At 40.4% G+C, this 144,179-nt stretch overlaps 5 protein-coding genes and 1 pseudogene across 8 annotated transcripts; 4 read left to right on the top strand and 2 right to left on the bottom strand.

The window, feature by feature from the left end:
- Nucleotides 1–32,758: 32,758 nt before the first annotated feature.
- Nucleotides 32,759–92,695, top strand: LOC146619078 (roundabout homolog 2). Its single transcript, XM_085370191.1, has 26 exons — nt 32,759–32,911; nt 33,188–33,545; nt 55,084–55,241; nt 57,263–57,383; nt 57,463–57,601; nt 60,810–60,937; nt 64,378–64,502; nt 66,569–66,740; nt 67,196–67,401; nt 72,117–72,198; nt 72,435–72,600; nt 77,346–77,512; nt 77,858–77,979; nt 78,191–78,407; nt 79,790–79,908; nt 80,800–80,977; nt 82,222–82,440; nt 83,388–83,430; nt 83,525–83,661; nt 83,744–84,031; nt 86,657–86,795; nt 88,611–88,933; nt 89,134–89,250; nt 90,657–90,827; nt 91,146–91,267; nt 92,684–92,695. The coding sequence occupies exons 1-26, from the start codon at nt 32,759–32,761 to the stop codon at nt 92,693–92,695; spliced, it is 4,182 nt and encodes a 1,393-aa protein (XP_085226317.1).
- Nucleotides 92,696–100,726: 8,031 nt separating this feature from the next.
- Nucleotides 100,727–102,674, top strand: lim2.3 (lens intrinsic membrane protein 2.3). The gene is made up of 4 exons (XM_085370805.1): nt 100,727–100,901; nt 102,165–102,314; nt 102,403–102,537; nt 102,613–102,674. The coding sequence occupies exons 1-4, from the start codon at nt 100,727–100,729 to the stop codon at nt 102,672–102,674; spliced, it is 522 nt and encodes a 173-aa protein (XP_085226931.1).
- A 488-nt stretch (nt 102,675–103,162) lies between these two features.
- Nucleotides 103,163–107,701, bottom strand: hspa8b (heat shock protein family A (Hsp70) member 8b). Of its 2 annotated transcripts, none has more exons than XM_085370040.1 (9): nt 107,528–107,701; nt 105,934–106,143; nt 105,645–105,850; nt 105,298–105,450; nt 104,627–105,182; nt 104,309–104,511; nt 104,019–104,217; nt 103,706–103,938; nt 103,163–103,613 (listed from the first exon to the last, which is right to left on the bottom strand). In XM_085370040.1, exons 2-9 carry the CDS (start codon nt 106,136–106,138, stop codon nt 103,428–103,430), a joined length of 1,941 nt encoding a protein of 646 aa, XP_085226166.1. In that variant the 5' UTR covers nt 106,139–106,143; nt 107,528–107,701; the 3' UTR covers nt 103,163–103,427. The 2 variants fall into 2 exon arrangements, with proteins under 2 accessions (XP_085226166.1, XP_085226165.1); XM_085370039.1 differs by having other exon boundaries at nt 107,615–107,701.
- A 7,261-nt stretch (nt 107,702–114,962) lies between these two features.
- Nucleotides 114,963–118,081, top strand: LOC146619075 (zona pellucida-like domain-containing protein 1). Of its 2 annotated transcripts, none has more exons than XM_085371233.1 (10): nt 114,963–114,976; nt 115,482–115,597; nt 115,695–115,921; nt 116,020–116,204; nt 116,332–116,404; nt 116,484–116,581; nt 116,660–116,740; nt 116,852–117,023; nt 117,132–117,234; nt 118,002–118,081. In XM_085371233.1, exons 1-10 carry the CDS (start codon nt 114,963–114,965, stop codon nt 118,079–118,081), a joined length of 1,149 nt encoding a protein of 382 aa, XP_085227359.1. The 2 variants fall into 2 exon arrangements, with proteins under 2 accessions (XP_085227359.1, XP_085227358.1); XM_085371232.1 differs by having other exon boundaries at nt 117,951–118,081.
- A 155-nt stretch (nt 118,082–118,236) lies between these two features.
- LOC146619074 (zona pellucida-like domain-containing protein 1) lies at nt 118,237–121,339 on the top strand (annotated as a pseudogene).
- A 4,324-nt stretch (nt 121,340–125,663) lies between these two features.
- Nucleotides 125,664–142,270, bottom strand: sytl2b (synaptotagmin-like 2b). 2 transcript variants are annotated; one of them, XM_085370770.1, is made up of 20 exons: nt 142,224–142,270; nt 140,793–140,945; nt 139,178–139,341; nt 138,760–138,871; nt 137,718–137,766; nt 137,521–137,623; nt 137,029–137,434; nt 136,742–136,947; nt 132,843–135,332; nt 131,475–131,588; nt 131,343–131,393; nt 130,954–131,048; nt 130,746–130,862; nt 129,605–129,774; nt 129,058–129,160; nt 128,796–128,957; nt 128,519–128,603; nt 126,711–126,813; nt 126,415–126,620; nt 125,664–125,812 (listed from the first exon to the last, which is right to left on the bottom strand). In XM_085370770.1, the coding sequence occupies exons 1-20, from the start codon at nt 142,268–142,270 to the stop codon at nt 125,664–125,666; spliced, it is 5,085 nt and encodes a 1,694-aa protein (XP_085226896.1). The 2 variants fall into 2 exon arrangements, with proteins under 2 accessions (XP_085226896.1, XP_085226897.1); XM_085370771.1 differs by lacking the exon at nt 142,224–142,270 and having other exon boundaries at nt 132,843–135,326; nt 136,742–136,893; nt 140,793–140,893.
- Nucleotides 142,271–144,179: the final 1,909 nt, after the last annotated feature.

The raw sequence follows: 144,179 nt of genomic DNA, 5'->3' as shown, positions 1-144,179 counted from the left end.
AATTTTATTTGAAAATGAATAAATAAAGATAATGATAATAGCTTTTTGAGGGATGTGATATTTCGAAGAATGGCATTAAATCCACCTACACTAGATCTTTGTATACACAGACAATGGTTACTTCAATGACCTTTTCAACAGCCAGGCCTTCATAAAATGAAAGCAACACTTTAATTTGTGCTGCATAGGTAACTTTTAACATCTCCCCACACTAAAAGCAGAGACATTTAAGAAACATTACTTTATACTGTGCCTCCAATCAGCCTAATTGTTATGCTCGTCAGCAATAGTCCACACTTTCTTTAGCTAGCAGCTGCTTTTTCATCCTCTTTCTGTCCTGACCATGTATGTACCTGCCTTTTTCTGTTTGTTGAGCCACTTAAGATTGACCTATGATTCATTCAAGAAAAAAAAGGTCCTAACTCGAGGGATAAACGGGTATTGTGGTAAACATAACAGGCATCTTAGCACAAAACCAATATATCTTTAGGCAGGTTGTTACCAGCAGCCTGTGGCAAAAACTACATCATTTGTTCTCTGATTCCCAAAAAGCTATTATCTGAAAACCTGCTATATTTTTAGACAACAGGACAAGTGGAGGACAAACGAATAAGTGTCCATAGTAAATGAACAGCATCTGAAAACTATTTTAATTCAGGAACAGGAAAATAACACCTGACACAGGACCTGAGAGATGCATCTGACCTTATCAGATACATTGTCAGTGGAAGGCTGGCTGTCAAGAAGCCACTTATAAAGAAGGAAAACAGGACGAAAACACTGATGTATGCCAAATATTTCATGGATCAGTCATGGATTGACCTCCCTAGAAATTACAAGAAAGCTTGCCTGAGAGTGTTCAGGTTGTGCTGAAGAATAAAGGTGGTCATACCAAATATTTCAAGCTTGTTAGGATTGTAAAAGCTCAGTTTTTTCCTTAAATACTGTATTTCTGTGCTTTTTTACACATTTTTAAAAAATAAACTGCTCCACTTATTTCCCATTTTCCAAGCAAATATTAAAAAAAACAAAGAGTGGCACAGCTCTGTACATTTGCATACAAAGACTAACTCCTCCTTTGTTCCCGATAACATGCTGGAAACATCAGAGTGTAGAGATGACAGGAGTTTGAGGAATTCTCACTGTTAGAGCTATTAGTTTACTGTGGACATCGACTGCTTCCCTCCTACATTTCCATTAAAAATGTATGAGTCACAGTGACAAGCTCATATTGTGCAGCCTGGACACAGCACTCTAACAGAAGCTGTGTGTGTGTTTTTGTGTGTGTGAAGCTGGATGTCTGCCACAGGTTTTCTGATATGAACCCTGAGTATAATAGGCCCTCTATCATTTATCACTCTTTACCGTCACTACAGAGAAGATTAGATTTTGACGAGCATACAGAATATACAAAATGACCTTGTTTGAGCCGGAGACATGCATCTAAGTTTTGTTTTTGTGTTTTTTTTCCCTCCAAAGGGAGATAATACAGTTCTACTTGTGCAGCACAGTGTCTCACATTCCCAACCCTTCTCTGTAAGTTTGAATGTGCAATTTACATTAATTGTAGTCAGAAGTAAGTCTACTGTAATGTGAGTCAGGAAAGTCATGCTGTGAAAGTGCACCATCCTTGTTCAGTTTCTCTCCAAAGGCTGAAAACATTCTGATTTAATCTTAATAGGCAATTTGCTTCATGCTAGCAGTGCATCTGTTTGAGCTCTCCCTGTGATGCCGCACGTGTCAGAGAGCCTGAAATAAAACAAATGCTCCTATCTGAGACTCGCCTTCCTAACACTGAACCCAAATCTGTTCCTTCAAAGTATTTCCTTCAGACTAGATTAAACTCCAGGGGTAACAAAAACAGCACATAAAGACATTCCTAATATGAGAACTGCCCTCTGAGCTTTGTCAATTGTACTCTGAGTCAATTAAAATGTCTGTCCTTTACAGCAGCCCCTTCTTAATAACTTCTATCTGAAAGTTGCTGGCAGTGAGCTGAGATAGATAGAAAAAAGTGCACTCGCTGTACATGTCGATACAATACTGGGCAAAATGACACATTTCAGTACAGATGCTGCTTGTGCAATGGGAGGAGAAGTCTCTGAAAGAGCCCAATTTTCTGTTTTTTCTTTTGTGAAAAAATAAAAGAGTGATTGTTTGAGGAAAGAAGGAGACACGCTGTCACAGTATCAAAAACCTGGGCTTATTATGTGTCATTATTTTCTCAATTAGACTATTACATACCTAATCATTTGGTCTATAACATTGTGTCATAAAATGGTTAAAGGAATCTGTGCAGCTTCTGAGTATCATGAGATAAAAAACTACATGTTTAAATGTTTTGTTTTGTTTGACCAAAACCCAAATAACTACACTGTAAAAAAATTGTAATATAAAAGTGTTTTTACTGTGTATTTTACAGTTTTATATTGTTTTTTTAAGAATATCATTAAATTTACATAAATAGACAGTGATTTTACATTTCAAGTGTAAATTAACGTAAAATCACTGTAAATGTAATAAAACATAATTTTCTTGTTTTTTAAATGTATTTGTCTGTACATATGCATATTTAGATTGTCAAAATACATTCACAAATGTATCATAATTTCACAAATATTTGTCTGTTATTTGAAAGATTGAACTGTTAAATTCAAATGTAATGCTATGGAAAAATATATAAATATATATAGTTGGCAGTTCGCCTTGTAATCAGAAGGTTGCCGGTTCGAGCCCCGGCTTGGACAGTCTGGGTCGTTGTGTCCTTGGGCAAGACACTTCACCTACCACCTACTGGTGATGGCCAGAGGGGCCGATGGTGCGATATGGCAGCCTTGCCTCTGTCAGTCTGCCCCAGGGCAGCTGTGGCTACAACTGTAGCTTGCCTCCACCAGTGTGTGAATGTGAGAGTGAATGAATAGTGGCATTGTAAAGCGCTTTGAGGGTCTCAAAAAGCACTATATAAATGCAATCCATTATTATTTAAACCAACTGTATATTTCTGTACATTTAAGTATTATTATTCATATTGCTGCATTCATTGACCTTGTTTATAGGTAATTTCATTGTTTGATCACATTAAAATGTTCCTACTTTAATATTTAAAAGCACTTGAAAAAGGCAAAATCCCATGTACAATTAGGGCAACAAACTGTATTGTCATTACTGAAAATAACCGTATTTTTATGAGAAAGTTATTTTCTGTTATTTTCTGGTATTAAAATAACACCCAGCTGCTGGAATATTACTGTTTTTTTAGGATTTTTTTTTTTACAGTGTACAGTTTACTGTTGCACAAATGAAGAACAGCTATAGATGCTCTGGAAGCCGTTTTGTTTCCTGTATTTACAACTAAAAATTGCCTTTGTTAGCACTTTGTTTGCTGCACATTCATGATCTCTCCTGTGGACCTTATCCTAAAGGTGCTCTATTAGATTGAAGCCTGGTGACTGTGTAGGTCATTTGAGTACACTGAACTCACTGTCATGTTCAAGAAATCAGTCTGAGATTATCTGACCTTTGTGACTTAGTGTGTTATCCTGCTGGAAGCAGCCATCAGAAGATGGCGACAGCAGCAATACTCAGGTAGGTTGTAGATACTTAGTTAGTACTAAGAAGCCAGAAAACATCCCTTACACCAATACTTCTATAACATTATTCAGCCAGAGAACAGCTCCTCATGGGTATTTTCTCCTTTTGAGAGTAATGTCTGTAATCCTTAGAGATGATTGGGTGGGAAGATTCCAATATCTCTCAATCCAGCCTATTAAATCCCATTTCCTCCCAATTCTGATTCTCAGTTTGAGCTTCAAAATGTTGTTGTCTAAATGCTCTGACATGCTGCCGTGTGATTGGCTGATTTTATATTAGTTAACAAACAGATGAATAGGTGTAACTAATGAAGTGGCTAGTAGATGTAAGACCAACTAAATTTCAGTGCATTATTTGTTTCCAGTATGCTGCAATGCATGTTTGATTCTTTATACTAGGAACTGCTGAGCAGAACCTTCGTTGGCCTATAATGAAATAAATCAAAATTCAATATGTCAACACTTTGCTTTCCCCCCAGTTTTTCAAGCGATTTTTGCACATCTATCCACTCGGATGTTACGTTGCGCATGTGCTGTTGTAAAAAAAGTTTCTGTTTGGTGGTTCTTCCTTGTAGGTGATGTTTGTGTATCATAACCGTACAGCAGAAAAGTGCCCCACAGTGTATTACCTAAGCCATCCTGCAGTTCCTTTATAGATGTTTTCATGATCTTGCAGATTTTGGCATCCACAGCTCACATTGTTTTTGCTTTCTCTGTGACATTTCAAACATTGGAAATTTCATGTTGAAAGCACTGCGGTGACTTTTAATATCCTCTCCCTGAATTATAGGGATCGGTTTTTCAGATCCTTGGTCAGTTAGCACATGGTTATCGACTGTTACCACAAGCTTTGAAAAATCTGCTCCTTCTTAATGATAATTCATGACCTGCTTTACTACCTGCTTTTAATTGCTAATGAATTAAATTAAAATTTGTTTTTTAATGTATGCTTGCTGCAGGGTTTCTATGTAGTTCTTTTTCACTCATCAAAAGTAAATTGATCTGATGGCCAAGCTTCTGTGATTATTGAACTGTAAGAAATATTCTGATATAAATCATGCAAATTAATGTGATACAAAAATGCCAAATGCAATGCAAGCTTAAAGCAATAAAAGTAACAAACCCCCCCAATAATGATAAAATGTACATAACTCTCAAAAACCAAAGAAAACTAACTGTTAAAATTACATCTTCAAATTTTTATAACATTTTTATGGCTTCACATTCACATTACTGTTACATTACTAAAACATGGATATATTTAAGATCCATTGTTCATAATTTTGTTCCCAAAATGATAGAATTGTAAGTAATTCTATCAGTTTACTTTGAATAAGTCAGTTTCTCCATTTTCTAATTAAGTGATAATGAAAATCTGTTGGTAGCATCTCTGCTGTTGTTTCCTGCATGCACGCATGCTGATATTTATTGATGCCTCTGGGTTTTGTGAGCAGATTATTAATTTCCCAATAATGAGATATTCTTAGAAGGGACATTTGACAACTAGTGCAAGCATGGAAACCAATCAGAGCTGTAGCAGTGCTGGTACCTCGGTGAGATTATGCAGCCTCCGTGTCAAAGAAAACAGGTGCACTTATGAATTGAGGCCAGCAGAGGACTCCCCTGAGCCTCTGCTGGAATCAGCTGCTGCTTAGTGTGCACTCTGAAAAGACCCTTTCCTCCCTTTTGTTGTTTATTCTTTCACTCCTTCGTGAGCCTTGTTGCACAAGGTCATTGTTGGCTTCACACAACTGCTGCAGAAAACACACAAAAAAGAAAAACAGAGAAAAACATGTCCACGCACAGCACATGGTGTGTGTTTTATATCTGGCAAATGTATTACATATTACATATGTGATACACTGACAGTATTATCACTGTGAAACATGGTGGAGAAGCAAGACTTGAGGCCCGTGATGCAATCTGGCAGATGAGATAAATGGGCTCTCAAATATAAGTGGCAATTACATGAGAGTTCTATTTGTACCAAGCAATCAGTGGCTGAAGATCTGGAAACTGAGAACACTTTTTTCCCTTCATTTCTGCAAATATCAGATTCAGTAGATACTGTTAAGTGGAGCTCATCGAATCTAGTCTGCGTTTCACAATCCCGTAAAACAAGTTACATTTTAATTGCTTTTCCATAAAACATGATTTCCCCTAAAACAACAGGAAAAAACTTACACTGCAAACTGCTGTCTGAGCCCCTGAATATGTATATAACAAAAAGCTCAGAACCACGTATGTTATCGTATGTTATGGCGGGACGTTTGTGACAGAAATGAGGCGCTGATGATGTGAATTTTAAGCTGTAAATATGCATGCATGGATGTATGGATTACAGCTTGTGTAGCAACAGAGATAAGACAAGGAGATGGAGCCAATTTTCTGCCTGGAAAAGAAAGATATAAATGCAGACATTTTTATTTTTACTTGACAAAAATAGACCAATTTTTGACTACTACTTACATTATTTTGGTCTGTATACATTCAGTTTATTTGCCTATATATTCCAACTACTATAGCTTCTCTCCCAGCGTCCCTTTGCTCTGTAAGCAGATCCAATCAATGAATTGAAACATGCCAAAAACAAACCTTTTTCTCCAGCAAGTTTCTGCTGTTAATCAACCTGCTGACCTGTAATCTTCTGACTTGGAGACATCCCAAGGTTGGTTTTTCGTGTTACTTATTTAAAAAAAATAACTTCAACACATCATAATTTGTGTTTAAGAGATACTTCTGGAGTGATAAACACGAACTGTTCTCACCTTTACCTTGAAACGATCAACCGAATGAATAAACTACTGAGAATTCACTTGACTCATTCTGGTAAAAGACGCAGATTTACTCCCCACCGTATATTCTTGGGTAAAGGTTAAATTTAAAGGTTGAATTTTTTTTTGTAGTTAGAAGAAAACATTCACAATGAAAGCAAGTTTGTTTTCGGTACATCTTTGTTGCATCTTTGCATAATAATAAACACAGTACTAACCACGATGAAAGTTAATTTGATTGAGCCCCCTGTAAAAACTGAGAGATGGATGTGCTTAGAGTGATTCAAAGCTCCAAGAGGAGCAGCTACAAGTTCTTCCTGATGTATATTTACAGCCTTTAATCAATGTGATGTTATGCAGTCATATACAAAAGAAGCTTTCACAGGACTCGACGCGGTTCTTAGAAAAGTTTCTCTCTGATTCAGTTGCTTGTAGAACCACGTTTAGCACCAATAATCTGAAGTAATTGTGTTCTGTGTGATTTCATCAGTCTCTCACATCGTTGCAGAGGAATTTTCGCCCACTCTTCTTTATAAAGTTGCTTCAGTTCATTGAAGATTGTTGGTATTCGTTTATGCACAGCTCTCGCACGACAACATTTCAATCAGGCTCAGGTCTTTGATCATGGGTCATTGCAGGAACGTGATTTTCATCCATTCTGTTGTAGATTTACTGCCCGTGCATGTGATCGTTGTTGCTGTTGGACAGGCTCACATTTGACTCTTGAGGAGCTCATGGTTGACTCAGTGACTGCGAGGTGCCCAGATCCTGTGTCTGCAAAACAAACCCTCCAAAGGACCTTGTTCCAGACGTCTTGTGGTTTGTTCAGTGACTTTGCAAATCTAATCTAACGGTTTCTCCTGCCAACCCATGTGAACAAGTCATACTTCCGCAGTCTTTTTCTTTTCGTGCTGTTGTTTTAAGATTTATCTCTTGGGATTTCTGCAGTTTGTCTGAGCGTCACATGGGTGAATTTTCTGGGACATCCACTCTTGGAAAAGTAGCATTCACTTACACCTGAATGCTAGAGATCAGCAAACTCCCAAAACCTCTGCGTTTATACAGGTGCTCACACTTCAAGTCAAGTGATTAGCTGGCAGATTTTGGCTGCCTCTGACACTCTTAATTCCTATGGAAGCAGTAGATCTGCACTTAGCTTTTTCCCCACAGAGTCCTGGGAAAGCCTTCTTTTTTAAACAGGACTGTGGTTGTTAAATCCGCCCCATCACGTGACACAAGCTGTGTTGAAATCAATTTTCGTAAGTTCAAACAACTAACAAAATTCAGTAAATAGATGAATCAAATAATCCGATAAATCAAATAAACCGGAAATTAAATACGACTGAGGCTTGAGCAAACAAACCATCTTAATGAAGCTGAAAGAACCAACAAAACTACACTGTCAGTGCTTCGTTTAATTAAGCCAGAAGAATGGCACAACATCAAATTTTCACGCAGCTTTTATGCTCATGTTTTTTATGTTTAGCTGATAAGTTGCATCTTTTAGTAAAACTAACGTCCAACAGATTCTAATGTGGATCCCCAGTAAATCAAAATTATGAGCTGGTAACCGAATCTCCTCCTAATATGAAAGTCATTAAAGGAGCAGTAATGAATTAATAAGTAAGACTTATGAGCTGGTAATTCGACTTTATTTGTTTTCATAAAGACTAACTTTTAATCTATTTAGGCATTATAAGAGTTCTGATGGAGAAGATGTGACTACTGGGAAAGACAATTATTTAAAGTGAAGGCAGCACACTGCAAATTATTGATCTCTGCAGTGCCTGTCTGTCATTCTGTCTGAAGTGCATGAATGATGGCTTGGGATTAAAAATACATGTTAAATGAGCAGATAGAAGCTGTAACATTCATCACACAGTGCACTGTACTGTAAGCAGCCGCATGCAGGCTCCTTTTATATAAGCTTATCAGATGCAGCAGGAGCCAGGGCTCCTCCAGGGCTCTTCCAGCCACGTGCTCAGTTCAAACCACTCTAAAACAATATAATGTGACAGCACCATTTAAGAGCGTGACAAAGGGGGAGCCACGTTGCCATGTATTGCTCCCTCTGCTGGTCAGGGTCGCAGCAGATTTAAGAAGACAAAAAAAAGCTCTTGAGTCAAATGTTGGTGCAGTAGTAGCTGCTTACCTTTGCACTCTGGTGCATTGAATGTAAATGACTTTCTGCTGTTGGCCCCGTGCTGCTGTGACACTCAGCCTATAAATAAACTCTACAGTCCCCCCGGCTATTTTCTCACACACACATACAGCACACACACATACACACACCGGGGAAACAAAACCCCTGCTCCTGTGACTAATGAAATCTGCTGACAAGATATCTTAGCAGGTCAGCAGCTAGAGGACCCTCGATCATGTAAAAAGAGATAAGAGGAGCTTAATTAGTGGCAGCGAATGGGATCCAAACATCCTGAGAGGGATGTCAGCTTTTATCAGCAAGATTCGAGATTTTTCTTTTTTTTTTTGGTAAGTGCTGTGGCTGCTGCGAAAGTGAAACAGTATGGAGTTTGTCATAATGAGATGGAGCCAGACGGTGATCAGAGCCACATAAGGTCAGAGCCGGGGGGGTGGTGAGAGGCCGACAGCTGAATCTCACATTCTTCACCGCAGTCAGACAGACTGCCACATCCCACCATCTGTACCTCCCTGTTCTGTCAGCACACACATATACACACATATACTCACACATATACACACACACCTACAGCAAAAGGGAAAAAAAGACCAAGTGTCACCTTAAATCCTGCTTAATCCTAAAAGGGGAAAAAAGATACTGAGTAGAAAGAAAAGAAAAGACCCCCTTGTTGAGTGTTACAAGGATTAACACGCACATATATACACACACAATCTTGGGAAATCTATCTATCTATCTATCTATTAGGGGTGCAACGATACTCGTATCGATATTGAACCGTTCGATACAGTGCTTTCAGTTCGGTACGCATATGTATCGAACAATACAACATTTTTAATTTATTTCATCAACTTTCCTTCTGACGATGCTGTCTGTGTTGAGAGCTCAGTGGATCTCCGTTCGACTACTCTGCCTAGGCTGCACTGTCGAGCGCAGATCCACTGAGCACAGCGCAAGCTAGCAAGACAGAAGCTAAGCTCATTGCAACATGGCAAATTGAACCTCCCCCACCCTCATTCAGATCTGGCCTTTGGAACTATTTTGGTCTTCATGTGAAGTATGACCCTTACGGAGCCCCGCAGGGGACATAGGAGAAAAAGAAAATTAAGACGGACTTTTGCGAGATCTCGCAAAACTAACTCGGGATCTTGCAAAAGTTTTGCGAGATCTCGCAAAACAAACTCGGGATCTCGCAAAAGTTGAATTCCAACAATGGCGGCAGCTACTTAGTTGTAATATTACTCTTTCTGGGTCACAAAATACACTTTTAAGATATTTTGAGGCATGAATGTAGTTGTGTAAACGTCAGATATCTGCTCGGTTTACAAGACATCACATATTTGCAAAAGTGCTCCGACGTTTTCGGAGATCTGACACCCGCCATCTTGAAGCTAACGGGAGGTTGAGACCTACTACAGCCGGGAGGAACACCGCTCTCCCGGCACATCGTGCCTTGACCTCCCGGTTGGCCTCCGAAGAATGCGAGATCCCGAGTTTGTTTTGCGAGATCTCGCAAAAGTCCGTCTTAATTTTTTTCTTAATTTTTTTTTCTCCCATGTCCCTTGCGGGGCTCCATAGACCCTGAAGGTAAGCGCGTCATGGACAAAAGTAAAACAGTATGTTGGATGTGCCACGCAATGCTCAATTTGTGGGAACTAGTGCGTTAGCGCAGTTAGCTTGTTAACGTGTTGACGCCGTCCAGCCCCATGCACGGGGCGATCCGCGGTAGCTCGTTAACTGAGATTTGCCGTGTTGTGGCATTAACGTCATTTCAGATTAACGCTGACAGAACTAGTGGGAACAAAATTAATATGACTGCACATTTACGCCGACATCATCTTAGTGCAAAGACAAGTGGAAGCAGACAAAAACAACAAGCACGCATGCTACAAACTTTACCCGAGTCGTTTAGACAGCCGTTAGCACATGATTCTCCTTATGGGGACATGATATGTTTAATATGCTGCTGAGAATATAGCCCAGAAGAAGAGTATAGTATAGCTTTTATTTTGGAAAGAGCCATTTCTCTGTAATAAACTCTCTTTTCCAAAGATGAGGGATTTCTCGATCAGATAGATTTATTATTTTATCCCTTTGTTGTTTCAGCAACATTAAATTTAAAAACTGTACTTTTGAGTTAAAATATATATTTATAATTTTAATAAATGACAAATTAAAAAAGCATGAACATTTTTTGTATCGAAAAAATATCGAACCTTGACACCAAAGTATCGAACCGAACCGTGAATTTTGTGTATCGTTGCACCCCTACTATCTATCTATCTATCTATCTATCTATCTATCTATCTGTCTGTCTGTCTGTCTGTCTAACTGTATATGAGTGTGTTAGAACAACAAGTTCTTCAAAACTTAAGCTAATAAAATAATCTTACATTAATCTTACATTAACTTTGACTTTAAAAACTCATAATTAACACCTGGCACCATTGTAAAAGTTCCCATCAAGTTCTCCCCATACTTTTTGAGTTTTTGACGCTGTCTGCGTGACTCCTTTTTTGTTTTACAGTTTTTCTCGATTGGTTTGGCTCATTTCTTGAAACCGAGATGACATTCTCAAAATAACATGGACAAATCTCCAAACCACCTTGCAATTGTTCACAACAGAATGTCATTTCTCATTGGTTTTATCAAATTGCAAATGCTTTAGTTCATGTCTCAAGTGACTCTGTGCTTCTTTTCAAATGATTATGTACAAGTAGCTACAGTTAGCACAATGAGCCCACATTTAGCACATTTTCCAAATAAATAGATCTTGGTGATCTAAACTGATTAGTTGATTTTTCAGTGAAATGGTCACTCACTCCAAAACATATCAGCATGGTTTCAGTGTATAAGTCATCATATGCACAATTGTCTGTTCAACTGTCAAAATTAGTCAGAGATATAATACCATGAAAGTATGTCTTGGAACATTTGATAAAGTTACGACAGTACTTGACAATCAATCAGGTGAAAGTAGAACTAACGAAGGAGCAGTTTCCCACATCTCAGATGACCATGAAACAGATTTACGGGGTACCATTTGAGAGAAACTGACGGAGTGAAAGGGCTGCGGTACCAGTATGTGCATGTAAGTCAACTACTGGTTGTCTATCATTGTAACACTATTACAGTAAGACATGGTTACCACTGTTTTTTTGTTTTGCGTTATCCTTTTTACCTTCAGAATCCAGCTTTGTGTGACTAGAGCATTTTGCCTAGAAATTGTCTTCAGTTGTCCACTCCCTGTTTTTACAGTACTTTAGATCCTCCCTGCAGTATCTGTCTCTACTTGACTGATTAGATTTATTTCTATTCTATTGTAGAGAATAATGGCATTAGAAGGCAACGAAACCCCTCACATCCTAGTGTTCGTTGATGAAGCTGGCTTCAACCTGGCCAAAGGTCGAAGGCGTGGCCGTAACATCATTGGCCACCGAGCCACTGTGGATGTCCCAGGCCAGCGAGGAGCAAATATAACAATGTGTGCCGCCATATCAGAAAGAGGTGTGGCCACACACATTCCCAGTTTAGGGCCCTACAATACGCAAAAGCTCCTCAATTTTTTGGACCACCTTTATACTGATCTGATCCCAGAAAATGAGAGGTGAAGAAGGACCTCAGCTACCACATTATGTCTGTCACGGCTGCCGAGGCGAGCCGTGTGGAGTTGGAAGAAGGACCCAAGATGCAGGCAGTGGATGAGATACCGGTGGTTTTATTTACAGAGGTGTAGTGGCAAACAAACAGTGGGGCATAACAAATAACTAAAGACACCTAAACTGGGAGAACTAAAAATAACAGACCTGGGAGCATATGATAACGGGATGAGAAGCAGAGAGACGCAGACGACGAACAGGACACCGTGGAATACAGGGTAACAGACTGACAGGGCGTTACACAGACGAACCGGCAACAGGCAGGAGAACACACAGGGCTTAAATACACACACCAGTAATCAGGGGATGAGAGACAGGAGGGCAAGATAAGATAAGATAGAACTTTATTAATCCCTCGGGTGGGTTCCTCTGGGAAATTCGATTTCCAAAAAAGCACAGCACCGACAGAAGTTACAGAGTTATACACACACACATATATATAAATACAGAGACAATATAAATAAAATATACGAAGGGGATAAATAGAATAAATAGGAATAAAAATAAAAATACAAGTGAATTGCACATTTCAAGTATTGAGTCTATTGCACCGTTGACTATTTACAAAAGTATTGCACAAAAGGTATTGTACAGTGAGGTGCAGAGGCACTACAGCTTAGTTGTTCCCTCCTTTGTCCTCCTGTTTCCCCTCCCTCTCCCCACCAGAGAGGAGTTAAACAGTCTGATGGCGTGTGGGACAAAGGAGTTTTTAAGTCTGTTAGTTCTTGTCTTTGGGAGAAGCAACCTGTCACTGAACAGACTCTTCTGATTGTTTATGGCCGTGTGCAGAGGATGCCCAGCATTGTCCATAATGTCCATCAGTTTCTTTAATGTCCTTTTCTCTGCCACTGTCACCAGAGTGTCCAGCTTCATGCCGACCACAGAGCTAGCCCTCCTGATCAGTTTCTCCAGCCTGGATGAGTCCTTCTTTGCTGTGCTGCTCCCCCAGCACACCACAGCATAGAAAAGTACTCCAGCAACCACCGACTGGTAAAACATCCTCAGGAGCTTCCTGCAGATGTTAAAAGACCTCAGCCTCCTGAGGAAGTACAGTCGGCTTTGGGCTTTTTTATACAGGTGCTCTGTGTTGCATGACCAGTCCAGTTTATTGTCCACCCACAGCCCGAGGTACTTGTACTTGTTGACCACCTCCACCTCCTCCCCCTCTATCTGAACCGGCAGTGGACCTGCTCTAGACCTCCCGAAGTCCAACACAGCTGGGAGGAATCTGAGCTGACGGGACAGGGGAAACGTAAACTGAGCACACTCACATATGACACAGACCTTCACAATAAAACAGGAAACTCAGACACATGGAACCAGACAAGACATTGAACTAAACAGACAGATTCACAAACAGATGGGGTGACACCATAGACAGACAGATACAGACGCGGACTCAGAGGCAGACTGAATATAACACATAGAACTTAAACAATCATCATCAAGAAAATGATAACGAACTAAAAGCGCTGGGTCACCGACCCAGGACCATGACAGTGTCATTGTGTGGGATAATGTGAACTTCCACCACGACCCACGCATCAGAACCTGGTTCACCACCCATCCCCGGATGCTGATGGAGTTTCTTCCACCTTACTCTCCTTTCCTAAATCCAATTGAGGGTTTTTTTTTTCAGCTTGGAGGTGGAGGGTGTATGAGCATCAGGCTCAAGACCAGAGGGCCCTGCTGCATGCAATGGATGCTGCATGTGAGGACATCACAGGGGATCAATGTAGGGGATGGTTGAGACCTTCACGCCGTTTCTTCCCTCGCTGCATCGCAAGGGAAAATATCCGTTATGATATGGATGAGAATTTATGGCCTGACAGTGAGCAGCGCGTCGATGGCCAGGGGGATGAGGATGGTGGCCAGGAAGGAGAGGGTGACAATGGCGACCACTGAAAATATTACTGTACTATAGTTCTGAAACCTTATTTACAGTATGGTAGGCTAGAGTTCTTTTTGTTTTTTTTTGTTTTTTGTTTGTGTTTATAACTGTTCACATTTACAGAATCCTGTATATGTTTTCTTTTCACAGTATGTTCTCTAATGTTAACATTTCTTTGTACGGATAAGTATGTTTACAGTTTCCTTGAGTATGAGTGGTTTACTGGAGGCTGATTTTACTGTAACATCTTTTAGTTTTATTCATAGTGGTATTCTGTTGCTAGACCTGTGCCTCAGTGACAGAACGTCTAAGCATTTTTGACTTGCAGTGCTTAAACAATGCCAAAGGTATAATGCATTTTGGGGGCATTGAGAAGGATATTTAGTTTTGACACATGGATAAACTCTTTTGGGAGAGGTGTGAGCTTTTGCAGGGGATCCATGGAGTTGTGCTAAACCATCCAGGTTATTTTGACAAAAGCACTAAATGAATGCACATGTGCCAAGGCAATTGAGAAGGATCTGTGCTATTTTGACTGTACTGACCTTTTATATGGGAAAGGAATCTGCTTTTGAAGCATGGACGAAGAGTTTGGGGAAGGATATTTGATTTTGCTAGTGAGCTATACTGTTGGGCAGAACTGTAAGACTGTTTGGCCAAATGACCTTATGGTTTTGAGATTGTCATCTCGGTTTCAAGAAATGACCCAAACCAATCGAGAAAAACTGTAATATCAGTGGTCACACATAATTCATTCAAATTTTCTTTTTCACATTTTCCCCAAAATTTTGTTGTAATTACAACACATTCAAACAGAAACCCGGCCAGTGTCGAACCTTATTGTTGAATGAGCTCCACGACCTTCTGAACACAATAGGTGCAACACTCTCTCCCACAGCATCTGCTCCTTTAATTAAAATGTTTCAAAGCTGAGCTGATCAGCAGGCATGTACAAATAACTACAGCCTTGGCTGAATGTCTAATGACTATCACTGATTATTCACTAATGCGCTGAAAAACAAACTGATTCATAAGAACTCCGATTTAATGAAAGATGCACAAACAAGTAAAACAGGGGAGTTTCGGAAGTACTCCTGTATTATCTTTGCATGTTCACAAAGGAGAAAGGAAAACATCAAAGACACAACTCTAACTACATCTAAGCAGAATGTTGTTAATCGGGTCAGCATTATTTACTGATGACTTCTCTGAGGTTTTCCACGGAAAATAAGATCTTTATTTCCACCTGATACCTCCAGGACTCTGGCCACTCTCTTGTTGAGATGCCTCTGTGTTATACCTACTTCGCCATTGTGGCCCTTAATAAGGTCCACACTTCCACAGAAGCAGAGATCGAATCTATTGTGGGGCCCCTCTTTGTCTCCTGCCATGCAACAGACATCTGGACCCCCTCTTCTGTTGCACAATTTCCAGTCCTATTGAAAGGGACAAAGGAAAGCAGGCATCAAGCATCCAAAAGTCACTCTCAATCATGCTGGACTTTCACAACCTGACATGAGCACAATGAGGTGGAGGGAGATGAAGCAACAGCACCGAGGAATGGGTCTGGGCCCCGCCCCAAGGGAGCTGTTTGTGTCCAGAGCTCCCTGAGAGAAAGACCCCGGCCAAACTCTAGAGGCTACAGCAGGGCCAGATTGTGGAAGAGTGGGTGTGAAACAGCAGCTGCTGAACAAATCTCGACATGAGGGAGTGGATGACAAACAGCAAGACTGAGATGATGTGAAGTGGAGAGGACGCAGGACATGTTAGCACACACGGTTGACGCTCTCTGTCATCATTATCAGCCTCAGCAGCAGCGACAGTGATGATGAAAGTGAGAGAGTGATTATGGCTGTGCTGAGGTGTTGGAGTGATTACGGATAAACAATGGCAGTTGTCGCGAATTCAGATTGTTACTTCTATGTCGGAAGCACCTCTCATTAGGGGCTTTATAGCAAAAGGGGAAAATGCACAAGCAAGCATGAGGAACAAGTTTCATCTTTGTGAGCCTCCAGAAACTGAGACTCATGTATGTGAAGTGTCAAGAAAAAGGAACTAATAAAGTGAATACAACAACTAGTGGCTAAAAATGACTCAAATATCAATTTAATAGGTGATAATAGAAATGAAAAAACTCAATTTAAGTTTTAATCATTAAAAACTTTACCTCACTGACACTGTTTTGGTGTCACTTTAAAGGAAAACAGAGCCTTTTACTTGAATAAATTTAGCTTTTATTGAGGTTGAGGAAACTTAAAATAGCATTGTGCAGAGCATGGAGTCACAAATCAGTGTTCCTGAGCAAGACTCTGAATCCCAAAATGCTTTTATGTCCATGTCTGCCCAGACTCTTATAACATCTGTAGTGATGACTGATAAATAATTAAGTTAATGTTAGGCGGCATGGTGCAGTGGTGTGGTTAGAGCACGGTCTGGGCTTGAATCCACCTGGTGCTGAGCCTCTTCTGTGTGGATTTTTCATGTTCTGCCGGTACCTTGTTCTCCCACGCTTCCTCCCACAGTCCAAAAATATCCATGTTAGGTTACAGGCTGATTCTAAATCGTCTGTAGGTGTAAATGGTTGTCTGTCTCTCTGTGTTTGCCCTGTAATAGACTACCATCTGGTCCAGGTTGTATCCCTGGATGGAAGTTGATGGAAAACAAAAGTGCCAAAATTAGAAACATCCTGAATCAGATTTATGAAAAACTATTCTACTGTATTTAGGGCTATTGTCCTAAAAGCTCCCTGAAAAGCCTTAAGTTGATTCAACACACTGAAGTACACAGAGTACTAATGGAAGCTAGAAAGAGAGATCATATTTCTCTCTTATTATTGTCTCGTCATTGGCTCCCAGTTAAGCCCAGATTTAACTTGAAAATCCTTTTCCCCGCATACAAAATCTTAGATGATCAGACAGTATCATATCTTAAAGACCTCAGAGTATCATATGGTCCCAACAGAGCGCTTCCTTCTCAGAGAGCAGGCTTCTTGCGGTTCCTAGTTTCTAAAAGTAGAACAAACTACCAGGCTCCTCTCTCCAGCTCCCAGTTTGGGTTCAGGAGACAGACACCCTGTCTACTACTAAAATGATGTCTGGATGGCCGGATCAGGTGGCCATGAAACATCCCTTGGTTATTCTGCTGTAGTCTCTGCTTCTGCTGAGGACCCATGACGCTCTGAGTATTTTCCTCCACTTTCCTCTTATTATTTTCACAACTTCATGTCAGTAACTGCTGTAGTCTGTCCTTTTTCTATTTATCATCTCTCTGTCATCAGCGAAATCTTTTCTCTTAATCTCAGACTGCTCCTGCACCCACTGTACCGTTTGGGCTTGATTTTCTTGGAGATTTCTTCCTGTGAAAAAGGACTTCTTCCTTCCCACTGTCCTCAAGTGCTAGCTCAGTAGAGATGGTCTGATTGGCGGTGTTTCTTCTGTAACATTGGTCTATATATGTCTTTATCTTTCAATATAAAGTGCTGCTCGATGACTGTGGCTGTGAACTAAAACTAAATAAATAAAACTGAATTTAACTTGTCCTGCTGTTACCAAGTTACCGCACGGATTAAATGACCAGAAAAGCGTCAACACTTCAGCACTTTATCCTGGGATGTTGATCTAAAAATGTCTGTAGTTTTTCATAGATTATTGAGCTGCAGCCAAAATTAATTTTTATTACTAAAGGAACTTTTGACCTGAATCACCAAAATTAAAGGAAGTTATATCTTCCAGGTCCAAGTATTTGTTTGTTACAAATTTGAGGACATTTTTATTCAGGCGTTAAAGAGATGGATGGACTCACAAGTCAAAAATGCAATGCAGTTCTGGCCAAGCTATGCTGATGCCAAGGCATTAAAAATCCCCATATTTGCCATGTAACTTATTCTACTGAGAGTTTAGATCTTGGAATCTGAACATTAAGTCTAGGATTTACCCTCTAACCCACTCGTTCTGGTTCTCAACCTTTTTGTGTGACCCTGAAATTGTAATGCTGCCCTACATTACAACCCAAGAGCATTTCTATTGGCTTACATTAATATTAGACATAAAACCACCTTTAAGATCTTCACATTATTAGCCATAATTAGTTTTCAGTATTTTTGTCATTAGCCAATATAGACATTAAAAGCACACCCTTTACCTGAAACACAAGTATCATTTCTAATAAAAGTGACTTCCACACTGACGCTTATACTACCACAGTTCATAATAAGACCAGCAGCTGTGCCCCTTCTGCAAGTTTTATTTCACGCTCCCGTCCTGTGAGTACACTTTGAGAGCGCAGATGTCGTGTCTGTCTCTTTAAAACACAGACTCCTGGAGGTTGGCGAGGATTGTTGCGGATCTGGGAGTGCGCAGCTCGGCTCGGCATGTTCAGCGCTTCATATTCGCTCAAACTGACGCTGCAACCCGCAAGTGCCCGACTCTGAGCAGAGGAAGAGGAGAGGAATTGTTTTATTTATGACCGGGCTAAATATAGTTAAGCCCCCCCACCCCCTCTTTTTTATTTTATTTTTTTTGTTTTTTTTGTTTTGTTTTCGGCAGCAGCAGAGGGAGCATCTTAGGAAGAAGTCGCTGTGCGTGTGAGCGACCATGCGGACACTAAGAAGTGATGCTGCTGAGTTTTGTTATTAGGTTTCTCCTCCCGGGCGGTGCTGATGCTGATGCTGATCCTGCTGCTGTCATGGGTTCCTGGGAGTGACATCAAAGTTTTTTTTCGGGCTGATCTCAAACGTTTGAATATTCCAGCTGAGACTTCGTTTTCAAAGCCATCAGCTCGGCCAGTTTTCTTTAGTAAAATCCGTTTTTTCTTTTCTTTTCTTTTCTTTTCTTTTCTTTTTTCCATGACTGGAGTTTTGGTTTAACTGATCATTTTGACGCTGAGTCCCTCAAGAGAGCTGCAGACTCCGGCGGATTTGGCACCGGGAGAGTGAGGAGATGAACGTTGCCAATTTACTACTAGTGACTGTCTCCTTCGTCAGCGTTTCTTCAGGTAAAACGATGTTAATTCTACAAAAGTCTCGTATAACTGGCTCTTTCTCACACGCACACGTGCACGCGCACTAACAGCTCATATGGCGTGACTGCCTCCTAGTTGTGCTTGGCTTTTCTTATCGTGTTTTCTGTCCCTCCAGATGGGTGTAGATGTTGTGTTTAGCTTCATTTCAAACACCCCTACAGCTGTGGGAACTGAACACATCCTCCCCAACAACAGATGGATTTTAAACTGGAAATGTCACATGTGCATTCATTTTTATTTCATTATTTTAATACCACCGATGAATGCCAGCAAGACTCTCATGTTCTCAGTGTCCCCTTGGTCCCTGAAGTGGCCACACAGCGAAACCATTAGACCACAGCAGAGGTCAAAAGAAGCTCCACTCAAGCAAAAGCGAAACCATTAAACTCTCACTTTTAATCCAGCTGTGAGCGCAGAAATTGTGAGGGGTAGTGCAATAGGCTGACAAGCCACCACCCTCCAGGCGTGCTTATAGAGGCGCACACACATTACCAAAGATGCTTTTAAAAGATCATTTTTGATTACCTTTGACAAAAGGATTATATTTTAATCGTTGCTCTAGTAACAGCTTAAATTTCCAAGCCTTAATCCAAAGCATAAATAAAAGCAGGGCTCAGAAAAAAAAAACAATTCATGAGAGTGCAGATGTTTTGTTTTGTTTTTTCATTCTCAATGGGGCTAAAAAAATTTAATGTTAAGGAAATTAAATTTCGACTCAGTGGACATGAAAGGAAATAAATCTCTCTTGATTAAATGATGTATTTACATTTTAGACCAAAGCCTCATTAATACTGGATTTGCACAGCCAGTGGAAACACTGATATTTTAGAGTTCAAAGAAAGATTAAAAAAAAATACACAGACAGTTCTGGAATTATTTAAACTAGACCTCCAAAGGGATCCAGTGGTGCTGCTGTAGAACTTTTTGTTGTATAGTTTACTTGGATGGCTTCACTGACAGTTTGTGACACTGATGTTATTCAGGATTATATTAGATTTAATAACTGGACTCAAAGATGGTTAATCCTGAAAACAGTCCTCAGAAAACTTTTAGAGTTAATGATGGAAACATTTAAAACCCTTGTGTACAGTTGCAACAATGTCTACACATATCCCCAAAATTACGTGCAGAGAAAATGCTTCACAGGAAACTTTTTGTTGCTTTTTTGACAAAAATGATTATTAAGCCTTTAAAGTAACACATTCAGTTTGGTTTACAACATCTGTTTGAATCATTATGACGTCACAGGCCTAGAGACTGGTTGGCAACCTCCAGTTACAAAGAAGAAGAAGAAAAAATACGTGTTCTTATTTAGTGATTGGTTGCTGAAGGTTACTGACTGTAGCAAAAGGGCGTGCTGCATCAAAATCCTCCAAACAATTGCTTTGGTTACTAGCAAACTGCCACATTCATTAGTTAGCATGGAAGAAGCTAACTTATTTGCAAAGACTTGCTTTGAAGGCAAATGTTTTCCGTCTCTTGGTTGGTGACTGTTTGCAAACAAGTCGTCATCTTCCCTGCAAGCACAAAATTCCTCTTTGCAACCAATTTCACCTCGCCATTTATAGCAACCACTCACCTGTCTATACATTTTTAACTAATCACCTGTTGTTTTGTTTAGTTCTGACCAACTCTGGGGGGTAAAGGATTTGTCTTCTGCTGCTAAACTGTGCTTGCACGCTTGTTTATGCTGGCAAGTTATAGCACCCAGGGGTTTTACTCGCATTGCTGGTAAATGTTAAAGTTTTGGGCCATAAAACCAAGCGCAGCTCTATTTTACAATGTCTTCAGTCATAAACAAAAAAAATTGCTTCAAACCCTGAGCTCTTTAACCCCAGTAACTTTGCTTGCAACCCACATTGCTTCATTATTGTAAACTGGAACCACCTCTGAACATTAAAGGTACTTCTCAACACCCACACCATCTGCCCACATCTATTGATCTGGAGTGGGTATTTCCTCTTGTCCCGCCTCTACGATACAGCGTGTTCCCATATGTATTTTCATAAAAGCATTCGTGAAAAGGATTCGAACAGGCTTCATGACTCCTGCTTGAACCGCGCTCAGACAAAAACACCACCGGTACACACAGCCTAGCAGTTTTTCACAAAGCCTCCGTGTGATTGCGAACAACAATGGCCTGCCTCACAATGTGCATGTAATTCAGCCCAGCAGCTCGCCTCTCACGCAGACATGCAAACCGAACCTCAATTAATAGACTTCAATACGTCTCATTGAAATTTCTGTTATCTCGAGCTGTATTCAGACTCAGCTGTTGTGGTGCTTGCTGCAGAACTAATCGATGCTAAACAATCCTTAGCTGGTGATTTGTGTCCGCTCCGATCCCTGCGGTCATTACTTAGCGACAAATGTGGCTCAGGGCTGACTAAAGCTTCCTATAGTACTTCTTGATAAAAAGAACACAGATGATGAAACCACTGCAGAGGGGAGGTAGTCGTCTAATGTGCCACAGCCTCGAGTCATGTTGCCGGATGCTGATGATGTCCCACTTCTGGTACAGTGGCTGATGACATCATTTAGAGTTTAGATGATGGAAGAGGAGGACGGTTGCTAAACAAAGGCTTCAGTTCTCAGTCTGATGCCAGAAGAAAATCAAACCCGACTCATCGGCTTTGAAATGTAGTCTGCTGTGACATGTTATCACCCTCCCGCAGAGATTACTTGGCAATGTCACAAGAACTCCTTGAATGTTTTGGCCCTTTTAAGTATGTAAATGAATTGAAATGAGAAAAAAAAGAAAAGAAAAAGACATGAGTGAATTTCAGCAGACAGCCACGAGCCCCAACTACAAGCTGCCAGCCTTCTGCTGCTGTCTCACTTTAACTTTCGTGTAAAGTTCGCCTCTGAGCTTTCTGCAGGTTGTGTTTCTGTTTTTGTTTTTCCCACCAGATATAAAGCTGTGAGCTGAGACAGGTCCAGGTGTTTTCGTGTGTGTGTGTTTAACTCCGAGCCTGGGTGTTGATAAAAGGCTCTGAGATATGAAGCAAAACAGGACGTCCCCTCGGTGTCTCTGTTGTTTTCACACATTAGCATGACTGCAGTACACTTCTGCCCCTGGGGAGGATGCGGGGTTAATATTTGTAAATACTAATTAATGAAAGCAGCCCCCAGCCTTATGAAACACCACAGCTAGGAGCCAAGAAACGCCAGATATAGCCCGAATAACCAGCTTGTAAAATGCAATCGTGATCTCCCTCTCAGCTCCTACCCGGCTTACTTTGCGTGTTAGATGAGGCAGAGATGTAGGAGACGCCTTGAGCAAACATGTGGGCGTGTGTCAGAGAGAGAGAATTAGGACCAATGCAATAACTTGTCTATCAGATCTGCCTGTGGCATTAATGAGCTTTCATTAAACTGTGGTTGCACGCTTTCTCTGGATTTCTTTCTCGGTTTTTTGTTTTTTCCTTTTCTTTGTGTATAAAAAGCATCAGTTGCAGTTATTACAATTATTCCATCTAATCATCATGGATGATTCATCACGGATCATCAGTTCATAACGAGTTAAATCTGTATCAGCTCTAAATCTGCTTAGATTTTTTTTAATACCACTGAAAAGAAAACAAAAAATCCTGCATGAATTTATGTTGTGTGTTGCAGATACTGGACATGATAACACTCACAAACCACTTTTTTAGGTACGCCTGTTTAACTGCTCAGTAATATAAATATCCAATCAGCCAATCACATGGCAGAAACTGTGCATTTAGGCACAGCTTAAGATGTCCTGCAGTATAGTTCTGTTTATATGGCATCAAGTAACAACAACAGTCACCTCAAGGCACTTTATATTGTAAGGTAAAGAGAAAATCCCAACTATCAAATGATCAGAATGGGGAAGAAATGTGATTTAAGTGACTTTGAAGGTGGCATGTTTCTAGGTGCCAGACATGCTGGCCTGAGTATTTCAGAAACAACCGTCTCGAGGGTTTACAGAGGATGGTCAGAAAAAGAGAAAATATCCAGCGAGCGGCAGTTCTCTGGGTGAAAATGCCTTATTGATGTTAGAGGTCAGAAGCGAATGGCCAGACTGCTTTGAGCTGCTGGGAAGACAACAGCAAGTCAAATAACCACTCGTTACAACCAAGGCAGACGAGGAGCGTCTCTGAACGCACAACATGACAACCCTTGAAGCATGTGGGCTATATTGCTAACCCCAAGAACTTCCAACAGCTCAAGTAAAACCAGGTTACTTGAATGTATGGTGCTATTGTGGTTATTGCTAAAATTAGCCTGTTTTATCATATTTACTTAAGGTAGAACTTAATTAATATTCTGAGAAATGACACTTTGACACCCCGAAGGGTTCAGGTTTCAGGTCAGTGCGTACATGTGTCGTAAATGTTTCGCAGCTGCACTGGGCTGTCTTTTTCAGGAAAACAAAGCTTTAAGCTCCACTGTCAGCAGTGTTACTTTGTAATACGTCAGTAATGGCATTACATTTCTGTTTAATGCACTAATGTCAGGCAACACTGCTCCTAAATTAAGTAATTACAGTTACTCCATCCATTTTTTTGCCTGGTTACCAGAAAAGCAGTTTCAGCAGAGATGCTCAGACCCCCGCACCAGAGGGACATAATCTCTCCAGCATGATAAAAACCTAATGTGCCTTTATGTGTACACACACATGCACATAACCTTTAATTTTCTGTGCATAGGTACAAACATTACAAACTGTACTCTGACTTTTTCCACATATACAAGTTGTTTTTATAGGCCAGAAGCCTGGGGTGGGGGAAGTCATAAGGTCAACAAAAGTCCAGTCTGCAATGTCTCAAGATTTTCTCCATCACTAAAGAAAATCTTCTCATCCAAGCAATAACACGACGCACAGTGAGATAAATGTGCGCACCTCTGACATTGCGAGACAAAATCTTTGTTGCCGTCATCCGCAAGCAAACACAGAGAACTTCATCTTACGGAGCTTTTTCAAAAGCTGCTGTTCATGTGTGGGCAAAAAAGCCAGGCTGTAATCCACCATCCACTTCTGCAAAAACTGCATCAAAGCTTCCCAAACACCAAGCTACTGACAGAAAACCCCCGATGCAAAGTGATGCTCCACATTTGAGCGTGCCAGTGCCATAACCCGAAGCTTGGTTTTTGAAAGGGTAACAAAAGCTACGATGAACCGGCTTACAGCACCACACCTGGTTTAACATGAGTGGTGGTGGTTTGTGGGCTTGTTTTTGCTGACTTTGCTGTTGGTTTGTGGTGACTTTAAAGAAGGATCAATTTTGAATGGATTTATGCTGATCCGTGGCCATATATAACATCAAAGTGTCTGAGACTTCCGTGGCAGTGCAAGATAATGTCACAAGTAGTGAAACAAATTACTCTCTACAGGCAGTAAATAACTTTTATGCAAAACCGCAATGTTCTTTTTTTTTTTTTTTTAAAAATAACAAAACTGAGACTGAATATTGGACCCTAAGTGTAAATAGGCACACTTTTCAATATTTTTAAGAGCTGATTATAAATAAATGACCATAAGGATACTGATACGGCCGATATTTATTGAAGCGTTTCATTTAAGAGCGAAAATATCTTTTTTCATGTTGAAGTGTAAACATGTATCAGATGGAATTTACTGCATTTCTCTCTGTAAAGCACCTCTTGCTCTGATACATTTGTGTGTTTACCGGTTAGCCTTGAGAGTATTACAGAGTGTGATAACCTTGCAGGGGGGCGGCACACTCTCGTTTAAATAAAGCTCCCGTCATATTGGACGTCAGCTCAAGGTTGACTGCCATTCACGCTTATGGCTCAACTTACCTCCGCATTGCCCTTCATGCTTGCAGAAGTTAACATGTTTAAAAGCTTCTCATTGATTCGTCCGCTCTGACGCCGCAGCGCAGCGATGAAACGCGTTTAGTGGCTACAGGGGGCCTAACAAGGTTTTGTTTTCTGCTTTAACTTACAATTGAGGGTTGCTGGATCAACATGCACGTTAAATTGGATATTTCACCAGTGTGGAGCTGATATCTGCCGGTGTCCTGTTGATTTTAGCTGTACTTTCTGCTGAGAGCTTTAACCCTCGGTTCTTTAAAATAGCTGCTCTCATAAATGGGAGTCTGTGCACTAAATGCTGCAACAGACTCATGTCAAAGCTTTGCATTTTCTGTGCTTATTTTAAAAGTCTGCCATACAGCGTGCTTAGCCAGTGCACTTTCTAACTTGTTCATCTCTTGTAAATTAAGTCATTTCACACCAGGATGCGCCAAATTAAAAATTTTCACACAAATCAAGTCACACTCTAAATTCCCCTATGCACTCGGAGATCTCCGAGGACCTGCTGGCTCCAATGTGCCGTGTTTATGATCCGACTAAAAACATACCTTCTCTGAGGTCCCCATTATCAGCGGTGACATTTATTTTTCCACGACACAAACAGGTTGACAGAGTTTCTTTTTTTTGCCGAAAGGTGCTTTCAACCGCCGCACCGCAATCTTCTTGTCACGAGGCAAACGTTGCTGTGAAAGTATTGTTTCTCACAAAGAAAATGTGCTGCTGTCATGCTCATAGCGGCGTAGACTTTTCACTGATTGCACACTTGTCGCGGGAGCAGGTTGCTGCTTGTCACTTTGGCCATCTGAAGCTGTTTTGCTGTTATTTTTCTGCTTTGACGAGACTATTTTGTCTGTAACACATCAGCATGGTGCCACGCTGATTCTGTTATCTGTAGTAAGTGCCCGTTGACTCTTATTAATAATACCAAAGCTGGCTTTGGTTGGAAAACGTTGCCTCTAATGCACTTTAAGACACAGCTGGGCTGAGTTTCCCAAAATGAAAGCACTGAATTTGATTTCAGGATTTTGAAAAGTATCCTATTCAAATATGAGAAAACGAAGACAAAGATTTGTCACAGTGACATTTGGCTATTCAAATCAACTGAATGGGGCGAGGGCACAGTGAGTACAAGGACAGCTCAACATTGCAGAATAGAGAGCTTTAACTACGGTATTATACACTCACAATAAAGGGATTAAAATGACCCCTGTTAACAGTTGATAGCATTATTAATGGCAGACGGATGGCTTTATGCAGTAGGCGAAATGATGAGGTAATCGCTGAGATTAGCTGGTATTACTGTAAATATACATAATGTCATTTGTCTGTATTAATCTGACTTCTTATCTGTTCTTCTTGGAGACATAATTGTAGATATTCACAGAAATAAACGGCTCCAAGAGTTTTTGTTATTAGCAAAGCTTTATTTAGTTTAGATAATATTAGATGAGACTTCATCACCCTGAAGGAGCTTTGTCTTGAACACAAAATTAGAAATACATAGGGCACTCATTCAACATCAAAATGTCCTCTGCAAGAGAGGTCCCGTGTGCATCTGTTCCCATGCCACGATCCATCAAAATGACAAATATTATACACATAAGCGTGTCCCACAGAGGAAAAAACGTGTTCCACTCAAACTGCATTAAAGAAAGCATTAAAGCTGCACCGATATATTATTGATGTGAAGAGTGGATGTGCAAAAGGGTCACTCTTAGTGAGAAACCCACTGAGAATCACCAGCCAACAGCACACTTCCTCTCAACATGTTCAGCTCATTGTTTAGCTCTCCTGTCCACAGTGTTGTACAGTTCATATCAGCCAACAGTTTTTACCAAAAATGCTCTTTTTCATAAACCTGCCAAGTACCGTACTGAGTGATTGATGCTGCTAGCAACTAGCTGCAGAACAAAACGGGGCATCTTGTAGCTGATGAGCCAGTGCGCGATTTCACTCCAGAGGTGGTGAACAAAAACGGAGCATAAAGGATGTTTTGACTTGTGTCTGTCAAGTGAGCTTTGTTCTATAACTTCAGGATTTATTAAGAGTTACTTGTCACATGTTAAAGTTGCATATACCAACATTAGATGTCATTTTCCTTGCTCTCTCTAATTTTCCAATACAGTTTGAGTTTGCTTTGAAAGTGCACAGAGTTCATCCGTCCATGTTTGATTAAATTGAAGGTCTGTCTTTTATTAAAGATTTGCCTTCAACAATAATTGAACAGTAAACAGTAGAATTTAATAGTTCGTGTTAGCAGAGACGGGTCTTCCAGCGGAATCTGCATGAATATTGAAGATACTTATATTGTCTAGACGGAGGAATAATCACACGTGGGGCATCGGCTTTTCACCGGAACAACACTTAGTTTTTATTATTGAACTCTCGCGTGCACTCTGCAGCATAACAGGAAGCATCCTTTCAAAATAAAATCACAACAGATGACAACGAGGGCATACCTATTAACTAGCTCAACAGTTCGTTTCACTAAATTTGTGGATGATGAGCTTGATGACTCAGTTGCAGCACACATGAGGTTGTCAAGTCTTTAAAAAAAAGTCATGCTGATGTCCTAATGATGTCATGGCGAAGTCATGGAGACATTGAATATGAAAGAAACCAGGCTTCCAGGAAACACAAACAAGAGGCTATACTATGATTTGTGGCCATATATATATATATATATATATATATATATATATATATATATATATATATATATATATATATATATATATATATATATATATATATATATATATATATATATATATATATATATATATATATATATATATATATATATATATATATATATATATATATATATATATATATATATATATATATATATATATATATATATATATATATATATATATATATATATATATATATATATACCAGGCGGAAACACCAAGCAGCTGGATAGCGTAGTGGTTAGACTACACGCCTTTGGAACAGAGGATCGCAAATTCGATTCCTGCCTGGGGCGTCTGTATCCAGTAAGGGTCCTAAGGCTAGACCCCCTATGCTAAGCAAGCCTACCGCAGACATGAGCGAGACAGATAAATATGAAGGCATGCCGGCTCGGACGTCGCCCGGATCAACAAGGTCCGCGTCAGGTGTTGAGGAACCAGGGCACCCTGACGAAAAGTGGGCTACTGGAACAAGAAGGCATCGGTGGGCAAGAGACGAAAACAGGGCGTTGTTGGAATGCTACTATGCAAGTAACCCCGGCGGAAGGGGCTACATGAATAGGATGAGGGACCTATGGATTCTTCGATACCCAACATCCACAATGACGGCGAAACAACTAGTAGCTCAGTGTTCCAACATTCGAAAGAAGGGACTGCTCTCACAGCTAGAGATTGACGAGGTACAACACAAATGCTACGGCAAGGAGGAGTCAGGACGCCAGGTCAGGGGGGAGATATCATCACCCCCACCAGAGATTGGGTACATAGCCCCAAGTGCGATAGGAGAAGGATCGTTGAGTGCGAGAGGAACTGACCTGAAAAATAGGATCATGGCCAAGCTTGAAACCTGGATCCCGCGTAGCCGGTTACCAAGATTACGTGAAGTTCCCTCAGAAGGTCTGCTAGATGATGTTAATGCAGCACTACGGACAATACCTACAACCACGATTACCGACACTAACAAGCTGATCTACAATACGGCAACAGTGATCAGTGAGATGCTTGGCTACAAGTTGAACAGCGACAAGGGGCAGTACCCTCCATGGAGAAGGAGGCTAGAGGGCAAGATCAAAGTAGCACGGAGGGAGGTTAGCCAACTAACGGAGTTGCAGAAAGGTGCGACAAATAAGGTGCCTAAGAAATACAGCAAGCTGTCCATACCTGAGGCCTTGGAAACTGCCAAGCAAAGACTCACAGCCTTGGCCAGCCGCTTGAGGAGGTACACCAGAGAGATAGAAGGCAGGAGAATAAACCAGCTGTTCTCCACAGAACCAGCAAAGGTGTACTCTCAGTGGCAAGGGAACAATAAGAGAACAGCACCACCAAGGCTGGAGACGGAGCAATACTGGAAGAGCATATGGGAGAAGGATGCAACCCATAACGGCAATGCTCAGTGGCTAGAGGATCTGAGGGCTGACCACAGCGACCTCCCTGAACAGGGTCCAGTAACCATCACAGTGGCAGATATCCAAGAAAGGGTCTCCAGTATGAAGAGTTGGACAGCACCAGGGCCCGACATGGTTCACGCCTACTGGCTGAAGAAGCTGACTGCACTCCACGAGCGTCTGGCAGCACAAATGAACCAGCTGCTAGTTAACGAGAGACACCCGGAATGGCTAACTGAAGGCCGGACGGTCCTGATCCCCAAGGACCCCAAGAAGGGACCGGTCCCCTCCGACCAATAACCTGCCTCAGTACTACATGGAAGCTCCTGTCAGGCATCATATCGGCTAAGATGAACAGGCACATGGGTCAATACATGAGCGGGACACAGAAAGGAATTGGCAAGAATACCAGAGGCGTAAAACACCAGCTACTGGTAGACAGAACAATCAGCCGAGACTGCAAGACCAGACTGACCAACCTGTGCACTGCCTGGATTGATTACAAGAAGGCCTATGACTCAATGCCCCACAGCTGGATACTGGAATGCCTAGAATTGTACAAGATCAATGGGACCCTAAGAGCCTTCATCAGGAACTCAATGGGGATGTGGCGTACAACACTAGAGGCCAACTCCAAGCCCATAGCACAAGTCACCATCAAGTGCGGGATCTACCAAGGAGATGCTCTGTCCCCACTGCTGTTCTGCATAGGCCTGAACCCCCTCAGTGAGATCATTAACAAGACTGGCTACGGATACCGACTACAGAACGGAGCAGTTGTCAGCCACCTCCTGTACATGGATGACATCAAGCTGTATGCCAAGAGTGAACGAGACATCGATTCACTGATCCACACTACCAGGCTATACAGCAATGACATTGGAATGTCGTTCGGACTGGAGAAGTGTAGTCGGATGGTAACAAAGAGAGGGAAGGTAGTCAGAACTGAGGGGATTGAACTACCAGAAGGCAACATTGCAGACATAGAGGACAGTTACAAGTACTTGGGGATCCCACAGGCGAATGGGAACCATGAAGAGGCTGCTAGAAAAGCTGCAACCACCAAGTACCTGCAGAGGGTCAGGCAAGTCCTGAGGAGTCAGCTGAATGGTAAGAACAAGATCCGGGCCATCAACACGTACGCCCTGCCCGTGATCAGGTACCCTGCTGGGGTAATAGGCTGGCCAAAGGAGGAGATAGAAGCCACTGACATAAAGACAAGAAAGCTCCTTACCATGCATGGAGGGTTTCACCCCAAATCCAGCACCCTGAGGCTGTACGCTAAGCGGAAGGAAGGGGGCCGGGGACTGGTGAGTGTCAGCACCACAGTCCAGGATGAGACAACGAACATCCAAGAATACATTAGGAAGATGGCCCCAACTGACCGAGTGCTCAGTGAATACCTCAGGCAGCAGAAACCCAAGAAAGAGGAGGGAGACGAGGAACCATCATGGAAGGACAGGCCCCTGCACGGTATGTACCACCGGCAGATAGAGGAGGTGGCTGATATCCAGAAATCCTACCAGTGGCTGGACAAAGCTGGACTGAAAGACAGCACAGAGGCACTAATCATGGCAGCACAAGAACAAGCTCTGAGCACAAGATCCATAGAGGCTGGGGTCTATCACACCAGGCAAGACCCCAGGTGCAGGCTGTGTAAAGATGCCCCAGAGACAATCCAGCACATAACAGCAGGGTGCAAGATGCTAGCAGGCAAGGCATACATGGAACGCCATAACCAAGTGGCCGGCATAGTGTACAGGAACATCTGTGCCGAGTATAACCTGGAAGTCCCGAGGTCAAAATGGGAGATGCCCCCAAGGGTGGTGGAGAATGACCGAGCTAAGATCCTGTGGGACTTCCAGATACAGACGGACAAAATGGTGATGGCTAACCAACCGGACATAGTGGTGGTAGACAAACAGAAGAAGATAGCCGTAGTGATCGATGTAGCGGTTCCGAATGACAGCAATATCAGGAAGAAGGAACACGAGAAGCTGGAGAAATACCAAGGGCTCAGAGAAGAGCTCGAGAGGATGTGGAGGGTGAAGGTAACGGTGGTCCCCGTGGTAATCGGAGCACTAGGTGCGGTGACTCCCAAGCTAGGCGAGTGGCTCCAGCAGATCCCAGGAACAACATCGGAGATCTCTGTCCAGAAGAGCGCAGTCCTGGGAACAGCTAAGATACTGCGCAGGACCCTCAAGCTCCCAGGCCTCTGGTAGAGGACCCGAGCTTGAAGGATAAACCGCCCGCAGGGGCGTGCTGGGTGTTTTTATATATATATATATATATATATATATATATATATATATATATATCCTTTGAAATGGCTCTTAATCTAATCAGAATCCATTGTTTCCATAATGATGGAAATCTGGCCGGTCGTTTCAGTCGCACGTACACTCTACCAGCTTGACTTGGAGAGATGCTGTGCTCTATGGGCCCAAAATTACGGAAGCGTGAGGAACACGGAGGAAGCTTGGAATTTATTTTTTGATATATGCACCACTGAGCAACTCGTGTTCAAATAACTGAGGCACCATCTTGTCATCAATGCAACATGCACCTGAACCCGTGGATGTGGAAAGGTGGAATCTATTCAAATATGCTTGCACTACGCGGTGCCGGTTTAAGGGTTTTGTTTTGCTTTTTTTTTTTTTTTTAAACAAGAGTTACTCATTAAAAGTGCCTCAGCAGTAGAGCTTGGCCTTTTACTGCTTTGACCTTTACTTTATGATTTATATTTCCACCTCAGTTGAAATGCAGCACTGAGCTCCTGGGACCTCTTTTAAGAAGTCTGGTCTCTCTCAAGTACATGTATACATAGTGCTTTTTAAAAATAAAATAAAATGCAGTTATCACTCAAGAGGAAGTGAGCACAGAGTGATGTAACTGTATTACATGATCTGGGATTAGAAATCCTTTATGTGCTTGCAAACAAGGTTCAACACCAGGACATCACTGGGCTGCAGATCCTCCCTTTATCAAATATTGTTCCAATGTCTCAGTTTCAATATAATATATATTATCCTGTGTATAATATAACAATATAATATATGTAAACAAAGTGTGTTTTCGCATCAGTACTCAGTAAAGGTGCCATATCTTATTTTAATGGCTCTGCTAGCATTCATCCACATCCGCATTAGTGTTTTGAGCTGTCCTGGTTTGTGACCCTGGCGCTGCGAGTGCTCGGATCGCGCTTTAGATGTTTACTTCAGGTTTGTGCCATAGCAGCGACTTCAGCCCATGAAAAAAACACAACAACCATAAATCTGCTTATAGCTAAAAGTGAGGATTTATCCTGAAGCCTCCTGATTTAAGTGTAATGTAGCAGCAGCATGTGTGTCATTAGGTTAGGTCCTGTCTGTTCCTCTCCAATGATAATGTAGGATTTCCATGCAGTCTAGATTATGTGCTAAGAATAATGCCTCAGAAAGAGCAGCACAATAATCAGTGGCACAGTGACCATTTCATTTTCTCTCTTTCTTTCTGCCTTTTTTTGTGGTTGGGGGAACTTGAGCGGCAGACCATCTGCTCCTCAGAACCGAACTAAAAGCGGCAGTCTTTTGAATTATTCATTTTTTAAAACGAAGCACATTGTTAGAGACATTTGGTCGTGGTCTAAAAGCTTACCTTGGGTCCTGAAGAAGTGTGACTTTCTCTCACAACCGAGCGAAGATAGTAATGGATCCCCCAGAGAGAAGGGGATATGGGAGTTATCTAAGTATGTCAGTCTGCGTAGCTTCTTCCTTTAACTTTAGTCTTTTTCCTTCAAATGCAAAGACCTTATCTTATACTCAACGTTCAGCCAGCTATCATCTCTACCACTATCCTGCCTGACACAGAGATTGGCTATTACCATATCATATGGCTGATTGAATCCTCTGTGCTGCCGGTGGCTTTGCTGGTGGCTTTCTCTGCAGCGTATGTACACTGTGTCCTGCTGTTTAGAGAATATAGAAAGAGCAGATAGATGTCAAATTGATTTATTTATCTGAAACGCACAGGTTGTTGTTGTTGTGGGAAAATGTAGCATCTTACTTTGAACTTCAAACAGAGATTACTGATGATTTTCCCCTTCACCACACAAATTTATCAAGCATCTCCGAAAGAAGCTTTTTCTCTCCTTTCAAAAAGGTTTTGCTTTTGTCTGTCCTCTCACAAAGAAACTGTTTCCATGAATGACAGCAGGTCATCCCGATAGATAACATCTCACCTTCATCTCGGCTTCACAGGGTCTCGGCCGCGTTTTGAAGACAGCCCGCCGCGGATTGCGGAGGACCCCTCGGATTTGATTGTCTCCAAGGGGGAGCCTGCCACCCTCAACTGCAAGGCAGAGGGCCGCCCCATCCCCAGCATTGAATGGTACAAAGATGGTGAACGTGTGGAGACAGACAAAGATGACCCGCGTTCTCACCGCATGCTCCTGCCCAGCGGCTCCCTTTTCTTCTTGCGCATCGTGCACGGCCGACGGAGCAAACCAGACGAGGGCGTTTACACCTGTGTGGCCCGCAACTACCTGGGAGAGGCCATTAGTCGCAACGCTTCACTGGAAGTTGCCGGTAAGGCCTTGTGTTATTGATCATCGTGCTAACAGTGTTTGTGGTTCCTTTTGCATTATATCTTGATATGTATGTTATGTGTACACAGATGCCTCACAGTTGTGTCTCAGATCTTTTTGCAGCTGCCTGCCAACTTTGTGGAGGTTCACTGGAGAAGTGGTGCTTAAAAATAATGACATGAAATACACAGACAGTAGGAAGCGACTTCTAAAAATATTGAGGTGTAGCTAAAATCAGTGATAAGTAATGGCCTGTGGATTCGTCCTTATTTTTTGGCTACTTTGGCAACAGTGATGCAATTTGTCTTGAAGTCTGTGTGTGTTAGTTGTTTAATAGCACTTTTAGAAGAGGCAGGCATGCAATCATTTTGTGCCACATTAGGCAGCTTAGCTACTATCCATAAATATTAAGATATAACAATACACAACACATGAAAATAATTTCAGTTTTTGGAAGTGAAACTGTGGTATATAATGTAATGGGTGCAGCTGAGTGTGGATGCTGACCATAGTTAGTGGAGTTTGTGACATTTCATCTTTAATCAAACATCTGGATTTATTGAATGATGGATCTGTGGCTCCATTCTGCACTATTGTGTCGACCAAAATCTCCACAGATGCAAAACTGTTTATTACACATTTGCTAAAAAGAAGGCAAACTCAGTCACCCATTGCGGCTGATGAAGCTTCAGTCCCCCAACTCCGTACTCATCTGCAGAACAACACCCATCTTTGACAGCTCGTTCTTTGGCTGCAGCTTGCACTGTTTCTGCATAACTGCATAAAATGTGTTTTATTAGTGCTGTTATCAGTGAAAAATGTGCCTTCAAAAAATATTAGCAAATGTTATATTTGATAGTAGCAGTAGTACGGTTTTTCTTTATTGTATTTTTCATTTCATGATGTGTAAAATGTTTTCTGCCTGGGCTGCGGGCAGGTAAATTCATCTTTACGAAGCCACGCTGTTGTGATGTGAATTTCAGCATTGTCCTTAAAAGTTTTTGAAAAGATTTCCCTGGAAAAGACGTTGTCTTGATGAGTGCATCTGTTGTTCTAAAAGCTGTATCATTCCATCGCAAATCAGCAAATTTTTAGAATTTTCTCCAAGTTGCGCAAAAAATTCTATTCTCCAAAGATTAAACATTTATAATAAGCACTGTGAATTTCCAGCTCCACACCTCAAACACTCTTTAAGACATATTCTTTTGAAAAATGCTCAGTTGACCCACACCACAAGGCAAACATCTAAACATTTATAAGAGCCTGCACATTTCTGCAACAAATCTTTGGACACCTGAAGCCAAGATAAACTTGTACCTGAATGATGGGAAGAGAAAAGCATGAAGGAGGCAAACGGCTCATTATGCGAAGCATATCGCATCATCTGTCAAACATGATGGGGGAGACGTGACTGCACGGGTATGTATGGCTCCCAGTGGAACCGAGTCACCGGTGTTTATGGATGCTGTGACTGCTGATAGAAGCAGCAGGATGAATTCTGTAGTGTACAGGGATATACTCTCTGCTCAGATTCAGCCAAATGACCTTCATCCGAGATTAAGAACAACTATTATATTTTACATTTTTTTGAGTTTCTTCAGTTACTTTTGAGTCTCTGAAAAACAAAAGATTTTTTTTTAATCACTTGAATCAAAGTTGAAAGTTTGCGCTTCAATCAGATCTTGATTGCTTAATTTAGAACAGTGTAGTTGTGTACGGAGGCCAACATTACAAAAAAGTGCAATTATCTGCTCACTTACGGAGATGAATGTAACTGTTCAGGAGATGCATGGTTGTATGTTTGCCATGCTTCTTATACTCTGACACTATTGTGTCTACAGATCACTGTGAATGAGACTTTTGTCTGAGAGCCGAAGCGCCCAGAACCATCAAGGAGGTCATCACGTTTCTCACTCCTTTTTTTTGTGAGACCTCACCATTTAGAGGAATTAATCCAAAAAAAAAAAAAAAAAAAAATTACAATACGTATGATTATGTGTACAAACATTATAATTGTATGTGATAGAATTAGAGAAATTGGTACGTACTAAAGTCAGTCTCCTAATAAAGCATTTCTGGGTTGATAAATACTATTATAAAGGGTGTTTGTAGCTGATTTCAGCCTGGCATGGTTCCTGTAACGTGGCTTTGAATTGTGCTTCTGTTGGTTTTCAAAGTGCAAGGTCCCCGCAGCTTCTCAAACAATTGTGACTGAAATTAGCAGCACTGATTGGCCATTTTGGTAATTGCAAGCAAGCATACACCCAGCATGACCCATGGAGCCAAATTTTAGGAAATAATGCCAGGCTGACATAAATTATGCTTTGATAAAATAAGATCATTATGTTGCTATAGTTCAAGTCTACAAACTACTTAAGGAAAACCTGAGCCAAAAAAATAAAAAAAATGTAGATAATCATTATTTGCTAATTACTCTCCCTGTGATTTTCTGTCTTAATGGATTTAACATTTAGTGAAGGAAATGCCAGAAAATTCCCCATTACAATTTCCTAAATCTAAGTTCACGTCTTCAAATGTCATTTCGTCAAACTCCTCATATTTGAGCAATCGGAAGTGGTGAAATATGAGGATTTTTACAGCCGATACAGAAGATAAGGCATTACTCATCTTTTCTGTTGGGGCTGCACTGATAAATGTTTATGTCGGCTGTACTGGACTTCTCTGTGGCAGTTAGATTGCCATCTCCTCACCTCAGAGTCAGTGTGTACAAACAAGATCAGGAGAGTATGCCTTTAAAGCTTTGTTATTTATTAGCTTGCTGCTGAGCAGTACAGAGTGTGAGCTTCCTCATCTGTTGGTGGAAGTGCACTGAAGTAGAAAAAAAGACTCCCTCATGGAGCCGTGTCTGTTATTTTTTCTCCCCCGTCAAGGACACGTGCCATTGTCTTCCCCCTCTCCTCGTTGCGCCGGCGTGGCTCGGCCCTGGGCTGAACTGCGGCTCTCTTTGGCACGAGAAAATGGATTAGTCAGTGGGTTGATTAGGGGAAGGAGCCTAACAGATTAGCAAGGTTGAATTGTCCTCGTTAAAAAACACAAAACAGCAATTTGAGCAAGGCCTTATCTGCCTCCATACTGAGGCTTCTTTTCCAGCAGTGTGTGTGTGTGAGCGCTCACGGCTGGCTGACCTCATCTGTGGCTTGGGTCCAAAAATAGGGACAGCCTCCGCAGATATCCTGCATATTGACAACCATAAGTGTCTGCAAGTAATGCAGATATCCAAGCTGGGAGGAGATATAAGGCTGTCATATTGCCTCTTTTGAGTTGCTGATAATAAATGTAGCTTTGTGTGCTGCTGATTACAGTGCAGTCATACTGGTGAAGGGATGATTCACCTGCAGGCACCGAGTGACTAACAGTATTAATAAGTGCCTGTTTTGCTCTAATCTCAGTGCCTGCAGCCTACCAGGGCATATGCTAGGACAGCATGATGGTGGTCTTGGATTCCCCCTCCCGTCTGTGTGAGGTTGTGCTGACTGTGGGGTAAATAGTGACCCAATTAGCACTGGCATCGGGGGCGGGGGGAGTCTGCAGTGTTAATTAGAGGCCAGTTTTAAGCTGGTGGCCTTGCAGAAATGTGTGTCGGTTGTGGCTCGGTGGCAGGAGTCTGAGAGACAACAGGTGGGAGGAGGAAGAGCTTAAACCTCCCACTGAGCAGAAATGAATACGGATGCATCTGTGTGAATGCTGCAGCTCAGAACAGGGAGCAGGAGTGCTGACACTAACCTGGTTTTCACCACATTAATTACTCATTTATTGCCGGTGAATGATGCATAATGCATTTGGCTGCATGACTAAGACTTTTATCTGTAGTGCACTAGCCACATGCCGTACTTTTGCTTGAACTACTTGGGCAAATTGTTCTTATTCCTCTGAACTGCAGGGTGTCATGGATAACTGTAGGGCTCGAAGACTTGTAGAAGCCCACGTGAATCATATTTGGAAACATTTTTGGAACGTAAGCCACATTTTTTCAGAGCACCACTGCTACAAATTAAATTCTAGCTGATCACAGAAAACTAAATTAGAGATGCTTAACATTGTGCCCATTGTTTCATCTTTCTGTTCATTCACACTGATACATTTAAATTCTTTCACAGAAGTATTTGTTTGCTGACACTGGGGTGAAGCACATTTCCATTTTATTATTTTTCCACATTTTTTCCGCTGTGGTTGGTTTCATTCATGCAATGCTTCTTCCCAGGGGAAACCATGGATGTGTTAAGAGAGCTGACTATGGGCGCGACCCAGTGGCAGGGTACATATCACATGGGCTAAAAAGCCCTTAGGAACAGAATTGCTGGTTCAGGGCCTAGCGGCTTCTAACTGCATGTCATTTCACTGCTCTCTTGTCTGTCAGTCTCTGCTGTGCACGGTCAAATAAAGACTAAAGGCTGCCAAAAACATGTAAAATAATAAAAAAGACAGCTAATAATTTGCTGTCACTCACCAATTTGCATTTTATGTGGGCGACATTTCTTTCCAGAGTGTCACAAATTGAATAACTGAATTTAATTATTTCTTAGCATAACGCTCTTTAGATAGTTTAGTTTGAAGGTTGGTTTGAAATGGTTCAGGGACTGATATTTTGCCCATCTGTTCTGCAGTCAAATTAGGGAAGACTGTGGTTGGAGCCTGTGGTTGTGGCCAATGAACTTGTGATATTGTTACTTTTAAAATGATGGCTTTGAAGTTTGGGACCAGGTGTGCAATTACATGGAGTCAGGTGCTGTCTTCAGAACAACTTTGTGATCAAGTCAGTGTGCCATCAATTTGCAAAATGAATGGGTTAAAGTTGGCATGAACTGTGAAAATCCAATGAAAATTGCAAATCCGTTGTTGTCTACATGCACAGAAATAGACCCTGTGCACGAAAAAATGCTAACTTCCCGTTTTAAGACTGGATGTAGGGTTGTACATTTCCGGTAGCTTTATTTTGCGGTCAATCACTACTGCGAAGATGGACTCCAAAATCATGTCCAAAACACGAAAACTGAAAGATCGCGTTAAGGTACGAAGAGCAGAGGTGGGAACACTCACCACTGCTGTGTCATAAAAAAAATCAAATGATCAATTTTGACGATTGAAGCGTGTACATCGATTGGTTGTTTACATCTGTTGCACACTTGGATTAAAATGAATTGAAATCAGTGTGGCTTTGTGAGTTCGCCTTTACTGCATCTGCAATTATATACATGGACATAGCACAACGTTACACACTTTTGCAGTCTCACACAACTCTTATAGGCGCACTGCCTTATGGGTAGTCTTTAAACTCAAATCACTAGTGATGGCCCGCTTGAAGCTGACGCTCCGGAGCGTGTGTCGAAAAAAACAACACACTGGTTCAGAAGCACTGTGTCGAGGCTTGCTTCGTTTGGCAAAAGTCACGTGACCAGTGACGTCCGAAGCTTCATTACGCACGTAACTGCTTCGGTACCTGATTCAAACAGATATAAGGAAGTGAATCATCCACGGGATTCGTGGAGTGTGTTGATGGTGACAGATAGCGACGAGGTGATCATTCCACTGACAGATATGGAGCCAGCGAGGAAGAGAGGACGTTCTGGCGTGTGGGAATATTTTGAGTTGATTTTGCTCAATTCATTTTATCTGCCGAAGTGAAAAACTTGAAATGTCCAAAATCATGTTTTCATAATGTAAATATCATTACAGCATATGACTTTAGGAACACTTCCATGTGAATTAAAGCTAATGAAGACTACAAAAATGTATTTGACACTATACGTACATGACATTGCTACACAGTTTAGAAAATCATTTTGTTTATTGTTTTTAGGTGATAGTCTGCAGGACCCAGGAATACCTGCATATCTACCAACTTGCAGTGTAGTTCCTGCACTCCACAGCCTCTTCTGTTCCATGCAAGTGGATTTTCTCCAGGGCAGGAGAAACTATTTCTAAGAAAAGAAACAGACTCAGCCAGCGCACAGTAACACTAATCCTCTTGTTAACTGTAAATAACAAAAGGGCTACCTTACATTGATCATGTTTTTACTTTGCAAGTTCTTGATTAGGGATGGGTTTTGATTATCGCTTTTCTGATTACAATCCATGCTAAATTGAATAAAGTGATATTGATTCATTAAAATCCCGTGTCGATTTGTAAATTAACGTTATTATGCCTGAAACGCCAGCATCTCAGGTTAAACCTCACAACATGTCGTCAAACACCATGCAGCTAAAACAGTAACTGGGAGCAGGTTTACGGATTCTGCATACAAACGTGAACACAGAGCGCGGACCCGACGCGTCAGAGTCAGATTTTGATGTGTCGGCGGGTCCGCGCTGTGTTTGCCTCTTCTTTTTTTTTTCCCGCTGGCTTCTGCAGCTGCAGGTTTCATAACTCTCTGTTTACATCTCTAATTAAGTCTCACGTGTCAGCTTTCTTTTAATAGATACGAAATTATGGATATATACTGTTAAATGATCAGACTTGTAATATTTCTGACTGAGGCAAAACTTTCCAGATTCCAATCAAATTGAATCGGATCCTGTATCGAATCAAAATGATTCTACAAATCAGTGACGATGCAGCCGTACTCAGCTTCCTAAGCATTTTCCCTTTCCAGTTCACAATCAATCCCACCCCTAGGTCAAAAATATGTATAGGACAATTGGCCTCATCTAATATTTTGTATGAACCTGTCAAGCTGTCCAGTGATTAAACGACAAGTAGATGGAGGCAGGACTTCACAGCAGGGGCATACTCCATAATGTGCTGTGCATTATCATATGTATATTATATATATTGCTCACTTATTGTATTTACCAACATCAAGGAGTTATGAGCAAAGAAAGGCCACCATAGTGCATGTTTAAATAGGGAAAGTTTATTGATCAAAATGTATTACGCAAATACGCATTACATTTTTTTCAGCCCCCCAATCGAGAAAACAAAACCAATTACATGTTCAAAGCAACGGAACGGTGGCCCAATATCAGAGAGAACTCCACTCTTGAGTGAGCAGTGATAATTGAGCAGTCCGTTTTATTTTGCAGATTCAAGCTGCTCTTCAAAATTTTCACCACCAGATGTCACCGGAGAGGACTGTGTTGAAAAGCTTCGAGTAATGAACCGTTTTTCAATACAAGCTTCAGTGCTTCGGAAAGCTTCATTTGGCCATCACTACAAATCACTAATATTTCTTACAGTGTAACAATGGAATAAACATAAACAAAAGATAGTGTGATCCACCAGTCTATATCTGCTGTGATTACAGCCCGGTACAGGTATAAATCCACAAAAGTGCCACGAGGTTTCCGCACAAACTAATGAATCAGATCTAGCTGCTGCTAATCGTTAGCATCACGGCTAATTCACATCGCTACCAATAACTTATACACTAATAACACATAGTGGGGATTAACGGCCAACTTTCCCACATTCTCTGCAACCCCGTGGACTCATCTGTAGATACATTTTAAGTTATTTACCATCTTGTATCTGCTTACATAGCACAACGTTACACACTTTTGCAGTCTCACACAACGCTTATAGGCGCACTGCCTTATGGGTAGTGGCTGGCTTCTTTACTCCCGCTAGAGCTGCTCATTTTAGGGGATACTCCCTCTTCAGAATCAGAATCAGAAAGGGGTTTATTGCCAAATGTTGAGCAGGTTTACAACATTAGGAAATTGTGGTGTAACGGAGGAATAACTACGCTTCCTGAACTATGTCATTTTTGGAGACTGGGGCACACATTATTTTTCCACAATCAAAGAAAATACAGATTTGAACAATCAGACCATTTAACTAACTACAATATTGTCACTAAAGATTATGGGGGGTGTCTTGTTTTGTCCACAATGTCTTTCTTGTCCTTACACATCACTCAACATAAGCAGAATTGCGTTACAAAAATTAGAAGACACATTGTCCAGATTCAGAAGCACATCTCTGTATAGTGACAGTTCTTATGATTTAAACAGGCAAATGTTCAGTATTCAATCTACAGGTGAACAACAGTCAAATGTTTCTCCCGTTATGTCGATATCAGTTAGCCAAGAACACACTTAACACAGCATTTTTTTTTAACAGCTCATTGTGTTCTGCGTCCTGATCAGCTGCAGACCACTGTCCATCTCCTCTGTGCCGTCTCTCCTGTACAGTACAGAATCGCTACATCGATCGCTGATTCATTGATTCATTAATGATTCATTGACGTTGAATTCTCTCGCAGCTGCTCTATTCCGTGTTCTGGAACTGAAAACAGGGTTTGATCTTTGGTTTCATTCTATAATACTGGACTTATTTTTCTACAAAGTTTTGAACTTTAGAGTTTTAAACAAGAGAGAAAAGTGTGAAAATGTTCATGCCTGTCTGAGAAAAGTGTATTAAGTGTGTAGTGAGGGACTTTACGGTCTTAAAACATCTAATTGTAAAAAATAAAGTTGGCTACTTTGCGGATTTCACCTATCGCTGGTTATTTTTAGAACATAACACCCGCGATAAACGAGGGACCACTGTATACAAACGCTGAGAAATATAAAATTTGAATCCTTTTTCTCTTTTGTTCTGAGGGGCGGGGGAAAATATCGACACATCGACGAACATCATCTACAGATATATTCGGTAAATGCCCAAGACATCTTGAGAAATGTAAATCGCCGCTTGATTCATCCATTTGGTTGATTTGTTTTGGAAAAACCGACCGTAAACAAGGAGCGAATATCACACCTGAAACGAAGCGCTCTACAGGAGTTTCCCCACTGGAAGTAGCTTATGCCAAGGTGCACATAATCTATTCACATTCCCTACTATGAGTACAAATTTGAAATAGAAATTCATAAATTCCTCAACAAATACTGAGTAGTTGCTACAGGATGGCAATTTAACTGAAAAATGATGTAGGCTTTACTTTCATATTGAGATTTTGCAGACATGTGACCACGTGACTAAATGAGTATTCTGCAGCTGGTTGCAACTGATGGGACAGAGACAGAGTGCACTGAAACATGTCCACTAGAGGGGAAAACATAACAACATTAGTGAAATCTATTTGCACTGAGATACAAACGTTTCTGTGTGAGCTGTGCTAAGAAGCTATCTTAGCAGGCTATGCTAGCAGTTAGAAACTAATGCTAGCAAATATCTATCGAACAATTGTGTAACAGCAGCAGTTCTGAAACCGAGGCTGAAATCTCCTTATAAATGTGTCGTTGTTCCAGTTTTTCATTTGTTAAAAAACCTTTCTATAACTAAGCTGTTAATACTTAGTTAAAGCATGCTAGTGTTGTATGTTTTAATGTTTAAACATTGTTTTGCTAATGAGTAAACTGGAAATGCAACAGGATAATGGATTTTAATCTCGATCCTATTTTGATCAGTTGATCAGTAAAAAGATTTTTCTCCATATTTAGCTCATCCGGTCGAGGCTCCATCCACCCACAGTTAATAAGAATTGCTACTGCTCCTGTAGCATTGGTCAGAATCTAATCAAACTTGCACATAGTGATCACTTAATAGGTATTCACCAAAATATTGCTCAAGGTCAAGGTAACATTTAGTTGCAGTAACTTGTGAATTATAATGGATTTTGAGCCTAGTACATCACTGACGTGTGTTCTGGTCCTTATTCAGCCTCTAATTTTAGAAGCAGTGTGTGAATGATGGCTCAGAAATGAAGGCATGTACTCCAACATGATTTGGAGAATCAGCTATAAGTGGTGTGCTCTTAAAATGTTAAAATAATTTCCCTGCTAGAACTACTAAAACCAAAGTTTGGATATACAATTAAAGACTTAGCTTTTCAATTTGACACCTTTTGAAAACTGTTCGGGGTCATTACCCCATTGTTGTTGTTGCAGTACTTTCCAGTAGAAGAAAAAGGCCTGATCACATTAGCTACTAGCCATTTTAAGATGTAACAGGTTTTCTTTGCAGAGCTCATGTTTCCACAGAAACTCTAAGAAAGAGGTTTCTATAGTAGAACACTTGAAGTTGTGGCCCTCGGGCCTCCGGCCTCTGGGCCTGCGGCTCGGTTCACTCTGGCACAGCTGGCTGCTGGCAGAGCTGGCGGGCACGCCACTGCAGCCCCCTCTGGCTTCTGCTCCATGGCTACTGGGTGACCCCTCATCTGGGGCTCTTTCCAGGAGGGTGGCATGGATGCCCCTCCGGTGGTCCTCCTTGGGCTCTCACGCTCTGGGGCCTCTGGATGTCTGGAGGCTGGATCTCCTCCATGCCTGCACTGTTAAAAAAACGGTAATATTCCAGCAGCTGGGGCGCCAAAATACTACCGTAAAATAACAGAAAATAACTTTCCCATGAAAATATGGTTATTTTCAGTAATGAAAATAGAGTTTGTTGCGCTAATTTTACATGGGATTCTGCCTTTTCTGCCATATTGCACCATCAGCCCTTCTGGCCATCACCAGTAGGTGAAGAGTCTTGACCACGGACACAATACCGAGAGTGTCCGAGCCGGGGCTCGAACTGCCAACTCTTGAGCCACAATCGCCCTAAATAGCAATGATAATAATACTTATGTGATGTAACACAAGCTTATAGGAATCATGTTATATACTTTTCCATAGCATTACATTTGAATTCAACAGTTCGATCTTTCAAATAACGGACAAATATTTGTGAAATCATGATACATTTCTGAATGTATTTTAACAATCTAAATATGCATATGTACAAAAAATATATTTACAAAATGTTATGTTATGTTATGTTGATGTTATGTTATTTTACCTTTGACATGTAAAATCACAGTCTACTTATGTAAATTTAATGATATTCTAGAAAGACAGTACAAAACTGTAAAATATACAGTAAGATACTTTGACATTACGGTACTATTTTTTGGAACAGTGTGCTTCATGCCCTGGGGGACAGGGCTATAGCTCCCTACATCCTCTAGCAGACCATTACATGGGGAAACCTTTTGAATACAAGCGCTCTGATCCACACAGGTGTGCACACGGGTGTTCACTGTTCATAGACATAAACTACACCTTTATTGGCTGCTATTTCCAAGCACATTATGTGCTGTCGGTCCTGCTTGCTACACAACAACATTCAATATTTAGTATTTACTGCTATTTACACTTAGCTAGATTAACGTGATGGTGTTGTGTTTAGTATGTTTCTCTGTTTTTTGGTTTTTTTGCTTGTTTTCTCTTCTTTTTCTCTCAACAGGTGATCCAGGAGATTTTTTTTTCTCTTTCCCTTTTTAAGTGCCCTTTCTCACTGTCCCTCTTCCCTTCTGTTTTTCTTTTCCTTCATCTTTCAATCTCCCTTTCCTATCCCTCAGTCATGTCTGTCCCGTCTGTAACAACTGAAAATAAAATAAAATAAACAATAACAACAAAGGTTGATCAAATGGACCAATACGGCAAGGCCGTGATGATCCATTTGGCAAAGTAAATCCATTGGGTATCCTTGTTGGTCTTCAGACAACAATTCTGACGGCTAAAGAACCAAATGGGATAGGCAAAAAAAAAAAGGAAAAAAAAGAAGAAGTTGTGGCCTTGATTCACACAAAAGAGATGAATATGTAAAGTGTAGCAGAAATGACTGCTGGCTTCACTGAACCATGAGATCTATCCATAATTCATTAAAATTATCTAAAAATTTAGAGTTCTGTCTTCAGGACTATTCCTATTTGATGCAAATTTGCTGTTTAAGTAATTATTTTTATATTATACTATGCATTTTTTGCACCTGTGGTCCAGAAGTTATGGTTTTTGTGTAGCTGCTGTTGCTCTCTTCCAGAGTACCTTGTAGTAAGGAACGTGCACAGCTGCGAAATGCCAACAGCAGTCATAATTCTGCCTTTTTTCCGTCTCTTTTCACCGTAGTGCTGCCAGTAACCGGCTGCCTTGCCTGCCTGTTGAAAAACCAGAATAATGAGACGGTAGGAGTGGACTGAAATCCATTCCCTTATTCTTCCAAAGCAGCTTTTTTTGCTTAAAAAAGAAAGAAAGAAAAACAAGGGGGGGGGGGGGGGGGGGAGTAGTAGTTGTGCCTATTTAGAAATCATGAATGTGAATGTCTGGCTGTCTCGGCAAGGAGAAAGTCACATGGTGTGCCAGGATTAGAATAAAGTAGGACAAATAAAAAAATAAAACTTGCTTAAAAGGCTTTAGAGCCAGATGTTCCTCTTACTCCTGATGAGGGATTATGAAGGAATCAAAGTTCTGCTTGCATCTTGCTTCTTGGCTTCTCCTGCTTTCTGTTTTCCTTTCAGCATAAAGAATGTGCAGGTATTATCTCTGATGAATACAGTTTATAGAATATTTGTTTTTTGGTGCATGAAATCAGTCAGGCTAAATTTTAATATGCAGTTGTGCAAATATGAACCACTGGCATGATTTATATGAATCCTGTCAGGGATTACTAATATTGCAAAAATGTCTTCACTCAGTGCCGATTTGTAATTGAAACAGCATTGCATTTTTGGAAAATGGAAGGATTCATGACCAAGTCTTTGTCATAATGGCTGTTTGCCCTGGAGTGCCTTCTCATCACCCATCAACACCATCAGACAATGGGTGGATTAAAGCAATCTCTCTTCGCTGTAGGCAAAGTCTCCATTAGCTATGACAGGGCAGTATCACAGCAATGGGATTAGACCACCTCCCTAACGGCTTTTCTGCTCTCCGGAATAAAAGAACAATCGAAGTCAAGCAGCGGGTCGTCTGCAACTCTCCGAAATGTGCGCTTGCTGCTGACCTTTTACCCTTCTGTCCACCCTCCTACCTGTCAGCCATGAAAACACAGAGCTAGTTGTGCGTTCACACATCTGTCAAGGCCAATGCTGTCTACTGTGTCTCCTTCCCACACTCGCTGTCACCTCATGTTTTGCACAAAACCTCTGCAGATTCCCCCCCCCCACTCTCCTGTCTGTCACACTCACGCGTCATGTGTTGCTTTTTTTCAGCCGCTGCGTATAAAGAATCCATGGACTGCTAGTCATCCATATACAATATGCAATACAAAGGCATTTTCATATGATTAATCGCTATTGTTCATGTTTCCAAAAAAACATTAACAGATGGCCTTTCTGCAGCTCTCATCTGCTCAAGTCTATAATATCACTTAAAAATCAAGTGATGAATATTTTCGGGGAGATTAAGTCTCTTAATCTGTATATCCCTGAAATATTAAAGTAGTTGAAATGAACGGGCGCTCCTGGAATACTCAGCACATAAAAGAATATACCACCAAAAGTCATTTAGGTCTGCTTTTGTATTGTCTAAGCTCACAGAAAGTGCCTTGGGGAATATGAGGATTTGTCTGAGCAGAGGCAGGGTCAACTCTTAACTGCCCTGCAGTAACCACACTGCTTGTCTGAGCCCAGTGTGAATGGATAGAGGAGAGAGTGTGGGGCCTGGTTTGGAAGATTGCTTGCTAGACCCAGTCGCATTATGTCTGAGAAGTTATATTAGGGACAGCAGCCCCTCAGGAGATGCGGTTCATCTGTGTTTCTGAAGAAGTTTGTCGATTTCGTGGTGGGACCGTCATTGCATACAAACATCCATGGGAAACTGTTTGGCATGGCAGCCTTTAAAGTCAGAGCAAGGAAGGATCACATTAACTTGAACTTCAAAGAACATTTCGGAGCTTGTGTTGTAGTGTTTGGGGGTAATGATGGCAGAAATTCTGCTCTCTGGCGTTCGTTTCGACCCTCAAATGTCCCACTTTCTGTGAGACTGTGCCTGGGGACTCTAGGACTTAAATGCTAAAGGTGTGTACGTGCATGGGCTTTCTGTGCGAACTCATGTCTGTGTGTGTGTGTGTGTGCATATGTACAGTTCAGGGATTAGCTCCTTGCCCATAACTTTTTCACTTCAGTCACTGTGGCAGTGAAACAAAGGCCTCAGTGCTCCTATCTCACCAGGCCTTGCAGACTGAAGTCTAAAAATAATGCAGCACTTTCAATTAGCCCTTCAGCTCTGCAAAGCATTTCAAATATGCAGCCAAGTGAGCAGCTTCAGGGTTATTTGATGAACAGACTGTTGTAAGAAATATCGTTTTTGGTTGTACTCCATCCATTTTAATATCTTAGAAAACCCAGACATATTCTGTGAGTAGTTTTCAATTCACGCTGATTGCTTTTAGTCAGTGGTGGGATTGGTAATTTGTTTATTGAACACAAATGAGCTCACTCGTACGCCTCAGAATTTGTTCAGTTTACTGCATTTTTAAGCAGTAGACTCAGACCAAAGGTTGTCATGATGCCAGTATTTCAAAGTCATTGCTGATACCAAAGAAAATACTTGATACCATTGTCAATACCACATAGGAGTGGGAAAAAAGAATACCATCTTTGATCTGATTGCTCTTAGCAATACCAGAGGTACCAAGGTGAGGTGCTCCAACCTGAAGTTGTGCCTTTTTTCAGCTTCATGGACATGAATAATAACTTTTTATGTAATTGAACACAAATTTATAAGTAATGCATTTCAATAGGAAACATGTTTTGTGTCAGAAGCAGGTTTCCAGAAGCAGCCGAGAGATGATTGCATGGCAGCAAGGGAAAAAAAAGTTTTAAACGAAGTGAAAACGTATTGTATTTTTCTAAATCTAACCAAATCGTTTAACAGCTAAACTTAACCGAACTGCACATTTGTTAAAAAAAAAGTATGACTTGAACTTATGTAACAGGCATGAAAGCCAACAGAGCTTACTCCTCCACCAAACATCCAACCACTAAATGTGGACTCTTTTTTTTGCCTTTTAATGAGTACATATGAAACTATACTGATGTTCAGGGGACACAAAATAATTGGGAAATTCATGTTGAGGAACACGAAAACAAAATTCAAACAGCACAATTAAAAAACATAATGATCATGACTAGATCGCGACCTGCCACAGACCATGCCCTGCAGCAGGATATTGTGCCCAGGCCACACTGGCAGAGTGCTGCAGACCTTTCTGGATCAAGAGCAAAGCTAGTCCCTATATGCTTCCTATCCAAGATGCTGGGTTGGTGCACTAATAAGAGGCAGACACAACCAATGATCCACAGCCGTAAGCTGCACTCATCCAGGAATGAAGAGCGACAACAGAGCCAACTTGTAGGGCAGGGATAGCTCAGTAGGTAGAGTGGTTGCCCCATGATCGGAAGGTCGGGGGTTCGATTCCCCTTAACAGCTACCCTGAGGTACCCCTGAGCAAGGTACCGTCCCTACACACTGCTCCCCGGGCGCCCAATGGCTGCCCACTGCTTCACTGAGTGAATGGGTTAAATGCAGAGAGCAATTTCCCCACGGGGCTCAATAAAAGTACAATAATGTACACACTTTCTTCTTCTTGTACATACCTCATATTAAACACCATGTATATATTGTATCTACACATATGATAGTTTTGGTCTATATATAATATTGTGTTTCTTTCTTTGTGTTTGGTTTTGCTGAAGTTCCCAAATGTTGTGTTGGGAATTTTGTGGAGGGTATTTTTCTTTGTAGCAGATCTTTGGTCCGTGGATACATAAAGAGCTTCTGTACCGCATTGATTGACTGTGAATAATAATTAGTATATCACTGATGGTAAATGAGAAATTTGATGATTTCAAAGGGGTCAGAAGTCTTAATTTCCAAAAGACTTCTCACTTCAAATCTCGTAGCATGAAACAAAAAGAAATTGGGGGAAAAAAATGATTTCAGTCGGTAAAGAGGGTAAACTTCCTCTTTGTTTTCAATGCAATTTAGTTACAATACAGCCTGAGTTAAAGAGAGATGGGCAGAGAAGGTAAATGAATTGACTGTCTGGCACTTGACTAAGTATTGAATATTTATTGCTGATTACCCCAAGACAATCGTGCCTGTTGAACAAGAGTGAGAAATGATTTTCCGTCTTTAAACAGCTGCGATAAAGTGATTTCAAATGAGATTTTATTCAAGCCCAGTGGATCTGAATATTGATGCTGTATTAAAAGGCCAGGGCTACCATGTCAACACGGACCTGTCAGGCATGCTGGTGGATAATTAATGTTGCATAGATTTAGTCAGGTACTCAGAGTAATTGGCTGAGAATAAACTAAGTGCAAGTCGATTTAAGGTGGCTTACAGAAATGTCACAATTCTCAGTGACTAAAGACGCCACTAGCTTCCATATACCACTTTCTGCAGCTCAACAGTTTACAGTGAAAACCAGTTTTATTGGAAATTTAAAGTTCTGCCAATCTTAATTTTCACACAAGTGAAAAAAGCTGCAAGTCATTTCAGATTAAAGAAATTAATATTTTAATATAATTTCTTTTTTAAAAACACACATAATGATATTTCGTTAAGAAGCTGTTGAATAGCAAGGTATGCTTATTTTAGGTCCAGACTGAAACATATTTATTCTGCAAGTTAATAAACCAGAAGCAATCTATAAAAACACAGAGAAAAGCAACTTTTAGCTCTGCAAGTTTGTTTTGGCAGATCTTTACACTAGCTGCCCTTCATGACACAACCCCAAAGGGATTTGTGTCTTTTCTTCTTGAATGACTTTTTGCTTGTTAAGTGAATGTGTGAACTACTACTACTATGGAGCCACTCATGCAAAAAATAACAGGAGTAGAAAAAGATTGCAAAAGTGTTATGCTATAATTCTGAACAAATGAAAAAAAAAAAACACCTTGAAAAGTATTAATTTAACAATCCAAGAGGCAAAATATTTTCAACCGAGATAAGAGGGTTTTAGTATTCTAATAGTGGGATTGCAAATACTTACAAATGACCAAAGGTTTTTGAAATAACCTCTAAAAAAGCAAGAGATTAGCTCTGATATGCAAGTGATGGCCACTGGGATATTATGTTCTCTTGACTTGCAGCAGGCAAACTAGTGTTTCCTCTACCATTGCATCAGAGTTAAGGATGTATGACCCCCCTGACAACCACCAGTGGTTTATTCGTGGATGTCAACCACCTAATGAATGGAGACTTTAAACCTAATGAATATAACCAATGATGCTACCAGTGCTCGACACTCAACTTTAACTGTATGTTGACCAGTGATGGTTGACCAGTAACGCCGTTACTTTTTTTCAGTAACGAGTAATCCAACTAATTACTATTCCTATCGTTACAGTTAGTAACAAGAAAATGCTGTCCGTTACTGTTTTTCAACCGCATCTTATATCAGTTGCACGGAAGTAGCTGTAAGTAATCTGGGCGCTACAGCTTTAAGCTGCTGCGCGCGCTCCCGCGGACGGTAATCACGATCACTGTCTAGCACAACACCTGGAGCTAAGGGGGCAAAACAGTCGCATGAGTGCTGCTGTTTGACTGAGGAAGAATAAAGTAGTCGGCCAGTCACATGACCACTTAAAGACAAAGCAACAAGGTGATATATACCAGTTTTTAAATTGTGTTTTGAGATGTGAGAGATTTGTGACGTTTAGCGTGTTTGGAGTGTGTAGTTAATGTGTTGTCTTGTGTAGTTAGTGTGTAGTGTTGTAGATAGTTTTGTGTTGTGTGTCAGAACAATGAGGCAACTGCTGTCTCCAGGTAGAAACAGGAGGAGTGATACACTTTGCTGCTGTCAGACCTGCAGGCTGTGATGTTCTCCTTTACAGTGGACAGAAATTATTTTTTGGAGTGGCACAAATAATTTGTGTGGCATCTTATTGAATGCAGAACAGCTGATTGTTCTGTAAATAGTTTGAAATAGTTATTTTAAAAAGGGTAAAAAGTTAATGGATGCAAATAACTTTGTTTGCAAAACATGCATATGATTTTAAAATTGACAATTTATATTTGTATTTAAAGTTATGAAATATGATTCATTAAACATGTTTGTGGTTGTTACAGTAAAAATATAACCTTTTCTACTCGGATTTTATGTTTTTTGTCTGATTTTAGATCAGTTGTGTTAGTACAGTGTGTCAAAATGAAAACTGTAAATTCAGACACGTGAGGTTGTGCTGAAAAGAATGATACCAAACAGGGCAAAGTAAATAGTTTTTAAAGGTAAAATGTGGAGGGAAAATCAAAAGTAGTGAAAAATGGCCAAGTATACCCTGGACCCCAGAGGGTTAAACGTTTTTTTTTTTTTAAAGTAACGCAATAGTTATTTTTCAAGTAATTAATTACTTTTAGAATATTGTAACTCAGTTACTAACTCAGTTATTTTTTGAAGACGTAACTAGTAACTATAATTACCTTTTCAAAGTAACTTGTTGACACTTATTTTGAAAAAGCTATAAGCAAGTTTTTATCAATTGTGACTCAAAGGCAGAGGTGAGTAATTAATTTTCTCAAGGGGCCTAATTGTAACATCGACTAGCAGTTTATAAATAGAACCAAATAATATTGAGCAGCATTGAATTCAGCTTATTAGTGCAGCCCTCCACAGCAGTGCCAGTTTCTCATGTGGCCCCTTGAGAAAATGATTTGGGAAAATTGGCCACCCCTACTCTAAGGTAAATTTGGGCTTTCATTGCTGGAGTGTTGGCTAAACTTGCCAAAATCAATAACCCTAACCCTAAGTGCAGGGCAGAGCCAGAAATAGCCCGATATTCAGAAGAAGGCTCTTATCATTGATGAGTCAGCCACAGCAGACATTCAGAGAACTTCAGTTCTTAGCACTTGATTGGAGCAAGTGAACTCACATTTCTTTTTTTTACACTTGTTTTGCCTTATAAAGACTTAAAAAAAAACCCTTTCCAAATGTCTCGCTTGGCCAGCAGAGAGGTGTTAAATGATTTGTGTTTGGTCTGTTACAAAGGCAGTCATTGAGTGAAGATTGGCAGAAAAGCCCAAGATCTTTTATCTTTGCATCTCAGAAAGATCGATGAAATATTCATTACCGTGTAAAAGCAGACCGATTGATTATACTGGAATAATACACTTTGGTTCAGAAAGGATCCTGTAGGAGTGTGTCTATTGAAAATGCGAGCCTGTCAATTCAGTTCAATTGTACAGCAGGTCTCTTGAGAGTGTTCAGTTCGCAGCTCTCACTGAGGCTTTCATCTGTCAATCACAGCACAAGATTAGAAGATATCAGAGGTCGCCGTGTCAAAGTTCTGTCGTCATCCACAGGGTGGCAGGAGCTCAAACTTTAGAAATGACACGAGCGGAAAGGCTTTGCTCGGTCGGTGCTGATTTCTCTTGACTCAGAGATGTGCTGAAGATTTGTAAGATAGCTCTTGAATCAGAGACACAATCCTCTCGTTGATTCAGAGGCACTATTTCTTCTTTCTCTCCCCTGCACACGGGCTAAATTATGAATGTGCTGTTATTTGTTTACTCCATGTTGGAATGAGAGATGTGCATTATTCATCTGTTCTGACAGGAGAGACAGCGCTTCCCTCGCTTCCCCCCCTTCCTGACACCATGACACCCCCCTCCTCCAATCCCTCTCTCAGCAGCAAGACATCTCCCCCCCTCCCCTCCTCCCAAACATCTCCCAGTGTCACAGTGGATCAGGTCAGGAGGCAACTGAGGAAGCTTCGCCCCAGAAAGGCAGCAGGCCCAGACAAGGTGTGTCCTAGGATGCTTAAGGCGTGTGCTGCTGAACTTGGGGAGCCGCTACAACGAGTCTTCAACCTCAGTCTGCGACTGGGGAGAGTGCCCGCCCTATGGAAGACATCCTGCATCGTCCCGGTCCCCAAAAAGAACCGGCCCAATGAGCTGAATGACTTCCGACCGGTGGCACTGACGTCACATCTTATGAAGACTCTAGAGCGGCTCTTCCTCAACCTCCTCCGACCACAGGTACAACATGCCCAGGACCCACTACAGTTTGCATACAAGGTGGGTGTCGGAGTGGAGGATGCCATCCTGTACCTCCTACACAGAGCCCACTCACACCTGGATGGGGGAAAAGGCACGGTCAGGATCCTGTTTCTTGACTTTTCCAGTGCCTTTAATACCATCCGGCCCTGTATGCTTCAGGAAAAACTGAACAGGATGGAGGTGGACCCCTGCCTGGTCGCTTGGATCTCCGACTACCTCACCGACAGACCACAGTACGTCAGGCTGAAGGACATCACGTCTGACACTGTGGTCAGCAGCACAGGAGCACCACAGGGAACTGTGCTGTCCCCTCTTCTCTTCACCCTGTACACCTCTGACTTCTGCTACAACTCTGAATTATGCCATATTCAGAAGTTTGCAGATGACACGGCCATCATGGGGTGTATCTGGGATGATCAGGAAGAGGAGTACAGAAGTCTGGTGAGGAACTTTGTCGCATGGAGTCACACAAACCACCTGCAACTCAACACCTCAAAGACTAAGGAACTGGTTGTGGACTTCGGGAGGTCTAGAGCAGGTCCACTGCCGGTTCAGATAGAGGGGGAGGAGGTGGAGGTGGTCAACAAGTACAAGTACCTCGGGCTGTGGGTGGACAATAAACTGGACTGGTCATGCAACACAGAGCACCTGTATAAAAAAGCACAAAGCCGACTGTACTTCCTCAGGAGGCTGAGGTCTTTTAACATCTGCAGGAAGCTCCTGAGGATGTTTTACCAGTCAGTGGTTGCTGGAGTACTTTTCTATGCTGTGGTGTGCTGGGGGAGCAGCACAGCAAAGAGGGACTCATCCAGGCTGGAGAAACTGATCAGGAGGGCTAGCTCTGTGGTCGGCATGAAGCTGGACACTCTGGTGACAGTGGCAGAGAAAAGGACATTAAAGAAACTGATGGACATTATGGACAATGCCAGGCATCCTCTGCACACGGCCATAAACAATCAGAAGAGTCTGTTCAGTGACAGGTTGCTTCTCCCCAAGACAAGAACTAACAGACTTAAAAACTCCTTTGTCCCACACGCCATCAGACTGTTTAACTCCTCTCTGGAGGGGAGAGGGAGGGGAAACAGGAGGACGAAGGAGGGGGGAACAACTAAGCTGTAGTGCCTCTTCACCTCACTGTACAATACCTTGTGCAATACTTTTTGTAAATAGTCAACAGTGCAATAGACTCAATACTTGAAATGTGCAATTCACTTGTATTTTTATTTTTTATTCCTATTTATTCTATTTATCCCCTTTGTATATTTTATTTATATTTGTCTCTGTATTTATATATGTGTGTGTGTGTATGTATATATATATATATATATATATATATATATATATATATATATATATATATATATATATATATATATAAACAGTTCTGTAACTGTAACTTCGGTCGTTGCTGTGCTTTTTTTGGAAGTCGAATTTCCCAGAGGAACCCACCCGAGGGATTAATAAAGTTCTATCTTATCTTATCTTATCAGAGTAGGATGCAGGCTTTAAAACCAAGCACAGACTAACAAGGACAATGCTGGGGATGTAAGCAGTCAGGCACATGCAGACACAATAATTGACTTTCTCTATAAAAAAAAAAACGTGTTCAGAAAACTCTCAGCAGAAAAATGGTTCACCTGGGAGAAAGCAGCCTTAATTACTTCCAAGACAAATTGGTGCTTCATTTGTTGATACTGGTTATATGGCTGTGTGCCTGTTTGCTGATCTGTGAGTCTGATTTCCAGTCTTTGTTTTAAATACATTACTCATACAGGGCCTTCTGAAGCTAATTAGATTTCTTTGTGTTTTCTTTTTAGTCCTGAGAGATGATTTCCGGCAGGCCCCGAGTGACGTGGTGGTAGCTGCCGGTGAGCCTGCTGTGTTGGAGTGTGTACCTCCACGAGGTCACCCCGAGCCCACCGTGTCCTGGAAACGCAACAACGTCCGAGTCAGCACCAAAGATGAGCGCGTCACTGTAAGTTCAACAATCATTAGAAAAAACGTTCATTTTTTGCGAAAAATACAGCGATTTGTAAACCCGATAAACTCCACTGCATTAATCTTTACATCTCTGGATCATCTCAAAAATCAAGACCTCAGAGGTCAAAGTAGTCATAGCTGGTAACCTAAACCTAACCATATATTTGGGAGAAAGCCAAAATTTACTTTCTTTTGTAAATATTTTTTGATCTGTGTAAGTAAGAATGATGATTTTCTTTGTTCTCTGATTGCAAAGACTTTGGGGAGTGACTAAAGAAAACAAAATTTTAAGCTTGTGTGCCTAGGGTTAGAGTTCTGCCCATCACCAATGATGACTCAGACCTCAAACGGTTAACCAGTTTTAAGTTGGATGCAGTCTCACCTCTGGTAAAAATCTCACTCCAGAATGTTTTCAGTTGTCCTGCTAAACAAACAACCAAAAACATCATACCAACCTCCCTGGCAGAAGAGGTAGAGGAAGATGGATGTCTGTTTTTTGGATTTTGTCATCAGACAGTGATCACGAGGGGCTGCGCGGACATCTCAAAATTATGATGATTGAACATGTGCCCCAGGCGGTGGATTTCAGGTGGCCTTCAAAGCTAATAGATCCAATCTTTCCTGCATGTCCTGAGCCTGTCTCGGGGTCTCCTCCCTTTAGGACACGCTTCAACCACCTCATCTAATCAGATGCCTAAACCACTTTAACTGGCTCTTTTTGGAGGAGTAGCGGCTCTACCCTGAGCCTCTCCCAAATGACAGAGCTCCTAAATATTGGGGAGGAGGGATTGGTATACCCACGAGAAAGAAAGACGTACCTGTGGGCTGTCCTGTGGGCCACCAGCTGAAGGAGGAGTCATAGGAGTTTGGTGCTTTGTGGATCAGGTGGCAGCCAGAGGCACAGTGATCGGATCCTTGTTACTTTCTTACTGATTCGTTTATTATAGACCTGCTGTAGTTTCCAATTCCTAACATCCATGATCAATAATTCTGGATATAAATCCAATGAAAACCAACATCGAACTGTGCTTAATAATGGCCATAGCCTTTATACATGAAGTGTGATAAATATTATTGGTCTGTGCTGTGAGGCTCAATTGTTGCCAAAAACTATTAAAAATACAATAGAGACCTACATTTGAAATGAACACGATCCCTGAAGTTTATTTTGAGTTAATCCCACATACTCTCTAGTGATGTGAGTACTTTGCAGTGCTCCAAATGCGTATGAATCCATCTCTGAAAATAGTTCACAAAGGTACAGTTTCACTTCTGACTGAGTCACACTTAATTAAAATCTGTCTTTCATTATTTTACTTAAAAAATTAAAAAAGCAATAAACATCTGTGATTTATTACAGAGTCACTACAGACTGCAAAGGTAGACTTTGAGTACCTGGGGTAGGAATAAGTTGAAATTTTAAGGTTAAAGAGGTGTTCAAAAAGGAAAATGACCAAACAAAATTAATTTAAACTTTAACGTGTACAACTGTGAGCAAAGACCTGTGTGGATAGATTCTGGTTTGTCTTTCTTTCCTCAGGACTGATAAATATTCCCTCAAATGGTCTAGAAAAACTCTGTTGTACAGGTGGGAGAGATATCAATTCAGACTGACAACAGTTTCTGTTGACTATCATTTAATGCGGACACCTTCGTACGCTGCAGAGCGTAAAGTGTCTCTGATTCTGCTGTCGCTTTTCTTCTGTCCTCTCATGTGTAAAAACAACAGCTGGACACAATCTCTGGTTGTTGAAAAATAGATTTGGAACTGTGAGAAGTCACAGGCGGATGAAAGATATTGTTTACGTCAGTAGCTCAAGCAGGAGCTTTAAACTGAACTTAATTTCAAGTAAATCTGTGCTGAGAACCTCAAGCATAAGAATGTAGGTAGAAAATAAACATCACAGCAACGTATACACGTACACCTACAGTGACTCATACAGTGTTTTGAATATGAGCGATTAATGATCTTTGCATCAGTGCAAACATAACTAAACGTGCCATTGTGTTTTTCAGATGCGTGGTGGCAAACTGATGATCTCTCACACCAGGAAGAGCGATGCAGGCATGTACGTCTGCGTGGGCAGTAACATGGTTGGAGAGAGGGACAGTGATCCTGCAGAGCTGGTGGTGTATGGTGAGGTTCAAACAGTTACGTAGTCAGTCCTTCGAAGAGCATAAAGTGGTCATGTTTAAAGGCATCTGTTGTCTAGCAGAGCGCCCCGTGTTGGTGCGAAGGCCTGTTAACCAGGTGGTCATGGAGGAAGAGACTGTTGACTTTCTATGTGAGGTCCACGGGGATCCTGCTCCTACTGTGCGATGGCGGCGAGAAGAAGGAGAGCTTCCCCGCGGGAGGTGAGCTGATGGGCATGACCGCAGACAAATAGAGAGACAGACTGTTGATGCACACACAGCCTGAGAGCACTCTTGTGTTAACACACGTGCCCCAGAAAACGTAAATATGTGCAGGAGCTGTTTATTAACTCATGTCTTTCTGTTACATATCACACCCGCATCACATCGCACTTCTGAGGCAGCAGCGCGCCTTCTCCCTCAGACTGATTCCACCTCGCAGCCATAATGAACACATCGAGAAATCATTCCTACCGTTCTCTATAAAACCGTATAACACCGTTCATTTTGTGACAGGTGATCACACCAGTCAGGCATAAGATCCCAAACAGATTTTTGTATTATGTCTTCATGCAGCTGTTTTCTCAGATTTATAGTGTTCATATTATTTATGAACACCTCTCTCTTACAAGTCATTCCTACTTTTACTCTCTTTAGCAATCTCTCTTTAGCAATTTTGTTTTTAATCACTCTTTTTTTAATCTATCTATCTATCTATCTATCTATCTATCTATCTATCTATCTATCTATCTATCTATCTATCTATCTAGACTAAATACATGACTATTTGGACAATTGCAATTTTTGTAACTATATCTGCACACCACCACAGTGGCTTTTAAATCAAACTATCAAGCTGTGATTGAACTGCAGGTTTTCAGCTTTGATTCAACAGGATTGACAAAAGTACTGAATTAAGTGTTTAGGAATTAAAACTTCTCCAGTTTTCAGAGGCTGGATCATTTACTGACAAGCATTTCCATGGCCACATGAGGCCGGCTCTGTTGTTATACCATCAAAAATTAAGCAGTTAAAAGTCCTGGAATTGATTCCAAGTAATGATATTGCATTTGGTATCTTTTCACTGGAACTATCAACATGAGAGCCAAAGAGATGTGTATCCAAGTGAAGGAAGGCAAAGTTTAAAAAAACAAAATAAATCAGAATAAGAGAGACAGCAAAAACTTTAGCAGTGGCCAGATCAACATTCTGCTACATTCTTTAAAAAAAACTGGCCACCTTAGAAATACTAAATGGACTGAAAGACCACAGATGGAACTGAAAAATTACTTCCCTGAAAATCCAACTAAATCAAAAGGTAGACTGTCCATGTCAAGTTTGCAATGAGATGCCTTTGTGAATGGAAATACAGAGAACAATAAACCACTGGTTACACTCAACAGGAAGAGCAGCAAGGCCAGATTAGACTCTGAAAAAATTATTTGGACAGATGAAGCCGAGATGTATCAGAATGACCGGACGAGAAAAGTATGAAGAAGCATACTTTGGCGGTCTGATCCAGCGTACCACATCATCTGTCAAACATGGTGGAGGCAGTGTTAAGGCATAGGCCCGTATACCTGCCAGTGGAAACATCACTAATGTTTACTGATGATGTGAGCGCTGCTAGAAGTAGCAGGATGAATTCTTACGTGTACAGAGATATACTTTCTGCTCAGATTCAGCCAAATGCTGCAAAACTGGTTGGGCCGCACTTCACAGTACAAATGAATACTAGTCTAAAGCATACTACAAAAACAGCCCAAGAGGTTCTCAAGCCAAAGAAATGGGATAATGTTCAATGGCTAAGTCAGCCATTTGATCCCAATCCAACACAGCGTGCTTTTCAGTTACTGAAGACAGAAACAAAGGCAGAAAGACCCACAAACAAGCAGCGAGTGTAGGCGGCTGCAGGAAAGGCCTGGCAGAGCATCTTAAGGGAGGAAACACAGCGTTTGGCGGTGACCATGAAATCTAGACTTTAGTTTGTCACATTAATTCTGAGCCTCTGAAAAAAGTGGATTTTGTGTAAAAACCAGTTTTAATTCTTGATCAGTTTGTGTTAAACGCCTTGAATTAGTGATGAAAGTCTGTACTTTAGTCACATCTTGTTTCAAAACTTCATAAAAAATGAAAAGACTGCAAGAATTTAATGGAGAGAAGTTTCATGCTTTCTTATGGTAATGGCGCTATAATAATCATTTTTAGCCAAAACTGATAAATAATTCTATTATTTTGAAACTTAACAGCTTAATGACTTAAACAGCAGAGATATGAACTTCACATAAAGAATTTTCACATTTTATGTAGATATAATTTTACTTACTTATTTTCAATTTAGTGAGTTAATGCAGTCCTGCTCCACAATGGCTGCTGCTGTTAGAGTCTTTTACAGATTACAGCTTAATTTGAAGCTTGTGATAGCAGCCACTAAAGGGATGTGTTACTGGAAATGGGGGAAAGCTAACTGGCTTTGACTATTTTCCAACAGTTTCACAAAACTGTGTCAAACATATGGCCCTTGATTTATTAATTATTATATTCTTATATTGAACATGACCTGCACACACTGGGGATTGTAGCAAAATGTGATAGTCGGTAATATTTCATAAATGAATAAATATTCATATTAAGTATGACAGGTCTGTGATTTTTCTGTGAATTGGGAAGTCTTACTTTAAACTTGGTGATCCCTGCATAAGCCTGGTGTAAGAGTCTTTATAGAGACATTTTAAAATGCTACTCATATACGTCTCATTAAACGTGTCCATATACTGTATTATCCATTAATGGGAGACCAAATGCTTAAATGTATGTCCTGAACAATTTTGGCAAAACCTGCACAAAAAGCAAAGTCACGGTGACTGCGGCGTAAGAGTTTATTTGTCCACTTGGCAACAGGATGATGAAGATTGTTGTTTCATGTTTGCAAAGAGCCTTTCTGTCTTTCATCTTTTTCCATTTCATGTCTTCCTTTGGTTGCTCACTGATCCATGAAATAAATGGAATTTAAGCAGATTTTACTCTTTGTGTTTCAGTAATTGTACGCCTTGCGTAGACAAAGAGAGCTACACTGTACATAATATAAATAATTCTGCTCTGTCTTTATATTTAATCTACTGCCCGTACAAAACCAAGTGAAAAATCCTTCGATGTGTTGAGGTAATCTCATTTCTTTCTAATTGATTTTCATCAGTTTCAGTCATTTTCCTGGAGCCTGTGACAATATCTAAAGCAGATAAGACACATTGTTCCACCGGTTTCAAGATAATGCCACCTGATAGCAAAGAAATCCTTCTAAGGACAAGAAATTCCATTACCCCAAACCACTGGCAGAATTTTTCACTTTGTGGAGATTATCATGGTTACTTATTTATTTATTTTGCTATGCATCCGCCAGATCTTTCATTAACTCGCTTTTTATTCACAGGTTTGAAATCCGCAACGGCAACAACCTCCGTTTGTTCCGCGTGAAAGAGCAGGATGAAGGGACGTATACCTGCACATCAGAGAACAGTGTGGGCAAGACGGAGGCTTCAGCCATGCTGCAGGTGCACGGTGAGAAGCACATCATGCATATTGTATACAAACTCACACACACACATATACACACTCACACACTTAGACATGCATAAAAAAGCTCTCAATTCAGGGCCATTTTCACGTATAAGGTAGAGTCACATGGCAGCTGCATCATGCAAAGCCTGTTCCCACTTGATGTCCAACGCTCACTGTGTTATATCAGTCCCTGTCCAGCGGTGCTGCCAGGAGCTTATGCTAAACCGTATGGATTACGCCATTTGACAGATGTTTGGTAGATGTGTGGGTTAACTCACTGCCAGAGAGCAGTCTCAATATTAATAAGACATGACTCCCCCACCTCCTCTCTTCCTGTCTCTTTATCTCCCTCCTCCCTCCTCGTCCTTTTCACTCACTCGGTGTCTTGGTTTAAATAGTCTCAGACGACTTCATCCGCTAATGCCTTTTTCAGTGTAAATGAAATCCGAACCAAGCGGTTTTCTGTTCACACTTTTCTGTTTTGTTTCTTTGTGCTTTTACATGCTATACTTTCCGTTTAGTTGCTCAGCGTTTCATCCATCTCATTAATTCTCCATCTCTCTCCGTTTCAAACTCTATCATCATTCCAGTCGGCCGGCTCTGTGAGTTCACTTTCCATCTAATTCTTCTCCACAGAAGGGCATTTATGTTGCTCATTTGTCTAGAAAAAAATATTTTCTGTATGACGTTCTTAATGGTTTTTAAAAGCAACTATAAATGCCTAATGGTGTAAATGAGTTCCTCCATTAGGTACTGACATGTTGACAACATGCCTGTTGCTGCAGTCAGGCATTAAGTAAGCCCCAGACACAGTGACTTAATGTACAGCAGATTAAGGACTCCTATCAAACACACATCTGCTGTGTTGAGAAGAGTGTAGCACCATCGTTTCTAAATCCTTCTCTCTTTTGCAGCTGGAGGAGTTCAAAATGCAGCTGAAAGGCTTTTAATTACAACTAAACTGAGGCTGAAATAACAACGTATTTGACCTCATCCATTATTACAGAGCACTTAAACTAATATTCTATCATTAGACTTAGTACTAGCAATATGTTTGGTGGAGATGCATCAAGCTTTTGACCATCAAGATCACAATTACCTTGATATTTATTGTGCTTTTGTCAAGCGCCTAATTTGGGTCAAGTTTCAAAAACAGTGTTGCCTACATTTCCCACAATACTCCTCAAACTCCAACTTTTTTATGAATTTGTTTTTTTGTGTAAGCTTCTAATTTTGGCCTTTAGTCAAGATAAGACTGATGGCATCAATATGACATCATTAGGCTTATTTTCTCAATAAATCAGGTCCAGATCAAACTCACCTTCTTATTTCTGCTTTATAAAACCCCAGTAAAGGACACACAGTACTTGCAAAAGGTACCCTTCATGTCTTTATATTTAGCTTTGAAAGAGCCAGATTTTCCTGTAATATTTTGAAAGTGGTCTTGTGCATCAGTTCTCCAGGCTTTCTGAAGGTCATTCAAGGGTTTTCTTTGGACACTGGTTGATTTTTCAATCATTTTCAGCCCAGTCCTTGGAACTGACCAAGAAAGAAGCACCTTAACACTGACCTATGAATCATTTAAGTGCAGAAAAAGACATCAAACTCAAGGAAACCAACAACATGTCTGCACAGAGATTTTGAAGAACCGATTTTAAATAGTATCTTTAGGCACTTTGCTGCTTGCAACCTGCTGCAAAAACACATTACGTCTTGTCATGTCTTTATGTGAATTTAGGAAAAATGGCAAAGATAGCAAAGACTGACAGGCATAAAATAGAATTTTTGCACCAACAAGCTGGCTGGCAACACAGTGCTGGAGATTTAAAAATAGATTTAAACCAGTTGAACTATCATGTTTCAGCTAGACAACAGTAACACACAGTTAAATCTCTAATTGGGACATAAAGCCAAGAGCTCATATTCCCAATAGCCTTTCTCCCAGACGGACTACTTTGCACCAGCTGCTAGACTTCTAACTAAAACAGGACTTACAGAATTAAACTGATATACATTGCAAATCTTATTCAAAATCTACATAAAATCTTTAAAATGGTTTAGAGTCACTTTAAGACTCCATGATAAAAAACAGCCACAAGTAGCGCCAAAGTGAATATGAAATAAATGAGAGCAATCTTGTGCTATATGTGACTAACGCATCAGATCTGCTGAAAGACATTATAACATCTGAAGAAAGAGAAAAAAAACTTCACAGAAAGATCATCACAACACTATAATGATAAAAGATGTTCTGCGGCTGGGAAAATGCTCTCGGTGAGAATATTAAGACACGACACAGATGACTCAGTTGTCTTGTGTATTGAGCCAAATATGCATTTGTGCGCCCTAATACAAGTGTGTGTGTGTGTGTTTGTGTGTGCAGCTACATATGCACCATATGCACTATGCAGAGATTTGTAGAGAGGATGCATCCAGGCTAGAGAAGCTTCCCATTTGGTGGGAAGTGAGAGCCAATTATTCAGGCGGGGGCAGAATGCAGTGGTCAGTGTAAATCTACAGAGGATGTGATGATGTGGATAACATGGTGATCTGACCCAAGCTGGAAATTGGCAGCTCTTCTCAGACCTTTCCCAAAATAACTCAGTAAATGTCATCAGAATGACGCTGGCTTTTGCTGCCATGATTTTCTTTCATCCCCCCCCGCCCCCCATTTTTCTCTTTAAGAGGACATGGAGGTGATTTTTCTCATTAAGGACGAGAGAGTGATAATGATGAGTATGTAGCAACAGATCAAAAAACTCAGAAGGTCAAAGAAAAGACTCTTAAATCTCACTCGTTAACAGCTAACGAGCGCTTTATCGATCCAGCTCGGGGTTAACAGCGGTTTTGGAAAATAACTAAACCGAGAGACGTTCAGTATTTCAATATCATTACGTTTTATAGATCCACTTTATTATATTACTTTATTTTACTTCACTACATTTACTTGGCAACTGTTTGCTTCCTTCCTGCCTCATTAAGCAACTTAGGTCTTCAGAGAGTTCCTCTTTGGCAGTTTCTCATCCTGGCTTCCAAATCGAATATATATTTAAAACTGGTTCAAGCAGCTACAACTGCTTAGAAGCAGTTTGTTTGCTGCTGTGAAAATAATGTGCCGAATACAGCGAATCAGCAAGTATGCGCCCTTATGGATGGCACAAAGAGTAAGAAACTACCATTTTGCTGTGTTTGCATTCTTAAGGAAAAGGGGGAAGTAAAGAAATATTGTTGCTATAGTGTTGGCGTCTTTAAAATGGTTTGCCATATTGGATTCAGAATGGTTCCTTCCCATTCAAATTAAATGAACACTTTCCCACTGATAAATTATAGAGGAGAAAATTGGGTTGGCTTTTCAGCAGAAAGGGAGCGTTCATAAAGCAGGCCATTTCATGCACAAGTATGACTTTTAATGGGTGGTCACACTCCTCCTTCTCTTCCAGTACCACCTCACATTGCTACAAAGCCCCGAGACCAGATTGCCACCCAGGGGAGGAGCATCACCTTCCAATGCGGCACCACGGGAAACCCTCCACCTGCCATCTTCTGGCAGAAAGAGGGCAGCCAGGTAAGAGGCTGGAGCAAAGCACAAGGCGCTCTCTAATGCTAAATACTGCAGCAGCAGAGACATCCAGGACACCAAATGAGTGAATATAAATACATTTGCTCCCCTAACAAGCCCGGGCTTGCTCTTCATGAGCACTTGGCGCATTCTTTGTAAACTTTACTTCAAGTATTCTTTATCACATCAATAGTCAAGAGTTTCACACCTTCTTTGTTTAAAAGGCGAGAACGACTCACCACAATGTGAGCAGGTTTTTTTGTCTGATTTAATCTTACTTTTTCTGACACCTCTTTTTTAGAGTTGCCCACATTGATCAAGACACATTTTTCCAGGCGAAATAAGCGAGAGGCGAGCGAGATAATGCAGCACATTTGCATTTGGCTCAGAGATATGCGCAGAGACAAAGTGTTGGAAGACATTGCATTGGCGAGAAATCTTTCTCCTGTTTGCGTGCCACTCTGGTTTTGGGGGAGTCGACAGGAGAGGGAAGAGAAAGTAGAAGAGACTGAAAGAGGGCTTCCAGGAAGCACACCAGGTGTGGAAATTGCTTCTTCAGGCCAGGATTGCAGATGAATGCTGCCCTCCTTCCACATTATTCCTGACCACAAATGCCATGTTGCTTAATGGCAGCTGGGTTCACTGACTCAGGAGTGGAGGAGAAGCTTCAGGTGTTTTCGGAAAGGTTCCACAGAGCAAACAGGAAGTTGAGCTACTGATTTTGTGAATAAGCTTCAGTCGGCAGGATAGGTTGATGCCTTGCTTGGCTGTTTGTAGGGCTTTTTGCTGTATATGTGGGATTATCTGTAGCCTTATAACCTCGGTCCCTCCACTGGAGTCTAAGCCTCTTAGAGGAAATGAAATGGATGGCTGAATGGATTGATGCATCCCTCCCCCTTGTTCCCATCCATCTCACTTACAGGAAAACAAGATGGGATAGCTATAAAATGTCAGTTTCACAGGCATCATCCCCCCCAAAAAAACAACACAACAACCAGAGTCTTTCAGGGTTTTTTCTTTTTTCAAATGTGAGATTATCATTAGAAGTTAATAGTTTGAGCCCCGGATTCGGGTGAAAACATGTAAAATAATGTGTCAAAACTAATTTGACAACAGTTTTACTTTAATGATTTATTAATTCTTTACACAATTCATCAACTAAAAGTAAGGATCCACAGCTCATCTCTGGGAGGATGTAATTAATGGAAGATGTACTAATTAGCAGTAAAAGTACAAGCAGAGCTGAGTCTGATGGGAATGTCATTAGCTTTGCAGGTTTTTATTCATTAGGCACGGCGACAAATTTCATTTTGATCTTATGGTGGTGTTGCATGAGAAGTTACAGGATCACCAAATAATAATAACTAATCTGGAGCTGCACATGAATATCTGTAATATTTTTCAGGGACTTGAGTCCATGAGTTATTCGTTTAAGGTGGGATCATAAATTCATTTTGAATTCAACCAGTGCTCCACTTCAAGGTCACCTCCATCAGCACCTCTGGGACACTTTCAAATGTGCTGCTATTTTTAGAGTTCTCCAAAATCTAAAACGTGGAGCGATATAAGTCCTGATGTGTCCAAGCCTGAATGTGGTGCACAGGGTGAGGAGTGGGATCTCAGTGTGTGTGTGGTTTTTTTTAACTTTTTTGGCAATGTTAGTGAGGTTGTCCTGGAGTGTATGAGAAGAACATTGGCAAAAGAAAAATCTGAACTGCAGTACATGCTTTTGTGCATGACTCAAAGAGAAAGAATGAAGCTTCCACAGACTGATCTAAAAATAAAACATATGCTTTTGATGAGTGGATTTCTGGGAATTTGTGATTGCGGCTGAACATAGCCTTTTAAATATGACGCTTTGGCTTTGTTTTTCAGTTTTATTTGGGTCCACATTAAAGTTTTCCTTAGACACAACCAGCCATTTCAAACAGCCAATTTGAGCTGCAGGAAATTGCGACTAAAATTGTTCTAGTCCTATTTCCTTTTCTATAAACTTACTCAAATAGCTGAGGTAAATGATTTGACAATAAAAACATTGATTTACTTTTTGCTGCATGCATTTTTCTGTTTAGATGTTGTTGTTCCCCGGCCAGCCGCCTTCCCAGTCTGGTCGTTACTCTGTTTCCATGAATGGAGAGCTGACCATCACAGATGTCCACCCTGAGGACTCGGGCTTTTATATCTGCCAGGCCATCAGTGTAGCAGGAAGTGTTCTGACCAAGGCACTGCTGGAGGTGGAGGGAGGTAAGACCTCAATAGGTACAGTTACTTTTAAACCTGAGGGGTTGATTCTTTGTTCTGCACCATCAGCTAATGAGGGGAAAACATATTAATTACTTAGTAGGTGCACAACAATGAGGCTCATGCAGACAGAGACGGTGCGCAGTTAGAGACCCCATGCTGGATGAGCAATGAATTGAAGGCTTAATGTTTTCCCACAGGCAGCTTGTAAGCACCAGATTTAAGCTTTCTTTTACTCCTTATACAGCCTATTGTTTTCTGCTTACTAAGCATCTTAAGTATTTTTACCCTTTGCTCTCCAGCTGCTGGCGACTTTATAAAGCCGTCCTTCCTGCAGACCTTTTATATGCCTTCCTAATGTTATCTGTCCATCTTGACTTTTCTGCACTGTGATCTAATTGGAACAAGGATATCACCCCTAACATAATACTCCGCCTCTTCTTCACTCAAACTGGCAGGTCCTTCAGGTCGTATCCCGCCAATCATTCGCCAAGGCCCAGCCAATCAGACCGTATCTCGGGGTGCAACGGCACAGCTCTATTGCCGTGTAAATGGAGGTACATCAGTCGAGATTTCATGGGAGAAGGACAGAGAGAGACTTCAGGGAAATACACCTCGACTGACCTTGATGGAAAATGGCACGTTGCAAATCGCAGACGTAAAGGTGTGTATGTGTTTGGGTGTGTGCGGATGAGGCATTTGTTGGAAAGGGCACGTAACAAGCGACTTCTGAAAGGCAGTTGCTCTTAAATGGAAGGAGCGGAAGGAAAGACGGAGTGTGCACGGAAAGATGGAAATTATATATAAAAAAAAAACTGTGGAGAATAAAATACCTGTGTGATCTCTGACCGTCTGTCACCTTCCCCGCAGCCCTCATAGTAACCCATTTCTTCCTCATTTCCATCAGCAATTCCATTTCTGTTTGTAAAATTAAAGTGAGTCTGAGTTAAAAAGACCAATCTCTCTAAGGCGGTGCGTATCTCTCCAGTGTAATTATGTGCTCATGCGGTGTGTAATTGTAATGTTAATGAAGGTGCTTGTTTGTAAATGCTAATGTGTTCTGCTTTGATGGAAGAGCAGTCAGAAACCCCTTTGTGCTATAACCCCACCTGGAGGTCAGCGAGCCTGTGCAGGACAGAGCAAAGGCAGCATCATTTACATTAATTGACTGGCGATAGATGATTCATCATCTAACCGGCTTTTAATTAAATCTCCTGGCTGGAATGTGCTTATTCACGTCCTCCTTCATCCTTTTTCTCAGCAGTGGTGCTCAGCTAACTTGGAGCATTAAGGTTTGGTCCGGTGCACCGCTGAGGCAGGGGAAATCTGCCATGCCAATGTGCTCAATGGAACAGAAGAGATGCATTAGGGTGGCATCAAGGGGTTGACAAAGGGGGGAAAAATGGGGACACGGAGATGATGAGTGAGGGACTAAATATATTTACCCTGCTGCTGCCCAACCCACCATCAATATTTTAGCTGTAGTTGGAGTCATCTGAAGAAGTTCACCTGCCCACAAGCTGTGCGGTCTGTCAGCCAGAGGTCAACACTGCGGTGGATGATCTCATACGGTCTGAGGATAGTTCCAGCAGACTGGCTCTCAGCCAGGACACGGCCAGAGCGAACAGCAAGCGTATCAGTGAAGCATGCAGGCACATACTGTACACTTCATAACATAAAAAGAAGGTCGGGTGGGGCGTAGTGTCGCTCGGTGACAGTTGCTTAATGTGGATGGAGTGTGCGTGGCTTGCATTTAATTGCACAAACATGGCTGCTTAATTGGGTCCAGTTTCACCTGGAGCTTAAAGGTATAAGTGCCAATTTTTACATTTTTTAAATATTTTTTAAAACGTGTTTTTGCTTTTTTGTAGCAAACCTTTAAATATGCCTTTTGAATCATTTATTGAAGCGTAGGAGCTTAAAGCTGAACAACAGTTGCAAGCAGGTCTAGCATTTTAAATTTGTCAGCGGCATTATCGTATTTTTATCTTAACAATAATTCAAATGTCTGTGCGTGCTGTGAGAAAGGCTGGCTCTTGTGACGGAGCTGAAATTTATTAAAATTATCACCTTATTCTGCAGCTGCACTCAACTCTGAAGATAATCTTTTTTTGGGTGTCTTTCACTGTGTTAACTGTGCTGGTTGCGTCTCACTGCTCTCATCAGCATCTCGCACTCATTGTCAGTGAAAATGCACCAAATGGCAGACACCTCCAAATAAGCGTTGATGTGCTACGTAACCGATGGTTGCAGACATCACAGAGAAGCGTGTTGTATGCGTTTATAATGTCATCGCTAATATAACGACACGTATGAGTTGTTTACTGCTCGCTTCTTATTTAAATGCTTTTGCAGGCTGAAGTGAGACACTTAATAGTTTCCTCACAAAAATGTCCAAAACAACTGATAGAAAGATCTGCATTTATATTTTGGTACTAATTAGACTCTAGCACAATTGCTGTAATGATTTCCAGCGGAGGGTCAGCTCACCTCGCAGAAAAACAGCACATTATGTGAGAAATACAGCATTAACAATGAAAGAATAATTATCTGGGTTTAAATGAAGCAGCCCTCTCAAGGACATTAATATTCTGTGTATAATTATAAAACTGCTCTTCACAGAGCATCGAATGGACATCATTATGAAATTTCAGTCAGGCAACTATCATTTGCAATAAATTATTGCATCAACTGAAAGAGCATATAAGTGGGCAGTTGGGGTCACCCAGGAAGTCCCGGAGACCGTGGTTTCTGCGGTTTTCGCTCATTCTTTAGTTTAGCTTTCAATCACTTTGGTTTTTGTTCGCTGTTTGGTCAGATTTAGGCACCATCCTCTTGATCAGACTTAGGAACTGTTTGTGTTAAAAGCTCTCTGCTTGTATCGCAGGACTGAAGCCAAAGAAGAAAAAAGACTGCAGCGGTTTTGACTATGTGGCAGCATTTAACATCGTAGGAGTTACAGTGATCACACTGCTCAGTAAAAACTCTTGCTAACATCTATTAATCCTAAATAAATACATCCTACATAAGATATCTTGTTATTCTGATGTCATCAGAATTTAATCACAGTCTTTTAATAGTTGATGTCGGACACAACACAGCATATAATGCTTCTTTTGGCTGCTCCCTTATTCACAAGGGGTCATCACAGCAGGTAGCTCAGCATGTTTGATTTGGCGGATTCTAATGACAGATGCCCTTCCCCACAAGGATTTGTGTCTCCGCCCAAAATCTGATCACAGATCTTTAACTTGGTTGGCAGATGCATAAAGCGCTACTGCACTGAGCCAATGCACAAGCAATATATAATTAATCACTGCTATTTTCATCACATAAGCAAATAAACACTATTACACCAATAACAATCACTGTAGCCATTATTTATGATCATTTTGTTGTGATGCAAAACTATTAATTGCTAAAGTTGTTCTAATTAAAGCTAAAGCTACTTTCAGCTGCTCCCTCATTTGTAAGGGGTCGCCACAGCGGGTAATTCTGCATGTTTGATTTGGCAGATTTTCCCGCCAGATGCTCGTCTTGATGCGGCCCCAAAGAGAGACACAGCAACACATTAACTAAAGTTGTTTAAACTCTCGATTTATTAGCTATTAAGAACTAATGCTTTCTCAAGTGAGAGATTGTTACTGACATAAAATGTTTAGCAAATTCAGTGTAAGGTTTATGCCATCAAAATCATTCTTTTTATGTTTCTGTAATAGTTAGTCTGCCAGAACATACAAAATGACATTTTGCTAAAATATAATTACCATAATAATCTAATTATTTGGGGGTTTTTTTCAAAAAGGAGAAAATTATAGGAAAGCACATTGCTATTTATTGATTAAAATGCAAAATTACATTTATTCATTTTATTCATGAAAAGAAAAACTATATTTATAGTGGCTGAATGTTACTTTTGATTAATTTTTGACTTTGTTGGCTCAAATTTGGTAAATTAGATTCGAAATCGCATCAAAGTTAAAACTGTTTAAGTCTTTCCTTTTAAGCTGTGATGAGTTAGATAAAGAGAGGTCACTTGGAAAAAAATGAACATGATTTATTAAGATACAGAATTTGATTAACAAGCTGTGTGGCGATTAGACTCTGATAAACCATCACAGCAGGATGGTTTATCCGAACAATGATAGGAATTATGATAGGACTCCACTAGAGTATAGCTGAGGGTGAAGATGAAGATGGAGGCGTGGATGGGGCGCTGAGTGACCAGGGTGAGGTAGAGATGGGGGAGGAGGAGGTGGGCTGCAAGGGCCTGAAAGGCAGAGTGACAGAAGATCGCTGAGATTTAAAGTACGCTGACAGAGACATGATTGGCTCTTAAGAGACATGCAAGAAAATGATTGGACTAGATGGACTATAGCGATGCTGGCATTGAATTTGACACTGTGGGAAAGAGGAAGTGATGTAATAGACCCAGGAAAGCAGGCAGATGAGTGATTACTGATATTACTCACACATAAGCTTCATTATAATGTTACATTCCCCTAAAAAGGTAAAGTTACAAAAAAAGTGTTGATGAAAGAGAGATGAAGGCAAAATATGAAAGTAAAGCTTTTGATTAATAATTAAACAGACAGAGATGGACGAGCTGCTATCCAACTCAAAAGAAGAGAAACATAGCAAAGCCCAGGAGTCACTAAACAAAAGCACAAATTAAAAAGGTTAATGACCAACAACACAAACAGCTCACGAGCTTCAAAACCAAAAAAGCCTCTCTAGCACTGGAGCTCTCTTCTCTCTGGTCTTAAGTACTTTGGCTCAATAGCTGAGTAGAGTCAGTTGCACGAAAGTGGGTGGCATCTACTACTGAAGAAAGAACAAGACACAGCGCCAAGGTCAAAATCACAGCAGGCCCGTAGCAACAGTTAGAGCGTGCTGTCTGCAAGCTCCTCGCTCCCTGCAGTATTTACATGTAGCAACAGGGCAGAGATGAGTATGAATCACCCTTGGAGCTTACAGGTGGATGTTGGGGTGGTGAAGGGGTTGAAAGAGCAGGTAATGATGCGGGGTAGCAGCAGTGACACGCTACATTTACAGCTTAAACAAACCAATAAGGGAGGATGAGTTTGGTGTGTGATGTATGAAAAGCTGTGCAACTCAAGCTGCCTGAACTAGCTTGCAGGCTTAGCTTCTTTATTTTTGATTTACTTCACTACTGCTGTGGTGGATGCTATGGCTAGCTCATGCCTTATATAACTTCTTCTATGTATGAAACTGCTTTTTGACATGTCGTAAAAGTCTAGTGGAGTAGAAGCATAAAATGAAAATTAGCAGAAATTGCTGAAAAAGTGAAAGTGTTTGTGGCATTTATTGTGTTATTTTTTTTCAAGTCTGTCTCAAATGCTGACTGCTGTTTAACAGGACACGGACTCGGGTATGTACACGTGCGTGGTTTCCAGCACCACAGGAGAGTCGAGCTGGAGTGGGATTTTGACTGTCAGAGGTACTTAGACTGAAACTCGCCACAGTCTCTCTGTCTGTTACACTTCACACTCTGTCACTCCTCAACTACACCTCCTTTCCCAAGAAACTACTTAGTCTGCCAGTGTTCTTCATAGGAGCACAATCTGTAGCTTCCACAAGACAAAGTACAGTTTGAGATAAAATGTTAATCAAACTTAGCCCACTGATATGATGTAATTATGTTTTTTTTGTGTGTGTGTGTTTCTGTAATGAAAGATGGAGGTTCTTCAGTGTCCAGAGCTTCTGAGTTCATCCAGCTTCCAGGACCTCCACAGAAGCCTGTCATAACAGAGGTGACCAAAAACACAGTCACCCTCACCTGGCAGTCCAATCCCCATGAAGGCGGGGCCGCTGTCACCTCCTACATTATCGAAGCCTTCAGGTGAGTTTTCAAAACAGGAGCATACTTTAGTTTTTCAGTCTTTTGTGGACTTGTCTCAGTTTATCTGAAATTTCTAGATCACAGCAAATACAGGCTAACTATCCATCCATCCATCCATCCATCAATCCCTCCACATTAAACTAAATGCAAAAACAAAGCTCTGGTGTAAAACACGACAAAGCTTTTTAAAAATGTGTTATAGTAGTAAAGCTTATTAATAACTTTTTGCTTTGCTGTACATAGATTTAAACCCTTAATAATGGTGAATTTCCTCTGCTTAACCATTTCCACTCTCAGATCTTCTTCTTCTTGTCTCACAGACATTGTCTCTATTTGTACCCTTCACTAAATCTGGTCTGAAAAGAAACATGACTGACCAAAGTCTCTCATCATGGGTTAGATTTTCTAAAACCTCAAATCAGAGGAAAGGCAGAAATCTTTTTCACACTCAGTCCTCTTTGAAAAAAAAAAAAACTGCTGAAAGGTTTTTATGCTTTTTGATGATGTTGGGGTTTTTTGTCCAGTAATGGTCACATGTTGACTTGCTGAGGTCAGGTCTATATTGAGTCAGAATGTCATTAATAGAAGATGAATTGATTATGAGGCCTGAAGAGATTTTAGTGCAAGTTAAGGCTATTACTGGATGGAACCCCACCCCCACCCACCCAAAATAAACCAATTAGAGACAGCAAAAACTTTTGGAGTGCCCAAATCCACTTCTTTTTCTTACGGCTGCTTCCTTTCGAGGTTGTCACAGCAGATAATCTCCCTCCCTGTCCCCAACAGCGCTCTGCATGTCCGTTTTACTGCATGCATAAATCTTCTTTGTGGTCTTCCTCTTCCTCCTGCATGATAGCTCCATATGCAACATCCTTTGTCAAATATATCCATTATTCCCCTCTGCACATGTCCAAACCATCTGAGCATTGCCCCTCTAACTTTGTCTTCCAACCGCTGAGGTGAGCCGAGCTGTCCCTCTGATGTACTCACTTGTCATCCCAGTCATGCCTAAGAAAAATCAACTATGCCACCTCCAGCTTGGCCTCCTGTCTCCAAATCATACATTATAGACGGTCTTATTACCATCTTGTTAACCTTCCCTTTTACACTTGCTGCTATCCATCTGTCACAAATCACTAAAGACAGCTAAAATGAGTGATGACAGAATTATTTCCATGGTTAAGAAAAAACAAAAACAAATTACAAACACTTTCGATGTGGTAGCTTTATCATTGCTGACAACCAAAAGACGCCCTCATGAATGGAAATACAAAGTTTACAACAAGGTTCAAGCCAGAGGTTAGACTGAATATTTAAAAAGACTACAAACCTTTCTAAGAAATTCAAATGAACCAGAATGAGGGGAAAAGAAAAAAATTGCAAAAGAGAGAACAGGTCACGATCCGACGTGACATCACCTGTCAAACATAGTGGAGGCAATGTCATGGGCGTGTATGGCTAACAGTGAAACTGGATCACTGATGTTTATTGATGATGTGACTGCTGACCAAAGTAGCAGGATGAATACAGGTGATGGACACAGGGCTATACTCTGTGCTCAGATTCAGGCAAATTCAAATGGAGAAATGGAAAACTCTTCAATGGCAGAGAGACCCACAAACAAGGACAAACTGAAAGGAGCTGCAGTAGAACACATATTATTTTGGTTTTTGAATTTTATCTACTTAATTTATTTATTACCGTAATATACTGTCTTCCTGACTTAAAGTTAAACAGGCAGCCTCGACTTAACTTTCCACCCTTGATAAAGGTCTCACTGTCTGACTGACTCTTCCCAGATAATGAAGTCTTCTTCATTTAGACTCATTAGACTTTGGAAATGACTCATCTCTGCCTGAGGGAGAGACACTTCTGTTACCACACGTTGCAAAGTGAAACCCACCACATCAGTGTTTAGCCGCGGCTTTTCCGAGGAGAGCCATAGCAGCCCTAACAACCAACTAGAGTCCTGAGCGAGACAGGGAGAGTGAAAGAGGAGACAATTACTGCAGTGGTCAGCTTGGCAGCTCTGTCCTGTCCTGGGGCAATGGCAGGAGGGGATGTGAGCCGAGCTGGAAGTTCACTCATTGTAGAAACAGGACGGGGGGTACAGAAAAAGTGTATAGACACAAACATGCACGCACACGAGCACGCATATATTTCTTTCTGTGCAGGCAGAAAGCTCAGTCTGGCACACTTGCACACAGAGCTGATAAAAATCCATTCAGTGCTACACGCTCCAACTCCAATGAGTTGTTTGTTTTTGTGGATCAGAAGGAACAAAGAAAGAAACACTTTTATGATTGCAGTATGCCTTTTTATACCAAACATAGCAAGAGTTATGTTTTTGATTTTAAAAGGGAGGCAGTCTAGATGGAGTATTTACTACATAAATGTAGCAGTTACATTTTCCTTTTTCACTGAAAACAAAACCACAAAAAAAGGTTAAAAAAAAAAAAGAAATGGCAAAACTGTTTCTCTGGAGAACATTTGTTGAGAAAAAAGCCACAGAAGAAAGGAGAAAAAGCTGTGACCTGCTTGATGTAATTGCCTCGCCATTTCCTCCTCCATGGAGTTGAGGAAAATGTTAAACTGCACTCATGCTGCTTGATAGTGCCCGTACCTGCACAGCATAAAGCTGTTGTATCCTCGCCGGGCTCATTCAGTAGTCATCATTATAACCTGCTGCAATTAAAGACGGAATAAAACTTTGTTAGCAAGCTGAGAGAAGCAGCTATGAGGGTTTTTTTTTTTCTTCCAATGAACAGAAACTCGTGAATCCAAGAAGCAACTGGTGATTTCTTTAATTTGTTTGCTCATTCAACAGAGGCTGCTGAAACATTTCTTGTTCACGTGCCTGCTGAGCGTCAAGCGAGAAGATTGATATCTGTTCATTTAATATGGGGCTGCAGCCAGAAGAAGATTAGCACTGATTTGCATTAAGACTGTGGTGTCAGTTTTCTATTTTAGTTTTCTTTTTAGGAGATTAGAAGAAATTATTCACTGTTTTCCATTTTAAATATCACAGAGGGAGGGGGGTTGGAGCCTATCCCAGCTGTCATTGGGTGATAGTCGGGGTACTCCCTGGGTAGTCTATCATAGGATTAAAATACAGACACAGACAACCCTTCACAGCCATACTTGCAGCCAAGTTTTATTCACCGATTAACCTAACACGTGTGTCATTTTACTGTGGGAGGAAGCTGGAGTAAGCACATGCAAACCACACAGATTCAAACACAGAACCGCTTTGCTGTGAGCCATCAGTGCTAACCACTGCAGCACTGTAAAGAAATGCACTTAAGATCCCATGTTGCCTTCAGAACTGCCTTAATTCTTCATGGCAGAGATTGAACACGGTGCTGGGAACATTCCTCTGAGATTTTGGTCCTTATTGACATGATAGCGTCACACAGTCACTGCGGAATAAATCTCCTGTTGGGTAGTGACAGTACTCAGGCAGGCTGTGGTGTTTAAACAATGTTCAGTTGGTACTAAGGGGCCACCAGCAGCAGCCTGAACCATTGATACAGTACAAGGCAGGATGATCAGTCCTGTCATGATGTTTATGTAAAATTCTGTCTCTACCATCCAAATGTTGCAGGAGAAACTGAGCCCCAGACAACACTTATCTACTCATTTTGTCCACTTTAATTTCCTGTTTTTTAGCAGTAGTGGAACCTGCTGTGGTCTTCTGCTGCTGCAGCTAATCTGCTTCGATGTTCAGAGAGGCACTTCTGCATGGTTGTAACAAGTGTTTATTTGAGTTAGTGTTGGCACCCTGGCTGTTATCCTGTGATCTCTGACATCAGCAAGATATTTTCGCGTAGAGAACTGCCGCTTACTAGATATTTTATCTTCTTCAGACCATTCCCTGAAAAACAATAGTAATCCCAGCTCGTCTGGCACCAACAAGCATACGATATTTAAGGTCACTTATATCACCTTTCTTCCTCATTCTCTTGTTTGGCTTGAACCTTAGCACATCATCTCGACCTTATCTCCATGCAGAACAGCTTTTACTTACTGCTTTGTGATTGGCTAATTGGATATTTTTAAGAATAGGTGTACTTAATAAAATAAGTGTATCTAAAGTATATCTAAAAAAAATAGATATGAAACTGCTTAAAAGAGATTTAACTTTTTTTTTTTGCATTTTTGTTATTTTTTTTCTTCTGACAAAATAATTTACCATTTAATTAAGAAGAGAAAAAAACAGCTATGGCTCATATTTATAGCTTTCTTTCTCCGGGTTATTTCTATTCTTGCTTTGAGATATCACACTTCATTTTCTTATGCTCGCAAGATTAAAAAATGTATTTACCCCTTAATGAGGGTGACTACCGTAACTGCAGTTGCCATATTTCCTAAGTATGCAAAATTCAGATCTCTCCTGACATCTCTCCTGGCTGCTCTACTTTCATCTGTCTGTGCAATTAGGGCATGAGCAGAAGAGCTGTGATCAAGCCTATTACCTTGTTATCTCATGGTAACACGACAGATAACGAGAGAGAAAAGAAGCATCTCTTGAAGCTGTTTATTGTAGTCCTCGCGCCAACTTTACATGCAGTTATCCGAACTCTTTCAGGCAGCAAACACGCTCCCGATAAAGACTTGACCTACCCTTTAAGTCATGTTCACACACTCTTGTTTTGATCTCAGTCGTTCACTCTGACAGTCAGATCTTCATCACAAGAAATTCAATTTTAAGATAGTCGTTTTCTTTGACGTTATCCGTCTTGCAGCCAATCAGTGGGCAGGACCTGGCAGACCGTAGCGGACCATGTGAAGCAGGAGAGGCACACTGTTGTCGGACTCTTCCCCAACACCGTTTATCTCTTTATCGTCAGAGCAGTCAACTCGTACGGCCTCAGCGACCCCAGTCCGATCTCCGAGCCTGTCAGGACACAGGGTGAGTTACATAAGATGAAAGACAAAAAAATCCTTTTTTGATGTAATGGTTTTCATTAGATTCTTCACAGTTCAGTCTTGGTTTCAGTTTCCATGAGGCAGTATATTTTAGATACTGGATGTAGAGCTGAGGCAGAGATAATGTGCTACATGCTTTGGAAAAATAAAACTTGCTTTGCATGTGCAGTCTCAAAACTAATTGCTTTCTCAGTGTGATGCTCTTCTGCCGGGAGCAATGTTGAATTTCATCAAAAAGTTGTTCCCTGCTTTTGCTGAATTTCTGCTATTCAGCTGTTTTGTTTTCATGTTGCCAGGCTGGACTGATTAGATTTCTTTGCTGTCTTAGATGGGAGTCCGACTGAACAGGGAGTGGACCACAGACAGGTGCAGAGAGAGCTGGGAGAGGTGTCTGTCTACCTGCAGAAGCCGATGGTTCTGTCTCCTACGAGCGCCAAGATTTCTTGGAGTGTGAGATTAATACTGATGGGTTTCAAAGTCAGCTTGTAATGTGTGGAGGACAGGCTAATCTCCAAACATTAGCTTCAGAAACTCTGCTCAGCATTATATGACGCCAATAGATCAACGTGTAGAGAAACAGCTGGTTACGCTTCCCTGCTTTTGATAACTGATTTAAATGTGAGACCATGTTTTTGTGCTTTTTGTCTTCCACCTTCTTTAGGTTGCCCGTCAGTCACGGTACGTTCAGGGTTACCGTATATTTTATCGAACGATTGGCAGCTCCTGGCTGGTCCAAGATGTGGAGGCCACATCTGACTACAGTACCATCTTAGCAGATCTGCACAGTGGTACCGAGTACGAGGTCAAGATCCGGCCTTACTTCAATGAGTTACAAGGGCATGACAGCCTCATGGTTCTCCTGCGTACCTCGGAGGAGGGTAAGGAATGTGTATTAATAACCTAATCAGTAGCAAGTAATGCTAACTAGTAGTAAGCAAGTACAGTACTGTGCAAAAGTCTTAAGACACCCCACAGTTCTTTATGTTTGCAGAGAAAAAATGAGAAAAGGCTGAGCTGTGCCAAATTACACAAGAACTGAAAACCAGCGGAGACGTCTTATGGAGCAAAGAATCCAAATTTACTTTTTTTTTTTTTTGTTCAAATCATCGGTTTATACAGAGGATGTCAGGAAAGAGGTTAATGTGGACAGAAATCTGTAGAGGCTCTGTCATTACTTGGGGCTGCATTTCAGCCAGTGGTGTTGGGAATCTTGTCAAAATTGATGGAATTATGAACATGGATGGAAGTACCATCAGATTTTGATCTACATATCAATATCGTGTGGAAATTAAATCAGAAGACTACTTAATGAAATTAAAAGAAATCTTGCCTAACAGAGTTCAGGCTGTGTTGAAGAATAAAGGTCTTCATTCCAAATGTTGACTTTCAGGCTTGATACAATTTTACAAACTCTGTTTCTGTCTTATATTTTACTCAGTTGCTGCACCTGTTTTTCATTTTCCCAGCAAAAATGTTGAAAAAATTAGGAATGGCTCATGGCTTCCGGACAGTAGCATATGTGTTTAAACAAATTTGAGATACCAGTTAAATCCTGTTTTGTTTCTTTGTAGTCGATGTGAAGCAACAGCCAGCAGCTTAGCTTTGCATAGAAACTGGAAATAACAATAGTTAGCCTGGACTCAAAAACTCATAGATAGAGGTTTAATAAAAAGTGGTTAGTATTATGTTAGTTTAGGAGCTTTAGAGGTATGATTTTAACCATAATCTCTAGATCAAGCCGCTTGTGTCCAGCTTTTGTTGAGCAAGGTGAAGGACTGCTGCCAAGAAAGTAAAATAACATGTTTCCTTCCAAAACTGATTAAAGCTCTTTCATTTATTATGAACTATTTTTTATTTATAATATTTAGTCACATTTATCAATGTGGAGGGATTTATTAGTTACACAGTTTAAAGTGCTTTAGATGAGGCAAAGAAATCCTTTAAAAACAGTATTTTTCCAGTGGAGTTAGATTATCAGACAACAAAGGAATGAATGAGTTCTAATTAATTTAGCAAAAAATCTGAAATAACCTCCTAATTTTGAAAAATAAAGACACTGTTTAATTTTCTTATATAGAATGCTTATAAATAAGTAATTAAGGATTATTTTCTTTCAGGTTTTTCTAGTTTCTATAAATTATATCTGTTATTTGCAGGAAATTGTGCAGGAATTATGGACCTGTAAACACAGTCTTATCACAGCTCTGGTATGTATTAATAACTATAGTAACATCTCATTTTTTCTTATCTCTGTTTGCAGTTTTGTGTGCCCCTCCACAGGCTGTATCAGTGGTGCAGCTCACCAACAGCACCAGTATCAGCGTGTCCTGGGAGCCGCCGCCTCATAATATTCAGAGCGGCATAATTAGAGAGTACAAGGTGAGGCCGCATTTTACTGTTTGTCTTCTTCTCTGGTGTTTATTTCTGTTGTTAAGCTCGTCAGTAAAGCAAATTGTTCTTTCGATTTGCATCTGTGTGCAGGCATTACTCAGTGTTTCCTAGGTTTGGTTGTTTAGATGCTTGTGAAAAACACAGATTTTAATGAACAATTAGTAATTAGTCATTGCCTTTTATGTGTTGCCAGTACTTGCGATGCTGCTCGGTTTTGTGTCATCAGATTCTCGGCTGAACAGTCACCATCCCTCTCATCTGTTAGCTCTGTGAAAAAAAACAGAGTTCTCATTATCTGTCTCTTAGAATGAGCGCAACACTGATTACTAATCATCAGGCTGCTTATGCAGAGCGTGGAAAAAAACATCAAAATAGAACATGGAGTACTATTGTTTTGATTCCCTCTCGCCGTCTTGTGTCTACACGTAGACAGTTATGAGTCTGATCATGAGAATCCATATTCTTCTGAATGTGTGATGGATCATCAGCCAAAGGCAGGGATCATATTTAATCCCCTTAAATATTTCAATTTCTCAGAAATACACCCAATATTTTGTTCAAGCCCTCAAAGGCTGACGTAAGAAAATATTGCACGGTATTACCTGACACATTTTCATTGTAACTCCCAGTGTCTTCATCACAAATGCTCTATAGGAGATTTAGAATAAATAAAAGGTTTACTCAGTGTTGATGAATGTGGACAGGTGTGGGGATTATGGCAGAGGTGGTGCGAAGTCTTGGAAGGGAAGATTTTACATACTAAGCACTCCTTGTACCTGTTGCTTATATCCTATGGATAGTAGTCTTGTACCATTGTAGAGCAACTTTCATGTGCGAGTTGCCTAAATTGTGAGGACCTTAAACTTTGGTGTCACACAGGTCTGGTGTCTGGGCAGCGGCGTTGAGCAGGAGAACCAAATAAACCGAACCGTGGATGGAGCAGTCCTGTCCATCCTGCTGACGGGCCTGCTGCCTGAAGTCCGTTACACCGTGATGGTGGCTGCTGTCACCAGCCTGGGTGTGGGCGCTCAGAGTCCGCCTGTCAGCCTGCTTCTCAGTGAGTCAGTCAAACTGTTACAGTTACTACACACGCCGAAATATGCCAAGACGCACTCTGCAAGCTGACTTTACCACATGTAAAATGTGTATGTGGAGAGTTGACTGCGCTGCATGAATACGATTAAAGCTGGTGCATCACCAACACTAACTTTTGCAGGTGTTTGTCACGAATTTGAGTCAGTAGTTGTGATTGCATAATAAGTTTGCCATTTATTTTGTTTAGTTTTGTGTCTCTGTGGCTCTGCTTTTTAATTTACTTGGCTATATTAGTCACATAGTCCGAGAAGATGTGTTGCTTCCAAAGAACATGTTTTGCTTCCAGTGTTTCCTGAAATGTTTTTCTTTTACTTGTAACCCTTTTACAGAAAACATGGGAAACTTACCTATTTGAGTTATTGATGAAAGTTAGGTGAGATCTTCTCACTTCTTCTGTTGGATCTAACTTGGCTTATCAAAAAGTCTAAAAACACCAAAGGTGGAAAAACTAGCATGTCTTCTATGTCTTGTTTAATCCGTACCAACACAAGTTACAGTTTTATGATACAGTCAAACTAGGGAAAGATAATTTACAACCCTAAAATAATTGCAACCATGTGTAGTGAACTTGGGACTCTCCACCAGAGCAACAGATTTTAAGCCCTATGGGAGTGTCCGACAAGAGGGTCATGGACCCCCTATTGATCCTCTACCTAATCACACGAGCCAAGGTGTTAAAACAGGTGTGGGTCACAGACAGCCAAGGTTTCGGGTGAATCCACTGTGAAACCTGGCCCCACCCTATTTCCTGAGGTCAAATGGCCCAGGATGTGAGTGGGCGTTAAGGCATCTGGGAAAGGATCTCAAAACTGGATTATAGATGGCAGACTAATTATATATGGCTAAGATAAACTGCTTGTAAGTTGTAACTTTCCACCTGTTGTTCCTTTGGGGCGTCTCCGGCACATCTCCTAATGCGTGTCTGTGCAGGCAGGAAGTATGTCCACAAATAAAATCAATATAACTTCCTTCACGTTTAACCAGTTTTCAAGTGCTTTAATGCCCCAATTTGATCCTAATCCCCTCGACTGTGCTGGCCCATTAAAAGAAGAATTTACTCAGTTTACTATTTAATCACCCTGAATGATATGTGAGGAAACAAAACCATTTAAAAAGCTTGTTTTTTTTCTACTCTGAAGTGACTGACAGCTCTCTGCTTTGGCTGTGTATCATGTGGCTCCATTAACTGGATCGCTTCTCTTTCAGCTCCCCCGCTTGAGAAGACTTCAACGACCGTGACTAAGGGCGATGACCTCAGCATAGCAGAGCAGATCACAAGCGTCATCCGCCAGCCAGCCTTCATCGCTGGGCTGGGTGTGGCTGCGTGGTTGGTGCTGATGGGCTTCAGCGGGTGGCTATACTGTCGCCACCGAAGGAGGAAGCAGCTGGGACACTATACCACATCCTTCGCATACACCCCAGCAGGTGAGGGGGGGAGGAGGGATTAACTATGACTTACTTACCTGCTTTAGGTAGAGAAAAAAAAGTAAAAAGCAGGAGAGGTTATCGTCACAGGACTCGAGATGATTTGATGAACCCTGTCACAGACGACTCATTATGTAACGGAGACATAAAAGAGAAAAAAAGACGCAAACCATCAGATTTTGTTTTCATCCAATGACAGTGACAAAGTTCTTAATAGACCTCCGGGGATATCTGGAGCAGTGATGAATGTTTTTAATTTTAGTTTGTACTTTGCAAAGCGATGCCTGCACTTTAATCGCATATTCAGTTAATTAAAATATATTTATTCCCACTGGGTAGTCTTCATGGCAGGAGCAAAGGGAAAAAAAGAAAAAAAAACCCTCAAGAGAGACTCTGAAGCATATGTAAAAAGCTCAGCGCACACTTTACTTGATGCCCTTTGGCTCAGAAGCACACAGCACATCAGTTCTCAGTTCTTGTCTGACTTTGAGATGTATTTGCTCAATAATGGCTCAAGGCCTTAGGAGCAAATATGCAATTTAATTTTCGCATTAATATTTCATAATGTTGCATGTATGTCTTTCACTTTATGGTATGGATTTCTTTATTTAATTAAAAATGGATTTTAACCATCCCTAACTCCAGATACAGCAGCAGAAAAATGACATCTACATTTTTATGTATTGCAGGCATACGCTATATAGATCTGCTGTGTTCCTCTTGGTGTATGTAGGTCAACAGTGCACCCTCATAAAATATCAATTCAAATCTGCTTTCTTAAACCCCCGTGTGGGATAAACTGTTTATTTGGTTATGGAGCATGATAATTCGGTCCAAAACATCTTTATCTTTCAGTGGCTCTTTGGGAAAAAAGGGGCTTAAAGCAAAAGCTTTATCTTCTTTGCTGTTTTCCAAATTTATAACTTTGCTCTTTTTTCCTCTTGCAGTTGGCTTCGCTCACAGTGAGGGATCAGGAATCATTAATGGAGGGTAAACTCTACGTTATGATTTGATTCATCAGATGATTAGTGTCACTGTGTGTTTCATAGAAGCAGTATTGATATAATCTCATCTTTCTTCCCAGGCCTGGCTTGTTGGGATCAAATATGGGCAACTACCCCTGGCTGGCAGACTCTTGGCCCACTCCAAACCTGACTCACAACAGCAAAGACTCGGTCAACTGCTGCTCTGGCAAACTGGATTCAGAGAGATATTACAACAGTAAGAGCTCTCTGATGTGAAATGCTAGAGTGCTGAATAAAAGATTGTCCTTGTTAATGTAACATAGTCATTTGCTGTGCAGCTGTTGGGATCATAAACTACCCAAACCAGTCAGAGAAGCACAGCGCGGCGTCCAACGACAGTCCCATCTACAGCACCATCAACACAACGGCTGAAGACGACCTCCTGGCGTACTACGACACCTACTCGAGCACGTCCTACAACAAGGGTCCAGACCCTTACAGCAGCAACCCAATACTGTCAAACAGTGGGTTTGGAGGTCTGGAGCAGGACCTGGATCATTGGACCATAAAGTCTGGTCACTCTGGATCTGAATACGCCAAGCTTCAGTACAGCAAGAAGAGCAATGGTAAGAATTTTGTGGAAGCGGAAAAGATCAAAAAATGTATCTTTGGACAGCTTAACTGGAAATGTCTGTCTGGCTCTTTATACGCAGTCATGAGAAAAATAATTTTCTGTAGTTGTGGTTATGGCATCATTATGCTTCTTGAAAATCTGTTGAGACGGTTAATGACCATTTGAAAATCACACATTCATTTAATTTTGCGGGAAAGAAAACACCTGTTCTGTTATTCAAAATGGATCATTTGTAACCACCTTAACCTTTTTAAGATGTTTTAATTACGAGATTGCACAGTAATGAGATCTTTTCTTGGACGATATAGAACGACATGATTACACGGGAAGGTCTGCATTCATCTTTTTTCATTTTCTGAACGCACTGCAGTTCCATAGTAATAAGTTAACTTCATAAAACTGTGTAGACTTGTGATTACGTGTAACAATCTGAGACGTTGCTTGTGTAATTACATTTATTAGAGCACTGCAACCTTAAAAAGGAAATATTAGTGAGCTGCCTTTTTTTTCTGTAGCTTGACATTGGCCAATAGTGCTTTGTTTTATAGATAGTTTATATGGCTGCCATAGTGCAATGTTTTCATCTCTTTTCTTATATGCAAGTGTTGTAACCACCTACAACACGTATACTTCCACCCACATGTGAAAGCTTGGGCAGCTTCATTAACTCACATATGATATATACAGGGAGTGCAGAATTATTAGGCAAATGAGTATTTTGTCCACATCATCCTCTTCATGCATGTTGTCTTACTCCAAGCATGTTGTCTTACTCCAAGCTGTATAGGCTCGAAAGCCTACTACCAATTAAGCATATTAGGTGATGTGCATCTCTGTAATGAGAAGGGGTGTGGTCTAATGACATCAACACCCTATATCAGGTGTGCATAATTATTAGGCAACTTCCTTTCCTTTGACAAAATGGGTCAAAAGAAGGACTTGACAGGCTCAGAAAAGTCAAAAATAGTGAGATATCTTGCAGAGGGATGCAGCAGTCTCAAAATTGCAAAGCTTCTGAAGCGTGATCATCGAACAATCAAGCGTTTCATTCAAAATAGTCAACAGGGTCACAAGAAGCGTGTGGAAAAACCAAGGAGCAAAATAACTGCCCATGAACTGAGAAAAGTCAAGCGTGCAGCTGCCAAGATGCCACTTGCCACCAGTTTGGCCATATTTCAGAGCTGCAACATCACTGGAGTGCCCAAAAGCACAAGGTGTGCAATACTCAGAGACATGGCCAAGGTAAGAAAGGCTGAAAGACGACCACCACTGAACAAGACACACAAGCTGAAACGTCAAGACTGGGCCAAGAAATATCTCAAGACTGATTTTTCTAAGGTTTTATGGACTGATGAAATGAGAGTGAGTCTTGATGGGCCAGATGGATGGGCCCGTGGCTGGATTGGTAAAGGGCAGAGAGCTCCAGTCCGACTCAGACGCCAGCAAGGTGGAGGTGGAGTACTGGTTTGGGCTGGTATCATCAAAGATGAGCTTGTTGGGCCTTTTCGGGTTGAGGATGGAGTCAAGCTCAACTCCCAGTCCTACTGCCAGTTTCTGGAAGACACCTTCTTCAAGCAGTGGTACAGGAAGAAGTCTGCATCCTTCAAGAAAAACATGATTTTCATGCAGGACAATGCTCCATCACACGCGTCCAAGTACTCCACAGCGTGGCTGGCAAGAAAGGGTATAAAAGAAGAAAAACTAATGACATGGCCTCCTTGTTCACCTGATCTGAACCCCATTGAGAACCTGTGGTCCATCATCAAATGTGAGATTTACAAGGAGGGAAAACAGTACACCTCTCTGAACAGTGTCTGGGAGGCTGTGGTTGCTGCTGCACGCAATGTTGATGGTGAACAGATCAAAACACTGACAGAATCCATGGATGGCAGGCTTTTGAGTGTCCTTGCAAAGAAAGGTGGCTATATTGGTCGCTGATTTGTTTTTGTTTTGTTTTTGAATGTCAGAAATGTATATTTGTGAATGTGGAGATGTTATATTGGTTTCACTGGTAAAAATAAGTAATTGAAATGGGTATATATTTGTTTTTTGTTAAGTTGCCTAATAATTATGCACAGTAATAGTCACCTGCACACACAGATATCCCCCTAAAATAGCTAAAACTAAAAACAAACTAAAAACTACTTCCAAAAACATTCAGCTTTGATATTAATGAGTTTTTTGGGTTCATTGAGAACATGGTTGTTATTCAATAATAAAATTATTCCTCAAAAATACAACTTGCCTAATAATTCTGCACTCCCTGTACTTAAATGCCCTTTTATATCCAATATCCTGGGCTTTGAATTGGCTTATTGAAAGGTGCTTTGTGAATAAGCCTGCCATGCTCTGAAACTTTGAAACATACTGTGTGAATGGAAAGGTATGCGGAGGTTAAGTGCTTCATTCCTTTTGATATCCAGTGATTCTACAGAAGCTTAAGGTGCCCTTGAAGATATAAAATGGTCAGTAAAAGGAAAATTCTTTGAGGCGCTAACAGCTGTGGACACAGAAAGGACGTATTTAAAAACCTTTACTTAGCAAGCAGTTTGAGCTTTAGTGTGGAAACGAGTAACACAACGATTATGGCTCACACATTGTTTGGGTTTTTTTTTAGACAAACTGGTAAAGCAGAGGTCTACTGGGACATCATCCAAGTCAGGTCCTCTCACCTGGGTGGATGTCTTGTCTCTACCTCTTCCCACCAATAAAGATGGACACCATACAAAAACACACAAAGAAGATGAGCAGCACAGGTGAGACAAATCACTGCACTGTTAAATGTCAGGTTGTTGTTAAGGCCACTTCTTTACCCCCCTCCAAGAACAGTGGCATTTATTTTTGTGTGATCAGTCAGTTTATTTTTAGCATGGAGGCCTCTGCCTTCACCTATATGACAGAGGCAGTTAAGGCAGATGGATATCAAAACTGCCCCAGAACTGTGCTGTGACTGCCAAGCAAAACTTGAGTGAAGTTTGGAGTCTGGGGAGTTTTCACATTAACAGCTGTGTCTGCGGGCAGTGAGTAGATCGTGCTTTGGGGCTGCAGAAGGGAGCGTCCACTCTAACTAGTTCTGACAGATTAGATTGCGGACATATCGGAGGGCTGGTCTGACTGTGCCGTGTCTTTCCTAACGACATTAGCCACCATCTGACAGGGTGGATTAGTACTTTGCCTTTTCAATGACACATCGTTCATTAAATTAGCCCTGACGGCATTGAAGTGACAACAGAAATTATGGAGGTGGCTCTGGTCTTCGGGAATGCTACACTGGTTCCCTTTTCCCACAAGGACTTGAAATTAGGTTATTATTTTTTTAATATATATTATTATTGAAGGGTCTTTAAGTTGCAGTATAAAGCGCCTTGAGGTGACTGTTGTTGTGATTTGGTGCTATATAAATAAAACTGAATTGATTTGAATATTTTTTATATATATAGTGGTGTTAGTGGTATTTCTGTGCACAGTTATTGGAAGTATCTCAACACCAGATGTTTGTTTTGACATGTTACAAGCTTGTGTGATCTAGCAGCTTGACATTTGTGTGTTTTAGTTTGCAGATTATCACAAAATCCTCATAGACGGAAAAATCAACAAGTAAACGCACGCATCTGTAGTAGCTGTAAGCGCAAAACACTAATTATATGTTTAAAGTCTAAAATCTTGGCTCATTTCAGCTTCTTTTCTCAACATGCTGGTCTGTGAAGCCTCTGCTATGAGGAAAAAAGTAAACAGTGAATTTAAAAAAAAAAGTTGTTTTCCATAATTTGTTCAGTTTCTAACGATCCCACTTCAACAAAAGTAAGGCTGGCATTAAGTTCTAAATGAGCTGATATTTTACTTATAAGTTCAAACATACCGAATGTTTGAACTTAGTTGTCTGTGTGAATAAAATGCAGGTTCATGGGAGTAAAAAAACATTACATTGCTTTTGTTTTTCTGTCGCCACAGCAGGTAGCTTTACATCTCTGATTGTTTAATACTGTGCGGTACTTTGTAAAAGTCTTGAGTCACCCTTCCTTTCTAAAGTGCTGGCTTTCTGGAGGGTTTTCAAAGGTTTTTGGTTTTTTACCGTGGCGTGTTTCAGACTACTCCTTGTACCTGACCACTTTCAAAGCAACGTTTTTTGGTTGCTTGGTGCTTGCCACAACTCAAACGAGAACTTGAATGGACTAATGAACCCAAAGAAGAGAGGCACAACAGTGAGTGTCTACAGCCATCTTTAAAACATGGTGGACACTCTGTCATGGGTTGGAGCATTCCAGCCAGTGGTGTTGGAGATTTTGTCAAAATTGATGGAATTATGAACACAGAAAATTATCATCAGCCTTTTATCAACCATCTAATACCATCCTGGCAAATTATAAAGAGATAAAGGGTGGCTCAAGACTTTTGCACAAAACCGTATGATACTTAAAATATTCAGTAAAACATGATTAGTTTAAACTGATGACACGGATTGGTGGTTAGTTCAGCCATTCACTCACATCTGGACTGTTGTTTATAAGCTAGTTTTTATATGTGGTAATTTCCTCAAAGATGCACACTCACTGCCTTCTCTTGTCCCTTAGCTCTGAGGAGGAGGACGATGACTGGTGTCCTCCTCTGCCAGCCAGAACCTACCTGATGGACACTTCCAGGGAGGAACTCCCCAGCCTGCCCTCTAAACCAGATGAGCTGTCCTACACTGCAACTTTGACATCTCCCCACCAGCAAGATGCATCCAAGCCTAATGACAGTCCACGGCTGCAGCATTTTGACCTCTTGGCACGTCACCACTTGGTCTCCCAGTCTAACCCCGATCTGTTTACCAACATGAAGGCCCAGGATGGCAGTGAGGTATACCGCACTAGCCAGTGGGTAGATGATTTCAAGGGGGAAAGCCTTGGTAAAGGTCAGTTTGAATTCAGCTTAATGCTTCACAGCATCCACACACAACCACATAGTGTCATGTATAATTTAGTTTATGATGTAACTAAACGGAGAGAATTTGTACACGAAAATCATGTTGCATTTATTCAGAGTGGCGCTCAGCGTTTCTTAGTTTTCCCTGTTCGTGTTCCTGAGGATGACATCAGTGTTCTTTCCCGTCAGGACAATTTCCTGTTACAGCTGCAGAGTCGAGCCCCACAGCCCCGGCGCACAGATCCAAGAGTAAGAAGAAAACGCCCAAGGATGGACCAAACAAGAGAGATCTGCAGAGTGAAGCAGGTATGATGTGCTCCACCGCATGCTTCTAATTTCTGTTTTAGGCTGGAAAAACGAATGAGGCATATTAACCACTCTGGCAGCTTGGCTCTCTGGAGTGCTCTGTTAGAGTGTTCGGTCACCAATTAAGACTGTGTATAAAAATGATTGTAGCCTCCAGATCTGAAAAGAGAAGCCAGTGAGGAAGTGGCTCAAATGTGAATTCTTTCTAGTGGCCAGCAGGGGGCGAGTCTCACAGGTTCAAAAAGAAGTCTGATTTTAGAGAACGGAAGTTGGTAACCTGTGGTTTACGAGCCTCATGCGGCTCTTTAGCCCTTCAGCTGCTGTTCCCACAAGCTTTGAAAAATAATTATGTAAAAAAAAAATTAATTTGGGGCTAAAATGGCTCTTTTGGCTCTTTTGCTGCTGAAGGTTGACGAGCTATATAGAAGTCCAAAGAACAGGGTACACTTAATTTATGGCCTCTGTATACATCTTTCTAAAGAGTTTATAGTCTTTAATGCAACGTGATGCCTTTGCCTACTGAACTTCAGCCTTTCAAATGTAAGTTCACAAATCAATTTGTGATGTTTTGTAGTTAACTGACTTAAATATCTCAACAGCTGCTGGCTGGACTGCCAAATTGACTTTGTTTGATTTTTTCCTGACCTTCATTTTCCCCAGAGACTGGATTCTAATTGCTTTGGTGAATATAAGGCACCATAGTCTATTCAGTTTTATAAGTTATCTAACTTATCACACCTTACAGTTAATTAACAAATATCATTATGCTAATATACTGCTTTAAGACTTTCAATACCTCGAACATTATACTTGGCGACCCCTCGGAAGGTCATCATTATTATTGTGAGCATAACAGCATTCTGGTGTTAGCACTTATCCCAGTAAAGCACCCCAGAGTGGCTAGCATGGCAGCAGACTTCATAATCAAGTGCAAGAATTCACTTTGGATTATTTCTGTTCTTTCTGATATTTGTAAATGTTTAGTAAAGCTTATTTATAAAGTAGTAACTTTTTGGCAAATATGATCGTTAATTTACTCCCTGAGAGTTTTAAATAATGCATTCTCTTCTGTGAATTTGGCTAATAGCACCATGTAAAATCGCCATTTGTAGTTAACTAATTTAACAAACAAGATATAATCAGTTAGCCTTAGAGGCACTGCTGCTGCTGCTTTAGAGCAGCACTAAGTTAACCATTCCCTACTGTTTCCAGTCTTTGTGCAAAGATTACTGTGTGCACTACTATGTTTAGCTTCATATATAATAAACAGACAGTGGTATCCTCTCATCTAACTCTTGGCAAGAAAGCAATTAAGCGTCTTTTCCCCAAAATGTCAAACTATTTCTTTAAAGTCAAAATACTCTGTTTATTTATTTTTTTAATCATCAATTATCAATCATGCGCAGAGCTCCCCCCTCCACCGGCTCCTCTCCGCACAGATGACTCCCTGCAGCTCTTGGCTGATGTGTTGAGCCGCAGTCGAGCAGACAAAGAGGGGAGTGACTCACCCACTCTACAGAAGAGGGGAGAACATTTCTCACCCGAAAGGAGAGGATCTACAAAGTGGTTATCGCAGGGTAAGCACATAATGCAGCATCCTGGAGCATCATTCAGCAAAAAGATAAAAGAGCAACATCTGTCTTTGCATCGCATGCCGCCTAGCTTCAACAGCTGGACCTCAACTGATATGTATTAATGTTATTGTGATGCTCCATGCAAATCCCTTTGGGCTGAGAAAGAAACAACTGCCACCGAATGTTTGCACACTTATCATCCCATAGTCAAGCAGCCTTGCTTTTAGTAGCAGGGGGTCTATTTGCACTGTGCTCCATCACTCTGGGTTTAACCTATATAAATACAGCTGTGACTTTGAGTTATCTGTTTGTCATCTGCAGATGAGAATGTAATCCCGTACGGACAGTCAAGCATCGTGCCCAACGTCCAGACGTCAAACTACGGGTCCCTTGGTGGAGGAGTGTTTCAGCAACCATCTAGTGCTGGTCTTAGGAGAAATGAGGTACACTGGGGCTGAAACCACTGAACAGACATAGCCTTTATAATGTGGTGCACAGTCCGTTCAACAGCAACCTGAGGGCAGGCTGAGACAGTGAATGGCAAAAGTTTACTGCAGGTTTTAGAGGAGAGATACAAATAGTTATCTAAAACTCAAAAAAGTACTGCAGTTTCTCAGGAAAATCTCTGAATCCAAAGTAGAAGTATATATCTATAAATGTGGTGATTTTTAAACAACCTAAAAAAGACCTACAGACAGGTGAATAGATACAGTTGAAATAATTCTATGCTTTACCAATGAGTATGCAACGCACTCATTCCCTGAAATCTGTCTTTTTCTAATTAAAGTCGCTATCTTTAGGCTTAAAAGTTTAGCCTGTTTGTTGTTTGCTCAGTCACAGCCCTAGAGACTGCGTGACTGAGCTCTGACAGCCACAGGTCACTAGGGAAAAAACCTCTCTGTGATTGCTCCCGTAGTTTGCATAGCTAACTAACTGTGAACAGCATGACACAAACTAAAAATGCAGAATGTTTGCCTTCAAAGTTACAGTTGCACTTTTTTTTAAAACATCGTGGTTGCATAGACAGAATAAAAGATGGATGTGGCTCCAGTGATGTCATCCTTGAGATTATCGTTTTTACCGATGTGACAAAGAGGAGTAGTCTGGCTGTGAAACTGCTTGCTCATTGGGTCAAACACAAGTTTCTTTCCAGTTTCACTGCCACTCAGTGTGCAGATGTGTGACTGTCTGCTAGCTACTAAAGAAATTACAAGAAGGTTTTTGGTTGCGGCTAATTTCACTTTGTGACTGCCAGCAATCACTGGCCAACAGAAATGAATCAGGGGACACACATTTTTCCCAAACGACCAAGAGGTTTGCCAACTGGTCTCTAGTCCTGTGTGAGTGAGGCCTTAATTGTAAGGAGTGTGGTGAAGTTGAAGTGCCCAAATATAATCCTCTTACTTTCTAGCCATCCCCCTGCCTGGTATGTCCACAATCACTTTTCAAATCTCATTTTCGGAGCATGATTTGGTGCCTGTTATTGAGATATGATTCAATATATCTGGTGTATATATTTTTTTTCAGAGTCTTTGGGAATAAAATGTAATATAGTTGGGAACATTTAAGAAATACATCTAAAAAAAACACAATGTCATCTGAGTTATTGTTTTTGGGATTCCTCAAAGTATATTAATTTTAGCAATTTGTCTTTTTTAAACAGTTTTTTAAAGAATGAGCAGTTTTCATGCACTACCCACTAAACAACTGCAGATAAAATATCATATATAGCCTCAGCTTTCAAAAAGATCATTCAATCATTCAGGCTCGTGCTTGTTGTAAACTGTATTTAAATGATGCTGATCTGTGCAGTCATACACTGTTGTCCCATTAATCTTTGTTGTGTCTTTTCTTTCCAGAATCTCATGTAGACAGTCGCCGATTACGCCATGTGACACCGTCCATTTTTCCTCCCTGATTTCCCGTCTTTGCGAACCATCAATCTGTTGCCATGGTATCTGCTGAAAAACTGAAGACAAAAGGGAACGTGTCGAGGCTTGCCATCTGCCTTTTCACAAACTATTTCTATTCTTTTTTTTTTTAATCTTATTTTATTGGTTTAATCTTTATTTTTTGTGATTTCCGTTACTCCTCCTCTGTGTATATAGACATCTTTCCAATTTTTTTAAAAGATATGGTTAAATATATTACAAAAATCTGCAGATCTGCGGGAAAATATTGTATTTTTAACAAATTGTGGGGGTGGGTAGGGTTGAATCCAAGTATTACATTGTTGTACAGCTGATTATTGAATGTATCTTCTGTTTACTCCTGAACCATCAAACCATACTGATGGGAGACGTCACGAGGCAGATAATGTGCTAATAACCCATCATGTCGGTGTGCGTGCGCGTGCATGTGTGTTGTGTTTGTGTGTGCTACTGTTTTTTCTGTAATCTTTGTGTGACTGTGTACCGTGGTACTCCTGTAGATCACCGGTGTGTTCATTTTTAAACCGACCAATAAAGCATTTGTTAGAAAAACGTTTCCATCTATCTCTGAGTTATACTGAATGATGGTGATCTGTGCACACTCGGCCCTCTCTATGTGCACACATGAGTGAGCGTTGATTTAATGCCGTATTTTTGCTTTTCGATAACGATATCCACAGTCATCATTAAAGAGTCACCAAACTGTGTTTAACAGCCAAACTCATAATGAGTATTTGGTAGCGAAAGATCAAAATAAAAACCTTATTAAATCCAAGCGAGTCTGAGGGGTTCATATGAGACAAGAAATTTACCATGAAGTTAAAAAGCTATGCTAAATCAAGCATGTAAATTATTAATTAAACAGCACACATTTTCTAAATGTTTAAGTGGAATGAAATGTGTGCTTTCTTTTGTTCTTTCTCTCCAGGACGCAGGAGCTTTGCTGTGTGATACAATAGTATCCCGAGAAGACTGCTGCTGTGAATTGGCTTTGTGCAAATAAAATAAATTATTAACACCTGCAAAGCTTCTCCTCACCTGTATGTTGTGTTTTACTTAAATTAGTACATCTCAGCAGTACTAACACAGTAAACTGAGGTGGTAAACAGTAATATATGCACTAATCAATAAATAACAATACGCTTGCATTTAGTTTAAAGCCGCTAATATGGGAATGTTTGTGAATGTTTATCTTCAAGATTACCTTTTTGATCAAACTTATAGGTGGAGCTGGATTGTGGGACTCTCAACCATTCTTGGTACAGCCACTGTAGAAAAAAAAGAGGTTTGGGAGCACAATAACCACAATAACCAAAATTATTGCAGCGGTGTGAAATGAACTTGATCTCACTGCCTTTGAAATGGTTGATTGAAAAATGGGGATCAGGTTTGTGCGACTACTCTTAGTTGATGCCTTTAAATAACTGTGGAGCATCAAGATGATGACAGAACAGCAACAAGATTGCATGGGATCCATTTAACAGTTACATGAAATCTGTTTGTGGTATTATGGCAATTGACATCTGTTGCTGTCTACGTGCACAGAAATTTGCATTAATGTGAATTCTGCAAAGCAATGTAACTGCAAAGTAACACAGACCACTTATTTTTATGTAGTCTATGAATATTACCAATTAGGGACCAGCTGAGTCAAGTCCCCAATTGCCAATAGACACGTTGCAGATAGGTTATGTTCATCGGTATAGTCTGACTCAGTGAATGTGTTGGCAATCCGTCTGCATTTATAAATAAGATGGCAATTAGTCGCAAACTTCTCCAATCTGCCTGAGAGCAACTGCAGTCGGTCCAAGTTAGACTGTAATTGTTTACACAGAGGTTGCTTCCCACCAGGCGACCTGTGCAACCTCCAATCAAAAATGATATCCCATGAGCATGCAACACCCTCAGCCTCTGGGTAAACAGTTGGTCACTGCAAGTATTTGCAAAATGCTGAAAGATTCAATGCAGTAACCAACAGCACCTGCCGACTTTTCCTAGTTCCTTGGAGGTTACTGCCCTACTTTTTCTCTAGTGTGACTAGGCCAGTAATTATGGCTGTAGGCTCAGGCCACTGGAGGAACTCCAGTGCACTGAGAATTTCTTAACTCCCTTTGTTTTCCCTATGAGGCTGCTGCATGTCATTAACATGTTGTGTGGTGTGCATTATTGTCCTGTTTGCTATATGTTGTCTCTTTATGCTTCTCTTACCTCTTCATTCAGTCAGTTCCTGTTAAAGGACAGTTCTTTCTCCCCACTGCTGCCAAGTGCTTGCTGACTGAATTCAATTGTTCTCAATTTAGCCTTGTTTATACACACCTAATACATAACAACAGTCCTCTCAAGGTTCCTTGGAAGTCTATAGATTGCTGGGCTGACCTTGTGAACGATAAAAATAAATTCGAACCAAACTGAAAGAAATCATCTTGGACTTTGTATGTTTAAATAATGATTGATAACGATTAAAGACACCCTGAATAATTTAAACACAACCATTTTGTAATGCAAGCAATGTGATCAGGAGAAGGTTTTAAAGAGCAGAGTGAGGAAAAAGGAAAATGGCGAAATGTCCCTGAGGTTTGAATGAACTTGGATATTGTTATATCATGCTCCCTGTAAAATGTCTAATACTACACTGTGTGTGATTTGATGCCTTCTACGGATTGCAGTATTCTGAAAATGCCTGTTTTTGAATGCGGTTTAATGAGCGGAGGAAGCCTTCATCTTTCTGTATGTCTCCTGAAACGTGACAGCAGCGAGATATAAAAGGCTTTTCCTCGTGTCTGCACCGTCAGCTGCTGCATGTGCCTCTTTTGTGCAGATCTTATTAGTGGAAGCACTACAGTGTTTTGGCAGGGAGACAGTGGATGGCGTGGAAAGCGAGTTGGACTCCATTGCCTTCGGCAAATACACGCTGGGTCCCACCAGGCTAGGATGATAATGGTAATCCGATGCAATTTGAATAGGTTATGCAATTTAGAAGGGTTCGACAAATTTATGCTTTTAGCCCTGTTGCGTGGATTAGGGTCTGTGTGGTTTGCTGACCCCTCCCACATGCACACAGGCTCAGTTTGTAAAAGAGACCACTTCACATGTATCTAAAAATGTACAACATTAGGTCGACAGTAGATTTGTCATTTTTAGCTGTAGAACGATACTTTCCCTTGTTGGAAATGTAGTTCTCTCTTCTCGTCTATATAAAAAAGTGCACATGCATGATAACTACAATATGAACAACTGGAAATTGGAGCACAAAGTGGCTGTGATGTACGAGCAAAAGTAACCCGTCTTGAATAGGGACTGAAGATGAATTTGAAGAAGCTTTCCCAGAGTAAGGTAAAAACAGTTTAAGTGTTTAGACCTGTTCATGCATCAATGTGTACACAACAGAGTGCTTTAGTTAACAATAGCGAACACTATTTTTTGTATAGGGGATTTTTAATATGTGAAGGGCAATAGTAAAAATCCAATCAATGTGGGATTAATTGTCATCTGCAGGCGCACATCATGTATTTGAAGTAAGGACCCAAAAGCGGACAGTAGGACTAAATTTAGCCAAAGCAAACCACATTTTAAGGCTGCACAAAATCAAACAAAACACAAAACAAAAGGCAAAGACTTTCACTAACACTAAACTGGGAAGAAACTAAACACTAAGGATGTGAAACATGAAACCTGAAGCTGAGAACGTGGAACATGGATGAGACACATTGGGGGAGAACTAACGATCTGGCAGAGGACAAGAGGAGACTGGGAAGAGACACTGAGTGATGAGAGCGAAAAAGACAGCTTAGCAACGAGACAAGACTGACTTCACAGGGAGGCATCAATGGCTAACACAGGAAACAAGACACAAGAGGATGGGGAACAATGAGGGAGGAATTATTCTAACACAATGTATAACAGAAGAAGACTAAATATACCAAGGGGAGAACTACAAGAAACAATATACACATTACACAACCGTAGGATTCATAAGCAAACAAAACTAGAAAACCCACTAAACTCAAAACACTGGGTCACAGACCCGGGACTATGACATTAATACATTAACCTTACTTACTGTATGGAGCATTGGATACCCAAACTGCAATGTAAACCTAATATAGGTAGGTAAGTTAGTGTGCATTTAAGAGAAAATTAAGAGTACAGCACATTGGTATATTTCTGTAAGTCAAAATGCAGCTAATGAGTCAGTGTTTGGTGCAAGATTAAATAAAATGCACCACCTAGTGGTAATAACTGAGTCAAGCATGTGATGGCCTTTGACTCAGTTATTACTCAGTTACTATTATACTATTTACCTTTTCCTTTACATGGTTCCCAGTAAATGCTCGAGAACTTAAATGTGTGAATGCTTTTTGTGAAATTAGGATTAAATTCAGAGCAGGTCCACTTGTATTTATAGCAACTAAAAGTACAGACATATTAGCTTGTTGTCCTTTGAAGCTCATTGTCAAGGGGGATATGAAGATAACTGCTGCTGTGCTACTTGATTGAAGATGTCACAGCAGCAGACATGTTAGTACCAACACATTTAACATGGGTTCAACCTTTGAGTTTTATAGATTGCATTAAAACCTAAATTTGCTCTGAATAAACATAAATATGTTAAAAGGGGTTTGCGTAAACCATAATAAAATGATTGAAATGCAAACAATCCTCAAACAAAATATTTCATAAATGGATTTTATCCTATTCTTGTGCTACCAGTGGTCCTGTGCAGGCCAAGCTCACTAATGAACAATGCTGAACCAGGCTGCTGAACCAGGCTGCTGAATCCATTTTCATTGTGTACACCTGTGTGTGCTCTAAATGACCTTTATGGAAATAGCCAGTGACTCTGACTAAAGAAATTAAATAACCACCTTTACATAAACTCCACCCACTTATTTTCTTACACATTATGCTTAAATAAATTCCATCATTGTTCAGCATGACTCAAACTATTAACTACTGTTAATTAACTACTATTGTCATGTTTTTATAGCTCTGTTATGTGGGGTTAAACACGATTTGGATACACCAGATGGGACAGAGCTGAGATTGATATAAAATATGATTCAGTTTGAGGAAGTTAAATTGTTTAGATCTTTTTTATTATCTTATGTATTTTATCTTGTTTATTGTTAGAGAGATTGTGCTGAGTTTTTAAGAATTTAGGCGTCTCCTCATGGGCCTAAATCTACATGTACATATCACAGTGTGACAGTTTCCCTCCTGTCCTTATAAAAAAAGTTCAAAGGTTGTTTTTTTTTATTGTGTTGTGGATAAGAACTCTGCCTCCTGACATCTGACCCACGTTAACTCACGTTAACTCATGGACTGAACATACACACACACACACAATGGACAACTGTACCCTCAAACACACAATAATAACATGGAGTGAACCACCACTCACAACCACTAGCACTTTATATAGCCTCTGTAGAAATTATCCACACCCTCACTTACCTTAACTGCACTACTGTATAGCCCTGTGTAAACAATCATTCTGTACATACGATAATTTTTAACCCTACAACTGTTTACAACTTGCATAGTTCCCATTTCTGTATAGCTGTATATCTCAGATTCCTGTAAAGTTATTTATTTCATATTCTGTATAGTTTTTCATATTTATATCCTGTTCATATCCTGTACATAGCTTGTACTCACTACAGCCTGTACATACTTATAGTTATAGAATATTCACAACATACTTCATACCGTGTACATTATAACATACCATAATAGACCCATTTCTGTAATATACTTACATATCTATATTATTGCTAATATATATTGTAATATATCTATATCACTAAGCACTTCTGGATGGATGCAAACTGCATTTCGTTGCCCTGTACCTGTGCATGTGCAATGACAATAAAGTTGAATTCTATTCTATTCTATTCTATTCTATTCTAAGTAACCGTACCAATAAATAATTAGTTGTGTGCTACGTTAACGTCTGCCTTCACTCTTTCCACATTGGACACTTGCTAGGTGTAACTCTTGTTTGTCTTTTCTGAACTGAGTGGTTTCTGTCATATTTCAGACCTGCCTCCAGAACAAAGTGACTCGGTGTGCATCACAAGTTATTAAGGGTGGCTACGCCTAACTGGAGAACCCACTGGAAAAAGCCTGAGACCTATTTTGCTTTTTGGCCTTCATTCGATACTGAGGCGTCAAAACACACCATCAACGATACAGGAAAGGAAGAGCTAAGACAAGAAATATGCCAGACTTGGAATGACTTTGCTTTGCTTTACTTATTTATTCCAAACTCTTGGAAAACAAACTCTTCATAATTGACCCTCTGATTGTGCTCCTGATTAGAAACTCATCTGTCCTGACTCTTTCAACAGTAACACCTTTTCGTATAGAATATGCTACACTATCAAGCAACCGAATGAAATATTAATTTCTGACACGCAACCCTCTCTTTTACAGCCCGCTCTTTCTGCCAGGTGCTACAGCAAAGATAAACCACTTGTGCTGCAGCTTCTTCACCCACATTATACAGTTTTATTAGCCACACTCATCACGCTTTCACGCCAACTGCATGCATATGGTCCAGCAATTTATTTTGTTTATTTCATCTATAATTAAATGAATTCCTCTGGGCTCGCTAGTGCTAAATATATATATATATATATATATATATATATATATATATATATGTGTGTGTGTGTGTGTGTATAAATTTATTTAGATGATCATAATTTGTACTTTCAACATTTTAGTGGAACTAAAATGATGATGAGATGGTTGATTTATCATCTATGTTATGAGCCTTATAAAAGTTTTTGTGAGTTGTACAATTTGAATTTTATGAAAGTCTATATTGAAGAGAGAAAGAGCCCAATATTTATTAAAAACAAAACTTTAACATGTGAATAATGGGCAAAATGATTTACCAAAGTCACATTACATAATTCAACACTGCAGAGGATTCTGTTTCTACATTTTGCACTATGTTAAATAATCTCTCTTTCAACAGTACTATGGTTGAGCAGCGCAGGCCACGGGTTTGTTGTGTATGGTTGTGGAGCATTTTGAATTAAAAGCCCTGTGTCATCAGTATTGCCGAGATGTGCGCAGCGCTTTAACGGTTTTGTATTTTCAGCAGATTCCCTAAAACACAAAACTCATCCTCTGTGATTGGTTGTGGCTCAGCATGCTCCATTGTTCCGTCAGCCCGTTTGTTCGCTTGGTTTCCTATGCACAAACAAAACTTTCCTGCCATCCTGGGCAATATTGGGCTCCTCCGTGCTTTGACAACCCGAATTATTGGAATCTCTGACTTTTTCTAAGGGGAAAAAGAGGTATGTGATCAATATGGAAACACAGTGCAATTAACTGTATTTTGTATGGAATAAGAAAGTCCTTTTTAGTGTTGTTTGAATTAAGTTCAGTGGGTGAATCCTTGCTTCTCTTAAATTTCACTTCAATTAAATTTAAAACAGAGTGGAAAAGCCCACTTTATATAAAATATTTAAACAATATGCCATGTGTTACGGATGCACCACTGAATCTAGATGGAATAAAATTCCCGAGCTCGTGTGCATCATTTACACACTGTTCACTGTACCATGTTTGGCAGACTTGGGTATAATTTAACATAAATATATCTGGCTTTGAAAAATGTTTATCAGCCCTGCATGTGCTTTTAAAGATATAGACACTTCCTGATGCAGCAGAGTTAGAGGTTAATGATTTGTCAGATTGAGCCTGCTGCTTGTTCATGTCTTATAAGACGGTTCTTTTTTTCTTTTTCATATATATGCAATCAGATCTGTCGATAGCTCCAGCATCGCATTTGTGGCATGCCGCTGAATGTATTTAGATATTGTTTTATTCATGCCCACTGTTACTCCTCTCTGTAACAGGAAGTACTTGCTCTAATTGGTATAGCCGGGGCTCAGATGTGGTGGTGAGGCCTTGACCTGTTTTTTGTCTACGTGTCAGTCAGTGTTTTTTGGCAGGATGTACAGCTTCATGGGAGGTGGGTTGTTCTGTGCCGGAGTTGGAAACATACTCCTCATTGTCTCCACGGCAACTGACTACTGGATGCAGTATCGGCACTCCAGCAATTACATGCACCAGGGCCTGTGGCGGTACTGTGTGCCTGGGAAATGCATGACACATACAGACAGTATTGGTAAGACCTGCTGGTTGTCTTACACTGCATGTCTACAGACAGGCTTACCCTCATTAATACGTCTTAGTTGGCTCACAATTAGTCCAGAACCTTGATCAACACTGGAATACTTCCCCTCTCTTCTTTATGAGTATGGAGAACCAAAACTTCCAAAATAAAATAAAATAATATACTTTGGTGTTACAAAAAACGATGAAAAAAAAAATAATTCTTTGTTATTTAATCAATATATTTTGTTAGTTCCAATTTTCACTATGGTTACTCCCTTTAGGTTCATGGGTAGGGATGACTGAAACTTAAAAACCCAATCTGAAAAAAAAAAACAAAACCAAAATGTAAAAATAAAAATTAATTAATCAATAAAATGAATAAATGACTCACTGACTAAAAAATATCACAGTAGATGAAAAAATAATACATATAGCCATTAACTAATTGTAAAATGCCAAAACATTTATGCTTTAAATAGCACCAGCAATTATTTATCTCTAAAATTAAGTGGTTAATAACATTTATTAATGAATATAGATACATTCATTTTAAAAACATTTCCCCTTTCCTTTTTACCTCTGTTTGCATAAATATAAAATTATTTGACTTTGAAACCCACCCTGAGAAAACATCACATCTACACTTCTTTATGTGCACTCATAAAAGCGTGCACAGTCCAGACAAACTGCTTTATTTGTTGGCAAACATTTCTGAACCTAGTGTTGATCGACAAATAAAAAAACTCCCTGAACCCACAACATATTTTGATGTTTGGTAATAAAGTAGGAATGCGGGGAGTGATGTAAAAAGAGCATTAAAAATAAGGGAACTATTTCAAAATTGAAAATAATATAATAAAGACGCGAAAGGCTTGCATTGAATTATTTATTCATTTATTTCTGGCTTTGGCACTTTCAGTCCTCCATACAGGGGGACTGCGAAATTGTGCTTCCACCTCAAGTAGGTTGCGAGTCACACTAGTGGCACAGATGTTATTAGGAAATCTATTTTTGGTGGGGAGCCTGTGTGTGAGATTTCTTCATATGCTTTTATTTGCACCAGCAACACAACATAAAACAGCTTTCCATTTTCTCTCTTACTTCATCACATTTTTTGACATGCTCTAGATGGCAAGCTAGATCTGTCTCCTACATTAGGACAAGCACAAATACAGGCAACATATAACTTCACAAACTGAATGTGTAACAAAGAATAAACATACTTCTAAAGTCTGCATTTATTAAGTCTGGCCTGTCTCGCTCTGGCTCACAGCATACTGGGATGCCACCCGGGCCTTCATGATCCTTTCCCTGCTGGCTTGTTTCATTGGCATTGTGATTGGCGTCATGGCCTTCATCCACTACTCCTCCTTCGACGGGTTTGACAAGACATTTGCAGCTGGCATCCTCTTCTTTATCTCCTGTGAGCTCCTCACATGCAGTCATATAAAAGCTTTCCTGGTATAGCAGAGAATTAGCACCTCCGGTACTTACGCTATCTTTTTGTGCAGGCTTCTTTGTGTTGCTGGCGATGGCTGTGTACACAGGGGTGACGGTGAACTACTACGGCAAACGTTATGGCAGCTGGCGATTCTCCTGGTCCTATATAATGGGCTGGGTGGCAGTGGTGCTCACGTTCTTCTCAGGTTTGGATCTCATGATGCTTTAAGTGTTATGTGTTTTTTATTTTTAACTGAACTATTTACCCTACCCTGTTTCAGGTATCTTCTACATGTGTGCCTACCGGATGCACGAATGCCCAAGAAACTCTAACTCGCGCTGACCTGCCGAACACTTCAACATATGTTCTCACACGTGTACCAGCAATGGTCCATAACCTGCGACCAAGAGGAACCAATACACCCCCATGAACTTTCCAACATCTTAAGTAGTCACGACTAAGCAAAATAAATGAGAAAAATGTTGTTGCCTGTCTTGTCTCTGCTCTATTATTGTGCACACTATCAGGACCAGCAAATAAACTTTGATGGTAAACTACCCACAAAAACACAAAGGAAGCCTTGAAAAACTACAAGCATGTCTGCTTAGTCATCGGCTTTGATGCAGTTTCAGATTTAAACGTGCAGGCTGAAAGCCATGCCTGAGAAAACACTCCATAGTGCTGCTCAATTTCACAGAAAAGCTTTGAGGCAATAAATAAATGACTCGGAAATCATGAAAATATTTCATTTGGTTTAATTTAGCTAATCGTTGTGCAATAAACAACAGTTTTAGCTTCATATATCAACCCAGAAAAACACTGGGAATGCAAATGTGAACTAAACTCAAAGGAACTTCACTTCCAAGAGAAACTGTTAATCAATAAAGTCACAGTGCAGATACAGCCTTAAGCCTGGCATACAAAACAAAGTAAAAAAAAAAAGAAGAAGAAAAAAGTCAAAACAGTCAACAGAGAATGGAAGTTAATGGTTTTGAGTATTTACATAATACTGCGATAACATGAATGGTGTTACTCTCACACGAACGTTTCAAGAACAAAGGGAACAGGCTCATGCACATCTGTTCAAGCTGCGGCTTAGTCGACCTCCTCGATGGTGGGGCCGGAGGATCCTCCTCCTCCAGGAGCAGCACCACCCCCGGGGAAGCCGCCGGGCATGCCCCCTGGAACCCCACCTGCACTTTGGTACAGCTTGGTCATGATGGGGTTGCACAGCTTCTCCAGCTCTTTCTGCTGATGTTCAAACTCATCTTTTTCTGCCGTCTGTAGAGAAGTAACAAGAGGGAGTCAAATGCAAGTTTATTCTGAGCATTTGTTTTCAAGGTTTCTAATCACAGTTCAGCACAAACTCATACCTGGTTTCTATCCAGCCAGCTGATGACCTCGTTACATTTATCCAAAATCTTCTGTTTGTCTTCGTCGCTGATCTTGCCCTTTAGCTTCTCATCCTCCACAGCGGACTTCATGTTGAAGGCGTAAGACTCCAGACCGTTCTTGGCAGAGACCTTCTGTCTTTGCACGTCGTCCTCAGCTTTGTACTTCTCAGCTTCCTGGACCATGCGCTCGATGTCCTCTTTGCTCAAGCGACCTGAGTAGCAGAGCAATAAGATGGCTTAAATGCAAAGAACTCGATTTTCACAATCTGGATACAGTTCACTTCCTAGTTACCTTTGTCATTGGTGATTGTGATCTTGTTCTCCTTGCCGGTGCTCTTGTCGACTGCAGACACATTCATAATGCCGTTGGCGTCAATATCGAATGTCACCTCAATCTGTGGAACCCCACGTGGGGCTGGTGGGATTCCGGTGAGCTCAAATTTCCCCAAGAGGTTGTTGTCTTTTGTCATCGCTCTTTCACCCTCAAACACCTGATGACAAAACATCAAAAAAGCATTTTCAATGTTTCAGTCTTACATTTTAGTAAACAAATGAAAGAGGGGACTGAGGTTGTAGTTTTACCTGAATGAGCACACCAGGCTGGTTGTCTGAATAGGTGGTAAAGGTTTGGGTCTGCTTTGTGGGGATTGTGGTGTTTCTCTTGATCAGCACAGTCATGACTCCTCCAGCAGTCTCGATGCCCAGAGACAAGGGGGTCACATCCAGCAGCAGGAGATCCTGCACATTCTCAGATTTGTCACCTGCCAAGATGGCTGCCTGCACAGCTGCAGAAAAAAAAAGAAAAAAGAAAAGTGAAATCAAGTTTTAAAATGTTGCTCATTAGTAGCTCTGTAGTGCAAGACAGTTGTTGTTCTATTTCTAAGCACACAGGGGCCATACCTGCACCGTAGGCCACTGCCTCATCAGGGTTAATGCTCTTATTGAGTTCCTTCCCATTGAAGAAATCTTGCAAGAGCTTCTGGATCTTAGGAATACGAGTAGAACCCCCCACTAGCACAATGTCATGGATTTGGGCCTTATCCATCTTGGCATCACGGAGAGCCTTTTCCACAGGCTCCAGGGTTCCTCGGAACAGATCTGCGTTCAGCTCCTCAAACCGGGCTCTGGTGATGGAGGTGTAGAAATCGATGCCCTCGTACAGAGAGTCAATTTCAATGCTAGCCTGAGTGCTGGATGACAGGGTGCGCTTGGCCCTCTCACATGCCGTGCGCAGACGACGCACCGCCCTCTTGTTGTCGCTAATGTCTTTTTTGTACTTGCGTTTGAACTCGGAGATGAAGTGGTTCACCATGCGGTTGTCAAAGTCTTCACCGCCCAAGTGAGTGTCACCCGCTGTGGACTTCACTTCAAAGATGCCGTCTTCAATTGTCAGGATCGAGACGTCAAATGTGCCGCCGCCCAGATCGAAGATGAGAACATTTCTCTCTGATCCAACCTAAAAATGTAGCATTTAATCGTAATTTGTAGATTGTGGATTTACTACATTTTTATTTTTTTTATTCAGACAAACTTTAGGGCTTTCTACACAACATCAAAAAACTCTAGCATACCTTTTTGTCCAGGCCATAGGCAATGGCAGCAGCGGTGGGCTCATTGATGATACGAAGGACATTAAGCCCAGAAATGGTCCCTGCATCTTTGGTGGCCTGGCGCTGAGAGTCGTTGAAGTAGGCAGGCACAGTCACTACGACACTTGTTACCGTCTGGAAATTTTAATAAGACTATCAATGAGAACTGTGATGAGCAGGTTTTTTTTAGTTGATTTTAAACCAGGAGGTATCTAGGCTGTAAAAGTAAACATGACACAAGCAGTGAAGTCTGCTGTTGACATTTCTGTGTCTTGCTGGGAAAGAGAGACTTAAAATAAAAGATTATAAATCTTTTTGCTCAGAAGTACCTTGCCAAGGTATGCTTCTGCAATCTCCTTCATTTTAAGCAGCACCATGGAGGAGATCTCCTCTGGGTAAAACGTCTTGGCCTCACCCTTGTATTCCACCTTTACTTTGGGTCGTGAAGCATCATTGATCACTGTAAAGGGCCAATGTTTCATGTCTGACTGGACAACGCTGTCATCAAACCGGCGTCCAATGAGACGTTTGGCATCTGGGAAGCAATAAAGGATTAATACGCAGAAACATCAAAGCTCATCTTCTATTCTTGAATTTTCTAGGGGGAAAAAAGCATACCAAATATTGTGTTGTTTGGGTTCAAGGCCACTTGGTTCTTGGCTGCATCCCCAATCAGCCTCTCTGTGTCAGTGAATGCAACATAGCTGGGTGTAGTCCTGTTTCCCTGGTCATTGGCAATGATTTCCACTTTGCCATGCTGAAAAACTCCTACACAGGAGTATGTAGTGCCCAGGTCAATACCAACTGCTGGTCCCTTGGACATGGTTCCTGAGAATAAGATCATTATTTATAGTTGTTAATCACAGACTGGCACTAAAGTGACAGTGTGGATATGTGGCAGATGAGTAACTTAAGCTCTAAGCACTGGTGGGGTGGGGATACCATGATGCACTCTTGTAGTATGGGGTAATGAGGCTATTATCAGAGTCTGAGCTGTTCAAACAAATGGTTTCAGTGAAAGTTAAGTCCACCACACCTGTTACTAGGCCTCCTCCTTTCTGAGAACTTGGTATTAAGTGCCTTTATTACATTAACAAGGAACGACAGGAAAGCATGGGCCTCTTCCAAGAATAAGGTATTTGGACACCTATAATCAAAATCAAAATTTTTATCTCTGTGTTTTTAGTGTGCAGACTGCTGTTGGTCTAACAAGAATGCGCCATCCAAAATCACCTCTAGTGGCCATTACAAGACACTAATATTCTATATTCTGTTTTATAATCTCAAAAATATAAACTACAAAAGGGATTCTCTATCAATACATTTCTGAGTGAAACTATGTGGAAAATGTTGGGAAAACAGCTAAATAGGAAAAGCCATGTTTACTGTTGCTACAGTAGCAGATTACCAACACACTGTAATGATACCCTAATCTTAAACCACATGGGAGGTCATTATAACAAACTTTTCATGCCAGTGGGTGGCTGGGTTCCTCCTGTGGGGCATGCTGCCAGTAGTGGTGCAGCAGAAATGTGGAGACTGGCAGTTTGATAAGAGCCAGGGCTTTATGGCTTGGGTTAGCAAAAAGTAGAGCTGATTGATATATAAATATATTTGGACTGTGGTTAACAGTGGGTTGATTTTAGCTATGCTTTATTACAGTCCGCATGAACATTCCTATATTGATAAAGATAATGACGGGTAGGTTTTAGCTTGCATTCTTAATTTGCAAAATATGACAACTTATACAGGTGCTTGCTTTGGATAATGCAAAGCAACTTTATTTGCAAATTGCACTGACTCTTGTTTATACTGATGTGCTTCGCTAACACTGTTTATGGACACTGCATTGCATTTGTTTTGGGAGTGATGATGGGAAAGAGTGACTGTGCAGCAGCAAGTACATGCCAGTCTATCAGCAGCAGTGCGAGTGGGCGTGCCCTTTCATTCTTCAGAAGCCTGCGAACTTTCTGGATCTTTCTTCCCACTTTATGTAACTTTAACGCATATTAGAAACTTCATCCCGACCGTTTTGAGTAAGACGGAACATGCAGCAGCAGTAGCAGTTTATACCTGTTGTTTGTCATTTTAACTGTCAAGCATCTTATCGGTTAAGCTACACTTAACATGCATACTTAAGGATGTGTGGCAGTAAGATAAACCTAATAACAAAACAACAGCAAAAAAAAGCACCAACTAGCTTAGATGTTACCTTAAAACACTGCAGCCGTTAATGATGTTAACGTGACGCTAACCACTTGACGTCAGCATGCCACACGCTTCTCCTCTCTATACTCACCTCTGTTGTTTTCCTACTGTGGCGCAGGTTGCCTTTGCCCTGAGTGACTGGGTGTGACGGGTCCTGATCCCCGGTATCAGTCAGTAGTGTGTGTATGTGTGTGGGAGCGGCCGGACCTCCTCAATATCATTCCCACTCCGAACTCTCTAGAACACAGGAGGAGCGATGCTGGCCAATCCTCTCCCGTCAGTTTCAACTGCCTCGACCAGCGGTCCAATTAAAAATACCGTCAGCAGATTTCCAAAGCAGTTGCTATCAGGAAAATACAGAGAATGAAAAAAAAAAACTAAAGTTGAAGTTTCGTTTCTAGCAATTACTAGCAAACTCACTGAGGAGAATGATCCAGCAGTGCCAAACAGTTTCTGGATTATTCCACAGGTTCCCGCCTCAGGTACTCCTGAAGGAGTTATTTTGATTGAGTGAGTTACCTGATATGGCGACCTGGGCAAAAGTGACCTTGTAGGCAGCTTTTCCCTCTTTGTTCATTGTGGAAAATTTGCTAGATTTAAGCACACAAACTTGCTATCTGTAGTCTTTGTGTCATTATAAAATCTTTCGGCGTTACAAATATTTCTTGGATTCAGTTATACCTAATTCAGCCATTCACACCAACTGCTTAATTTCACTGCTTAATTTCACTGGTTGATTTTGCAGCATTTAACTTTTCAAAGCAAGCTTAATTTTTAGATCCTAAAAAACAGATCTGACCAGACCATTGCATTAAACTTGATTTAGACTTCTCAAGGAAAGCTGTCATTGACTCATGAGGAGGTACTCTTCAGGTTGTGTGGAAGGTTACAGCAAAGGGTTAAAAGGAGTTTCCAGTTACATCATAGGAAGCATAGTTTATTAGACATTAGGCAACAAGTGCACTTGTTGCTCAAAAAGCACACCAGTACTATATACACAAATTGTGAAATACTACCATTTTACCTCAGACGCACAGCTAGGCACTGCTCTGTAGTGGTGCGCTACTGCGATCTGATACTAAGCGAATACTTGGCCAGTATTGCCAATACCAATACGGATACTTCTAACTTATAAAAGTAGCTTATGTAGAGAACAATGTGTCATGACTTATGAAATGAATCATCATCAGTTTTTTAGATTCTATAGACATTTTAATGACCACTAAATAACAACAATATTGACAATTGATCAATCCATCCACCTCTACTGCTCCAGATGAATAGGCGCTCTGAAATTATTTCTGCCTCCTCAGATGTGGTCCCCACTCTGCCACCAAGAGTTCAAACTACCCCACTGGCATACTGATATATGTATGAAATCTGCTGTGATACAGCTTCAACTCCTGGATGAAACAATGAATTTCCCCTGCTGCTGCATTCTCTTTTTCTTAATTTTCCTGTTTAGAAACATCAATACCTGCTCATCATCACTCAATGTCAACTTTGGGGGACAAATTTTCCCCCAAAGTACAATGTGTATATATGCTACATGACAAGGGCAACATTTCTTTCCCCTCTCATAACCACAGACACAGAACATGCAACACAATGCAACCTATACATACACCAGTACAATTACACAATACAGTAATACGATTATGCTTGCAGCTCATAATGTTTATTATATATATATACATTTAGAATCAGAACATTACATAAACCTGAAGGAGTCAAATACATTTTAAAAATCTTTTGGCGTCTTTTTGGCACTGTATTTAAAGTTTTAATTGGTTTTGCACCTGCTGCCACAGGATCATTAAAGTCTGCTTCCCAATCATTCTAGACCTGCAGCCCAAGCTTATTTCAAAAGGGGCATCTTTGCTGACCTTGCACCAAGATTCTGGAATGATTTCCCAAGTGACCTCAGAAATACATCAACCTTGACTGCCTTTTTTTCCAAGCTTTTGAAAGCATTTGTTTTAGGAGTCTAGGCTGTGGTTGTGGTATTTTATGTAAATAGTATGCATGTGCATAGCAAGAATTTTTAATAATTAAAATATAATAGTTCCTAAAGTCCAGCTGCCACATAGTTCAGTTTCAATGTCCATAAGTGACAGGTGCCCCTTAAAATGTTGTCCTTAATTATTTTCCTGTCATCTTGAACATTTCAAGAGGACCATTCTCCTTGTTTTAGTTTAGTTTTACTTAACTAGAATAAGTTTGGTCTCAGTGCTGGAGTCCTTATCTGAACAGGAGGAGTGCACAGCTTATCAGAGGGCCTTATTGTCTCCAGGGTCCTGGGCATGTGTCCACTTTGCCCACATAACAACACAGTGTCCTGTATCTAGTTTATATAAGCCAGTTACATAAGCCAAAAATATGTGGCTCGTTAATGGATGAGATTGTCACAGAAACCTGAACTTGATTACCTGATAGAAGAGCAATTAGCAATAGTTAAGAATAGTTAACGTCTTGCATGAGCTCTTAAAAACAAAAACAAAATAACAAACCCTTCAAAGTATTGCATGTATTTAAGAGGGAGTTAGGAAGTTGAATTAAAGTAAAATACAAAGCACTAATAAACTACAATAATACTACTCATATCTGGTCTTCAGATCTGGTCACCCTACTGCAATGTTGGATTCATCGAAAGAGCTGTCACTCAGTTCCACAGGCAGTTTTTCCACTTGACTTACACTCACACTATTAAATCCCCCGTTGCCCAAAAAGCCTTTTCCTAATAAACCACAATGAGAAACTCTGTCAGTAAAGTGCACACAGGACACCTTTGGCTTAAATGTTTTTATTCTGAGTCTGTGAGCTGAGCAGAAAATCCCTGTGGATACTATGACCCAAGACCAGATGGTCTTAAAACACAGCAGAAAACATAGAAACTAGAAGAAGTTCTGAGGTGATGTGTCATTTCATATTCAAGTTTTTTAAAGTTCTCATTAAAGGTAACCGTTTTTAAGTTTGTTAAGGGGGAGGTATTTATTTTTACACACAAATTTTGAAGTAGGTGACATCAAGTTAGTACTATTTAATCATTTGATTAAAAATCATCATAAAACTAAGTATTTTAAAACTATATTCACCTGGTGGGTAGAGTTTACAAATTATACATTTGCATAGAAAACATATGGTGACTTTACATTATCTTCCAGCTCTTAACAGTATATACAGTCATGGTAAGAAAAAAAAACAAGCACACCCATTCTCATTCATTTCTGAGGTTTTGAATTGAACATGCCAGGTTCTGGTTCAGTGACATGTCTGAAAATGAGGTAAAAACAAAACACGACATATAACATCATGTCATTCATTTATTTAACAAACCCTAATCCAAAATGCACAAGTAGTGTGTATAGAACCACCATCAGCCAGAATAATAACCAAACTACATTCTGATTTGTTGGTGTTCCAACCGACCAGACACAGTGGTGGGTAAGAAGGAGAGGAAGACCACAATTGTGATAAATTCCCAGCTGATAGCAATGTGAAGATGTTTTCTTTTTCAGACATTCTGTTGTAGATTTGGTCTGTGATTCAATTTCATTCAAGCTTTAGCTGTTGGACACATGGTCTCACCTTTGACTCTAGAATAATTTTCATTTGTTTTGAAAGTTTTTCATTTATGAATAATGTCTCTCACTGTAAAATTACCTTATAACTCTTCCTATACTGATGGAAAGCAACAGTTATCAACTAAGATCATTGCTGATGTCTTTCCTCATTGACATTGAGTCAACACACAACTGAATGCTTTAGTCCAAAGAAGTGCCAAAACACCTGCTTTTATAGAGGTGGTCGTACTTGCACATGCTCAATTAATCAAGTACATGTGATTCGCGGCATCTAGCTGCTACTTATTGTCTTAATTCGACTCTCTTAATGGAAGCAGAAAGAGTGTCCTTGTAGTTTTCCACTCACTGCTTCTGCATTTTGATTTATTTTCTGTTAAAAAAATAATGACAGTATAATATGGCATTTTGAATGTTAATCTGAGGTTGTATTTAACTAATTAACTAATGATAAAGACCAGGTGCTCTAAATGCTAATATTACATTTTGTTTTTCTTCTGGAAGAAGTTTATTTTTGTTTGTTTTTTAACATTGTAGTATGCTGTGGTACGATTAGTAAGTACAATTAGTAAGTACGATTAGTAAGTAAATATCAGAAAGTGAAAGAATGTTACTCTTTGCAGTCTGTGAAGTACAGACTGAACCAGAAAGCATTCGCTTAACCACGACTCTATGTGCTATTGCTAAATAAGTATTAAGGACATAGCTGGAGGCTTCCTCTAAAGTACACAACCTGAACCAACACCCAAAATTTATGTGAGAACAGACACTGAGATCAGGGTGTAGTTCTTAAAAATGCACAAGTGGGTCACAGATAATCAAGCTTTATAAAAAAATAATGGTAAAAAAATCCTGGGGTTGGTTTACCAGTACAGTATGAGGTAGTGCTGTGCTCTGATATGACCTTTTAAACAAAAAAAGGACACCTCCTGTGTTACAAAAATGTTATGATACTGCTCAGGTGTTGCATATATTCATGGCTTTGCAATAAAGCAGGGAGTAACTGCAGTCAGTAGGTGTGGTACTAAACGATTCAATGCTTTTAGATTAATTTTACCCTATAAAGTTACAATTATAAAGAAAATATAGAAACTGTGAAACTGTCATTAAAAATAGAAGTAATCAATTTATTTGCATTTTGAAAATCATGTAAATCATGTCAAATCAGACACATAATAAAAAATATAATTTTTTTTTCCATTTCTATATTTATACAATATAACCTCCAGGATGTATGTCATTGACTGTTTAGGGCACATCCTGCAACAAGCTACACAAAATTTATGCCTGTAACAAAGTGTATCCGTATGCTTCCATCAGTATCACAAGCATGGGATATAGAAGCTATACAAAAATAAGGTAATGTTACATATATATTTTACTTATATTTTCTATAACATAATTCAAGGTATGCACTGTTAGGGACAGTATACAATTCTTTGGGACAAGGTTAACAACTTCACACATAACACTGACAAAAAGAAAAATGATTATATTTTAGTGATCTGCATAGACATATTTTAAATTCAAAGTCCATGTGTTAAAAAGACATTCTAAGTAATTATAAGCATTACATTTAATTTATTTATTTATTTATTTATTTTTTACCATAAATCTGAATGTTAAATAACAATTAGTGTGGACCCAGTGGACAAAAATACCTTGCTTGTTCCATTAAAGCAAAAACAAGCATGAAAAGCATGACAAATGTAGCGTTTTGTATTAGAGGAAATGGAAATGTGTTACAGCCCAAGTTGAAGTATAAATGCATTCTTATATAAAGTAAACACATTTTACAACAATTTAAATGTGATTATTGCAACCAAAGCCTGTGTGAACTTCATCACTGGGATCAACTTTATCAAGACCAGCTCATTTAAATTGGTATTATTTGCCTTAAAATGCAATTGTGTGACACCGGTAAACCCAGTTTTACCATCTGATAGTGGCTGACCCATTTAAGAAGACAATATGAAATGAAAGTAAATCAACTTTGACTTAGATTTTTAGAAATCTGTCAAGTTCCCAACAGCTAACACATAGTTTAAGCTGAAAGGTAAAGTGTGGACCAACAAGCGGACCATCAGTGAACATCCCAGGCTCTGATTGACCAGGTAATACTAGTAAATGTATGTACTACCCTGTCATATATGGATCCTACTGATCTGACCTGACTCACTACTCCTAAAATACTGTTCAGAATTTAATCTAACATACAATCAGTGATCACCTAAAGGGTCTTCATCCAAACTGCGCTTAAAGTCTGATGATCTGCATACTTGCATTGCTACGTCCATGATAAGCTAGGTGTAGAATCTATGCGTCACACCTAAACGCACTATATGTGTCTTTGTTTGTTTTTCCCATAAAGCATGTATCCTCAGGTTACTAATCGCCAGGGATCCCTTGGCTGTGCTTCCGAAAATATTGTTTGCTCATTTTCAGTGTGTCCCTTTGTTGTATTTTTTTTTTTTTAGTTTTTAGAGAATCAGATACAGATTAAGATTTGTTTCATAATCAAGTATCACAGCAATCATACTTTTATTACTGAAACTGAGCCCGTTTTACAGAAACAACTTGAGTGTCACAGACTTACAGACAATCGCACTCTTTTAGAACAACCTATTTTTGAGGACAGTTCCTATTGCAAATCTGCCACAGGCCTGAACCAGGTTAATAGTTTTTCCCAAGGGGTCCAGGTTTTCACCTAGCAATGCCTTGAGTAACACTGATGGTGTTGCTTGCAGACAAATGCTTTTTTTTTCACAACAAAGAAGAGATTATAACCGGCATTTGACATTAGATCCCTGTAAAGTAATCTTTCTCAGGTTGTCCCTTCATGTTGTATTATGGTGGTGTTCTTTGGGGAGTCCCTTTCGTGTCTTGATGCTTCACAAAAGACCTTGGTTTTCCTCTGAGATAGGTGTGTCTTTAAGTTAGAGACTGTACACAACAGTGCTGAACGTTCTATTTTCAGTTTAGCGCCTGAGGCCAAAACAAAAAACGACCCATTACAAAACTCTGACGACAGTTACTTCTGTTTTTATCACATTATAAGATCTCCACGAACTTGTGATCAAATCACTGATCATGGCTTTTCAGACACCTTTGAAAACAGAATGTTATTTGTTTGTATATGTTTCCTAGGCAACACGTACTCCGCTTATACCCAAGACAGCAATTAAGTGTTTTTCAAATCCATAAATGTATTAATTTAAAATAGATCATATATGTTACGTTATGTTAAACAGCACAGTTTAATGAGTCTTTATACAACATGTTGACACTCCTACCAAATCCTATAGTGCAGTTTGTTTTTTGGCTATGAAACTAAATATGATGTTTCACTTCAGATAAAAAAAAAGATGAAATTAATAAAATAACCAAATTAATATAACAAGAACACAAGGTGATACCATAGGTGATACTATAATTCCTTGGCATAAATGTCAACATTTTAATAAAGAAAGTGTATCGGATGATTTTAATTAATAGACTAACTTTATTATGTGGAACTTAAATTAAAGGGCAGCATAATATGCAATAGTGCCACTGCTAATGAAGTAAAAGTCTGACATTATGGTGCCTGAAGATGCAGTATTCCATTTGTTATTGTTGTCAAAATAAGCCAGAGCTCGATGTTCAATTCTACACAATCCTAAAAATACTTTGATGATATTTTCTTCAAGATCAAAATGTATTTTAAAAGAAGAAGCCAAAATGATTTGAAAAAAAGAAGATATTCATGTTCAAGGCTCAGTGTTCAGGTTACACTATTGTCTTCCATCACCCGCCCCTGTGGGGACAACGGTATAAATAGGATCTGGAATCTGGAAGCTGAGAGGAAGAAGACCCCAGATGAAGGCTTATCGGTGAGTCTCACAATTAAAAAAAAAAAAAAAAAAATCTATTTATGAAAATTATTCAAATTAATGTGTCTGCATCAGGAAAAATATTTTTATGTATTAGCAGAGAAAAATATTAATTGTAAAAGTTAAACCTGAGAAATATTGAGTGTATTGTGAGTATTTTGAGATGTTTTTGTACTGAGACAGCATGATGAATGTGTCTATGCAGAATACAATTACTTTTTAATCATCTCAACTATGAATGTGCTATCAATTTGATGTTAATGAACTTGACTGAAAATTTATTCTGTTTTTCCTCTCAAGTGGCTGCTTACTGTGTGTTGTACAATAGCCTTAAGAAACTAATACCTCTGTAAGCTTTGCCCTGGAGGGAGGTTACCCTGTTGTTTTTGACACAGAAAAGAAATCTGTCCATTTTTGAAGAGTTTTTTTTTTCTTCCCAAAAACACTTTTTGTTAAAAGAAAATGGTGAATGCCTTATTCTCATTGTTTTGGTGTTTTCTCACAGGTCCACACTGAGAACAATGAAGCTGCTCCTTCTTCTATTCCAGCTTGGCCTAATTTTGAGGGCTGATGCTCAGATACCAGATGCTTGTGCTTTAAGTCCTACAAACAGAGCTCCAGGTTTGTATCATCATTTTCTGCAGCATGTTCTCCAGTTTAAAAAAACTCTTAAACTTCTAGTAATTTGTTCTAAATATTTTTATTTTTCCTCTCCTAGAGAACTCTGACATATCCGTGACCTGCGGCACTGAGAATATGGACTTGAGCATCTACCTTTGCCCGATATACAATGCTTTTTACAACGAGTCCCTGATGGTCCTCAATAATCAGATCACCAATTCTAGATGTTATGGGACAGCTGACTTCATTGCCGTCCCACCAAGATTAAGATTCAGCTTTCCCATAAATACAACCTCTCTATCTTTCTGCAATAATAATTTTGAGGTAACCTATGCAATAGCTTTTTGCTGCAGATTTATAATACATTTTTAAAATACATTTATTGTACGCTGTCAAGCTAAAAACTACTTCTCTGTCAACAGATAACCACTCAAGTTGGGACTGGGCAGTTTTCTGACTTTTCAAATGTCCAGTTCGTCAACATCTCTGGCATTGTTACTTCTATAGACCCCGCTGCGGGCACGATCACCTACAAGCCCCAGATCCTGTATAAGTTCTCCTGCAAATACCCCATGCAATATCTGCTCAACAACACAAACTTGGCTGTGTGAGTATGTAATGCCACATGCAAAAGATATGTGCACAAATGTATCTGTTATATTAAAAGCATAAAAAATAATAATAAAAAGAAATAAAAGCATAATATGATTGTCTTTTTTTTTTATCAACTACAGATCTGGTGTGACTCTGGCCATAAAAGACAACAATGGCACCTTTCTCAGCACACTGAGTATACAACTCTACAGAGTAAGACCCTTTAAAACTTTTGGAAGATTACCAAAAAACTTTTCAAACTCAGTTACTCAGTTACTTTTCTGTGGAACAGGATCAACAGTACCAACAGATCTTAACCATCCCAGAAACAGGACTTGACTTGAAGACGAAGATTTATGTTTCAGTGAAAGCCACCAATCTAACAAAGAAGTAAGCTTTAACTATTTACATTAGACTGGCTGCGTTAACAGAAAAGACCCATAAAAAAATCTCTGTCTGTCCCCAAAGGTTCAATGTGCTGCTGGACAGATGCTTTGCAACAACAAGTCCATATCCCACGCAAAGCACCTCTTATGATCTGTTTGTGGGGTGAGTTATACAAATGTAACCACAATTCATCTAATCATTGACATACACTGAAACTCATTTCAAGCGAGCCCCTGAAACCTTCTCAAGTGCATGTATTTTGTTTCACTTTAGGTGTACACGGGATGCACAGACTGTGGTGGAACAAAACGGAGTGTCACATACTGCAAACTTCAACTTTGAGGCCTTCAGATTTGTGGAGCACAAAAATCGGACAGTTTCTGCTTTCTACCTGCACTGTGTCACCAGACTCTGTGAGACATCCACATGTAGCTCATTGCTGCCTGTGAGTGGAAGTGACTTGTTTTTACCAGACATCTTGAAAGAATTCATTTTTTTTGTATTACTAAGATAAATAAAATGTATTTTGTTTGTCTTTGTTTATTTTCGATAGAACTGTGGCACCCCCCGACTTAGGAGAAAGAGAGAGGTGGAGACCGTGTCGAGCAATGCTACAATCACCTCTCCCATCATAGTCGTGGGCAACCAGAAAACTGGTATGTGTTTAGAACAAATTGCAATAAAATATGTATTCTTGTGTTATTATCCTTTTATGCCGCTTAATAAAGATTATTTTTCACCTGATCAAATCTGCCAATACAGCTAGTGGATGAAAACAGAGGATTACATTAAATTACAATTAATAGATTAATATTTTTGCGCAATGTAAAAAAAAATTGTGCTGTCAGCATTAATCTCGTTAAAATGACGGTAACGCGGCAAATCTCCGTTAGCGAGTTAGCCCCGTGTCCGCGCTAACTCGCTAACGGAGATTTGCCGTGTTAATGCGGTTATGGCGTTAACGTCATTTTAACGAGATTAACGCTGACACAATTTTTTAAAAAATTATCAAAACTTAGTCTTTGATGGTAGATTTTGGTTACCCTGTCGAGTCTGAACCAAGTTATTTCTCCTCTGTTTTCAGGCTTTATGCTAAGCTGCCTGCATAGCCTGAATGCACCTAGCATCAGTTTATGAGATTTCTAGTGTGTTTTCAGTTTTCTAGTGTGACTTTTTTCAGAAAAGCAACTAAGCAATTCTTTTTCAACAGCACAATAAGCTTGAAATCTATCCATTTCTGACCATGACTTTTGATTCACTTTTACAGGAGAAGATCAAAATTCTGACGTATGACATTTCTGTGTTAGTGTGTACAAATTTATTCTGAAAGGGTTACTTATTCTGTCTGTAATAAGCAATGCTGACTCATTAGATATACAATGTTTTAATACCTTAATGCTTTTCTCTTTTCCTGTTCACAAAGGTGTGAATAATGGGGGCAGCTACAATGGGCCTCTGGTGGCTGTCATCATGTGTTTCGCCATATTTTCAGCACTGCCCTGACCGTTCACACTGGGATGTACATCGGGCGCAGAAAGAGAAAGTTCTAATATCTTCTGACTCAGAGTGGAGTCCTTTTACCGATCTCCCAAACTGCTAGTGCAGTATTTCATCATCTACAATGCATGGTCATTATACAGTAGATAATAAAACAGGTCATGGGGAACAATAGTAAGGAACAGTGCATGGTCTTTTTCATATTTCTATGTAGCTTTTCCATTTCACAAACATATTACATGGTGGTCGGTGGTTATCTAAGCATGCAACTTCAGTATAAATCATATAGTTTGTTAATGGGGAGATAAGGGCTCAGAATAATTTAAAATAACTGTGTATGGCAAATAAATGATTTGAACCAGGTTGTCAAGAGTCTTATTGATAAGGAATGATGGCACCTTGAAATCAATGACAATGAACTTTTAAATGATTTTTGAGTTGAGAATGGTGAAAAAAGTAGCTGCTCATGCTACATTGTTTGTTTTTTTCTTCTTTTTGCTGCCTGTTATTGCATAACAGACAGCAGAGGGAGCTAATATGTTGATGTTAAATAATAAATACTTGTTGACATTTATCAAGTTGCATATTTGTGTCGTCCTTATAGATCTAAACATCTTTCTATATCCCTGACTATTGTTATTATTATTATTATCTCCCAAATCGCTTCATTCACAATTTTAAGTGTGGAAGAAGGATACTGAGTATGTTTCTGAGAGAGTCATTTAAAACGGCGTATATTCACAGACCAGCAACAGCAGATATTTTGATGCCTCAGAACAGTAGATACAAGTCTTGTGCATAAAATACAAATAAAAGTAGAGACTTACTCCACCATTCATTTTGTTTTAACAGTCTTTTTGGGTTTCTGTCAACTCCAGAAACAAGTATATGGCATTGTAGCTGCTAAATGTTTGTTTATCAGGTAACTGTAGGCTTTGTGCAGCAAGCATAATGAGAGTTCTCTAGTTTAAAACCATTCTCAATCTTCCACCGACTTGATTGAAATCTTTTATTTTTCCTCTCCCAGAGAACTCAGATGTATCTGTGACCTGCGGGCCTGAGCACATAGACCTGAGCATCTACCTTTGCCCGATGTACAATGCTTTTTACAACGAGTCCTGGGTGGTCCTCAATAATCAGACAAATAATCCTAAATGTTATGGGACTGCTGACTTCACTGTTGACCCACCAAGATTAAGATTCAGCTTTCCAATAAATCAAATTCTCTCTCTTTCTGCGGTAATAATATTGAGGTAACCTATATAATAGTTTTTACTTCAGTTTTAATTTTTTAACAAATTTATTGAAAGCTGTCATGCTAAAACATATTTCTCCATCAACAGATAAGCAGTCATATTAGGAGTGGACAGTTTTCAGACTTCTCATATGTCCAGTACGTCACTGTCTTTGGCACTGTTACTTCTATAGACCGCGTTGCGGGCATGATCACCTACAGGCCCCAGATCCGGTACAATTTCTCCTGCACATACCGGATGAAATATCTGTTCAACAACACCAAACTGAGTGTGTGAGTATGCCATGTGACGCACAGAGTAATACCTGCAAACTGAATCTGTCATACTCTAAAATAATATGTTTATTTGGTTGAATGCAGATCTGGTGGGACTTCAAGTATAAAATCCAACGATGGTAGATTATTCAACATGCTGAGTCTGCAGCTCTACAAAGTAATCTTTAAAATCTTTTAGAATTAACTAGAATATTAAAAAAAATACTTTTAAAACTTCATTTTCTCTATTAATTTTCCCTGGAACAGGACAAACAGTACCAAGAGATCTTAACTATCCCAGAAACAGGACTTGAAGTGAAGACAAAGATTTATGTTGAAGTGAAAGCCATCAATCTAAAAGACAGGCAAGTTTTAAAATTTACATTAATAACTTTTTTTTTTAAATTGTCTTTTTTTAAAAAAAACTCTCTGTTTGTTCTCAAAGGTTCAATGTGCTGCTGGAATGATGCTTTGCAACAACAAGTCCAAGTCCAATGCAAAGCGGCCATTATGGCCTGTTTGTGTGGTGAGTGAGATAAATGTAATATGTACCCATTTACACACTGACACATTTCAAGCTTTCTCAAGTACATGTTTATTATTTTACTAGGTATACACGGGATGCGCAAACTATGGTGGAGATCAATGGGGTGTCGCAAAAGGCGCTTTTCTCCTTTGAAGCCTTCAGATTGGTGGACAATGAGTATGAGACAGTTTCCACTTTCTATTTGCTTTGTGTCACCAGACTCTGTGAGGTGTCTAAACGTCGCTCGTTACTGTCTGTAAGTTCACTTCATAGACTTTGATCTTTAAAATATTATGTCTTTAACTTTTGCTCAGTTCTGTGAACATTTCCATTACCTGTTTGAAGATTGTTTTGCAGTTTTTCATGTTTTTGACAGAAATTTGGATCTTCTGAGAGACTGTGCAAGAGAAAGGTCAACAAATACGTGTCAGAGAGCACTATAGTAACTTCACCTGCCATCCACGTGAGAAGCCAGAGGAGGAAAGCAATGACACTTGTGTTGAGTAGCATAGGTATGCTTTCGTACTTGGCAGTAAATAACAGCACAAACATAAAAGGAAACAAAGTAGAAGATAGACAGTATTATATATGTTAATATATACATTTACAATATTTTGGGGGTAAATTAACCCTCTGAAGGCTCAGTCGTGAGCATTCAGATTCATTCATTCAAGCTTCACATTATGAATCCATTCCAAACAGTCAGAATTAAATTAAAAAATTGTCATTTTTTAGACCCGTTAGGCTGCTGTATGTTTTCTTATCACAGTTGCATCCTTTTGATTCTAACTAATTCTAACAAATTTACACGATAACAGCAAGAATTCAAAGCTTTATAGCCACTCTGTTTCAAAACAGGCCAAAACCTCTGAATACACATTTTTGCTTCACTTCATAATTGTTCTGTTTTCTTAGTAATGCATTTTTTAAATGTATTTTTAGTTGTATAATTTTATAAATGCAAGAAAAACATTGTTAACACATTTATAATAGATTGTGTGCCCTGTATTGTTAGGCTCAAGCATGTTTTGAGGCTAATTTTCTTTCTCTTTTTTTTGCAGTTTTGTTTTTGGCTCTTTTGATTTCAGATCAAAAGTTTATTTTTCTTTTAAAAGCAAAATTAGCTTTAAAACGAACCAGTTAATTAACATTACTGGTGTTCTTTCCTTTAGATTTTTCTGTAGATCTGCCAGCTGACTCAGTCTTTGATGCTAAGAATCTGTGTTGAATGTGATGTGTGAAGTTGCACAACTCATAAAATGGTCATGTAGGTTTAATTGAAATGGATGAATTCATTGTTGAGGACTTTTAGATCACGACAAACATCAAACTGAGCACAGAGCAGAAGATATTTTCTGAACCGTTATGAGCTTGTTCCATGGAAAGTGCTCTGATTGGACAATTTGATGCACTTCATTTAATTAACCAGAAATTTCTAACACAAATTTAGAAAAAACATAACCACTAAATCACTCTGGTCCAGTATATTGAAACCAAAAAGAAAGGGAAAGGTCCAATTGCACAAGTTTATTTTAATATGTCATAAAATTGTACAAATTTTTTGTTACAATAGTACAAAAATCCAGGCATTCGTTTATAATGTTAATAATTACATGTATGTTTATTCACATGTGAAAAAGTTATGTTTGAATACTATTAGACCCTTAACCCTACAGTGAGGGCTTTGTTTGCTCTGCTCTGCCCTGTCGGAGGCACTTTGCTGCTATTGTTTGGTCCACTTGGCGTCTTAAATGGAAGCGTTTAGTGTAAATCAGTACCATGTTGTTCTGAATCGTGACCTTTTCCTCAAATAAAACAAAGCTCATCTGATGGGAGTGGTTACCTCTAATGGTGACAATACCTCCATTCGTAGTGCACATATCAAATGATGGGAAATGCATGCGATGTCCTTTGTTACTGAATACCAACACAATTTCACATCTATGGGAGGAATACGTTTTGAAAGAAAAGTGTTAAATTGCTTGCAAAGAATTATACCTAAGAATCAGTGTCACTGCGTATTAAAGCTGTATGACCAAACATCTTTTAAAAAGTCTTTTAAGCTTTATATTAGTGTCTTTTATTTGTTGCCGGCTTGTGTTTGCATATGTTCATATCTGCACCGTATATACATGTGTATCTGTATTTACGTGTATGTACAGTCTCTATTTACACATGTATCACCTTAGTTCAGTAACATTTTTTATGTGTTTTGTGGTAATAGCTCATTGGTTTAGCTGACCAAATCAGCTCCTTTAGACTCTGACCTCCTGCATCTGGAGCATTCGAGAAAATATCTAACTGCAAATCATCTTCAGCCAGTTTGCTTCACAGCTAAACTTGTAACGGTGATACATCATTACTTCCTGAATGTACCAGATGCTGGCCAATCAGCTTCTCCACCTTAACCAATCATAGGCGCATACTACAAAGCTAGTTGGACTTCTTTGCACTAGATCAACCTAAAACTACAGTGTTAGGTATCATCACAGTGGCATTGTCTCTTTGTTAACCTGAGCTTTCGGCTTCAGGGTCCGTGCGCATCCACATATTGTTTGATTCTTCCTCTGCATAAAATAGAACAGTTGAAATAGAGCTCTAATGCAGGGTGTATAGGTGCATCCTTTATGTTTTAAACAGTGAAGCATAAACGAGATAAGACATAAAACCATGACAGGAAGTAGAAGACATGCTAACAAGTACTCAGTTTTTTTTTTTTAGGTTTTAAAGATGATTTGGTGTAGGAAAAGTTGGTTTGATATCCGATATCCTGACATTTTGATGTGAATATGATCAAAAGAAGCTCCACATACAAGTTCTCAGAAACACTGTTAAACTCCAATCACATTTGATATCATAAAATATAGTTGGGCTTGAAAAACTATTTATTAGTTTATTTATTTGGCACAGCTTTAAAGACAACTCTCTCCTTATGTCTTGTCCTCAATTTGCATGTATGGTGAGAGGGATTTACAGGAACTGAAGATGTATGAACTGAGAAAAGAGGCGAGAGAAGTCTAGAAGTCATGCCTACATAGTCTTAGTTACTCTTTACCACCTCGGGCGCAGCCTTTTCTCTGAAAATCCACTCTTCTAACTGTATGTACCTGTAATGTTTTGCTTTGACAAAAGCCAACAAACCCCCCATGGGCCTCTTTCCCTTTAAATATGCAACATTTTTCAGTATAAAAATGCAAGTCCTGATGTTTTTTGTGTTTTTCCTCATACAGATTCTCCATTGTTGAAGCGCAAAAGGATCCCTGTAATGCTTGTAACTGTGTGCAGTGTCATCATAACTGTTTTGCTGTCCATTTGAAAAACAGTCATTCCATTATGTCCCCCAGTCATGAAGGAATATTGATTAAAAATATGTAATGCTGAAAAAAAGAAATGTCAGTTTGGTCAGCCATTATTTAGGCTCAATATTTACTGCAGTTTGAAGATAATAGTTCATATTTTATGCATTGGAAAAAAATATTTAGTGCAACTTTTTTAGCAGTTGGATTACATTGAATTCAATGTTAAATGTTCCATATTATAAACTGGGGTTGGAAAATAAGGAATATTATTTTAACTTTCTTGCTGTTAACAAAATGACAAAACAACAACAACAAAGGTTTACCTGCTGATGTGCATACTGCTCTGTACGCGTCTGTCCTGTATGTAGGTTTAGAATATTAACCCGTTTCAACATTTGCAGGTAATTTGTCAGAAACATCAAGAGAAGTTAAAGTTTATTGACGGTGGATCCAAAACAAAAGTTAATCTATGAACAAGTTAACCTGACATTTATTCAGCATGAGAAAATGTAACTTTGTTGTCAAACCACTCAACTTGAGCTGAGCCTCTGAAATACTCTTTTCCATGTCCTTCCCGGTCACTTTAAATGAATATCTTGACATCATCCCAGCCTCCTGTCTTTTTTATCAGTGCCACCGTCTCCAAACCATACATCATATCTGTCCTTCTGTCACAAATCACTGCTGATGCTCGTCTCCACCCACTCACCCAGTTCTGCTACTTCATTGTTACACCTGCTTCTGTCGCGTTCCTGGGTCTGTTGACCCAGCGTTTTGAGTTTTAGTTTATTTGGATGTTATGTTTAAGTTCTGTAGGGTAGCTAAGTTCATTTGTTTATTAGTTTCTCTTTGTGTTTTCTACCCCTGTATTTAAGTTTCCCTCTCCCTGTTTCATGCTGCGTGTCTTATGTTGTCAAGTTTATATTGTCTTGTCCGTGTCTCATGTTTCCTGTTTTATTTTGAAGGTCTGTGTCCTATGTCAGTGTAGTCAGCTTTGCTTCCTTTGTCTTGTTATGTCTAGTTATGACTAGTGTCAGCTGTTTCCCCATGTGTTTCCACTTCCCCTAATTACCCTTGTGTGTATTTAGTCTGTGTTTCTGTTCATTCTTTGTTAGGTTGTCTGTTGTTCACGCCTTGTTCGCCATGCCATGGTTCATGTTGTTTGTTTAGTTCTCCCAGTTTAGGTTAATCTTAGTTTTATTTCAGTTTGCCTTGCCCTTTGTTTGTACCTTTTTTACCAGCCTCATTAAACAGCTCGCTTTTTGTTAATTCAAGTTTTGTTCCACGCTCTATTTTGTCTGCATTTTGGGTCCTCTGCGTCACTCCATACAGTCTGCCTCTGCCAGACCATGACAGCTTCCCTCTTATCGATGCGTATACCCTCTCTCGCTTCAACTGACCTTTATTCCTTGTTTCTCCAGCGCATACCTACACCTCTGTAGGACTCCACATCACATAAGCTAATTCTCTACATTTAAAGCTACTTTTAAAATCCCTACTACCACCTCTATACACCAACCTTTCCTTCTCTCTCACTGCCTCCAAGCACCCGCCACCCCACTCCTCCTCCTTTGGTTTTGTCCAACAGTAGCATAGAGTTTACACAAAATACCTTCACTGACAACCCTCCACATTTATCTGAGCCTGGGACCGGCAGTAGAAGTGCACTGGCTTGTTGTCATCTGTAACGGTTGTACAAAAACAGTTGAGATATTTCAGAGCTCAACAAAAAACACTAAGAAAAACCTGCTGTTAAATGTTAAATTTCTTATAATTTACTGAACAATTAAAAAAGACAGACTTGTTCAAATGATCTGTATTAAATGTCTTTTATTGCACTTGTGGTTAATATAATTAACACGGCACTTTAACAGTTCATCACACGTGAGATCTGTCTTTGGATTGAATTATATTTTTGAAAATACTGTCAATAATTGTTAGTCCAAGAAGCCATGTTTTCTGAAGACTCAGCTAAGTAAACAAAGGCTATATTGGCACTTCCAGGTGATATAACATTGATAACTTGTGGTATATACTAAGTGTAAGTTCTTCCAAATAACAATACAAATAAAAAATACCCAGTGTCTTATTAATGTTCGGCAAAAGTGGGTGGCCCACAGGTTTCTGTAAAATTTCTGCCAAACTGATGACTCCAGTGTTTCACTCCGCTGCCTTTCATTTATTTTTAAACTTTGAAATGTAAAAGCAGTTTTACTTTATACTCGTCTGTAATCTCGTCACAGTTTGAGATATTTATTTGAAAGCGGTTTTTGCAGAGTTCAGCATTCTCAGCGGGAGTACGGCTTCCACCCATTCATTCGGGGTAGCCATCATGCGCTCCCACAGCGCCACCTCATAAGGACTCGAGTCCATCCAGTCCACCACTGCTCCGTAACTTCTGCCTACAGAGAGGGAGAGACAAAAAAAGCACCAAAAAAAAAAAAAAATCATCTTTCCAGCATGAAACTGTTAAATTTCTTAGAATAATTAGCTCTTATCTACATCATATAAAGCCTTTGTTTTCTTTCTACACACTTTGATCTAGAAACACTACTCACATTATGTCATTCTGTTTTTGAAAATTACATTCTGCACACTTTTATGTTTCGCAGACTATAAAGGCTGTGCATGCAACCAGCCAACAAGAATGATCAAAGCATTGAAGATTAAAGACATTTCACATATATATATACTAAAATGAGCAAGTCTTACTGCTTTCACTCATAATGTAAACATCAAAGCTCCAATAACTTCACAACAGAAGGCATGTTCAGTTTGTCGTTCAGTGCCACCTCAACTGGCAGCTGGAAACTTTGTCTATCCCATCTAACAGAGGTTGTCTTCATGATGTCTACACGACTGAAAGCACCGAGCTGATACCATGTGTCGCCAATACAATATTTGCATTTGCAGTGCTTGAACAGGTGTACCTAATGAAGCGGCCGCTGAGTGTATCTCATCAGGTTGCGTATTTTCATAAGTACTTCTTCCATCAGTAGCCTACCTGTTCCAGTCCCCAGCCTCAGGCCCCCCAGCAGGTTGCTTGCGAGCCTGTCTCGGTCCCACACAGTGAGCTCCACGCATGCCTCTGTTAGATCAGCCTCTCTGATGCCATCATACACCATCGTGTGGTTAAACACCGGATCCACCGTCCTCCGCAGCACACGCGTCTTCTGGCGACTTTTCCTGCTCGTGTCTGGCAGGACGAAGCTTCAAATGAGCGGGCAGAAGAAAACATGTCGTGACTAATACAGAAGAACCCCTTAAATAACTAACTTGAGATGAATCAGCTGTGCATACCACTTTACATATGGGTCGATGGTAGCCCTGATTAGAGGCAGGTTCTTGCATTCTTTCACCCAAATGTGAATCTCTCCAGTGCTGCAACTGTCTTTAGCTACACCTTTAAAGAAAATGACATTACATTTTTATGACTCTGGTATTTCTACACAAGTATAAGACTGAACTTAAAAACTAAAACATACTGCAGTAAGGGAGGTTAATACATAACATTTTATTACTGGATTTAAATGATGCTTTTCTTTCCTGCTTTTATTTAACTGGTAATCTAGGTTGATTCTTGCACACACTTTGTACAGTGATAGTCAGCTATAGTGCTGTGAAAAAGTATTTACTGTGCACGATTTCTTTGGTTTGTTACATATTTGTCATATTTGTTAAACGTTTCAGATCAAACACATTTTAAATATTAGACAAATATAACCCAAGGAAATACAAAATGCAGTTTTTACTCCTCTGCTGCAAAAGGCTGATGGGATATTGTCATCACCCTTCTGGGCGAGTTTACCAACCTACCTGGCAAAGTAATTACACCCCTAAATCTAATAACTAGTTCTGGCACCCGTGTCAGCAAGAACTGCAATCGAGCGTTTGTGATAACTGGTAATAAGCCTTTCATATCACTGTGGAGGAATTCAGGCTCGTTCGTCTTTGCAGAATTGTTTTAAGCAAGCCACAGTTGAAGGTTTTAAAGCATGAAAAGGCTTTTAAGGTCACACCAATCAGATTTAAGTCCAAACTTTGGCTAGGTCACTCAAAACAAAGAGTTCCTTAAGAACTCCACCTTTATACTCATACATGATTAAAAGTTCAAAATAATTCTTATTTATCGTTCACATTACATGGTTTGTTTGTTTTTAGATGGGCAGGTGTCAACTTTCATCATTTTAAGAAAAAACAGAAGCACTGTGAAAAATATCTCCATCCAGATTAAAAACATCAAGCATTTGGTGATGTAGAAATCTTGGCCAATCAGAAGCCAAGCGGAAGGCTTGAGTTTTACATTTGACTCAAGAGTGAGGTTCAACTTCTCCTAAACATCAGGGGAAACACTGACATCCATATTCTATTCATGCAACTGCAGATATTAAAATCTTGCCTTTAATAATAATAATAATAATGGATTGGATTTATATAGCGCTTTTCAAGGCACCCAAAGCGCTTTACAATACCACTATTCATTCACTCTCACATTCATACACTGGTGGAGGCAAGCTACAGTTGTAGCCACAGCTGCCCTGGGGCAGACTGACAGAAGCGAGGCTGCCATATCGCGCCATCGGCCCCTCTGGCCAACACCAGTAGGCAAGTAGGGTAAAGTGTCTTGCCCAAAGACACAACGACCAGGACAGAGAGCCCAGGGATCGAACCGGCGACCTTCCGGTTACAGATGCGATTCCCAACCCCCTGAGCCACGGTCGCCCCTTTGTCTGCCACTGCAGGAAATCGCCTCATATAAAACAAATGATGTGTTGTGCAGTCTGATGTCAGAAAAGGAAAAAAGGCACATGCCTTTGACGTTATAGGACAAAATCTGTTTCCTCGCACAGAAGGAAATGCAGAGTATGAAAATCTTCAGCCAAAAAAAGTTTTTCAAAAGTCAAAATGCAAAGAAAAATACCCATGTATGTGAGGACAGGGTGTTACACAAGTCTTTTTTAACACGTCTCCCTTTAACCCGACTTTCTTCTGATTGGCTCTATGTCAGAATAACAGAAGCTTTGACAAACAGGTGAGAGAGGCTGCTGTGCTACTGTAAACAATACTGCTAATCTAATATAAAAAACAGAGGAGGATTACTTGCAGACCTTCGCTGTGGATGATCTGTGGCAGGAAACGTATGGCTAGTTTCATCTCTCCTCGGTCATTTGATGGCGCTAGCGTGGGCGTCGTCTAAGACACGGGAGACATTACATAAACACCCAAAAACTTCATCATGTGACAGCTGATATAACCAACTCAAACAAGACTCTGGAAAATAAATGAGCGGACGGACCACATTCTCCAGATAAACCGGCGTTATGCGATGAGAAAACAATGTCGCAGATAAAGAAGCCTTTGTGTGTGTTTATCTTTTTTTCTTACCCTGGCTTTCAGGGCTAAGTAGTTCATCTGGGTGTGGTCAAAGTCCCACTTAGACAGCTCCACGTCTACCTCGCCCAGGAAACTGTTCTTGCCAAACGTGTCATGATGCCAAACAGAAAGAATGAGTGTCTGGGTCCTGAGATACTCCATGCGAACTCTATACTGGGAGGATAGGAAAGAGCAGGGCGCTTTTATTTGCTGTCAGGCAAGATTTACGGTGTGGGAATATTTGTGTGTTGGTAAAATATCCACATATTCTTACTCTGAGGATCTCGTTAAAAGTCGGGTTTAACGTCTTCTTTTTTACCGATGTTTTCCTCTTTCCGAGATTAGCTTTATCGGGCGCCAGGTAGCTCTTGACATACCTTAAAAGGAAAGAAAACAAATCTTACAGAATATATGGAGGAAGTAGTCACAGTTAGTGGCCAAAAATGGGCTAAAATGAATAATAACTTTTGTGTGATATGGTGACAGAATATAGTAGAAATGGATAAATACAATAAGTTAAGAAAAAAAACAAACTTTCTTATACTTCAAGTTTCTAGTGAAAGCTGAGGAAACATCATGAACCACATGTACTGTTGTTCTGACCTTGCCACTTTGCTATATTGCAGGTAAATGCTAGTGCTATAGTGGCTACAGCCATCTCTTATATACAGTCAATACTCTGTATATGCCCCTCTTTATTATTTTACAGTGACTTAAAAGAAACCTGGAGTCCTTTTTTGGTGGGGACAGGTGAAAACATGATGCAGGAATATCACGTTTCCTTTCATTGGTTTATAATCTAGTATGGAAGTAGCACTCACGGATCTGAGCGGCCCCTTTTCGGGTCTACAGCAGCCAAGTCTCGGCACTCGGCCACAAAAATATGAAACTCTCTGAGCCGCTGGACGTAGTTGATGGAGAACTGGATGCTTCCCTGGACCTCCACATTCGCAAAGTCTGCACTGTACATGGTCATCACACTTCCACTTAGCTGAAAGCATACGCAAACATGAAGATAAACATTGTTTATTATAAAACAAAGCAGAAGACGGTCTGATGCATGCATGTTTGAGCTTTTGGTTATTGAGTTTTATTGTGCAGCAGGTACAGACGGAGAAGGAATGTGTGAGGTACAAACAGTGACCGGAGTTCTTGTTAGTGCACTTTTCTATACTTTGACCTGATCAGTGCTACAAACCTTAGCGCTGGAAAGTTGCTGTGAACTGCACTAAGGTGTGGGGAGGATTCAAATTTCTTTTAGAGCTATCAGTTTTCTCCTTTAAAATCATCTCTATGGATAAGCTTTAAAAAAAGCCCTACTTGACAAACCTCATATCTCACTCAGCATTTCAGTATTTGTTGCTCCAGGGCTCACTGGAGCTTCCTAAGGCCTGAGAAGTGGTAAAATCACAACAAAATTTAAATTTACGCTTGATTAAAAGTGTTCACTAATGAAGATTTGGCTGAAGACCAACTTTGTTTAGCTAATGCACATCTGCTCACGTCTGGTTAGCCTCCCACTGTTCAGCTGAGGTGCAGTGCACAGATGCTTGGCAGCTTTGGGATCTTTCTGATTCTGGCTGTCATCCCGACATGGGGGCAGTGGTGGTAGAAACATTTATTTATGTCAGTATCAATACAACTGGAGATATTCTACTTCACATAATATTCAAAGTATAAGAAAACTGATGATTAATGCTCATATTAAACAAAGTTTACAAAAGAATGAGGTCAGTGTATCACTGTAGGCCACGACATGTTGGCGACTGTGCCAGCAATAGCATGAATGCTAAGTGGAATGCAGCCTTCAGTACACCTGTATTGTTAATTTAAAGCTTTTGTTGTGGAAAAAGGTTTCTCTAGTTCAGCTTAAAGCCAAGAAGCAGCGCAGTTAAAGTGAGAGATAAGTGAATGGGAAAAATGCGCATGCAAAGCGATGCATTCTGCTGTGTATAAACATACAGAAGACACAGACGGCCTGCCAGAAGAGATGGTGAGGTTAGACATTGAGCTGCCCATTATTAGTCTTTCTCGGGGGTAACTGTCCTCGCAGGTGGAGTCAGTGGTTTCGCCAGGATCCTACAACACAGACAGCAAACAAAGCTCTGTGCTCGAAGATGCAGTGCAGGCTTTTTTCTACAGGACTAAAAGATGCAAGAAGTCATTTTACCTCCTTCTGTAAGAATGAAGGAACTGATTTGCTCATCTTCTTCAGGTGGTCTGGATCCGAAAATAAGGCCGAGGAGGGTGATGCGATAACAGAAGCTAGAGCGCGGTTAGTTGGGAAGCAGAAGATTAAAATACTGATTAAATTTCCGCTATGATCGCAAGAAAATGTATATCCTCCGGAGACCCAGCCTAATTATGCATGTCCTCTGTAGTAGACACAAAAATCAGAGAAAAAGTTAAACTGAGAGATACTTTTTTCCCTTGGTTCTCAGAAGGATAAAATAAGATAAGTATTTGTCTTATCATGTCTCGCATAAAGTTCCTAATGTTGTAAATCTGCTCAACATTTGGCAATAAAATCCTTTCTGAAAGGAAAAAGGCAGTTTCTACCATCGTTAACGCGCCTGAGGTCAGAAGTTGAGTCCTGTCTTCTTTCTTGTCCTTGGAGAAACAGAATTACAGTCATCTCAAATTGTGTCTACAAATGGAAGATTCGGGCTTTAGCATTGAGAACATGCTCACGTGGTGATAATGATGCGGTGATATCCTCCATACTTTTAGCCAGATTTTTGGGCCGTGCTTCTGCTCGCCGCAGTGCTTTCCTTACAGGATTTTGGTCACAGTCATCATTTTCACCTGCAATCAGCGGAAAACGCTCTGATTAACTGATTAATGGTCTTGAAAGCTGAGAAAGCACCATGAAGCAAATTAAGGGCACTGATTAATGGCTGTCGTCTGGATCCTGGATGCGTGGAGGAAACTTTTAGACTTGACAAAAGGTATAAATAAGGTTTATCTATTCTTATTTGAATGATAAATAGTCTGAAATATTTTTAAACTGTTCTAGGAAAAAAAACCCAGAAGCATGTGAAAAATGGCAATCACAGTATCCCACTACAGTGTTTTTCGGTTAACGGCATTGCAATGCAAAGACAAGAGGCTAATCTGCTAATCTTTGACAGCTGATTATGAAACAGCTTTTGATCAGCTGATTATTGCAGCTCCATTTACTTTGAATCCACAAATGAAAATCGAAGTATTTGAAGTTTGAGGTTTACAATGAGGTAATAATGAAAATACAAAAGAAAAGAAATTAACCTTTAAACAATTCAAGGTTTGAGGTTTGAAGAATACTATATAGCACTATAAAACTACTGTTGGTGAAATGTTGTTTTGTTTTTGCTTTTTAATTAAGTTACCCAGCCCACAAATTAAACACAGACAGCTGACTGCAGGTACACAGTCTGTTTACTGAGATTTGCTGTTGCCAACACAGATAACCCGACACGGACACAATGTCAAGGACACAGCTGGATCCAAGCCATGATGACAAACTGTATCGGAGTGTACACACAGGAGTACGACCTACACAAAACAGCTGTTGAAAAAAATTAGATTGATATTTGCGATGAATGGGAGGGATGCTCGTTTATTTATTTTCTGGTTTATTTTATGCAAACTAATTCATTTCAATTTCTTTAAATGTTTCCAGCAACCCACTGGTACTATTTGCAGATGTCACCCATAGGTTGCTACAGATCACCTGACGCGAGGATAATCCATCTTCAAACAATCCCGGGCCACCTTGGATTTACTGTAATTTACATGAGCACACCTGGTCTGCGATGCGTCTCTCTGAAGCAGGGACTGCTGGTTGTATTCTACTTATAGACAGTCTCTGTCTGGGCTATTCAAATGACCCATTTCAAAAGGTAACGATATCACAAGGTCATAGCAGTTGCAGTGCACTGTTCAACCACTATTTTCTCAAGCATAACTGTAGCTGAAGGAAAGAAAAAAAAACTTTATGACGACATGTATTTTAGAGAGAAGTTCTTGTTTTGAGTTGCAGTAGAAAGTAAAAACATCAGATTGAAAACTGGTGCTTACGATTTGAACTGTTTCTCGAGTTGGACCAGGTTTCTGACGTGCTGCTCACAGAGGACTCCTGGCCAGTGTCTGAGCTGCTGTAGTTTGCCCACAGGGGGCGTTGACTCATCTTGTTGACCTTCCTGCTGTATCGCTCCTCAGAGCTAACCGGTGTGCTGGCCCTCACCGGCCCAGTCAGATCCAGTTCATACCCAGATTTGCCCTCTGACCCCTCGTCCTTCACGGCCGGAGCGAGTGAGGTGTGGACGCTGGTCTTATCCGTCATCCCCAGGTAGTGCCGGTAGTCTCTAGGAACAAAGGCGCGTGCTCGTGGAGTCAGAGCCTCCGTTTCCTCTGATCGTCTCGGCACTATAGCTTTCTCAGGGTTCTGCCTTTGCTTTCTGCTCTGAGAGTGAACAGGGCTGACATCCATTTTCAGTTTGCTTTGATCTTTTTCATCGGGAATGCTCAAAGCGAACATGCTGGTGGCGCGGCGCATAGAATTACCCCGACTGCTCGAACAACCAAAGCTGTCTTTTCTGCTCTTAGGAATACGACTCTCTTTTCCTGAGCTGTTTTGTGGTTTTGAAGTTTTCTCCTCTCTGCTGGAATCTTTTGAGCTCTTTCTGGACAATCTTTGTTGGCCTGACTCAGTTGAGTTATAATTAGGTGGGTTGTTTTTGCCATCACCCAGTGCTCTGGACCCAGAGCCCGTCTGTCTGTCATGTGGCGACTTTGATCGATTCAGAGGAGGTGGAGATGATTTCATCACGGCTGGTCTTGTTTTCTCGACAGCAGAGGATAGTCTGTAAATCTCTGGATCAACAACCTTTACGTCCTGAGACGACAGCTGAGCACTTATTCCCTCTTTCCTTTTGGGGCTTTTGGGTTTGTCAAAGGAAAATGATCCCTTGGAGTCTGATGTGGCCTCATCCCAGAACTCGCGTAGAGTGTTAAACTGGGCCCGGCTTGTGCCGAGGCTCGGAGACAGCTTGTCTATTCTCTGATTCAGCGGCATAATAGAAAAATTTTGATGATTTTTGTCATAGTTTTCATCGTCACTGCCTGACTCATTGCCAATTGACCTCAGGTCATATTCTGATTTTGTGAATCTTTTATTCAGTTTCGCCTGATTTGCTCCACGAGCCACCTTACCATCTCCGAAAGCTCTAGGTTTGCCGGTATAAAACATGGGCTTGTTCCTCTCCTGCTCCCAGAAGGATTTGAGCTGCTTTATTCGCTCTGCAGTGCTTTCTTGGTTTTGCAACGCCTGCCTATTTAGATGAGGACTGTTAGTCCTGTCTTTATTGGATGAGTCCTCTTTTCTTTTTGGAGACATGCTCGAATGAATGCTTTTATCCTCACCTGAACCTCTTTGAATTTGTGCTTTTGTGGTGATCTGCACATCATTCCCAGGTTGCTTATAGTCCATGTACACATTGTTTCTGGTTAAACAGAGCTTCTCAGAATCCAGGCTGGCCCTTGTTAGAAGGTCTGTATCCAGCTGAGACACGGGGAGACTTTTTGAGAGCTCTTCTGGCAGCAGGACTTCTCTTGGTTCAGAAAAGCTGTCAGGTTTGATTAAAAAGATGCTCTCAGACTCTGGACTGATGGCCGTCCTTGCCGGTGCTCTTGTTGTGCAAAAAACCTCAGCATCTGAACCTCTTCTCTCACTGGACAGCAACATCAAATAATCTGACTTGTATGTTGAATCATCATTACCCTCTTGGGGCAAATTAATCACCAGATTGTCTGCTTGCTGGTGGTTATTTAAATGAACACTCTCTCCTACATCTGTAGTGATTAGCAGCTGCTGCTCTCTTTCATCACTTGGATTTGAAGCGTATTTATCATAAATCTCATTCCCGCTGTATATTCCAGGAACCAACGCCATATCAGACCTTTTCTCTGTCGTCAGCTGAGCAGATTTTTGACCTTTGTCGCCAGACGAGACCGACTTCCCAATGAGTGTTTTAGGGCCTGTATTGCTTTTCTCCCAGAACGACTTCAGATGAGATATTTTAGGTGGTTGGCTTTCATCGGCATCGTCTTTCACATCTTGTGAATGCATTCTCTCTCTGGTACCCGTCTTCACCTCCTCTTGTGATTCAATCACTTCCTTGCTGCCTCTTCTGTCAGCGGCTCTAAGCTCTTTGTCATTGTTGATCTGTCTTTGTAAATGATTCCTCTTTGTTTCAAGCGTTTCCTTTTTCCTGTCACTTATCATATCCACAGCATCTTTCGACAATAAATCCTCAGCTCTTAATCTACTAACTTCCACATGTTTGTCAGGGCTCTTTGTAACCACTGGATCGTCTGAATTTAGCCAATCGCTGCTGTCCGTGCTGCGGCTGAACCACTCCAGCACCTTTGCAATGGATTCCTCATCCTCACCAGTGGGACTGGTGGCCTGAGTGGATAGCTTAAACACATTTGCATGATTTGACCTCTGGGTTTGCTGATGAGACTTATCAACGAAGTTGAGATCATAGGATACAGGGAGATCTGGATCTAAAAAGCAACGTGGGGAAATAGAATTAGATACTTGGCTCTACTTCAATAAGCGGCAGGATTACAACATCAATTTAATGAATAAATAAAACAGTATTAGTGTACAAGGTGTGACCAAAGAGCGCTACAACCCACTGAGGAAAAAGCATTTCTGACTTCAATTTCAGCTCTCTGCCCTTCAAGGTCTTCTCCTTGTTCACCTCTGGACTTATTCCAGCACTCCTGTGTTTTTAAAGTCACTCTACAGAAGTCAAGTTCTAATCACTTGTCACTGTGATGCTTGCTGGATCTCCTGAAGTTTTGACACATTAAGTTAAGTTTAAAGGCCCCCAAAGGTTCTGACCTTCAAATTTCTCATCTTTAAGTTGGTGGGAGCCGAATTTGTCTCTTTCTTTTATCTGTTATAAGCCGGTGCAATGTTCTCCTTCGGCTGCCCTGGTACATTACAGGAGAGTTCAACATTGACTCACTAAATTCACAGCACACAGTAGAGAAAATGTGAAAAACAAAGCAAAACACTGACTCTCTCTCAGATAAGCTCCTAATTTGATGTGTCGCCTTCAAGTTTAGACTCTCCTTCACCGGTGATGATCGCCGGCATGAATGTCGGGTTACCTTAAACCTGAATTTGAGGTTAAATTTCTGGTGAAATCACAGATGTGTGAGTGCATGAGGAGTGCTTGCGTACTGTAGGAGTGCTGGAAGCTTGCAGAGGCGGAAAATAAGATGACCCTGAAGGGGAAATGGACCTCATATAGCAGTATAACTTTGCGGTGTTGCTATATTGATGGCAGTGTGATTTCATATTTAGTCTAAAGTAAAACATTTTAACAACATTTTAAGAGGGTGATAAAACTTGCTGACCTTAGCAAACCCTCGATTTTTCATTCAGGCGATCGCCCCTTTTAATTGTGTCTTATATTTGTTTTATTGCCCAATACATTCAGATAATCTTATTTTCCTAATTATGGTTTAGAGCTCATTCTTGAATCTTAGTACTTAAATATTCAAATGGTGAATATTGTGTTTATTATACTTGCTACAAATCAGTATGTTAGATAGTCGTCCACAGTGGAGTTAAATTGGATTTGCTGGAATTACGATATATTATCTTCTGTTAAATTTTTGGACATTGGCTGAAGTGGGGAAAAAAAAAAGATTAATCGTCTGTCTGTAGCAGACAAACAGAGGAAAATACCAGAATGGAAGATACACTCGGGGTCACAAGATAAATAAAAGATGAAAAATGAAAAAACAATATTTCCCCCCAAAAAATGTCAGTTTTTCAGACTTTTCTCTGATTTTATTCATTTTTTTTAAACTTTCACCTCTTTTCATCTCCTCCAATCCTTGAAAGAGGAATACATGCCTGAAAGCCCTGCCCTGTCGTACCTTGTTACTGAACTTACCCACAATGTTTTGGGGCAAACTCAGCTCCTCCTGCCTCATCGCTGGCCCCACACGGCTGTTGTTTTCTTTGTCCTGAATGTTGGTGGTAGGCAGCGTGACAAAATTCAAAGGTGGAAGCTCTCTTTGAGGTTGGTCATCTCGTTCTTCACTCCTCTGCGATGGTCCCGTCTCAGTGGACGCATCACTTCTTGTGTATCTGGACACTCTGAAAATATACAGGTTGTGAGTTACAGTGGAAGGATGCAAACGTTTAATTACAGGTTCCCAGTATAAGTTTCCCACTGACCTGTCTCTTGTTATAGAAGCTGGGTTTCTCTGTCTTTCCAGACTTGAATTGGAGGAAACCTGAGAGTTGTCACACAGTGACTGCAAGGAGTTTTCATCTGCAGATGTGGATGACCGGGCTACCTGATTAGACACTGCACTTCTTTGAGGCATTTCATCTTGGCTCTTCAGGCCAGACTGATTAGAGCTCCCGCTGGATCCCCGCTGCAGCCTCCGTCGTGGTGTAGGAATAATCCCCGCTGACCCCGGCTGAGCATCCAACCCCAGGCCGTTGCTTTCAGACGGACTGAGAGGACGTCTGGAGAGAAAGGTCCTCTTCTTTGGCACTGGCCTAAAACCTACAGAGGAGCCCTCTGATGTCTGATTGGCCTCACCTGCTGGGTGATTCTTCAGTGGAGAGACGGGCTCTGAGGACAGAAAAGATAAGAGGCTCACTGCGGGATACCCTCAGATAGCCCCGCAAAGATCTGTATGTTCAAATTTCAGTTCAGACCTGTCTCCAGTGACTCCTGGTCTCGACTGGCTGACAGGTAATGATTATTTTCAGGAGGCTCAACAACAACAAGGGAAGCACGGTTAAAAGGGTTATGCCTCGGCTTGAAGACAGAAAAGAATGAAATGCGCTGTTAACTCTACAACAGGAAAAAAGAAATGGAAAAAAGAAAGTCCAGCCTGTTTTTCAACACGTACCATTCTCGGGGAACGAATCCCTGAACTTTGATTCTCTTTTTCTGCATCACTGGGAAAAAAGAATAAAAAAAAAAAGGGTGTATTTTTAATCTAATATGTAAACAACACCGTGCATGACTGGGACTCGCGACAGTAAAGAGTAATGACATTAAAGAAGCAAAAGATGTCTGCCCATCCAAACCACCCAAACATCAAAGGAGCAAACATATGAGACAACACTTGCGACATGTCTATGTTGTGGCTGAATTAAATTAATCTAATGCAATTCATTTAACTGCGTTTAAATCTCATGTGATGTAACGAAGCAATGGGAAATAAATGCACTGCAAACCAACACTGTCAGAGTGCAAATACCTGAGAGGGGCTAAGTCAAATATTGACTGCACTATAACAGAAGTGTGCTGAATGTGTGGCACAAAGTGACTTCACTACACAGTCAACTGTGTGACTAATCCAGTCTTATATTAACAAAAGGTCTTACAATAAAAAACAATCTTCTCATTCAAATTAGAACCACAGGATAGGACGATCCTGACATTTTTTTTTTGCATAACTTAATTTCAAACATAACAACAACATCTCGTAATGTCCCAATCGGAGTAATTGCTCTGAGAGTTTTATCGAGTTAAACACTTTGCCCAGAAGGTACAGTAGCCGCTGCCTGGCTATAAAACAGATGTATTCCTTGTCAGCACCACCTATGTTTACACAGGCTGAGTCACAAGACTCCGAGTACATATTCACACTGACAGGGTGACGAGAGAGATAAACAGAGCTGGTTCAGCCTCAAGTGATAATATCAGTGTCTGGTAGCGTTACATGTGAACGCATCCTTCGCGGTCTGTTTCTCGAGTCACAGTGAAGCTGGTACTGGTATCAGATCGATATTAGCACGGCAGGATCAATACTTGTAATTTTTTTATATACAGTTTGTTTTGGACATCATTGAATAGACCTCAAACATGAGAAATGCCTGAACCTTTTTGTGTTGACATAATAACATTTGCAGTATTGCACAGCACTATAGGAAACAACTGCTTACCTAATCTGCTGTGGCTGCTCTGCTTCCAGCTGTCTGGCAGGTTTCAGTGGAGGAACAATGTCTGAAGCTCGACTGCTCGCGACCTTGGGTCTGTCAAGTCTAAGAGAACCATCTGCAGGAGAGAGAGGTTTGGAAAAGTCTGTGAATAACAACACTGTCCAGGTTGATGAAGCAGAATAATTCTGATTTTCACCACACGTTGAGAGGGAATTCTTTCCTGGCCTCATTTCTGACCTCAGCACTCTGTATGTATTTACCTCCGAAAGGCTAAAACATTTAAATCCAGCAGATCAGTAAAATCTGTACTTGCCTCTGTTGTGATAACAGGGTGCTGTGGTCAAAAAGAGGAAAAGTTTTTTTCCCCTGAGCACGAAATGTGCATTTAAAACTCTTAGCGAACAGTGCAGAATGAGCAGACCTAAACTAGCCGCTTTTCCTTGTTTCATGGAAGCCAGAATGATTTCCGAGCCGTGGATCTTGTCCCTGTGTCTGCGTGACTTGGCCTCGTAAAACCACTCTCCTGTCAGGTACTTCAGTTTAGCGTCAGACTGGGAGGTATTGTTTACTATGTCCTCCAGTTTCCTGTTAGGATATAATAAAAAGAATAAAATAGACATACACAAAAGAGAAATGAAGTGAAAACGCTCAAGTGGAGAGGTTTTTTCTGTATAATTTCTAGTTCTTTTATGCAGTGTGTTAATCCTAGCTGAGTGGCACGTCTTGCTGAATGGCTACAGACACAAAAAAAAGCAAAAGCGAGACAATGCTCGCTTTCGGTTGCACTGAATGAAAAATCTGACACCATTTTAATTCACTTTGAGCAGGACTAACCTGCAAATATGGGGTGAAATACAAAGCCAAGAGCGCAGAAAGGACAGACAAACTCCCAAAAATCTTTTAAAGGTGTTCACAATGCAATCAACATAACACAAATTCTCTTTTGTGTTTTTAATCGTGTGAAGCATTTTTCAGATTTAAGCTTAAGCTAATGATAAGCTTCTGATTTTACTGTGCAGGAATTCGGAAAACATTTCCATCAACTTTAAATTGAATCAAAGAGGGAACAAAAAAATTCCTCCGCCTTGAGCTGACTGCTCCAACTCATCTTTCCTCCTTCACAGAGGAACTCGGTGGTCATGTGAAAAAAGGGTAGCACATTATTACAGACTGTTGGCTTAATCCTTTTACACTAGACTGGCCGAGACACAGTGAGCATTCAGCCCCCCGCTGATGGAAAAAGTCAGGCCGGCCAATTGCATTAAGGCCACAACAAAAAGCACGCTGTTTGATGGCATTCTCGATTTTTGAAAATGAAATCAAAACAGGGTACACAGCATCGGGGATTTTTGATAGTTTGCACGCATGGTTGCAATTTGAAAGACGAAGTGTGCACTTTTGTTTCAGGACATGGGAGAGGCCAGAGAAGATGTGAGCTTCTTGTTTGTCTTCACACACCCTGAATATGCACAGTGAGGAAGTTCTGACCCCGCCCGAAGGTGCTAAGACGACAGGGAAACAGCAGATGTCAATTGTTTTAAAAGTCCTAAAAAGATATGACCAAATTAAACTTCTTTTCCCCATCACGTTCGACACTCTTGATGCATCTCCCATCACTGAGGCCTTTAAGGGTTTCTATTCCTGTCCATCAGACCAGCATGATCCTCTCCCACGTGTGGACTTGGCTGTAATCTAATTGCTCATCTCACATTGAGGTTTCTCAGCTACGGAGGCAGCGTCTGTGTCCAGCCAAGCTGTTACTGTGTTATTGGATTATGAGCAGACAAATATTATTTTGACGATCCGACAAAGGCCTCTTCTCACAGAACGGGTGACAGAGGGACTTGGGAGTTCTTATTAAATCAATAAAATGACATTAGCTCAACAACATGACATTAACTTAAGAGTCAGCCCAAAATGTCTCAGCGCATGTCAAGAACAGAGCCAAGCAGCGACACGCGAGTAAACAGTGGCTTAAAGGACGCCCAAAAATATGACTTCATATCGTCATACGTGACTGAGACTCAAATTTCAACCTGACTCTCTCCTCCTCTGCCTTCTTCAGTTCAGCATCCCTCTTCAGCACCGTCATGATCATCGCCTGCTCCTCCTCCGTCAGGTGGCTCAGGTCTATCATGGTTCCTTCTCCTGCTTTTCTCAGCGGACAGGTGTGGAAATGGTTGCTGGTTCTGTCAAAGTATACAGCAGTTAATTCAGATCCTGTAAAGTTCTCAAAGTTTAGAGCTGTACCCTTAACTCTTTACCCCTTGAAGGACTACCAGCAGTGACACCTAGAAGCTCTTCTCTGATCTAAGTGGTTTCTTTAATATTTCAGGTCTGCTTATAGAACAAAATGACTGGGTTTGCATTAGAAGTTAATGAGGGTGGTCACTGTCTATGCAGCTACCCCTCTATACAGCAGGCTTCTCATTAAGAGTGACGTGGAGCCCATTTTTTCCAATTTAAACCAGAAGCCGGTCCAGTATTTAAAGCAATGAAAATAATTCCATTAGAGGAGTTATTGTTAAAGCTGTAGCTCCTATATTTTCTACTTTACCCAAGTATATAGCTGCCTTAAGCTGCTTTAAACTTCTAGTGCACTGCTATGGTTCTATCATGTGACTGATGGAGGTTTAACAAGGTTTACACAGAAGGTTAAACCTACAAAACCATCAATATTAAAGATCAAATCAGGGGCTCCTGTTATTTTTTGGCTTGTATGTAGTTTCATAGTCACATCTTATAGAAGCTCACACAGTGAATTTCTGGATATTGAATATGGGAACTTTTTTGAAGAAGGAGGTCAGGTTGGAAAGTAAGCAGCTCCTTAACCACGGGAACAGCTGCTTACACACTGATGCTATTGATATAAGCAAGTCATATATATTAATGAGCCACAGGCACGTATTTACTGTTACTCTAATAAGTACCCAAATTATGTTTAGAGTAATAAGGGTGCCTGAGAAAAAAATATTCTATCAGTGGTGCTAAACTTTAGCTGGTGTGCTCTTTTTTATATAAAAAAGTTTATCAAGCGAAAGAGATGCTGATACTTTAACACTAAACTTTGACATCTGGACAGTAACGCGAGGAATCGTCTGGTCTTTGTGCAGCTGATGATTCCTTCAGAGATAACCAGCAACAGGGCGGACGCAAAAGTTTTCTTTGGCTGAGCAAACTTAAGCACATGAACGTTTCATAGAGTAAAAAATGGTTTTAAATGAAGCACACCTGAGAAGTCTCATGTTAACCTATTAACGTGAGTGGCAGAGGTTTACCTTAAATCTCCAGAGAGTGTCACTTCCTTTCTTTCCACTTCAAACTCAACAAGTGTAAAACATCGTTTGTTTGTGTTTTATATTTGCCTACCTTACAGGACACCTGAGGACTTCTCACAGCCCGCTTCTGTCTTTCCCATCTTCATGTTTTACAAAAAAAGAGAATCACACGGGAAATAAAGTTTTTACCTCCTCCACAGGTCTCCTGCTGCTGGATGCGCCGGATCTCCTGACATGCGCGTGGGAGGGGGCGGACTCAGAGCGCGTGCATGGGGAGGATCTGATGAGCATGAGCTGCAGTTTTTAATTTGACTTTCAGTAACTATATAAATATTTATTTTTATTTAGTGAATGTCTGGGTGTTTCATGTCAAATTCAAGCTTTAATTTTAACTGATCTAACACTTAAATATAAATGAATTATGCAGTCAGTGGTGTAATGCCAGGTAGTGTCCAGCAGGTGTCTCCAGTTTACACACGTTGACATCATCGGTCTGTTTGACAAAAGGGTGTGAGCATCCTCACGGGCAGGCGAGGCTCTAGGACAGCCCAAACCTCAAATACAAGCTTACAGCAAGGCACTGTTTTCCCTTCCGCCTGCACTCTGAATGCTGTGAAATTATTTGGAGTAAGCAGACCATAAATATTCCCACGGTGACCCTGATGTGGTTTCAGGGCACAGCCACAGTTTCAACACCTGAGTCCTTCCTGGTTTCATGTTTTCAGCTTAGGAAGAGCACAAATAAAAACGGTTGGAAAGTGAACTGTGACATAAGCTGCACAAAAATCCTGTTATAGGTTTTATATTTGAATAGCTCATGAATTGTGCTGATTTTATTTAGGTCTAATACATTTTAGACTCTGACTTCTCTAGTCAGCAAATTAAACCTTAGTCTACGGAATATTTTTCCCTTTATCATTTAACCGTCTTGTGACCCCTACAGCAAAAAACAAAACAACTGTCCTGAACCAAAGACCTTAAAAATCTTTGGCAACTGGTTAGTAACCATGTGACTATGTTGTCTACTAAAGCAGGATGTCATCTGCTGGATAAGATCCTTCAGGTGAGTCTCTGATCTTAAAGATAAAGTAGACAGAAACCCATAAAGGAAACACTCTCCCCTCTGTTTTAAGTGCCTTCCATCAGAGCAGCTGAGGGTGTATACATGTGGTCTAAAAATCAGCCTCACGTAGGATCACTACTCAGCTTTCCTGTTTGATGGCCTTGTGTTTAACTCATCAAGCCCTCTCCCTCATCCCAAGCAGCAATTTACTGAATGGCCATTTGTTGACTGGCTTCAGAAGCAAGTTGATGTCCACAGACTTCTAATGAGCGTGTTTACAACCTGGAATAAAAAACCCATTATAGTCTCAATGTTAAATTCTCTTCTTCACAAAACCTTTAGAAGTGTGCATCTTTTTATAAACCTACTAAAATAGACTTTAGGAATTAATGATAACTACTAGGGACATGAGGGTTCACAGGACAGATGTTAATCTGCAGTGTTTAACCCTTAATCCTACAAGAAACCATATTCAGCAGACTCAGATTGGCCTCCCAGTTGAGATCAGGATATCCCACAAATAGTGATGTAGCATCCCAATCCTACTACAGCACGGGTGGGCAATTCATTTTCCCCAAAGCCACACCAATGAGTTCACAGAGATTCAAATTTATACTGAGCAGAACTGAGTTTAGTTTATCCATGTGGTCCTCCACACCATTCCTAGTGCATGCAGCCCCCTGGAAAAATAATCTCCCAACCCTGCAAGGTGTGATCAACATAAAAATTTAATGTCAAAAGCTACAAATTCTTTTAATATCTTCCAATTAGACTTAAGGGTTGAAAGACAGTCAAACTGGAGAGTAAATTTGTTTCTATTAGTATGTTACTATGATTTAAGTATAGACTGTATATGAAAGATTGATTGATTTTTTTGGAGCCAGATGTGAGCATATTGGATGAAAGGCCAGTGATACAACCATAAAGCGCTAACATGTGTTTTTGCTAATTAGAGCCAATTAAAATACCTGATTTTCACTCACTAAAGCCGAAAAACTTCTTGGAACACACTGCGCCCACACAAGATTCAGCACGTAATTTAGTGACAGCCTGTTGTGTGAAAACGTGCTATAATCCAGTGC

This window comes from Diplotaxodon limnothrissa, linkage group LG14 (genome assembly GCF_057381915.1).
Source record: "Diplotaxodon limnothrissa isolate DT_005_m linkage group LG14, D_limnothrissa_male_GT1.1, whole genome shotgun sequence".
Classification (NCBI taxonomy): domain Eukaryota; kingdom Metazoa; phylum Chordata; class Actinopteri; order Cichliformes; family Cichlidae; genus Diplotaxodon; species Diplotaxodon limnothrissa.
This window is presented reverse-complemented; position numbering and strand designations above follow the sequence as displayed.

Bases quoted from the DNA above. Each gene is read 5' to 3' on its own strand.
- LOC146619078 (XM_085370191.1), top strand. From the start codon at position 32,759: ATGCAAAGACCTTATCTTATACTCAACGTTCAGCCAGCTATCATCTCT. The intron at 32,912-33,187 runs GTACACTGTGTC...TCATCCCGATAG, and splicing joins TGGCTTTCTCTGCAGCGTAT to ATAACATCTCACCTTCATCT. The intron at 84,032-86,656 runs GTAAGAATTTTG...GTTTTTTTTTAG, and splicing joins GTACAGCAAGAAGAGCAATG to ACAAACTGGTAAAGCAGAGG.
- lim2.3 (XM_085370805.1), top strand. From the start codon at position 100,727: ATGTACAGCTTCATGGGAGGTGGGTTGTTCTGTGCCGGAGTTGGAAAC. The intron at 102,315-102,402 runs GTGAGCTCCTCA...CTTTTTGTGCAG, and splicing joins CATCCTCTTCTTTATCTCCT to GCTTCTTTGTGTTGCTGGCG. The intron at 102,538-102,612 runs GTTTGGATCTCA...ACCCTGTTTCAG, and splicing joins GGTGCTCACGTTCTTCTCAG to GTATCTTCTACATGTGTGCC.
- hspa8b (XM_085370040.1), bottom strand. From the start codon at position 106,138: ATGTCCAAGGGACCAGCAGTTGGTATTGACCTGGGCACTACATACTCC. The intron at 105,183-105,297 runs GTATGCTAGAGT...CTACATTTTTAG, and splicing joins CCTATGGCCTGGACAAAAAG to GTTGGATCAGAGAGAAATGT. The intron at 104,218-104,308 runs GTAAAACTACAA...TTTTGTCATCAG, and splicing joins AGCCTGGTGTGCTCATTCAG to GTGTTTGAGGGTGAAAGAGC.
- LOC146619075 (XM_085371232.1), top strand. The intron at 116,582-116,659 runs GTAAGCTTTAAC...CTGTCCCCAAAG, and splicing joins GCCACCAATCTAACAAAGAA to GTTCAATGTGCTGCTGGACA. The intron at 117,024-117,131 runs GTGAGTGGAAGT...TATTTTCGATAG, and splicing joins CATGTAGCTCATTGCTGCCT to AACTGTGGCACCCCCCGACT.
- sytl2b (XM_085370770.1), bottom strand. From the start codon at position 142,270: ATGTCAGGAGATCCGGCGCATCCAGCAGCAGGAGACCTGTGGAGGAG. The intron at 136,948-137,028 runs GTCAGTGGGAAA...GTATATTTTCAG, and splicing joins GCTTCTATAACAAGAGACAG to AGTGTCCAGATACACAAGAA. The intron at 126,621-126,710 runs GTATGCACAGCT...GCTCATTTGAAG, and splicing joins ATCGACCCATATGTAAAGTG to CTTCGTCCTGCCAGACACGA.